Here is a 144,179-nt window from a genome sequence, read left to right as displayed (position 1 = left end):
CTACATGTAGATATCAGTTACAAACAAATCACCCCCTGTAGAGAGATCAGATCACCCTGTAGAGAGTTCAGCTAAAACAAATCACCCTGTAGAAAGTTCAGGTATAAAAAAATTATCCTGTAGATAGTTTTGATACAAATAAATCACCCTGTAGAGAGTTCAGCAAGATAAAAACCACCCTGCAGAGAGATCAAGTCACCCTAAAGAGAGATCAGCTATAGAAGAAGTTACCTTGTAGAGAGTTCAGCTACAAAGAACCCATTCTGTAGAGAGTTCAGCTAGAAAAAAGTTAGTAACCCTATAGAGAGATCAGCTAAAAACAAGTCATCCTGTAGAGAATTCAGCTACAAACAATTGCAAATCATCCTGTAGAGATTTCAGCTACAAACAGATCATCTTGTAAATAGTTCAGCTATAGATACAAGTCACCCTGTAGTAGGAGAAGTCACCTTGTAGAGAGATCAGCTAAAAACAAGTCACCTTGTAGAGACCAGCTACAAAGAAACCATCCTGTAGAGAGTTCAGCTACAAACAAATCACCCTGTAGAGAGTTCTGTAGAGAGTTCAACTATAAACAAATCACACTGTAGAGAGATCAGCAGAAACAAATCATCCTGTAGAGAGTTCAGCTACAAACAAATCACCCTGTAAAGAGATCAGCTAGAGACAATTCACCCTCTAGAGAGAATCCTGTGTAGAGTTCAGCTACAAGCAAATCACCCTGTAGAGAGTTCAGCTACATTTCAAGTCCCTTAGTAGAGAGATCATTTTCGAACAACTTATCCAGTAGGGAATATTAGACATGCAATAAATATATGTATATAATTTGTATAATTACTGATAAAATCAAAAGCAGTTGAAGTATTAAAAATCTGCTTTGTCTTTTTATCCTTCCTGTGGTAAAGAAACAGGATAGGATAAAAAAAGCCCCAAAGCTGGCCTATGGCTGGCTTTGGGATATACAAATACAAAAAGAAGTGATATATCTAAATCAAAAACAGCCAAGCTGTAAAAAAAGGTACGGCCCCTAAAAGGCCATGGTGAAAAAAGATGTGAAATCCAAGGTGGCGGCCAAGAAATGGCTGTGATGATAGGTTAATGGTAAAAATTTTAATAACAACAATTCAGGTGAATTTGGTGCCGAAACACAAATTCACATGAATTGTCATTATTACACTGTTAAAACTGAGGTGATCGTAGCACACTTAACCAGCAGCACACCCATGGGGTGCAGGCACACTTTCAGGATATAGTGTGTGAAGCACACAAGACAAGCAGTGTGACTGTATATTGGTATACATGACACAAAGATTTGTAAATGAATAACTATTTTCTGTTATTATAGATGATTCTAGTGTTGAAAATTAGGTGTTCTTTGACATCCTTTATCATTTAGAGGTATAGAAAAGCATCAATTACATTGAATTTATGTGCTATAAATAAACTCATTTTGTGCTAAGCCACACTACGATAAATGTGTATTTGTGCATAATATGTGGTACGATCTAAATGTGTTGTACATAGCATGCACTCCTGTGGTGTATGTGATGTGTAGGAGATGATAGTTCACATTTGTCCATTAGTTAGCAAATGTGAACCCATTTGTCCATTAGTTAGCAAATGTGAACCATCATCTCCTACACATAACATACTCCACCAAAGTATGTGATGTGTGTGTGATATGCACAAATACACATTTTTATTATTGTAGTGACAGTTCAAGTCGATGAACAAAGCTGGTATGTTCGTATCAATAAAGTAACCAATTTGCATTAACCAAGAGTAAATTTACTCTTGATTAACATTAACTCATAGAATTTCCATTAGATTAATCCAGTCAACAGTAGAGAGATGAAAACTTTGTATACTGATGATCAGTGGGGGCCCATACATATCTTAAGGTAGCCTCAGTTGAGTGAAATTAAACCCACAATCAAACTCCAGGCTTGGTGATATAGGTTTCATATACATTTTAAAACAATGTTTAAGTCGATATTTGAAAGCAGTAAGTTGCTGACTGACTAATAGTGTTGTGTACGGGCAATTGGAAACAGTGGAAATGGAAACGGAAAGTGGAAATAGAAAACGGAAATGGTCAAATCGTCATATAAACGTATCCTAGAGTAAAACCCTTGTTTAGTGGCCACCTCTTAAAGACCACCTTCTTGTATAGACCACCTCCATACAAAGACCACATTGTAATAAGATCTCAAAGATAGCTGACCTTATAAGACCGTTTCAGGTCTGTTGAAAGACCACCCTCTTTACAAAGACCACATTGTAATAATAGCTAAGATTCCAAGCATATATTCTATGACTTATCAGAACAGCTAGGCTCTAGGGTAAAACCTGTCACTTTTAAATACCACCACTGTACAAAGACCACTTCTATATACAAAGAATATGTTGTAATTAGGTTATAAAGATAGGTAAGGCCACTTCATGGTCGCCTTTTATAAAGACCACCTCTTTACATGGGTAATATTTGATAAGCTTCAAACATGTATTTCATGACTCATAGAAAGAGGTCAATGCCATCTCCCATATTTTTGGTCCACACTTCACTCAAGTCATCTACCAATATTGCTTAGTTTGTACCAGAATGTGCCAAGTCCTTAGTCCATGCAAGTGAAATGTGGCTAGCTACACTACAACCTACTATATCAACAAAAAAAATGAGGTCTCATAAAGAGATGATGACCTTAAGAGTGTAGTATTTTTTAGCTGACCTAGCTGTTTTGATAAGATGTTTGGAACGATTATTACAATGTGGAGAGGTGGTCTTTGTAAAGAGAGTGGTCTTTATAAAGGTGATCATGAAGTGGTCTTATAAGGTCATTGAGATCTAATTACAAAGTGGTCTTTGTATGAAGGTAGTCTTTATAAGGAGGTGGTCTTTAAGAGGTGGTGGCCACTATACAAGGGTTTTACTCTAGGGTACATTTATATAACGATTTTACCATTTCCGTTTTCCATTTCCACTTTCCATTTCTGGTTTCCATTTCCACTGTTTCCATTTGCCCGTTGTGTACTGTTTGTAGATTGTTGACATTCCAGGAATGTTGTGAAACTGCATATGATGTAATATTTCACAATAATACTATGATGAGTGGTTGACTTTGATAATAAAGCCGTCACATTCTACCCTTCCACTCCTGAATACACAAGTGCTTTTTTTCAGCTGTACATGTATGGTCACACTATTATTAGTGTGACTAATATGGTGTGTATACTACTCTTGTAAGGATGTGTCAGTTAGTTCACTATGTATATGTTAAAGCATTGCCGCGAGTGCTACAGTATATGAAAAATAAAGTACGAGGCGCGGCCGAGATGCTAATAAAGCACTCGCCGCGGCCGAGATGCTGCCAAAGCGGCTATCATTTTGTTCATCCAAGTTGAGTCCATAAGTGCCTCATAAAAATAATTACGTATATGAGTCAGCATTATGAAAGCGATTTCGTGACATCATGGAAGAGAGAAACATGAACAGAAAAAGTAAACTGTCTAATAAGCTGAGTTGACTGCCATTGTTTGAGGTACAATGTATGCACTTGTATTACCAAGTACCGTACGCAAGGAAATTTTGACGTCAAAAAAATTTGACGAATCGGTTTAATAGATGAATTTCATAATAAGGGATTTTAAACCATTTCTCCTAGCAACCTAAAATTTACATTATTTTGTAGGTGTGAATGTCAAAAGTAACATCTCCAATTTTTAAAAGGATAGCATATATAGGTCATGAGTTATGACATTTTAAAATTTGCAGTTTTCCCATACATTATCTATGAGAGGGGGTAACAGTTGCCCCTTCTGGGCGATCACATGGATAATGTATGGGAAAACCACAAATTTCAAAATGTCATATCTCATGATCTATATAAAATTTGGAGAGGTTAATTGTGAGATTCACACCCACAAATAATGTTACATTGAGAATTGACATGAATTGAATTGTCATTTTCCCACACATTATTTATGTGATTGCCTATAGTACGTTCACGTTGAGCTGAATCCTCAAAAACATTTAATAACTCATGGATGCAATTACACATGATCTTGAAATTTGGCTCATTTGCAGTACTGCTTGATCCGCTAAAAATATTTTGAAATCTTTTTGTTCAAATGTTTGACATAATATTTACGGCCAATCAAAAGTTTCACAATACATTTCCTATGGGGAAGCCATATAAGTACAGTGTCCATTACAGCCCTTTTCCGAACTTGTAATGGAGCCAAACCGTACATGTCTGTTGTTGACACCTTTGCTGTTACCAATAATCATCTGGTTGGCTGAAATGTTAACTCTGTTGAGAAAAAATCCACTTTTAATTTTTAGCTGTTTTTCAGGATTCAGCTCAACATGAACATACTATAGAAGGGGCAACTGTTGCCCCCTCTCATAGACAAAGTATGGAAAAACGACAAACTTAAAGATATTATATCTCATGACCTATATATGCCATCCTCTTAAAATTTGGAGGTGTTACTATAGACATTTACCCCTACAAATATTGTAAAATTCAGGTTGCTAGGGGCAACTTTTGTTATTATGAAATTCATCCATTCATCACATTTAAATTCGTCAAATTTAAATTCATCAACTGTTTATAAGTGCCCTTAAAAGTACAGGTTTTGCCTATAATTTCTTGATTTTCGTCAACATTTTATTCGTCAAATCTGAAGTCTGAATTCGTCAAATTTTTCTTACATCAAAATTTCCTTGCGTACGGTACTATGTTTTTCCTGTTTCCTGGGAATAGTATAATTATGAACAGAACATAGGTTACAATTCAGCCTTAAGTGATCAACATTTGGGCTTGGAAAATGTTAGGTACAACATAGTGTACTGCCATTAGACCATGCAGGCAAACTTGATACTTGTTTCTCAACCATGGCATGCATGGATAGGGAGGTCATTTTATATATGTACACCTATTGATGCTAATCCCATACTGCCCATACAGGCAGCTAGGGTGGTGATCAAGTGGGGATTCAACAAAGCAAATGTTACCTGCTGGAATACCGCTGCTACCTGTAAACCAATTTTCATTAGACACAAAATAGAAAATTTATTGCAGTGGCCTACACCTGGCAGGATATTTTATTGGTAGCTAAACCCCGAATCTTACCTACTAAGCCTGTACTGGGGGTTACGGATGATAGGTGCACTGTTCATTGTTGAACAAAATACTCACAAACCACTGCAAAAGCAGGTGATCCACTATGCAGAAATTAGCGAATCAAAATACGTGTGCATGTGATTAATAGTTTGAGGCAGGAGGATGTAAGTAATGCAGTTAGGAATGAGAAACAATTAATCCAGCCTTAGATTGTACATTGATTTTGGGGTCATGCAACTTACAGCTAAATGTGCTGTGCTGCCATTCTTTATTAGAATTGTGATTGAAGCTCTTGAAATGACTAAGGTTTACAAGCTAAGTGTATATAGCAGTCTTGTAGTTAGAGAATGAGAAAGTCAACTAGGGTAGCAACCCACCCAGCTAAACTGGAGAACAAATACCAACTGTTCATGTCTTTGAAGGTCTAGGTGGGACTTCAGGTACCCACACCTTCATCTGTGAGACATGCATGGTACAGCCTCCTGCAGATTACTAGTCCTGCCCCAGGAAGATCTGCTGGCACTGACTCAAAGCACCTGAGTGGCACACAGGTGTCCCAGTGCTGGTTCACTGGGTGGGTGTAACCGCTAGTGGCAGCTAAAGGTTTTGCTTTGTGTGTGTGTGTACCTGTTAGTCTCGCATAACCAGACTAGTATTTTAATGTAAAGGCTGAAAAGAGTTTGCTACAGACATGGGTCTCAGTACACGAGTAAACTGATACTTCAGTACAAATTTGAAAAGTACTGGCTTTATCTCAAATTTCCCAATGTATTTGTAAGTTTTTTGCTAAGTACTTGGGTAATTATAAGTATTTTAAGCACTTTTTAACTATTGTGTACTTTGTATGCATGTGTATACTAAGCATAGGTAGCAGAAAGAGGGGGGGGGGCTAGGGGGCTGAAGCCCCCCCTCAGAATGATATCACACCGAAATTATCTTTCTTGGAGTGGGGCTGAAAACCGTGATAAGATCGAGATACTCTAATAGAGAGCAGTCACTCTAATAAAGTAGTCAGTGTGTAGCAAGCTATGTAAGGATTTTTATGTAGTTTATCAGCTAGAAATGGTAGCTGGTGAGGTGGAAAGCTCTTGTCAGTTGGTTGTGACCTTTTTCTTTTTTTTTTTTTTTTTGGTCTCACCTTACCAAACTATAGAAATAAGTCTGGGTCAGTCCAGCCCCCCCTCATATCAACTACTTGCTCCGCCGCTGATACTAAGTAAGATTGGAAAACACTAGAAGAATTCATGAAGTTATATATTATACTTCTACAGCAAATGACTTGTGAGTTATGGGTGCTAATTTACAGTGTGGTAGGTTGTCGTCATAATTTCCATGTTGAAATAGCTCACTTCTGCACATGGAGGATGGAGGAGTACAGGAAAAGTACTATATCTTATTTGATGGTGAATAGATTAGTAGCTTGTTTCAGTCATGAGTTATGATCGATTCATTAAGCACCTGTAACTAATTTGCCATATTGTTCCTGTACAAATTATCAACTGTTCCAACTGTGTAGTAGTGCTGTGAACCTGCAGAGTTTACTAAAACCGGTTATTGGAAGGTGAATAATTGGATATTGACCAGTTATTGTCTGATTGTAAATTAGCAGACATTATGGCACTAAACATGCTTTTGGAAGCCTTAGGGTGGTACCAAAGTGACCATCAACATCCTGCCTTACAATAACAGCTATTACAAGCACATATTTACACATGCGTTGAGGTTATGTTGTGATGTTAACACTTGTCAGCAGGGGTAATTTATGGTTTACCAAGTGGGTGGGCAAAACCGGTTAAAAAGCTTCTTAGCCAATAATTGGCTTGACCTAGACAATATTAATAACCGGTTTTTCCATACTGGTTCACAACACTACTGTGTAGTGCTATAACTCAAAGACCACTCATCTTACAAGGTTGAAACTTTGACATCCGCTCCTTTGTTACAAAAATGGAATTCGAGAAATGTGCAAAGCTTTTGCTCAGTCGGTCGCATTCAGCATGAAATGACAAATCCATACATGTGCTTGTTGCCTTTTTGAGTGGTGTAATCAACACTTCACATTTCCTGCTGGGTGTTGTCACAATTTGCCTATTGGAAGTGTACCAGACCCTTTTTAGCACGGGCACTTATAATCTGTTATTGATAAGCCTTTGCACTGAAATAGTGGTGTGGCAGCAGGAGACTCTGTATGTGTGTCTTCAGTCATCATATATAATAATCCATGCCAATAGCATTGCAAAAAATATGGTGCAATCTATGTACATGTCACACTTCTAGTGGTTTTTTTAGCTACTATTGTGGTCAAATTAGTCTAGTGTGATTATAATATCACTGCATATGAATAAAGTGCTCCCAGTTATTTTCAGCTAAAAAATCATTTAGGAAATTAGGAGAATACTGAGCATGACAGTTCAATAAAAGCGTCATTGTGTAACCATGCATGCATCAAGTTTCATACTACAAGTTGCTGCAGAGATTTATAGATGTATTTCACACATTATGGAATTTTTCATTTATTGACCAGTGAAATAAAGAATATGCTGGTACGAATGCCAATCTAACGCAATAAATTATCTGTATTATCTATACAACAGATAATTAATTATTGGTTAGTAGGCAAGTTTCAAAGTCAGTTTACAAACTACATATATGTGTTTTGCTTCATGCATACTTACAAAATTCTTACTGATAAATGAGCTTGGCTCCAACCATGCAAAAACATCACACATCCCTAATAAGTGGGCGTAGCTCACAAAAGAAGTTGGCTTGCTGTTAGACTATAGACTACAACTCATACGATAACAGTGCATTTATATAATCACATGGATTTTAATACCAACCAATTAGTGGGTGTAGCTCCATATGTATAAGCCTGCAGGCAGTAACTGTCACAAAGACAAAGCAGTAACTAGCTAGCTGCCACTCCTATTGCAATTATCGGTACTAGAAAAACGACATAATACATTTATACAAGAATTAATAATGTTTGAAATCCAGCTTCGTTAAATAATTATAAATACATAATATCAGTCTTATCATAATTCTCAGCAGCAACCTACATTGATTCATGCATACCTGCAGACTGCAATACACCTATATCTACTGATAATTGCATGGCTATGTATGCCTATAGACAGTAATAATCCCTACATGTTTGTGTGGCTCACAAAAGAAGCTACTGTAGCACTAGACTATGACATTTCTACATCACCAAATTGATTAATTGATTTCACACTTGTTCTACTTCGGGTCAGACTCAGATGTACATGCACATAAAGTAGATTATCAGACCCAGATGACACTGACAAGATGTGACCCAGTTGACCTGACCTGGTTTCAACACTGGTAACTGGGCTGACTTTTACAATACTATTGCACCGGAACCAATATTGCATGCAACAAGCGTAGTTCCATTATCGATCATTTTAATGAAGAATATTGTACAATAAATGGGTCAGCTATTTCCACAACCAACATCAGAAGGGAGGGAAAACCTGGGCAGTGGTGAGAGAATGACATTGATATTATGTCCTCCTGCCTTGACTTCAATGAATAGGCCACTTCAATAGATTCATTGTTTCCCATTCCTGCCTGCATGTTCAGTATGGCTTTATTCATTATGCTGTTAACTGAACATTTTATTCATTATTGATTATGTGATTGTATAGCAGTATTATTATTAGCAATAAGTCATAACCAACATAGCTTTTACTGTTTTCATGCTCTTAGTTTATATTTTCTTGCCTTGTTGTGTGGGTTGTACCTTCAAACTTCTCTAATCCGACACTCAATGGGACCCATAGGATTAAGGATTATCAAGTCACTATAAATCCGACACTGTACAATATCTCAGATTATGCAGTAAATTACCAGAACACACAATGTGTTTTAACGTTACAATTTGCAAGTATTACAGCTTTTTTCTATTATTGTTAACAAATAAATGTTTTGGTTGCTTAAAATATTATTTTCTGTAACTGTTTTAATGCTGCTATTATTGTCCGTCAGATTACAAAGGTCGAAAATAATGTATTTCCAAGTGTAAGGAATCAAATTTTGTGATGGATTGAGGAGTACAAAGGTGAAGTTGTTGTCTATTGGCAAATGACATTTTGATCGAATTAGAGAGGATTCTGGATTATGCAGGTGTCGGATAAGAGAGATTTGATTGTATATTTTTTAAACTTAGTAGCTGAATAATGTACCACCTGTTTTCCTGCATTTTTAGATCAATGAAATGGGGAAAATGGAGTGGCTTTATAGAACATAATATCAATGTGTGGTGGTATATGGATGTTAGAAATGTACTGGAATTCAATAGTTGACATTCTCATTATCATGAATCAAATACATTGTAGCTAACTGCCAGGTTTTTATAACTAAATGATCATCATATTCTGGAAAGGAAAAGAAAAGGAGCTCTGCATTTCTGTAAAAGTAACAAAAACTCATTTTGTTTATATTCCACTTTGTATCATGTGATACATCTCTGTACATACTATGATACAATGGAGACAATATACAGTACCTATACAACCAAATACTACACCACTGCAACTCCAGTACACATAGTGGTGCGATTAATTATATATTGCTACTGTATTTGCAAAATTAAGGTGTACCACACTACAATTAAAGTGCAATGGTGATATCAGTAGTCATACTAGCTCATACTTTTCATAACTACAAGTGATACATGCATGTCTACAAGTGTATAAATATGTGAATGTGGCTACTGTTTGTAACTGCTTTACTAGAGTATCTCAATACATAGGTACTTGTGTTTTAGTGAAAGTACAGCTGTGTGGTTGAACATGAGTTAAACATATGCATGTACATAATGTCGAGAATGACTAGTTGTTCCCGAACTATATGTTTTACTTCATTCTTTCTAAATTAAAAATGATTGTTGTTAATTGACATTACAAACCCACTGCCATAATTCTCAATCCTCTCACTATTCTTTAACATAATTATACATAATCTGTGTGAGCAGAATAATTACAATAGTTGTTTTGTTTGTTCTTAATAATTGCAGGTTTATTCAATATCTGGTCAGACTGATGATCAGTGCATCATTCAAACATCATGAAGAAAGAGTTTTCATTCTAAAGACATGACAAAAATGTATTTATAGTGTATTTAACTGTAAAGTTACTTTAAACCAACAGTTATGGGTTTAAAATTAAAATTAATTGATGCGTTGCCAGTGCAGGTGCACGTAATAACCATGAAAAGGGTCTAAGTAACTTAGACACCTCCAAAAATCCACCACAAAAAACTTCAGACCACAGGGGTCTAATTAATTTAGTAACCAGATGGCCCTGTGTCATGGCGCCTGAGCAAAGCGAAGGTGCTACTACAGGGCCTGAGGTACACAGTAAGTACTGTTATGTTGGTCTCATAAAAAACTACTGCGGTGACCGGTGATGGCTATGCAGCCTTCCAAAATGAAGAGACAAACAATAGCAATGATGTTACTGGTACATATTTGCTTTGCTTGGAATGACCGTCGCACAGCCATGTAAATACTGGAGAACACATTAATACTTAGCTGGTGAGCAGGCAATGTGTTTAAAGTTCAGCACATCCAGTCCCATCCTAAATTATCCTTACAGTTTATTCCTCTACCTCTGCTTATTTTTTCATCACACGGACTCAGTGATGTCTAGTATCAACAGAATGCACAACAATGAACACTTGATTGCTTTCAATACCGGCAATCAGGCTCTTATGGAATGAACAAAGTATCCTAAAATTTTATCAGCATTGCCATTAGGCTAACACCAAGAAGTGATGATTGGCTAGTTGTGAATGAAGCATTCAACTGTTGGACAAACAGACTAACTGATACAATGCCTCATAAGCAGTAAACTATAGTAAGGCGATGGACCAGGGGAAAGACTACCTGTCTGATTTACCTTTACATTATATGGGATACAAGCCTTTTGCATCTTCTTAACCAATGCTGGCACTAGTAACCTGTTAGTCTGTGATTGTACCAGGAACTTTATAATTACTGCTAGATGCTTTTGTGTTTATAAACCCCTTGTTGTACTAAGTGTTTACATAAAAAGGTAGTCAGACTTTGGAGCTACGCATTCCCAATTCAGGGCCGGAGGAGGGAAAATTGAGTTGGTCAGGCCATTGACTATAATGTTGAAATTGCTACTATATACATGCCAATGAGAGAGGAGCTGTTGCACAGTGTGCGAAGCACAAGCATTCTAGGGGGGTCTGGGGGCATGCCCCCACAGGAAATGTTTGAAAATTAGACACTCAGATATGCAATTTTAGTGATATTTCACTGCTAGCTAGCTATATAAATATGCTCAAGCCTATCTGTTGTTCTTCAGGCTTTCTATACTATGTATAATTGTAGACCTGACATACAGGGGACACAGCATGAAACTTGCTGTATGGTTCATTTAGTTATAGCTAGCAATTAGAAGTTCAAGGGGGGTCTGGGGGCTGCAGAATTTTTGCAATTTAAAGGCTTGAAAATGCTTTATTGATGCTATAAATTTTAAAGTAAAACTAGCTAGCAACTTGCAACTTTCCCCCCAAATTTCACAGGGAACCCATGCAGCATGGCCCCCTTTAGCTGGGATATAATTACTATACTAGGGTTTCCACTCAAAATAGGAAGGTGCTTCATTTTGTTGTTTCTGGAGATTTTCAAACAGATTTACTTTCAAGTTAAACCAAACAAGTGCTAATTTGTTATTGGAATGTTTGCACTTTGCAGCAGTCACTATCAGCATGTATAATTATCAAAAAGTGGTCACGTGACCAAAATCCCTTCATATAGGATTTCCACTGCAAAATAAGATGATTCCTCAGCCTTTTTCATTGTTTCTGATGATTTTCAAGCAGACTGACCTTAAGATAAAACAAACAAGTGCTAATAGGTTATTAAACTGTCTACTACTTTCAATATCAGTGCAGTTTTAACTGTAAATACCCAAAAAGTGGTCATGTGGCCAACATTCCCATTACAGCTATAAAGGATGTGCTATAACACAAGATGTAGAAGTCTTCATTATAAGGCAAGAAAATACACTAATTGTGACTTCGGTCACCCTACAATACAATGATTTTCTAATAAGCTGCCTGTGGCGGTTGCTGCGGTGCGTTCACTAACAAGCCAAACAATTATTAATAATTCTGTTAATCAATACAACAATCACCAGCACACTCAAGATTACAACAACTGTTCATAATTACAATCACGAGACTATTTATACCCTACGTTACATCACTATTAGAAGTATGTTCATTACATAATACCACATCTCCCCCTTAAGAGAAACGGTGGGGGGGACGAATCTCAGTCCCAGTTTGACTTCTAGTCATCATTCGGTGAGGCTCTTCTAGTTCTGACAATTCTTCAGGAAACCCAGCATTAGATTCTTGAGGAACACCTCTTAATTGGATTCTGTTCCTCTGAAGTTGACCTGAAGGAGTCTCTACAAGATAGGATCTGGGGGTTTCTGCTGAAGTAACCACTCTGCCCGAAACTGGGCCATTATCAGAGTCTACCCAAATGGGGGTGTCATCGGGGATCATAGGTAAATCCTTGGTCCTATGACGTTTGTCAAAATTGTCCTTCTGTTTCAGCTTGTATGTGGCATCAGACTTCTGAAATTCTTCCAAATAGGTCCATTGAGGAATCAGTTTACAGTCTGCAGTAGGAACACAAGTTCGGATCTGTCTCCCCATACTCAGTTCAGCTGGGCTCCTTCCACACCAGGGAAGAGGTGTTGACCTATAAGTAAGCATTGCCATGTATGGATCTTTACTGTTTTTCAGTAAATGTTTAACAGTTTGAACCATGCGTTCAGCTTGCCCATTACTCTGGGGATACTTGGGGCTGCTTGTGATGTGACGGAATCCGTATTCCTTTGCAAACTGAGTAAACTCTAGAGCTGAGAATTGCGGACCATTATCACTGCGAACTACTTCCGGGATTCCATGATGTGAGAACACATTTGTGAGGTGGCTAATAACAGCTGCTGAGGTAGTTGTTGTAAACTTGGTTACTTCGGGGTACCTTGAAAAATAGTCTACTGTTAACAAGTACTTGGTACCTTCCAGTTCAAACAAATCTGTCCCTATAATTTGCCATGGATAATCTGGGAGTGTAGACTTGATCAGGGGTTCTCTAGCACATGTGGGGCACTGACGAACTATCTCAGCAGTATCCTTGGTAATCCCAGGCCACCAAATGGAGCACCTCACTCTGGCTCTACAGCGTTCAATCCCTTGATGCCCCTCATGAATCTTCGCCAAGGTCTCCTTTCTTAAAGAAGAAGGAATAACAATACGCTGGTTATACAATAGCAAATTATTATGAAGCGAAAAGAAACTTCTCACCTTCCAAAACGCACTCAGGTCAACATCTGTAGGAGATTTGGCAGGCCAACCCTCTAGGTACCGTCTTTTCACTGTCATGCACATTGAGTCATCATCCTGAGCATCTTTGTACTGTTTCAAGTGGTGTTCCCCAGCTGGTAAAGCTGCTACAACAGTATCAACAAACCATTCTACTTCTTCTTGAAGTTGCTTGTCACAATGTGGGGATGGTGCTCTTGATAAGGTATCAGCTGTAGTCAGTAGCTTTCCAGGTACATGTGACACAATGTAATTAAACCTGGCCATTCTGAGTCTAAAGCGAAGAATTCTAGGAGGTAAATGGTCAAGGTTTTTGGCATTCAACAATGGGATGAGTGGCTTGTGATCTAGAAAGTGAGTACCCAGTATGTAGTTAGCAAATTTGTCACATGCCCATGTAACTGCCAGGGCCTCTTTTTCTATCTGGGCGTAGCGTCGTTCAGTCTCAGTCATGGAGCGGGATGCGTACGCCACCGGCTTCCAGATTTGGCCTGACTGTTGGAGGAGAACTGCACCCAACCCATAGGAAGATGCATCAGCAGATACTTTGCTGCTGGCTTCAGGGTCATAAAGTGCCAGGACTGTTGGTTGTGTCAATTCAGCTTTAATTGCTAAGAATGAATCTTCCTGTGTTGGGCCCCACACCCAAGCATGTGACGGACTCAGTAACTCACGTAATGGCTGACTAATTTGGGATAGGCGGGGAGAAAATTTCCCTAACTGGTTAGCCATTCCCAGGAACCTGCATAGCTCAGTAACACTAGTAGGGGGTTTCATATTAGATACTGCTGCAATCTTCTCTGGGTCTGCTCTGATTCCTTGACTATCAACAAGGTGTCCCAGGAATTTCACAGATTTTTGGTTGAATTCACACTTAGTACGGTTCAGGGTGACATAAGCTGACTGTAGTCGCTGTAGTACTGCCAACAATCTAGAGTTGTGTTCTTGTGGGGTGGAACCAAACACAAGGATATCATCCATCTGGCAAACTACTCCTTGCAGACCCTCAAGAATTCTCTTCATTCGTTTCTGAAATAGTTCTGGGGCATTTGTGATGCAAAAAGGCAATTTGTTAAAACAATACCACCCAAATGGGGTTATGAATGTTGTAAGGTGGCGAGAATCTTTGGCAAGAGGAATTTGCCAAAACCCACTATTGGCATCGAGTTTGGAAAATATAGTGGCACCAGCTAACAAGGCTAAAGTTTCATCTACTTTGGGCATCGGGTGTACTTCTCTCAGAACACTTTCATTCAACTTCTTCAAATCGACACAAATTCTGATGGCCCCAGATTTTTTTGGAACCACCACCATCCCAGCACACCATGGTGTGGGCCAGTCAACCTTAGAAATAATACCACCAGACTCCATTCGAGTTAATTCTTCTTGGACTTTCTTACGAAGTGGTAGTGGTATGTTACGAGGGGTATGAAGAGAATGTGGCTGTGCATCGTCCTTGAGTTTAATCAAATATTCATCCCCTAAAGTGCCCAAAGCTCGGAAAACTGTGGGAAACTGGCTGTAAATGTCCTCAGCAACCATGGCATGAATTCTGCAAATGAGCTGCAGTGCTGTGATGGCTGGTAAGCCTAAGAGGTTGTGTCTCAAGCCCTGTACTACGAAAATCTCCTGTCTAGATGAAATATCCTTGTTAGACAGAGCACCTGTAAATTGTCCCAGTACAGTCAACTTTTGGTTGGCAGGTCCTGACAATATCTTAGAGGGCTTCTTCAACTCTGTTTTTGGGAGTGCACAGTATGTTTCCTCTGATATGACTGTTAGCGTAAGTGACCGATTATCGAACGGTACCTATTATCGAACATAAAAATCACGTAATGTATTCGGAAGTTTACAATTTTATTCCGCATACTCGTAAGGTGTTTATATGGAGAATTCCAATAGTGTAGCCTATTCTTAATGAACTTTCCATCTTTTAGAGTTTATGTATGGACATCACAGCAGTCTTGATACTTGTCACCACTGACAAAGAAATGAAGAAAAAGAACACAGAAATTGCCGTGAAAGAACTACAACTCAAGTGTGACTTTGGCAGCGGAATTGGCCGACTGTTTATCTTTTTCCTGGGTAAAAGATGTATCGACGAAGATTGTACAGAAGGGGTTGCTGTAAACAAGGATGATAAGACTGTGTTATTGTTCGTCATGTGCTGATTTTTTACTGTACGCGTTTAACACTAAACGATTCGCCGTTGTAACTCACAAGTGCATGCTTGTATCAAAACTATATTTCAGTTACAGTATCATGGTACTTCAGATAACACGTTGATATAATAATTAAGAGTGTGTAAGTTGCACTGAGGTCACCAGAGAAGAAAAGGTGCAAAACGTTCGATAATTGATTAACAGAAATTAATGGACGTTCGATAATAGGTATCGGTGTTCGATAATTCATATTTTACGGAATGCAGAAATCCACTCATAACACGGACACTAATCGAATACTATTGCTCAAACTTACGTGAGGTATTCTACGAGAAAGTCGATACCTCCTGGTGAACATTCAAGGTTGATACTACTTTCCTGGAGATATTTGTGACTGGATCTACGAAAACCGTTCTTATCGCCCAAGACAGGAAGTTTGATTTTTTCACACAAACACAAAGCTTAATGAATGCACTATCAAGTTTCACTGCCACAGTCCACCAGAGTAAAGTGGTCTGCTTTTGCTGGCTGCTTTTCTAGAGCACAGTGGCGAGCCGTACGAGTGGTCTGGGGTCTTGATGGAGCCCTGGCCAACCAGGAGATGGCTGTGTGTGGCTGTACAGCTCTGTGGTGTTGGACAATGACCTGTGCTGTAAATTTCCTTTCATTTTAGCCAGTTCTGAGCCCTGAATGGCCTATAACTTGGCCTAATTCATCCCAGCACGTCTCTTTTCAATTTTTGAACACCATCTTGCCCGCCTTCCAGGGCCCCCACCTCCCACCCTTCTGGAGCTCGCCTGATACAGACAACCTCGGTTTAAAAACTATCTAAAATGGCGGGAAACTTAGCTGTTGACTACTTCTTCAGTGGATGATCAGGAAGGTAAGAAATTGTTGTGAAACGTGTGAAAATTTGGTATGCGTAGCTACCACCATTGGCCAGCTACAACACACAGAATATTTAAAACCGACGTTTCTCGATACTTTTAAATGGGCGATAAGACCGGTTTTCCCAGAGACAGTCACATTTATGAAGTAATGTATAAACCTTGTTCGATAATCGGTCACTTACGCTACTGCAGCACCAGTATCTAGTTTGAACTGAACAACTTTGGTATCCAGAGTCACTGTAACATACCAAGATGATTCTGAACTGGTTGCCATGGCATCTAGGAATGCAGTATCAAGGGACAGTTCTTAAACAGGAGGTAGTCTCTCACTGGGTGTGGTATATACAGATAATTCATCAGTGGGTGAAGTGTCAACTGAAAATGCTTGTTTCTTAGTCTTGGAAAAACAAAGTGAGCTGTGATGCCCTCTTCTGTTACATCTGTGACATGTGGCACTGATAGCTGGACACTTCACACCTTCTGGATGTCTACTGTGGCCACACCTACTGCATACTTGTGCAGATTGTTGTCTGTCTGGCAACATTCCCCCTCTGAGTTGTTGTGGGTGGGGTGTGGTTTTTCCACCAATGGCTCTCTTGTTGGAATACTTGGATACAACATCCACTACTACAGGGTCTTGCATAATCCCTTCACCTTTTAACTGACGTTGCTGATCTTGTACAGCTTCGCTCAAACGTACTGCCTTCTTAGCTTTGTCGAGCATTAGTTCCGGGTCGAGCTGAAGGCGTTTGGACATGGCTTCATCTCTTATTCCAACAACAATTCTGTCACGGAGCATCTCTTCTGTTAAATTTCCGTACTCACAAGTCTCTACTAAGGCATAAAGCTCGGAGATGTACTGCTCCACCGTTTCACCAGGTAATTGATTGCGACGATTAAATTTGGCTCTTTCAAAAATCACGTTCCTTCTACCTTTGAAGAACCCGTCAAGTTTGGCCACTGAGGACAGTGTCATATTTCTTTTGTTCTTCACTAGTAATTCGCGTGGAAGTTAGAACGTTGTCGGCATTTTCCCCCATCGTATACAACAGTGTACTCACTTGCCGAGTTTCAGATTCTCCCGATAAACCAGACGCTTCTCTAAACTGTTCGAATCTTCTTTTCCATTTGGACCAGCTGTCTGGATTATTGAAGTCGAAAGGTTCCGGCGTTTTCAACTGAATGCCAGCCATCCCACTTCTGACACCATGTGGCGGTTGCTGCGGTGCGTTCACTAACAAGCCAAACAATTATTAGCTAATAATTCTGTTAATCAATACAACAATCACCAGCACACTCAAGATTACAACAACTGTTCATAATTACAACCACGAGACTATTTATACCCTACGTTACATCACTATTAGAAGTCTGTTCATTACGTAATACCACACTGCCCAATTTAACTATTATGATATTTTTGGTCACGTGACCACTTTTTGTATGTTTTGTGATTATGATTATTATGATTATGATTAAATACGGGTAAAGGCACAGCCTGCATACCCGATCAATGCAGTAATTATACAAAAATAACTCTTGAATCAATTAAATGACTTATACAAAAATAAATCTTGAATCAATTAAATGACTATCTAATAATGATTTAAAAGTGTTAATCGAAGAATTATTTACAACATAATTAGGCAAACTATTCCAATTGCAATTGTTGGTGATTCTATTGATAAAGTAATTAGATCTACACAATAGTCTTGAGCGTTGTGTTAAACTTATGCTGATACTTAATGCTACAAGCAATCCAATAATAAATTAGCACTTGTTTGCTATATCTTAAAGGTCAGTCTGTGTGAAAATCACCAGAAACAACAAAAGGAAGTACGTTCCTATTTTGAGTTGGAAACCACAGCTACAACAGCTACAATAAAAAGCTACACAGCTACAAAAATACAGTACTACTATCCTGTTTTGTATGAAGTGAACGGATCATCACGTAAATATACTGGTGGACAGTCACGAGACCAATCAGTATTCGAAAATGGGGCGATGTGGGTGAGACTGAAAGTTTGCTCGGTATCTCCACAGGACGAATGGGTAGTTGAAGAGGAGTAATTTCTACTCAACATCTCATCCAGATGGCCACCATGTAATGTATGGGTGTACAGCTTCTTGCCGTGGAATGAGTCATCTGGTTTGTCACTACCAGCCCTTCGCCCAGTAAAAGAAGCCAAGAGAGATAAGCCAAGGAATGCTAATGATTATTTTATGAAGATTGAATTGTGATATAAGTGTGCTGGTTTAGAATCAAAGAAGGCACCTGCCTTACATGTGATAAATGCTAACTGTCAGCACACGTGATACTGTACGTAGAACCCACAATCATTTCTGTACAAAACGATACGAATGCTATGCTGTAATGTAAGGTAATTGGAAGTACTATACGTGTAGTTCTGTGCTTTAGTTAGGCTGAGAAACTAGGTAACTACTGGTGTCATGCATTTTCAATAACATCTGTAAAATGTACGTAGCTACATGTAGATGTGATCGTCCAAAGATTGCATGAGAGTAATGTAGTTCGAGCTGGTCAGCTAGTCAGTTCAACTCCAGATTATTGGTCCAGCTCAGGCCTGACCAACCGGACCATCTCCTCCGGCCTTGCAATTAAGGAACATTGGTGGTTGGTTGTACATAATAACATAATAATACTAGGCTACAGTACTATAAGAGTTGACTCTTCTGAAACTTTGAAGTCAAGTTTAGCTTATAAAAGCTCATTAATAAACTCTAATAAGCTGTTTAGTTGCATAACCCCAAAATCAATGCACACGCACATGCAAGCTTGGTAATTGTTTCTGATTCCCACCTGCATTACTATTCATCCTCTTGCCTCAAATTCTATTAATCACATGCACACATATTTTGACCCAGAGAATACTGGCCTTACTGCACAGAAAAAAAAATTTTCCAGAGTAAGCGATAGCTTTAAGGCTAATTTTTGCATAGTAGATAACCTGCTTTTGCAGTGGTTTGTGAGTATTTTGTTCAACAATGAACAGCGCATCTATCATCCGTAACCCCCAGTACAGGCTTGGTAGGTAAGATTCGGGGTTTAGCCAGAGGCGTACCAGTATTAAACTGAAATGACTGTAAATTATGTACACTACTACGCGGTATCACCAGGGGGTTGCTAGTGAACGCACACACACAACATTCAACTCGCTCGTGAATCCATCGAACGAAAATATTAGAGACATACTTCTATATTTAGCCTAGATTACTCGCGTGATAAAACATTAATTTGAATCTAAAAAGAGTGACCCGCTTCTCCTTGGCAGGAGTCGCAACTCACAAGTGACAAAGGAGACCGGATGACGCTACGAACCTAGTCTCGCGTGGCCACACCCTTTCCGCGCAGCCGCTTATCGATTGGAAATTATAAGCGCCGCGCTACAAGGGTCTGGAATAGTTCATGAACATGAAATTTTTCGACACGTTATTGGTGACAATTGATTGATTGGGTAACACCTAAGATACAAAGGTACAAAATGCAACGTGTGTTCCCTTGAATCTTTAGTCTGTTTTGATCGGAAAATCCGCTTAAAACCTTTCGCCTACTTTCCTTGTAACTCGAGATGAACTGAGCTTGTTTGTCTTTATTCAACCGTATTTGTTGAAGATTCAGTAGTGGGTAGAAGGAAAAACCTACACGGGTCGGTACTCGTCATCCCCAGAGGCCTTCTTCAGCTCATTCTTCAGTGATCAGATCACTTTGACGATTAAGGGATCGCGTGAGCCAATTTACACTCCCCAACCACTGGGGATTGTAGATTTTTTTAAATACATGAACTATTCCAGACCCTTGTAGCGCGGCGCTTATAATTTCCAATCGATAAGCGGCTGCGCGGAAGGGGTCTGGCCACGCGAGACTACTACGAACCTACTGCCTATGAGGTGATAAAGTGTTAGCTAAATAAATGTACCAAGTTTATTTTATCGAGTCGATCACACTGGACCTTTGTACGTACGGCAGTGCAGTCTGTTTTTACTTTGTCAGTCAGTCAGGTGGATCAGTCAAGCTTACAAGTTCTGCTAGCAAGACAGGTGGGATTTCGTGCAATACATGGCATTTGAATTTCGCCGAGTGAAGTGAGTGAATACGTCATCCCATCAGTACTGCAGCACAGGCTGTGGCTAACGTAAAGTAACTTGTATTTGCACTAAAGTATTTTTTTTTTTTCTTTTTTTTTTTTTTTTTCTTTTTTTTTATTAACTCTACCGGACTGTGGATGAATATGTTGGAGTGCAGTTGTGGCACGTTCGATGATGCTCGACAAATATAGCTACCTCGATTGGAAGCAGTCAGTACACTGTTAAAATTCAGGTGTACCAATAGCACCTTTAGGGGTGTCCAGTTGCATGTTTAAAAACAACTCCCTTGAGGTGTTAGAAAAGGGTGCTGTGGTGACACTTAGAGGGTGTGAAAGAAGAGTGCTAAGATGCTGCAAGAAATATAACACCAGAGTGTAAAAGTGCTACAAGAGGTGTAAATCCAGGGTGTGTGGTGGGGTACACTGTTAATTTCCAACACTTTTGTGAGGGTGGATCTCCTCCTATACCTTCATTTTCATTGATGATATATTTAGGAAACACATATTATGACCTGTGAAATACAGTAATTCAACATGATTACAAGTACACTTACTTGCTTGTCTTTCTACACTTTATATGTAAGTTGCAATTTGTACTTATAATGTAACTACCAAAGAAACTTTTAATTGTGGGATTCCATTCACAGAAACACCCTTGTAGGTGCAAAGGGTGTTCCCATTACACCTCATCAATGAAATATAGTTGTATTGATTATCATAATTATATAGAAGTGCAGCATTTCATGCATAGTAAACAAATTTCCTTTAGCACAATGTAAAAGCATTTATGCAGCTATTGTTTGGAAAACCAATCCATATTAATGACCAAATTTGACAAAATAAGGCTTACACGCACATCCACTTTATGACTTTGAAGTACCATAACTCATTCATTATGTAGGAGTATGCCATTAGTTTCCAATTTTGAACTGGTATTTTACTATGCTATGGAAGGACTTTGTGCAAATGTTAGACCAATAGATTGCTGAGTAGTCAAGTTACAGCTGGTTAAAGTCAGAAAATTGGATGTGTGTGGAAGCCTTGTTTTGTCAAATCCGGTCACATATTTATTTTAGAAGTTTTTAGATAAATGGTTTAGATTTAAAATTGCCAAAGCACACATATGAAATTACACCAAAGATACATCAATTTATTACCTTTCAGATACTTGTAGTACTATTCCTGCCAAATAAGAAAGAAAATCAGACAACTTTAATGAGCTAGCTAGCTAGCTCACTACAGTAAAATGCATATTTGTGCATATGTGATGAATTAGATAATGTCTTGATTGGTGTTCAGGGGCTGTTTACAGCACAGTCCACAAGTGCAGTCAGTGACTAAATGTGATATGCATGAAATGTGCTTAGGTGGGGTAAGTAATATGTAGGAGATAATAGTTCACATTTGCTATTTAATGAGGCAAATTTGAACTATCATCTCCTACAAATCACATACACCACAGGAGTTCACGCTATGTACAACATGTTTGGAGCATATCGCATACACATGACACTTTTTTTGTAGTGGAGGTAGAATCGCAGCTGCTCACAAAGGAGTGGAAGGTGGGCTGTAGAGGAGTGGGAAATAAAGACTGCAATTGAAATCCAGACATGCATGAGGTTACAGAACTGTGCTGGCTCCCACGTGCCTGGTATATGCAGCAAAATCAATTATCAACACAGAATAATATGTTGGGCAACTAAAATAGGCCATCCACCAATTCCTGTCAACCCAAGACAGTCAACCTTACCAAGGCCAGAAATTTCCATTAAACTTCCATTAAAGCCAGCGTCAAGTAGTTTGAGCTTAAAACCATGAACTAGTATGGTAGTATGGCTATACTCTGGTATTTGATTTTGTCTGATGTGCAATTTGTATCAGTTTTGTAAAATCTGATACTATTAATAGCTACTATTATATTTCACTTGAAACTGCAGGTGTTCATCTTGCATGATAATTCAGGGCAGGTGCTGTTGTCATGGGGGTCGATAAATCACTTGGCCCATAAATAAATTGCAGTCAAGTGTTTCTGCCACACTTCTAACAGTGTTAGTAACTGTATGTGATTACATGTACATTACACCCTATCATGAGGTGTTAGACCTTTGTTTAGGGTTTCCAATGAACAATTAAGGGTGTTTACAAAATGGTAACACCCAACAAGTGTGATTATAAACCTCTTATGGTGGTAATTATTTTCAAGGGTGTTGCAACAACATCCCCTTGATTTTTAGAAAATCATAGGTGTCATGGTAGCACCTAAATTTTAATAGTGTACTGAAAAAGTTACGTAGCTAGTTGTTTAAGCTGTAATAATACAACATCGTATGTTGGCTAGCCCACCATTGGGTCATTAGCCTTTTTTGCAATTATGAATGATTTTGAGTGTTTCGTGGGGGCATGCCTGCTCCTCCATCACCTTCTGGCTAGCTACGCCCCTGGGTTTAGCTACCAATACAATATCCTACCAGGTGTAGGCCACTGCAATAAATTTTCTATTTTGTATCTAATGACAACTGGTTTACAGGTAGCAGCAATATTCCAACAGGTAACATTTGCTTTGTTAAATCCCCACTTGATCACCACCCTAGCTGCCTGTATGGGCAGTATGGGATTAGCATCAATAGGTGTACATATATAAATGACATCCCTATCCATGCATGCCATGGTTGAGAAACAAGTATCAAGTTTGCCTGCATGGCCTAATGGCAGTACACTATGTTGTACCTAACAATTTCCAAGCCCTAATGTTTTACTTAAGGCTGAATTGTAAGCTATGTTCTGTTCATATACTATTCCCGCCAGGGGTAGACAAGAAACAGCAAGTGCACACATTCTACCTCAAACAATGGCAGTCAACTCAGCTTATTAGACAGTTTACTGCTTCTGTTCATGCTTCTCTCCTCCATGATGACATGAAATTGCTATATTAATGCAGACTCATTATATATGCGTAATTATTTTATGAGGCGCTTATGGACTCGACTTAGGTGAACAAAACGATAGCTGTCGTTCTATGGCTACTAGACCAGAGGAAAGTAAAGGTACAATTGTATCGTAGCTAGCTACTCATTTACTAATGCACCTATCAAAGTCACGCCCCACCTACCACAGGTCGGGGATTTGTCACCCAAGCTCGTCCCCAGGGTAGGGGCATTTGCAACACGAAAATCTGTACTTTTCCATACTGTTGTGATTCCCGAGATAATTAGTAGGGGATTCGTAACTCAAAGTTGTCCCCAGGGGTGGGGAATTTGTATTCTTGCATTTGCAAATCCCCAACCGAGTGACAATCCCCACCTCTGTCCGATCTGGGGTAGGTGGGGCTTGACATTGATAGGTGCATAAGTTCTGCGATTAATATATTTGTTTACTAAATTCGAAATTCACAGCATGCAAATAATTATGTTACAATAACGCCAGCCCCACTCCCGGATCCCCCACACATGCGCCAACTGGGGATTTGGCTTCTACGTTTTACAGACTTTCGACGATGCAATATTTTAAAAAGGAAAAACCCTCCTTTTTATGACGATGGACACAGTGCGAATTGGACAAGCTTCCTTGTCCCGGTGCACCCCCTGTCCCAGTTAGTACGAGGAATTGCAACCAGTATTTGTTCATTGCCCTACCCTATCCGAAGAATGGAGAGGTGGGGCACGACTGTTATCGGACCCAATGCAAGGAGCATGTAGTAGTGTGAGGCTCAGCGAGCTGGAAACCATTAAATATTAATACAGCCATACAATCGCTTGCTATTTCTTTGTGAATTGTCTGTTGGATTTAGCAGCGTTCGAAACGCCCCTATAATGAAGAGGTGTGGTCATAAAATGTGCCGCGCAAACGACCCGCCATTTTTGTAGGGCAAATATGTCAACTAAAACTTGCCTATCAAACAACGATAAAAGCGGGTAGTTTGAGAGCTAAGACCATTAAGAAACTTGGGCAAAAAATAATTGGTGACTTTTCAAACACTAAAAGCGCCGCTCCAAATAAATTTTCTGTTTCCCGTCCATCGCCCGCATCTAGTTAGGCCACAGGTAAACTTCATTAATTGTTTCTCATCCCCGCCCGCATCACCTTTTACCCCACCGCCTCTAATTTCATTATTGCTGTTATCAATCACTGCACACGTATTTTGATGCAAACTATAGAAGGCTGGCTATCATTTAGCTAACAGCACAGCAATTAAATGTCACTAGCACCTCAGAAACGGTGGTAAAACGTAAGTACTAGTTTTAGCTAACCTTTATAGTAGCAGATGATTTGGAATAATTTCTGTAATAATGAATATTGAAAAATGACCTTCCCACCCGCATGGTAAACCAAAATTTTATAGATGAGAAACAATTAAGTAATCAAGTTTGCCTGGCCTTACTATCAACTCTAAATATTCAATTATTCTGTATTCTTCCAGTTATTCTTGCATACTGACAGGCTCAATAAAAGCCATCTTGAAACAGTGTCAGCTCATGTGTCAGCATGCAGTGCTACGTATTGTTAAGTTGACACAAACTTCACATTTGTGCTATTTTTTGCAACTTGAAAAGGAAGGTACAAGCTTAAGTATACTTTTATGCAGCTTTTCTTGGTTGTGTCAGGCAAATAATGGCTGCCAGTCTTATAATGCAGGGGCGTCAGAGTAAAAGTGAAAGTGGTAAGGCTCAGTATAGGGGGGTCTGGGGGCATACCTCCAGAAATTTTTTGAACCTACACACTCTGGTTATCTGAAGGAACTTTTGGGCTGGAGTATTGTATGAAAGGTGCTAGCTAGCTAGCCCAATGATAAAACCGGTCAGTGATCAAAAAGCACCTTTTAAACACTTAAATCGTACCATTTGAGTTTATAATAAGAGATAAACTGTAAGGAATGTTTCCAAAGTAGACACAAACACAAACTATATGCACAAATTTAAACATGAACATAATTATTTTAGAGGCGCTTAATACGGCCGAAGTCGACGTGAAGCTGTGTTGTTTCTGGTCAACTGTTGCCATTAAATGTATTCTAAGTATTCCATGTTCACTACTTTTAGTTTTAGCTTTATCAAGTTTGCAAGTTTTCTTTTTTATATATATTTCAGCAAAAAAGTGGTAAGGCTCTGGCCTCACTGGTCGCACCTACTCTGACACCCTTGTAATGAAATAATGGAAATGGACCACCCACCTGCATGCAAATATGCTTGAGTCCAGGACGGGAAACAGTTGGAGTGACCTAAAAGTTTTGGGAAATGATTTAAATTGCTTATTGTTAATAAACCAATTGTAGCTAGCTATATAATTATATACTTGACAGACAGACAGACAGTGTCTGATGCAGCCAGGGGACCAGCCCAAAAGAATACATTACAATCGTAATATCTATACAATGATATTTGCTATAAAAAGTCAATCAAGAGTCAAGTTATATAAAATAAAATTTATTGCTTGTAGCTTGGGGATAGAGTGTTACTTTCAATCAAGTCACTAGGTAAATCATTCCAATCTCGGGGGTAAAGCTATTAATATTTGGTAATAGGAATAATGAAATGTAGAGGGTGATACTGACGGGTAGATCGTTGGGTTCTGGAGAAATAAGGTGGTAACTGTACTGCTGTAAGATGGTAAATAGATTTGTAGCTAGAATATGTGTAGTCTTGATATGTGTCTATACAGGTGGTTAAAGTGGGCCATTGTAATAGTTCCAGCATAGAAGTGACAGAGCTTGACCAGTTATAATTCGACGTTGTCCATCTTGTTGTTGTAGCTCTTCTCTGTACCTTTTCTAATTCATTGATATCTTTAAGTAGATGTGAATCCCACACTTTGGAACCATATTCTAGAATAGGACAAACCATAGAACTGTATGCTTTAGCAGCTTTGGTAGATTGAGAGCATTTGTGTAGGTTTCCTTGGATAAAGTTAAAAGTTTTGGTGGCTTTTGTAGATGTAAATTTGGTATGGGGAGAGAAGAAAATTTTACTGTCAAGCATTACTCCTAGAAAAAGATGTTTAGTAACGCTTTGTAATAGTTGGTTTTCAAGTAATATTATATGCTAGTTGTAATTGTGATAATAATCTGAAACAGCGAAGGACTGCACATTTACTGACATTGAATTTCATCTACCATTCAAGTGATTGCCCAGTTAGATACTTTAGCGAGGTCTTCTTGCAAGGCTTGTTCATCTTGTGGAGAATTAATAACTCTATATAAACACAATCATTGGCAAATAGCTGAATCTTTGACATGATATTCTGGTCTATGTCATTTATGTACAGAAGAAACATGATTAGATCCAAGACTGTACCCTGGATTTGACACTGCTATGGGTAGATGTTTGCCCATCTATCACAACTTGCTGTGTTCTCTTGGTTAGCCATGTTGTTTGCCAATTATGTAGCTTGCCATCAATACCATAGTGTTTTAGTTTGTGTAGTAGGTGGGAGTGGGGAACAGTATCGAAAGCTTTGGAGAAATCCAGCATAATAAGGTGTACTTGGTGGCGACAATCTGCATGGTGCATGGTTGATTTTTTTCAACAAATGTGATTAACTGAGCTTCACAGGAGTGGGAAGGTCTAAAGCCGTACTGAGATATCTGGTTGTCTTCAAGATGTTGTACTGTGACATAATAATTATGTGTTCCATAACTTTACAGCATATTGATGTCAGTGAAATAGGGCGATATAATAGAGTAAGCCACCAATGTTCGACCACCATTGGTTCGGACGCAATTGTTCTTTAAACTCACAAAGAAAATTTCTGCTCTTGCTATGCCTTTGGAGAGGTCTAGGCCATAAACTCTTGCATGCAAAATTTCAGACCTGCAGATTTCTTTGTCTGGCCGCAGGATCTGCAAAAGTGACCTGTCCGAATGTTCTCAATTCTCGGACAAAATGTGCATTATCGGTTGAGTGGCACTGCTCATAATGCTTGAAGCTGATCAAGTCTTTTTGTGTTTGATATGAAAGAGCAACTCTTATACTCCCCAAATATATGCAGATATTTGGCTTAGTCCTTATTGGCTGTGAATTACAAAGCTCCAAAGTCACCTCTGTCGTGCAATCTTAAATTCAGCCACATGTGAAGCTCATGCAAATCAAATAGTTACCTATATTGAATTCAAAGCTGTTTTTATGAACAATGAGAGCATCAGCTACCGTTCAATAGTAAATAGATACATGCACGATGACCACACCTTGATTTTTTCCCAAATAGCTACATTGCATTTAGGCTTCTCTGACAGTAGCAGTCTAGCTACTGCACCCAGCACACATATACACAATCCAAATCCACTTAAATGAGGTTTTAGCTATCCCCATGTCTTAAAATGTCAAAAGTTTTTCTTCAAAATGTCCAGGACATTAGCCAGATCGAAATACTTTAATAGAGTAGTCAATTACTCTAATACAGATCACTAGGAACCAGTCTATTTTGCTTTCTTTACCACCTTTTTTTCTTTCCAGCAATTCTTTTATTTTTCACTTATTATGCTCCATATTTGCTCAAGAGTTATAAATTTTGCTCAGCACTGATCTTTGTTAAGTGGACATTTCCAAGTGCAAAACTACAGTTTCGCCTTAAAGTGACTGTTCTATTAGAATATGTCGATCATCACTTACTCCTAACATGTAAAGTAAGAAGCTAGTTAATATGTGTGACTGTTTTATTAGGGTATCTTGATTGCCACTTGTTCCTGTAACAATTAGCTATGCATTGTCGATATTTTAGCATGTCTGACCGTTCTATTAGAGTATCTCGATCTTTTGTGCAATTTTTATGTCCACTTCACAAAAACTGCACCTATTATGCCAGCATTTTGCTCATTGCTTTTACCCACCCATTATGCCAAAAATTTTGCCGGCAAAAATTGATGCATCCCTACAGATCACCCAATGTATTATCACATGTAAATTGATGTAATCAATATTTAAGCGTTTTAATCAACGAAATTTATTGAAGTGAATATGCCTCAGTGTGACCCTCAGATTTTCTGACTTCCAATTGTATAATAGGTGACTGTTCTATTAGAGTGTTTCGATCTGGCTAATGTCCTGCACATTTTGAAGAGAGACTTTTGACATTTTTAAGACAGGGGTTAGTCAAAACCCCATTTACATGGATTTGGATTGTGTATATGTGTGCTGGGTGCAGTAGCTAGGCTGCTACTGTCAAAGAAGCCTAAGGCCATCACAAATTAATTTTATGTTTCTCGGATGCGGCAGGTCAACAATTTCACTTTTCTGAAAAAAAATCACGTGATTGGCTCACGCAAACTCACATGGCAGATGAAACTGACATCATGTCTTCACGAATGGATGAGTGTTGTTTTAAAACAAGGTGTAGTCATTGTTAAAAACAGAACAATAGTGAAGTGCTCCTGTGAAGAGACATTTGGGTCACTGGTTAGAAAAAGTCGCTCCGGAATTTCAAGAAGAAAGATGAGTCAAGTAACGGAATATAGCTTACAGTGGGTGGCTACTTGGCTTTAGTAATTCGACATGCTAAACATACATGTTAATGAAGTATAATAATAGTGAGAAGGGATATATCAATGGTACGTATATAGTCTGTCTCTTCAGCTTTGTAATCACAGCAGGTTTTGCTGATCCAGGTATATAGTGTGGCACTCCATATATACATATTCTGGTTGAGCCTACAGCACAAACATGGCGTATATACAAAAGGTTACAAAAAAAACGTATTTTAAGATGTACACTGATTATATAAATTATTGCAGCTATGTAGCTATGTTCTGCTGGGAGTCAATACACAGTATTGTTATAAATCTACGTATGTATTTTAATATGCATGTGACATTCCTTTTTAATTTTTTTTTTGACCTGCCGAGTCACCTGTGAGGGTAAAATAATCTGAGAAACATAAGATTTATTTGGTATGGCCTAAATGTAATGTAGTTATTCGGGCAAATATCAAGGTGTGGTCATTGTGCATGTATCTATTTACACTGGAAGAATACTAAAATTTCCTGGGATCAGGAAACATGCAGTACAGAGCAGAATTATAGGAAATTCTGCCCTGTACTGCATGCTTCCTGATCCCAAGAAATTTTAGTATTCTTCCAGTGTTACTATTGAACAGTAGCTGATGCTCTCATTGTTCATAAAAATAGCTTTGAATTCAATATAGGTAACTATTTGATTTACACGAGCTTCACATGTGGCCAAATTTAAGATTGCACGACAGAGGTTACTTTGGAGCTTTGTAATTTACAGCCATTAAGGACTAAGCCAAATATCTGCATATATTTGGGGAGTATAAGAGTTGCTCTTTCATATCAAACACAGAAATACTTGATCAGCTTCAAGCATTATGAGCAGTGCCACTCAACCGATAATGCACATTTTTGTCCGAGAATTGAGAACATTTGGACAGGTCACTTTTGCAGATCCTGCAGCCAGACAAAGAAAGCTGCAGGTCTGAAATTTTGCATGCAAGAGTTTATGGCCTAGACCTCTCTAAAGGCATAGCAAGAGCAGAAATTTTCTTTGTGGGTTAAAAGAAAATTCGCGTCCAAACCAATCGTGGCTGAACATTGGTGGCTTACTCTATAATAGGGTCCACAACGCAAAAAATCGATATCCTCCAATCAACTACCTAACTATTTATTTATTTATCAACTCAAAGTATTGGTGGTTTGATTTTATTGGTCAGTTTCTGTTGGCAGCACGATCTGTACTGCTTTTTGGCGACAGACAAAATGTTTCTTCCTCTGGAACACAGGACAAGCAGAGCAGCAACTGCGCCGTGGGTCAACAATGACCAGTACTAGGTAAAGTACCTGCATGCGAAGTATGGTTATAATTGAAGCTTGTTAGCCATCTGGCTGAGCCATCTATATGCTGAAATTCGGCCAAAATTACGCGATTTTTGCAAACAAATACCAGAATGGTTGATACATCAGTGAGACAGTCTCCAACAGCAAGGGTATATATATATTTTTTACATCATAATTAATAAACTATTACAATTGCAAACAACTATTACAACTACATAAACTACAGCTAGCTACAGGGGGAAAACTATTACTAGGGGAAAAGGGGATTGTCATCATTATCCGAGCCCTGAAGGACCCAATACCTCAAGATCATCTTAGCATTGTTGGACCACAGTTGCACAGACAGTTGTTGTAGCAGGTTCTTTCTAGCAACTTTCCGAGGGACACCGCTGCGAGGAGTGGTACGGTCAGCTATATTCTGTAAAGTTTTTAGAGCAAAAGGTGTCCAAACTCCAAATGTTTCCACAACTAATGGAATGAAATCTGACCCACCTTCTCCACAGCTGCCAAATGTTTCTCATCCTTGGCAACCTCTCCAGCAGCAGCAGCCACCCCAGCACATGAAGCACAGGAGGAGATAAAAGCAGGCTAAGTGGTGCAGCGTATGGGGACATCAAAGTAAGCTGGACGACCATGCTGGAAGTTAGGATGAAAAACATCGCCAGGCAGTGTTGGGCAAGTTACTTTGTAAAATTAACTAGTTACATATTACATGCAACAGAACTATTTAGTTACAGTTACATATTACCCATAAAATAAAGTAACTATAATAATATTACATATTATATTACTTTGTGTCCACAGCCTTAAACTTTCACGTGTGAAACTACCACTTTATCACGTGACATGATTGCGTTGTTGGACAGTGTGCAAATCTTGGCTATAAGTAAGAAGCTGGTGAATAAGCTTCATTCAGTAGGCTCCGTTACTTCGTTGTGGCTAGGCGTTACTCAGAGGCAAACCAACGACATTAGTAACTTCGTTACTTGTAGTAATAGTATTACATAATTTTAGGCTCATTACAGTAACTATATTACTTAGGTAATGCATTACATTTGTAAGTGAAGTAACTTGAGTTATATTACCTGTTTTTATAGCGTATTTCGTTATATTACTTTGTTACCACAAAAGTAATAATATTACGTAGCGCGTTACTTATGTAACGCGTTACTTATGTAACGCGTTACTCCCAACACTGTCGCCAGGGCACAACCCATCATCATAAGAAGCTCTGTGTTCCCTAAGAACTCCAGGGTGATCCTGTAAAAGGGCATTATAAATGATGTTTACCAGAGCATCATGTCAATGTATTCTCATTGGGCCTTGAGAGCAACCTAACATATGGTCAGTATTGGTCACCATAGTTATCAATGGTAGAAAGACAGGTACACAAAGGAGAGAGTAGAAACAAAGAACACCAAAAAAAAAATTATAATAACAGCAAGGATACGAAGCTTATAAACACCTAACAATATGGCTATCTCGCCCAGTAAACGCATAGAGCAATCCAATGCATGAAATAGGCGCTCACGTGATCGATATTCAAATCTCGGAAAATACAATCATAATAATTTATTCCAATGACCTTAAATCACTTGGAATCAAGTGACAGTCAATTTGTGTGCATTAGGTTCAGCATCTCGGTTAGCCCAGCAGTCTAAGACTCTCCCTATTATGACATCACAGCATAAAACACACCTGCACTGGTCCAGACCACGCCTGAGTGAACAAGTAACACAAATATTTACAAAATGAGCACACTGCATGGTTCCTATTCAGAAATGAAAGCGATTTCATGGGTATTTTTGCGATGCGAATTTCTATCACATGAGTGCCTATTTCATGCATTGGATCCCTCTATGCGTTTACTGGGCGAGATAGCTGTATTGTTAGGTGTTTATAAGCTTTGTATCCTTGCTGTTGGAGACTGTCTCACTGATGTATCAACCATTTAGTCTCACGTAGCCAGACCCTATTTCTCCACACGGCGCTTATCGATTGGAAATTATAAGCGCCTGCTTTCGAGCAGGCGCTTATAATTTCCAAGCGAGACTATCAACCATTCTGGTATTTGTTTGCAAAAATCACGTAATTTTGGCAGAATTTCAGCATATAGATGGCTCAGCCCGATGGCTAACAAGCTTCAATTATAACCATACTCCGCATGCAGGTACTTCATTTAGTACTGGTCATTGTTGACCCCACGGCGCAGTTGCTGCTCTGCTTGTCCTGTGCTCCAGAGGAAGAAACATTTTGTCTGTCGCCAAAAAGCAGCACATATCGTGCTGCCACCAGAAACTGACCAATAAAATCAAACCACCAATACTTTGAGTTGATGATAGACTACTTGAACAATGCTGAGAGTGATTGGGTACTTTCTGAATCAGGTATTTCCAGTGGTCATTTGCTTTTCTCAGCCTCTCAGAAGGACCTGCAAGCTACATTAGACAAACATTTATTTGATGACTTATTTGCATCCTTTGGCATTCACGATCAAGCTCGTTTGACTACTTTGTCACACCCTTCTGGCACAAGTAACAGCTGGCTCAAAGCTATTTACTTGAGTCAGTCTGGGTTTGGCTATCCCTGGGCCTGAATTTGTTATTGGATTACGTATATGGTTGGGTGTTTCTTTGCTTCTGCTCTCTCCTTTGTGTACCTGTCTTTCTACCATCGATAACTATGGTGACCATCTGTTAGGTTGCTCTCAAGGCCCAATGAGAATACGTCGACATGATGCTCTGGTAAACATCATTTATAATGCCCTTTCACAGGATCACCCTGGAGTTCTTAGGGAACACAGAGCTTCTTATGATGATGGGTTGTGCCCTGGCGATGTTTTTCATCCTGACTTCCAGCATGGTCATCCAGCTTACTTCGATGTCTCCATACGCTGCCTCACTCAGCCTGCTTTTATCTCCTCCTGTGCTTCATGTGCTGGGGTAGCTGCTGCTGCTGGAGAGGTTGCCAAGGATGAGAAACATTTGGCAGCTGTGGAGAAGGTGAGGTCAGATTTCATTCCATTAGTTGTGGAAACATTTGGAGTTTGGACACCTTTTGCTCTAAAAACTTTACAGAATATAGCTGACCGTGCCACTCCTCGCAGCGGTGTCCCTCGGAAAGTTGCTAGAAAGAACTTGCTACAACAACTGTCTGTGCAACTGTGGTCCAACAATGCTAAGATGATTTTGAGGTACTGGGCCCTTCAGGGCTCGGATGATGATGACAATCCCCTTTTCCCCTAGTAATAGTTTTCCTCCTGTAGCTAGCTGTAGTTTATGTAGTTGTAAAAGTTGTTTGTAATTGTAATAGTTTATTAATATTTACTTGCCAGAAAAAAAATGTTGAGAGTGAATATCGTGGCATACGAAGAACCCCACGAACCGCTGCAACGAAAAATCACGTGATTTTAATACATTTGTATCGTTTTCTACCAGAAGAAAGTGACAAACTTGGCTGCCACACTGGTGTTATTCATTAGCCTAGCACATGACAATAGTTAGATAGATAGTTGATTGGAGGATATCGATTTTTCGAATTGCGGACCCTATCTAGTCTCGCGTAGCCAGACCCTATTTCTCCGCATGGCGTTTATCGATTGGAAATTATAAGCGCCTGCTACGAAAGAGTTTGGGGACTCTACAATAGAAAAGTTCTGCCAGCAAATCACCTCTGGATAGGTGAGCGTTGATTGGCCTAGACCACTTTCATAAAAGGTGTGGATGACCACAGTTGGCTTCATCCTCAGCTAAAGGTAAGGCTTCAGCCAGTTCATTAAAGGTGTGGATGACCACAGTTGGTTTCATCCTCAGCTAAAGGTAAGGCTTCAGCCAGTTCAGACTGTGCAACCAAATAAAAGAGCTATTAAATTTGCTGTTACGAGTGTGATCGTCTCTGAGATGCGAGGCTAAATAATACATGCAGCTTCGCCTCAAGATATGCAACTGGCAGAGAGATGTAGGTCTAGCTGGTAGGTAAAAGTTATTATAGCTATGAATAGTGCCATTTTCTCTGCTCATGTTGTCTGCATGGAGGCGAGACTGTTCATATCACTTCGCATATCGGACACGATCACGCTCGTTACAAGTAAATTTAATAGCTCTTTTCCTTGGTTGTCAGTAGAGTCTGAACTGGCTGAAACCTTACCTTTAGCTGAGGATGAAGCCAACTGTGATCATCCACACCTCTTCTGAAAGTGGTCTAGGGCCAATCAACGCTCACCTATCCAGAGGTGATTTGATGGCAGAACTTTTCCATTGTAAAGTCCCAGACCCTTTCGAAGCAGGCGCTTATAATTTCCAATCGATAAGCGTCGTGTGGAGAAATAGGGTCTGCATGGCTACGCGAGACTAGACCCTATCTATAGTGAATAATGCAATGAACCTCTCGCCCGCATGTATTTTTAAAGTCAATGAAATGGAAAGCAATGAATTTTCTTGGAGTAGCCTTAGCTATTTAATGCAAGAGTAATCAATGTGGATGTCATACTGTTTTTTGATAGAAATTTTCATGTTTAGGATGTGTGTTGTGCTTTTGAAAAATAATGAATAATGAATAACCACCCACCCGCCCACCCGCATCAAAGTTTCAAAAATTTGAGCGAGAAACTGAAGTTTCATTGGCCTTAAGTAGGGTTTCCAACTCAAAATATGAAAGTGTCTCTTTTTGTTGTTTTTGGCGATTTTCACACAGCTTGACCTTTAAGATATAACAAACAACTATTTATTTGTTGTTAAAATGCTTTAGCACTTGGTATTAGTGTGGTTTTTAGCATGCGTAAATACTCAAAAAGTGGTCACGTGACCTGCAATTCAATAGGCGATATTCAAACAATAATTATGGCTAAAGCCGGTTCATAGGGTGAACTAGGACACAATTGTCATGTTTCTTACCTCAGTAACATTTTCTACATCGTGTAATTCCGTAGCATGCACAAAGTGTGTAACTCAAACTATTGTGGGATCTTTGGTCACGTGACCACTTTTTGAGCATTTACGCATTCTAAAACTATGCTGTTACCAAGCGCTAAAGATATTTTAACAACAAATTAACACTTGTTTGTTATATCTTAAAGGTTGGCCTATGTGAAAATCGCTACAAATAATATAAATGAGCACTTTCGTATTTTGAGTGGAAACCCTACCTTAAGACCCTAAGGCCACTGCAATCGGTAATTATGTTTTTTTAAATCAGTTTTAGGTGCAGGTGGGCGGAATTCAGCAACAAAGCAACAGTAAATTGACTGCTCAATTAGAGTATTTTTGTGATTTACTGACTGTTCTATTAGAGTATATCGATCCGTACTATGCACTCTGCCCATTTCTTGCAGGTTTTCACTGATAAAAAATTTAGTACAAATTATGGTACTTAGATAGTAAGTTTAGCATACTTGTTGCAGCCCAATATTTGTTTCTGAAATACAGGCTTTTCAAAAAGCTGATGCGGGAATTTTACCCATGTATTTCTGAAATTTTACATTCTCCAAAAAAGGATGCTGGCAGTGGGCCAGAAACATAATTACCAATTGGAGTGGCCTGATGGGAAAATTTCCGTCACACTAAGACTAAGTATAACTTCTGCTATAACAGTCACAAAGCCAATGGCTAACCTGTTTTTGATGGTGAGATGATTCTTGACCACGAGTAGTAGAAAAAATTCAGCACTCAATCTTAGCTATCTGCTACAAATTTATACTCGACAGAATGAATGCTTATCATTGTGGGTTTGAGTTTTGTAGGACACATGTAGTCATGTGCCAAGGCATGGCAAAGCAGTTTAGCTGAGCTTCAATCATTGAATTTGCATGGTATTATATAAAGCATCTCGCCATCTTATTTCGAATAAAATGTGATAGCTATGATGATTATGATTATTGGAAGCTCGATTGGAAGACAATACAATAGAAGCTCTGATGATAGCAAAGCTAGTGGTGAGTCAGTAAAGCTAGTGTATGTCTGTACATTGAAAATAGTGAAGTCTCTGCAGGTCTGCAGTGAGACTGGGGTTAATATCTAAATAGGAAAATAATTCAAAATGATCGAGATTCTCTAATAGAACAGTCAAACACTCTAATAGAACGACCCTTGCCATGCCCACACTGGGTTCATTTGCAAACCAGTATTTTGTGGTCGCATGAGACCGAGGTTTTTTGTGGATTTGTATGTCTTCTCATTATTTATTAATAATGATAAAAAAAAGTCATCACATGCAGAGAGAATGACAACCATTGAAGTGTTTGTCCCCAGGAGGCTAATATGTTCTTGGTATGATGCTGCAAATGCAAGTTACATATTATACTGAGCAGTTGCTGTCCTTTGAATACCAATTGCTACAACTCAGAAGATCAATCAGAAACCATGCATAATATTTTATGCATAATTATTTGCACACAAAGCTACAAAGATATTAGACAATAAAACCTTTATAGCTTCTGAGGGACTATAGATATACACCCCCCAGACTCCTTGCATGCTCTAATATATCTACTAATTCTGGAGCACATCTCGATTGCTATTATTTGTATGCTGCAGTTGAATTGATACTTCTCCATTTACATTCTATCATATGAAAGACTTCTCTGCAAAAAAACACATGAAATAAAAGCATAATGCATTTCTGAAAAGCATAAAAACAAGCATAATAGGAAAAAATTGGGAAAATGCCAAAAAGCATAATACGTAAATTTTGGAGCATAATAGACTCAAGCCTACATAGCTCAAGAAATTACAGATTGTCTTGCAAGGCTCTAACATCTGCATGTAAAACTGTCGATTCTCCTATATAGTATGCAGTCATCAGTCTATAAGCGACAATAAACAAATAGAACTTAATTCCTGTACAATATATGTATAAGAAATAACAGTACAGAGCCTTGTGGGACACCACTTAAAACATTTCAGGGGTGGAGATGTATCCACCACACACACGACACTCTGTGCATATGCATCCAGTCAGGAATGATGTGATCCAGTTTAGTATATTACCTCTCACTCCATGATAGCTCAATTTTAAAAGTAAATGATAGTGTCATACTTCGTCAAAAGCTTTACTGAAATCAAGTAAAATTATATCTGTTTAGATCTTTTGAACTAAACTGTAAGCTAGATTGTGGATTGTTTGCAGTAACTGTAGCTCAGCAGAGCGTCATTTCTGAAATCCAAATTGCATGTCTAACAAGATATTATTTGATTCTATGTGTGACATGACATTGCTGTATATTTCGTGACCTCACTACAGATGCTAGTAAGAGACACCAGCCAAAAGTTTGATGAATCCTTTCCATTTCCTTTTTTGAATAGTGGGCAGATTAATGTTTTTTTTTCCATTCTGATGGTACTGTACATTGAGTTAAGGAGGCAGAAAAAAGTAGCTGGAGACAAAGAGATATCTCAATTGCTAGAATTTTCAGTAATTTGGTGTATAGGGATGCTGTCAGAACCTGAAAACTTGGTGGGATCTAGTAAGGTGGCAATACCAGGTACATCAAATTCAATAAAAGGAATACCGTATCTTGATATGGACTATCTCCCATGTGTGGCAACTCTGAACCATCATCCCTAGTAAACACTGAAGAAAATTATTCATTAAGAATCTCAGATTTCATCTGGTTGGCAGTATAGTTAGTGCCATTCTTAATCTTGTGCAGTGTTCCCAAGCCACAATAATAATACTGTATAAGCAGAAATTTTGTCGAGCAGAATATTTGACTTTTGCTTAATAATTTGTATTTGGCGAGAGTTTAATTTGACGAAATGCAACGTGGAGTCTAGCGTGTGAGCGCACTTGGTAGCAAACTGTATAGCTGGCTTCTCGTTTACAAAGATGTATGTACGTTTACTTCGTTGGCCCGCATACTGGAGAGTTTCATGTGAGACGAAGAATCCATGACAGTGTATCAAAAGGAAACAAAGTGATTCTCCATGCTTGTTAGCCCAAGTAGCTAGTTATGATCTCCGCTGCGTGTTTCTCAAGGTGTATCTTCCTTGAGCGGTATCTTTGTTTGGCGAAATAGTATAAGACCTCCTTAATCTGTAGACAATCGTAGAATTGTTTGATTAACCACAGGCTGACCTCCAGTAGTACATCGATCTAGATACACCACCTTGCTTCCTGCTTGATCTTTCGCCTGTTCAATCGGTTAAAATATTAGAAACACTAATGGCGAGATTTTAATTTGGCGATTTTGTAAGTGTTTGCCAATTCACCAATTTTAATTCCACACCAAAATTTCTGCTCATACAGTATGTTTGTAATGATTTAATATGCCATTTCTTCTTGCCATTTTGATACAGGTCATATAATTATGGAGTTAAACATGTATTTCCTAAATGCTCTTCGGCATTCCCTTTACATGGTCTTTTTGAGTTCCTTATAGTGTGACCAATCAGCAGATGACCTTGTAAGTTTTGCAAGATTATAACTAACTTGTTTCCATAGCCTCAACTGCTTGATATGTCTATTAATCCATGGTTTGTAGTTGTTGGTTCTTTTCAGTTTAGATGGAACAATTAGAAGAAGGTTGTCACGTAAACAATTCATTAAAAATTCCACACATGATTCAACAGTAAACTGGTCACAAAACTCCTTAGCAAATTACACATGGATTCTTTCAACTGAGACAAATTAGCACTATTCCATAAGTAAACTTTGTAGCTGTTTGTTGGGGTATAAAATACCTCAGACTCTACTGTTGCTGCTATGATTTCATGATCACTTATACCAGGAGTAGAGTAACATTCCTGCACCAGAGTAGGTCTGTTGGTAAATAGCAAATCCAAAATATTATCATTTCTAGTGGGGAAATTAACTACAATTATGCATCATGTAAAGTACTCATTGGTTTATCAAATGAGGATATCTGTGAATGTTTATTGATTCATTTGACTAATCTATGTCTGGTAGGTTGAAATATATCTCCAGCACAATATACGATGGCATTTGGATATTTTCTAGTTGTTTCAGTGATAAGATTGCACAGATTATTAAAATACTCAATGTCTGTGCTAGGTGACCGATATGCACAAATAACAATAACTTGTTTGTTGTCAGATAAATAAAGAGTTTCCTGTAGAAGGAAGGAGAATGCCCCTAGACCCCTTATTAATGCAAATCTACACCATATGTGGCTACGGTTCTGCTTTATAGGGGAACAGTGTCTTGAGTTACTTACCCCCTGCCCCCTTATGCATCCAAAATCTGCCTCAAGCATTTGAAGCATGCATATGCATTAAAAAAAAGATAACGACTAATAGACGGTTTTACTCCGCATCACCTTTAGGAAGTATGTACATACTTTTTGTTATTATGTTTGTATTGTGTTGTATTTAGCTGATGAAACTCCAACTGCACAGCAACTCTTGTCATTTGTGATACCTCATGTGGCTCAAAAATGGTACGAGATAGGAGTGATGTTACTAGCTGAAAAACAGAAATCACAGTTAGAGCACATTAGGTATGATCATTGTAGTGACATAAAAAGATGCTGCTCAGAGATGTTTGATTACTGGAGACGTAGTCATCCTCAGTGTAATTGGTGTGAATTGGTAGAGGCATTAAAGTCACCCGGTGTGGAACTACATGCTTTTGCTGAAAAAATAGAGAATAAATTTGCTGGTAAATTAGTTACTATAGTGCATGTGTTGTGTGTGATATATGAAACTGCTTGGTTCAACTCTTAAGTAGACTATAGTAAAGATACCAATGATAGCACACTGTTTGCTAAGATTGCAGTAAATGTTTACTATATAATATACTACAATCCTCATTGTTAGTTGACCTTTTAGCTTATAATAAACATTCTAGTTAAAGCATAAACAGAAAGCTGAACATCACATGTTTGCACATGTGATATTTTAAGCCTCACTTGTTTTATTTGCATCAAAACACTTTTTCAATGAACAGTTATGATAGCATTACCACATTACTAAATTGGCCAACTCTACCCCCATGCATTCAATGCGCTGTGTAGATGGCAATTACTGGTTGTTACATAGAAGCTTCTTTTAAAGGTGACTTTATTCTTAGATAATAAGTGCTTTGTTTAGTGCAATAGCTACCCACTTTGATACATGTGGAGAATTGTAAGAAATGTGGGCGGCAGCAAAGGAATGCAAATAGACAGACAGCTATTCAGTTTTATAATTATGTGACTGGGTCTTCAAAAATAAGGCATGTGGGCACAAACTACACTGTCATTCAACAGGACATAATTATGTCAGTACTGAAGTAAAAGATTTGCATTCTGTATCTTGTACTAGAAGGCCACTTAGTTGCCTAATACATGCTGAAGATTTAAAAGCCATAGTATAATGGCACAAAAAGTTATGGGCAATTAAAGTTTGAGAAAGTACATAACCTATTTTTTCACAGGCCCAGTCACGTATACAGAGATTTAGGTTTTTGTTTGTGCAGTATTATTATATTGTAATATCTTGATTGCTATTCTAAAGAAACTTGAACAAATCAAAAGATGCACAGAAGTCTGTCATGCTTTCTTATACAAACTAAACCTCAAGACTTCAATTTCATTTGTACACGTACAGAAAAGACATGCATCCTTTGGACTCAAAAATGGGATTTCTCATTTCTGGTAGCCTTAGAACGAAAATTTATTACACCAGCTGTATATTTCGAAAGAAACCACCTTAAAACAAAGCTAACCAATGTGGGAGTTTAATGCAAACTGCAAAAATATTATGCAGCTTTCATTTCTTGCATGCAGGCTGCTTCTAGCATTAGAAATGGATAGGCATAAAAAAATATACAATTACGTATAATGATTTACATAAACATCCATACATAATAATATGTGCATATAATACATGCACATAGTGAATCAGTTTAATAAATTTTTGGCCAAATTTCAATATAGGCAATTATTAGTCAATGAATTAGTTCATTAATTTTGCTGACCATAGTAATATTGTTTTCATAAATAATAAGATTAAACATGGTACTTTACCTGGGATTTTGATAAACATAAACATAATATTATCAGTTATTGGTATCGGCCATTATGAGCTAATTGTACAATAGGCAAAATCTCTTATCGATGCATCACTGTATACACATATGTTCTTTGTATCTATGCTTGAGTTAGTAACAAAGACTCAAGGAATACCCATTGCCAACTTCAGCTCAACTTTCCTAGCTTTGTGACATATGTACTACCATACCACTCATAGCCATGACTGCATTTTCTAGATTCTCAAACACACTCACCAACTGATTGTGATCAAGGTGCCAAGTCTCAGCAGCCAACCAGTTGTACACAAGGCATTGTCTCTATTGATTACTGCAGTGCAGAATTCAGTAAACTGGTCTTATCAGTGCAAAAACTCTTACAAAACATAGAAGGAGAAGAAGCATTAGAAAATTGCAGATACCTTTGCTTACATTTGAAAATTGGCAGAGAATCAAGAAAATTACTATTTAATGGCAATGAAAAACGAAAAATTGAAAAATGCAGATGTTTTAAAGAACTATTTAGTATTCTTAGCAAATACTGGGACTGGGATGAATATAGTATTCTTAAACAAATCACAGAAATATGTGAATCAAAAAAGGCAGCTCAAGAAATTGAAAAATATGAAAGGAAAATGGCTTTATATGTTGGACTGGATCTTATCTTTACCCAAGATAGAAATGATCCACCTCCAGGATATGAAAATTTTGTTGTCATAATTAACAAATCCTACAAAAAGCTTACAGTTAGGCAATATAGAAACATGAAAAAGTTTATATTTGATAACCTAAATGTCTACCAGTACATATCCCGTCCTTTCATCCATGTGCTGTTCGCCTCTGTACATCTTTGGTGGCACGTTAAAGTGGAAGCAGTTTCTTGTATGATTAAAGCAGCACTGGAAAGGAAAGAGATCTTTATAAAGAATTTGTTTGTGTTTATGAGAATAGGAAAAACGGTGATATTTGATAACACACAGGTATGTTGTAAAGCTGTAAGCATATACCCACAATAATTTGTGACTGAATCTGCAAAAAATGGTTGTATAGCCTTTCCAATTGCATGTACTCAGCAATCCATACCTTGACTTGTGAGTATGGTACCAGCCTGAAATTTGGTCACTTTACACTCCTAACATAGCACTTTCCTGGGTGTAATTTTAAGACAATAAATTAAAAACATGATGAGTTATGACTCGTCAAACTTGGAAATTTGGAAATGCTTCAAGACCCTTTTTGCAGTTCTGGTCACAATTTAAGTCAAATATGAAAAATTTTAGTACTACATCATATTATATTACGGTAGTTGGTACTGTAGGAATCTTGAAAGCTTGCATTTCCACCAAGCAATATTATCAGCCTCACCTACCTTTCTTTCATGATTGCTTGGCTGCATTGGTTGGCTGCATTGGTTGGCTGCATTGGTTGTTGTTTCCACCATTGCTTGGCTGCTTGGCTGTATGTATTTTAGCCGATTTTTTTTACCAACTACGACCTAACTGAATCATACTTTCAGCTAATTGATTATAATACTATAATGTCATTTATGTAGGTTTGATTTATTTTACATAACACTATTTTATATTAAGTGTGAATGTATTATACATGTTGCTGTGTTAGGTTGAAGTTCTTCAGTACAATCTTTAGAATTATAGCCTTTTCACCACAATGTGACTGTCACGGCTTTTTAGTCCCAATTTCTTGAAACCATTAGTTGTGTTTAGGTCACTAATGAATATAGTGATGTGCATATAATATGCCTAAAACAGTGGTGTATTTTTTGTATCTAACAGTTGAATGCAGTGTGATGTGCTGAAGCTATACATTTTATACAAAGCATATATAGCATCTTTAAACAGGCTATAGGACCAGGTGTACTACAGACATTCAGCACTTGTGCTGTAAAGCCTTAATAAATTTTATAAACCTGAGTTTAATTGATTAGTATGTTGGAGAGCCATAGTTAAGGTTTTGATAGTTGATTAATTGAATTGTTTAAGCTCCACCAAATACTCGGCTAATGGTAGTTCTTCTGTACTAGATGGAGGACATTACAGCATCAAGCTGCAGTTACTTGCTGACCATTTGTCTCGCTGTAGCTCTACTAACCCATCTTGGCAATGCCTCTCCTGAGATGGGCCAGTACAGGTGAGATATTCTGAGCCAAGCGGAACAGCGTGGTTGTTCATGTGAATGATTGAAACAACTGACGCACATGCGTAAAATGCCTATAGCATACAATGCCTATAGCATACAATCTCGCTATGGTAACATGTCCATATACACAATATGACAACATATCGTTCAATAAATTTTGTTGTATATGTGCCTTCAGTAAAGAACTATACACATCAGGATGATCCTTGTACATCATACTACAGAACTGTGTGCAATATGGAATGTAAAACTAAAATCCCTTGAAAATAGCATTTTCCGTCATTTTATTTACTGCCAGGATGAAAAAACGATTTGTTCCATATGGCTTTTAATTGACCATTTGTTGCAGTGCAGGCTTTGTATATACTGGTATAATACTAGATCCAGTCTTTAAACTAATAAGATATTGATTGGTTTCCATGTAAACAAATAGTTTTAATAACAAGGTCCAAAAATAGCTAAGTGCTCCAAAAGACCTTTATGTATCTCCCTTCTAAAATCACTTAGTACACATGCTACTGTGACAAACCCCATAAGAAATTTGGTGCTTTTATTAACCCTTAAACCCAAAAAGAACTTTTGGGAATGCGTGTTTACACAACATGGAAATGTGTGGCAACAATAGGTGGGATAATTTAATTCTTATAGCCTTAAAACAATACGTTTAAAAGTATGTTAACTGGGCTACTTGGAGAAGGTTAAATGAGCACTGTACCTATAACAGCTTACTTGTTATAAAGCAATGAACAATAGCAAATCTTTTTATATTATTTTTTTCCTATCTGGCCCTATTGGCACTTCCCCATCTATGGAAAATAACCTAGAAGAGAAACAAAATAAGGGAAATAGCAAGAATTTACCTACAGAAAAGGCACCTAAAAGAACCTGCAGAAGGCCAGGGACTGGTAGACGCCCCTATATGATAGCAAGATCTATTGCCAGGGGCACACCAGGGTGCTTAGAGCATGATCAAGAACCAAAGATGCACATGATGGAGGAGCAGCAAGGAGAACCCCAAACTGCAACAGAGCTAGTCCATCACCTCTGAATATGGGAACTCCACTTCTCACTGAGTAATTAAGCCAAATGCTTATAGGTGGTAGTGGCTACCCCGATTCCAGGGGTAAAGCTGCCATGTTCTACTTTGCATATATGCTCCTCATAAGCATGGTGCTTCTCCGCCGCATGCCTATGAAAAGTGGCAACCAAAGTGGTGGACCAATTGGAAGCTGCAAAAGAATTAAATTTAAAACATGAACATCAAAAAAGTTGCGATGACGTAAGCACCTCCAAAAACCAGATATTCTGGCATTATCATCAAGCACAGCTGAACGATGGTGCATTACCTCATCAGACAGGGCATGTATATAAGTGAGGCTCCACGGCACACTTCCTCATTAAACTAGCAGTTAAATCTCGTACTTTATTATGCCAAATAATTGGAAAAGTACTATGTGGGCAGCTAAGCAAGATAAAATCTTTACCACACACACAGTGCAATGGTAACAATGATAGCAGCATAAACAGATGGCATTAATGAATTCACCCTTATGAGGAACATTTTGTTTACTGATGATTTACTTGGTGTAAATCATCAATTAACAAAATGTTCCCATCTGTTAGTTTACTGCTTGAATTTCATAGTGGTAAATCCTGGTAAAGCAGCCTTCTATACTGCTCCAATGGAAGTGCAGACAGCCAGGAAGCGGCCCCCCTCTCATTGCAACACTCAACAGCCCAGCGCAAAGGTTGAGGACAATTAGAGATGATTGATTGCAGCTTGGCAGACAAAGACTATTTTCTAAGAGCAGAAAGACTGCGAAAGAGGTCATTCTGATTATGGATCACCTCCAGACGCAAGGCTGATTTTTGGGCTAAGACTATATAAATCAACGAAGCCCCGCAAAACTGCCCTGGAAAAACCATACTGTTTCTCAGAAGCTGACATAGGATTATAGATCCCAAGATCACCAAAGTGCACAGAAAAGGAAAACAACTAGTGTTCGATGTCACTAACAGCATGGGGAATCAACTTTGGAAGTAGATGATTACGCACAGCTGATTTAAGTGGAGAAAGCATAATTGGTGTGAAAATAGTAGTTCCGCTTAGAAACATATCCATGAGTGAATGCAGAATATGAGGCATGAGGCTGGGTGTTAGCAAAAGATGACAAACATAGCAATCTCAGCAATCCATTCACTGACACATTGTTGAGTAAAGTCATTAGATGGAACCTAAAGCTACACCTAAATAAGGATGACTTACTGAAGTAATCTGAACACCAGTCCCACACAAACATGCCAAGCTGACTGCAAAGATCCTTCCTTAACAACCAACCAGCTTTTGGTGCATTAACATTGTAACCAAATGGATGGCCAAAAGAGCAAAGCCTATTCCACCAATTCTTCAGCTGGAAAAAAACAACCTTCTGCAGCATCATCATCTGCATACCTCACTTGCTTGGCAATACCCCTCAAGTGCTGAATTACAGGAACTAAATTTATGGCATACATTGGCATTGCCAAGTGATCTCCTTGTGTGGTCCCTTCCCATGACAACAAGGAAGTTCCATCAATTAACAAGTTGGATGCCATACAATATATATTATAGTCAACATGGTAGCAAAAGATTGACACAACTCAAACATATTCAGAAGGGCAGAGCGACGATTCAGCAAACTGAAGGAAATAGATGCATCAAATAACAAGGCCCCTTCAGATTCAGCATCATCAAAAAAATTTCATAGCATGGACAGCAACCTAACAGCCACCATACTGGCCAGCACACAGTTGAAGACAGCCAGAAATGTTCAGAATGTCCTGTCTCAACACAATAAGAATGGCTTTAGCTACTAAGCATCTAGAAATCTCCCCAATACCAATAGGCTTAACCTCTGGGTTTTGGTCAAGAGCAATCAGGTGACTATTTAGGAGGTTGAAGAGCAATGGGATCTACAATAGAAGTGAAAATAATATATACGTCGAGCAACCAAACCCAGAGAATGGCAAAGGTCTGTAGATTCTGTTCAGAATTATGTACATAAACAACACCAACCTAAAGCATTCACCCCAGACGGTCCACTAGCACCACCCAGGTGAAGTGCAGTTTGGCATATGACATGCTCATCGAGTTATTCAAGATAACAGAATGGCAATTAGTATAGTTGGTGACATCAGTGACTATCAAGCTGGCAGGGGTGGCAGGTAATGGACAGGGTTGTTTCTTGACAGATTCTTCTAAAACAGTAGAATCCCCAACAGACACAGATATTGGCAGAAAACAGCCATGAGACTGATCAGATAGAAAGCACAGGGCTGCCTTCACTTTTCCTTGAAACATGTGTCTGGCAAAAACCCAACCAGTATCCTGAGTTACTCCCTTCACATGGAGGTAAATGTTGCTGTATGATGTTACCCTCCTCCAACAAAGTTGGTATATTACCATCATTCCACAAAGGCAGACGATATTCCAAGCAAGCAAGATGGTCACGAGACTGATGATGAGACTGGAGGGTTGTATACTTTTAATCCTTGTTACATCATAAGTAGAATGATGTAAATTGCATAGCCATAGGATAGATAGATAGATCCTTTTGAAAGACACACTGATATGTGCAAGGCATGTATGTTTGGGCCAGTTTTCTGGCCTATACAAGTTTAAGGGTTAGAAGTGAATGATTTTATGGCTTTGGCACTGGAGTACAGAATGATACAATTACCAGTTAGAGGTTAATATGGCCACACAGAACTAAATGCATGTGCACTATAAAGCTAAACATGACGGAAGTCACTATAGGTAATCACATATGCAATTAGGGAATGATTGTACTTGTAACCATCAAAACTGAACTTGGCTTCACCTGTGCAATTAGCCACTATAGTAATCAAACCTCAACAAAAGTCTGAAATACTAATCTGATTGGCTAAAATAATGTGGTGTTTTTCTATTGCAAGTACATATCCAATTTGAGAAACTATGGTGATAGTTTCTCCATAGCATAGCAAGATGGTTGCTTAGCAAACATATAATATGGTTGCTTAGCAACGGTTGCTAGGTAACTATTGTTTAGGTGAAAGTCACTTTGGCACAGTTGCTAGGCAAGGGACCATAGCAATGGCTGCTAAGTGTGGTTGGTCTTTAGCAGTGATTATTTATTAAATTTATATTGCCTAGTAACAGTTGCTATGGTTGTTGGCTGGCTGTGGTAATCAGGATTAATAGTTCTCGCATTTATGAATACCACAGCCATCCATCCTATTACATTAGCATGTGTAGCAGTGATATTTCAGATAAATACCATGAGTGTTGCATTGAAAATGGATAAAAGTTAATGAGGCGAAGCCAAGTGAAATTTCCTGCAACAAGAGTGGTATTTATCCAAATTTTACTGCTATCCATGCTATTCCAAGTTAATACCATGCAATGGTTGTTAGGGTGTGTTGCTAAAATTCAAAATAGAAAATCACCCAAAAGTATTTCCTAGCAACTACTACTGTTGTCTTAGCAACCGCCACCATGGAGACCATTCCTAAAGTACTGTAATATGTAATTTGTACCATAGCAACCACACCATAATAACCATTGCTAAGCAACAACAATAAGTAACATTACACTGTAACAAAAATTCTAGTCAATTGATGAAATTACAATTACAACTTTTCACTGATAGCTATCAAATCAGGGATTAATTTCACTGCTGGTATAGCAATCTTTGTATGGGCAGTAAATCAGGTTTGGAATTATGACTATTACTATACAATTATTCTCTAATTTCACTCAAATCTGTGTGATTACCTATAAAAGAAGCATGAAATCAATGCACATCTTGACTTGGTCCTTGTGGTAATTTGGTGTGCTTATGCCATATTAGTTTGCTTTCAGATTTCACAAGTGCAAGTTTTGTCTTATAGTCTGTTCGCGTTCACCTGAGCCCTCGTTTCTTGTTAATAATTCTTGTTATATGGGCCAGCTGTCCAAACATTTAGTAGCACTGTGAAGTCCTTTAAAATGATACAGGCAAGAGCAAGTGAGTTATGAGGCTTTAAAATATCCCATATGTTTAGTATGGACGATTCAGGCAAGCAAACATGTTTACAACATGAAAACATGCTACAAAACCATTGGGAGTGAACACATGTTCACCTCTTTGATATTACTATATTTGGCGGGGCTCAGGTGAACGCGTGCCTACTATAGTATGTGCTGTCTGCTTTGTATTCCTATTAATCCAAAAATAATTCCAGCAAAATTAATGCATCCCTAGATACAATCAAAACTCTGGATAAGCATGCATGCAGTAAAGTAATAATATTATGTTACCAGCTAGAATACTAGGACATATTGATGTATCAATATTATGTGTGGCACATTACTGCTCTGCATCTACAATAACTAAAATTTATGATAGTTCACAAGATTGTTGTTATATATTATTATTTAGCCGTATAACAGTATATCAGATGAAAATAGTGTGCATGGCCATCCTCGCTTACAAAGAAACTTAATAGCAGATTTAGCCAATGATGCTGAACGTGACAATCAGAGTGGTGATTATGGTGGTATAACCACTAACTCCCGTGGTTCTTCACTGCTACTTGGTAGCATGATGGGCGGTGCTATTGGTGATGAAGTGGAAATCAAAGAACATTGCAATCGTAATCTTAAAATATACACTGATGCTCAAAGTAATACTACATTTAAAGACAAAGAAAGCAGGAAAGCACTAGTTGTGCATCAGGATCCATTACCGAAACACATAGTTTCACATAAACAAACTGTTTTAAAACCTGTATTACAGATGCCATTGAAAGGGACAAAGATTACAGCATATATTAGTGATCCTCGCTATGGTGCGAAGCTTAAATATGAGCAGATTGAAGACAGATTAAAATCATTTACTCTACCTCCATCATGGAATGGACCGCTGGATGCTCATTTAATGTCAGAGGCAGGGTTTGCATATACTGGTCAGGAAGATCTTGTCTACTGCTTCAGTTGTAACATCAAACTTGATGGGTGGACTAAACACATGGATCCATTACTGAGACACAAAGAGGAGAGTCCTACTTGTTCATTTGTCAGACAACAACTACAAGTAATAAAAGGAGAAAAGGGAAAAGTCAAATCAGTTGTTGCTCCTTCTAAACCTCTTAATCCTAGACAAACAGCAAGTATCGGTCAAATGAAATCTTCAACTCTTTTCAATCAGAAATCTATCCACACTGTAGTGACTGGTTTAGATGAACCACGATCATCTTATGTCACAAGCAGAGGAAGTGAATCAAGTCAGGATTGCTCAAAGATGAATATGCCTATCACAGTAGAGAATTACAAGTCAGAGGAAGAAAGGATTAAATCCTTCATAGGATGGCCATTAAATGAGGTAGTCCACCCAGAACAACTAGCTGGTGTTGGGTTTGTATACACTGGGGAGGGATCTCTAGTACAGTGTTTCCAATGTGGGGTCAGATATCGTAACTGGTTAAAAGGAGATGTACCTCTTAGTGTACATCAGAGATGTAACCCCCGTTGTGTTTTTCTTCTAACATTTACAAGCAAACCTAAATCTTTTCTTGAGAACCCTAACAGATCTCATGCTCCAGGCTTATCATCCATTGATTCTCAAATTAGCAATACTACTCCTAGATTAGAATTTCCCGACTACAGTGCCCAAGCTACAAGACTACAATCATTCAAATACTGGGGTGGAGTCCTACCAAAAGAAGAGTTAGCAGAGGCAGGATTTTACATGATAGCTCGTCGAGATGTAGTAAGGTGTTTCTGATGTTATGTGGTCCTACAAGATTGGGAGAGAAATGACAATGTGATTGATGAACACCAAAGACATAGTCCAGAATGCAATTTTCTCAAAGTTCACCTTGTCCACAGCATAAACATACCCCATGGTTCAAATTTTGATAACGCTACTTTAGTTACTAAAAATTCTATTGAAGCACCAGTTGCATTACAGAGTGCATTCGATAACACACAAGTTCTAACAAACAAGATAACTCCAATTTCCATTGAAAAAGTTAAAACTGCTTTTCCACAGGCACCAGACAGTATAGAAAAGGTATCAGGAATACTTCAGCCTCCTAGTTGGAGATCAGCTGATCCATCATTGTCATCTCATAACATTCTCAATAATCACTCAGATACTACAAATGTTGAATCTACAGAATCCCATGGCCAAATGAAACATAATTATGCTATGATGACATCCGCTTCAAGTACCAAGCAGATTATGGTGAGTTGTTGAGTACATGCTGCCATAGTATAACATTAAATAGATGCAAATTATGTGTTACTAAGTGAACTATTTAGCTGTCAAAAGCAGCCTTGAAACCACCCTGAAGTTTGCAATCACTCCTGGCTCCAAGGTGGCTCTTACATTATTAATGCACTCCTCTAATAAAGCAGTCAGTCAAAGCCTCTAAGAACCAGTCACCATGTGTAATATAAAACTGGCATCTGCAACACCATCCCATGAGTAGCACATTTAGCCTGCTAGGAATTTTGCAGATAAAATACACATGGTCTTTTACATACCATTCTACATGACGATTGGCTAATAATTGAACTACTTATATATGACAATGAATGCGGAGCACTCAACATAACATAATTTGTTACTATACAGATATTTTGTGCATAAAACTGCTCTACCTTTAGCTTCTGAGGGGCTGCACCTTCAGACCATATACCTACTACCCTGGCGCACCCTCCCTTGCCAAACTCTGGATCCACCCCCAAAATTAAGCAAGCTAGAAATTGAAGAGCAGCTATTAGGCCTGCATTAAATATGCCAGCTTATTAAAAACATAATAGGCTGGAGTACTATACCAGCATAGTTAATGCTAGTGGATATTTCAAACTACGGAGCTTAATTCCTTGAAAGTTCCTAATAGAACAGTCAGTGAAAACCACGAACTGCAATAGAGTACCCAGTGCATTGTACATAGCTCCTTACATTGATGTATGATTTACTTGAATGACTGCTATATTAGAGTATCTCAATCTTTTACAACATATTTTTTGTGTAAGAAATATTTGTATACTTTTGCATACGAAAATTTACAAAAAACCAATTATAGTGCAAATGTTGATAGTCTTATGGTGTATCCACTACAGTATGAGGAGTCGTCATCACAGGAAATGGAGAACAATATCAATGTTAAGACTGAAGCTAGTAAAGATGATTCCACTGCTACAGATACTAATTCAAGATTGTGTCAGATTTGTTATGACAAGACAATTGAATGTGTTTTCTTTCCCTGTGGTCATGCCAAGACCTGTGAAGAATGTGCAACAAGAATAAAAAATTCTGGGAAACCATGTCCTTATTGTCGTAAGTCTGTTTCAACAACTTATCGGATCTACTTATAAAAGCTCTGCTTAGCATGTTATTTCACTTAGCAGCTATTGTGCAAGAATTTAAATGTGACATGCATGCAATAAATAGGTAAAACACACATTTACATTAATTTTGCTATATATGCAGTATATGTGATATGGTTACAATTAAAATAACCATACTGTGTATAGTATAGGTCTTTTTTGTATATATAAGGATCTGGTAAAATGGGGTGAATTATTGTCTTAGGCCAGAGGCAGACCTAGGTCGAGCAGGAAATCTACATGAGGTTTTCAAGAACTGGTCAAGCATCAGACTTTCATATCAGACACTTCATTACTCTATTGACTAGGTGCTAGACTCATTTAATCATGCAAACACGGATCCTGAAATGTATCCACGTAAGCTATGCGATGGCCTGACAGTTGTGCTCCGTAAATAGGTAACAACAACTCACCAACTGTTTATTGCAGATGTGCTGGAATGTCACACTGGCCCCCCTTATAGACCTCCTTGAAGTGTGCACCTAGAATGCACTAGGGGGTTTGGGTCAAAACCTGTATGTCTGATCTGGGTGTAGTGACAACCCAGGCTAGCTTTTCATGCTAGTTAACCTGCTGTTAAACTTGTAATAGAAGAGTCAGTATCCTAATGGAATAGCCAGTTCATTAGTGATGAGCAGCAAATGTAAATGTAGGTAAACTTCTACATTTGGCAATGTAGTTATAATAACCATCTCAGTGTTCAAATTGGGTACAAAAAACAAGTCAGCTTACTGGTATTTCAGGACATTCTTAAAATTTATAGCTAACTTTACACAGCGTGCTTTCAAATTAATTACAGGGTAGCTAGTATAACCTCCCTCAGTTCAGAAAGCCTGATTTAAAATACTTAAATTGGTTGGACACCATCAAACTACTCTCTCTTAGCTATCCTTTTTTGAAGTTCATAGTGGTGATCTACTTGACAGTTTAAAATATTTGACTGCTGAAGAAGTTGTCATGTGTATCTTCACCCTTCAATTCTTGATTCCTCCGAACAGAGGCTCCACTGCCATAAGACTCGTAACCATAGGAATTGTGAGGAAAAGTTGTGCTGAATAGATAGAAAATTGTCATGTAAATGAGTTGTTGTAATAATGAATAACAAGATCTCAATTGCTGGTCATGTCACATCAAATCTACCACTGGATCTACATAGTGAAGGTATGAGCATTATGTTACACACCTGGAACTTAATGCACTTGAGGCAATCATATTTAGCTATTATACTTTATTGTAATGAACATGTCAAGTACATCCCAAACATAGCTAAGGAGTACTTCATGACCACATTAATAAGACCACCTCATTGTTATATCAGGAGGCATAGCCAGAATTTTCCAAGAGATTTTCAAATTTGTGTATATAGTGAGTCTCAGAGGTCTGGAGGTGCAGCTTACAGCACTAATACATTTTAAACATTAAATGATTCACAACTTATATACCCACATGGAAAACTATGACTTGGTTTCATTTAAGTCCTTCCTTATTAGGTATGGCATATCATAACCATAACTCTTGAGATATACAGATGTTGATCTATTGAATTTGAAATAATGTACTACTCAAAATCTTGCTACTATAGATAATAAAATCTGTGTAGTTCTTTATTCACTTTTACAATATGGTTTTCTATGAATGTTTTATTAGAGTAGCTAGTTTGACTTCACTATAAGAATATCTTGGAACATTTTCTTCCTATAGCTAGTGAACTTCGCTCATTAATAAGAACACTTCATTATAGTTAAGTATACTTTCCAAACATAACTAGCCGCTATAGCTAAGGTGTACTTCATGATTTATTACCACCTCATTATAGTGACCATGTCACATAGGTCCCAAACATAGTTAAAGTGTACTTCATGACCTCATTAATAAGACCACCTCATTATAGTGACCATGCATACACTGTAAAAAATGAAGTGTGCCAGACACTCAAATTAAAGTGTCTGGCACACCAAAAATGCTGCAATAGACACACTTTTGCACATGGTGTGTATATTGCAACATTTTTGGTACGTCAAACACACCTCATTTTTTACAGTGTATGCATGTCAAGTAGGTGCCAATGTAGCTAAGGTGTACCTCATACCTCATTAATAAGAATAGTCAAGTAGGTCCTAAACATAGCTAATTGGTGTACTTCATGGCTTCATTAATAAGACCACCTCATTTATAGTGACCATGTCCCAAATATAGCTAAGGTGCACTTCATGAACTCTTTAATAAGACCACCTTATTATAGTGACCATGTCAAGTAGATATAGGTCCTAAACATAGCTAAGGTGTACTTCATGATCTAATTAATAAGACCATACCTCATTATAACAGCCAAACACAAGAGTAAACTCATACCTTAATTCATTCTTCCCTTCAAGTATAAAGATCTGGAATAATTTACCCAACGACCTCATCACCTGTTCAAGTTTAGACCAATTAAAGCAAGGCTAGCTGAACATCAATTAATCACATAATTAATTTTGTTGATTCATTATCTGTGCTTGTATATATACTCTTTGTAAGAGGTTTTGCACAGTAAACAATAATAATAATATAGTGACCATGTCAACCAAATTGTTAAACTTTTCCCATGAATATAGTTGATGCTCATGAAGTTTAAAACCAGAAACTGTGCTGGCAAATTATGGCAACTTACCACATCTGCAAAACTTTTCAAACATAGTTAATATTACACTTTAATTATAAGTGGTTGACTTGTGGCCAATTATTCATGCATCATGCATTAATAATTGCACATCTCGTTAACTTAAAATATGTGACTGGGACCTGCGAAAATAGGGCATGTGGGCACATGATTTTGGCCTGTTTTTTCATGCTTTCATTACTCATAACTTTTTGTACCATTATGCTATGGCAAAGCAATTTTCATATCTTAGTAAACAGCTGATTGGCTTTATGATGCAGGTTACAGAATGCGAATATTATTATTATTATTATTATTATTATTATACTTGGTTATGTAATTATTATTATTAGCACTTTACAGTGACCAGCACTGAAGGTCTGACAGCAACATGTGCTGCAGCCTTAGGATTACCTAACCTAATTTCAGGGACTTAGACCTAATGACTTGACTTACTGACTGACTGATAAGGTGTAACAGAAAAGGGGCCAAAGTAAGGGAAAAAATCCCTCCAACCCCAAGATTCGAACTGCAGGTCAACCAATGTCTAGTCGGGGCCACACTCAGTCTTCCTCCAAGATATTTTATTCCAGTACCGAGATATGACCTGTAGAGTGACGGGGTGTAGTTTGTGCCCACATGCCCTATTTTCGCAGGCCCGGTCACCAGTGTTGGGAGTAACGCGTTACTTATGTAACGCGTTACGTAATATATTATTACTTTTGAGGTAACAAATTAATATAACGAAATACGCTATAAAAACAGGTAATATAACGCAAGTTACTTTACTTACGTATACAAATGTAACGCGTTACCTAAGTTAGGGTCCGCAATCCGAAAAATCAACTTTCACAAATCAATCCCCATACCATTGTGGGATGTTCATTGTAGTATCCCATTGCTAGATCCACCATGAAACCGGAGGCACGATTGTTGTCTTCACAGAAATATCAATTTTAGTATTTCGTGATATGCAAAAATTATTTTTAAAATTTCGTGCACCACACAAAGAACAGGATAGAACTTGCTGCTTAGCTAGGTATTATCTAGAGTTAATGTAGTTTAAAAGTACGCACAGTAATAAGCAAATGATTCACTGGGTTCCCGGCACAGGGTTGCTTTCTCTCAAAAAGCAGAAAACAAAACACGAATTTTCAAATTCAAACTGCCCTACCAGCCAAGATAAGAAAAGTCAACTCTTCCTCATAGTGATGTGATAAGGTTGGATGCATAGTCTGTCTAAGCTGTTAGTCTGGAAAGGATCTGAGACTTCTCACCATCTGAGTGAAGAACGTCAAAATTTTCGTGCGTCATTTCAAGGGATTCTCTCAATGGTACCAAAGTGCTTTCCAGTACTTCTGATGCCACACTGGTCACTTAATTTTGTTTAGAATGATAATAAAATATGGTTCAAAACGTTTGGTAGTAGTAGTAGTTGGTATTTCTGTAATTTCATATGATGCAGTATACCAGCAGTTCACCAAGAGCTCCACCCAGCTCGAATCAAAAATGAAAGATTTTGTGCATTTTTCGGTTTGTTTTGGGATGTTTTGCAGCATAATGGTGATGTGGGGTGATCTAGTGAAGATTTGAAGCTGCTGTGGAGCGTGAGAGGTGAAGTCAAATTTGCTGCCTCCCTTGATGCATAGCTTAGAGCGAGGCGTGGAAGCTGTGGATGAAATAATAATTGACAACCGCTATTACCAAACGTTCAGGGACATCTTTTGCCATAGTTTTAGTCTATAATTGATGATTCTTGTGGCTGCAGAAGCGCTGGAAATGGCTAGAAAGCGAAACACAATTCTTTGATGCTGCAGAAAATATTGACGCTCGTCACCCAGATGGTGAGAAGTATCCGATCTTTTCCAAACTAACAGCATAGACAGACTATGCTGCCAACCATATCGAAACACTATGAGGAAGAGTTGGCTTCTCTTGCCCTGGGTGATAGGGCAGTTTGAATTCGAAACTTCGTATTTCTTTGTCTGTTTTTTCAAAGAAAGCAATCCTGTGCCGGGCACCCAGCAAATCATTTACTTATTTCTGTGCGTAGTTTTCAACTACAACAACTCTGGATACGATATGGCTAAGTAGCAAGTTTCATCCGGTCCTTTGAGTGGAGCACGAAATTTTAAAATAAATCTTGCATCTTGTGAGATTCTGAAAATGATATTTCTGTGAAGACAACAATCGTGCCTCCGGTTTCATGGTGGATCAAGCAATGGGATACTACAATGAACATCCTACAATGGTAGAGGGATTGATTTGTACAAGTTGATTTTTCGGATTGCGGACCCTACCTAAGTAATATAGTTACTGTAACGAGTCTAATATTACGTAATGTTATTACTACAAGAAACGAAGTTACTAATCTCGTTAGTTATCCTCTGAGTAACGCCTAGCCACAACGAAGTAACGAGGCCTACTGAATGAAGCTTATTCACCAGCTTCTTACTTATAACCAAGATTTGCATATTGTCCAACAACGCAATCATGTCACGTGATAAGGTGGTAGTTCACACGTGACAGCTTAAGGCTGTGGACACAAAGTAATATAATATGTAATATTATTACAGTTACTTTATTTTATGGGTAATATGTAACTGTAACTAAATAGTTCAGTTGCAAGTAATATGTAATATGCAACTAGTTACTTTTACAAAGTAACTTGCCCAACACTGCCGGTCACATATTGTTTCTGATTGAAATGGACATCTATATAACTATAAGGATGGAAACCTGTAACTATCTTAATTACCGGTAGACTCATAGGCGGAGGAAAGGGGGAGTGCTATGGGGCTTAGTCTCCTCCTCAGAATGGTATCTCGCTGAAAGACTGAAATTATCCTTTTTGAAGTGGGGCTGAAAACCGTGATAAAAAATCGATATACTCTAATAGAACGCTCAAATACCCTAATAGAGCAGTCAAGGCCTTCATAACAACGTGTGCCTAAAAGTAGTAAAAAATTTTAAAAAGAGAAAACTTACCTGCAGCGGGAATCGAACCAGGTACCCCTTATACTTTGAGGGTTGGTGCATGTCTTACCACTGTAATGTTTCCAGGTGGCTAAAGGCTGTTCTGTACTGCTTATAAAATGTATTATGTTCAATAACCCTGTAGTCAATAGCTAAAACCTTTGCCAAAAGAGGTTTTATTAACTGTAAATATAGCTAGCCTGTTTTAAATACTTTTGACTAAAAGTTGGTTTTTAGTTAAAATGTTTCAAATTGTACTGAACTTTCACTACTGGAATCTTTTGTACTGAAAATGTCATGAACAGGGTACTGAAATTTAGAGTTTTCAGTACATGAAGCTGGAAAATATAATGAAAATGTAAGATTAAAATTTAATGTGAAAATTTTGCTAAAACTATTAAAATCTTGTGAAAAATTTTTTTTTTCATTTAGTTTTCAGTATTCATGAGAAATATATGAAAATAAATTTCAGTGTACTTTCATGATATTTTCAGTGGTTTTTTCACAACCATTAAAATGTAATTTCAGAAGTATTCCAATAAACTTCCTGCAATGAAATTATTCTCAGTATATTTTCCAGCTGCAGGTACTGAAAATTTTACATTTCAGTACCCTGTTCAAGGACGGATTTAGGGGGGTGCTTGGGGTGCTGAAGCACCTCCCCCCCTCCAAAATTTTACCATGCATGTGCAAGCTAGGAAGTTTCTAGAAGTTGCAGTATAGATGCAATTGCATCTTACACGTACACATGGGCAATGAAAAGATGGAAAGAGAAGGGAGAATGGCTAGTCTTTTCTCAGAATTACTAATTATACTTTTGGTGTGAGACTTAACCTAAAAGCTGCTAAAAATCAAAATACTCTAATAGAACAGCCAACTACTCTAATAGAACATCCATCATAATGTTGTTGTTTTTTTTTAAGAAGTGTAGACAGTGTGTTTTCTTGACCTGTCCACTGCTATCTTACCATTGCTCCAAACATCCTGCCATATACTAATCACTTTCTGAGAACAACTTCTGTCAAATGGTTTAATATTATAGTTAGTATTTTCAGTTGTTGCTACAAACGTGATGCTTGGGTTAACATGCTTAAGTAAAACAGTTAATTTCTTAGAGCATGTATACAGTTAACAAGGCTGTACCATCTGAGAACTGTTGTTTTTGCTTTATCAGTACCAAAGTTCCATGCTACATGCATTTATCTGAATCTAGCATCTAATAAAATTTAACATCATACAGGGTTTGCACTCCCAAACCCCTTGAAGCTCAACTTTATAAGCTCAAATGATACTGCAGCATTTATGCTGTCACGTTATAAGGGGGTTAGTTGTGGCTAAAACTAGTTGTATATGTAAGTGACTTTGGACTCATGTTGTAAAAAATTAATATGGCCAGGGCCATATGTAAAAAGTCAGATTGAAATAACAACAGAACAGTCCGGCTATACTACAAAGTTGAAGTTATTTTTGTGTGCATTTTAAATCTCTACAAGGACCTTAAGATCCAATCGACCTGTGTACTGTCTTTGACAATCCACTATTATATATACATATATCCAATAGCATTTAAAAGTGTAGCTAACTTGTTCTGTTTTTCTAAAATTGCTTACAACTGCACTCATCCATCTTGTACCCACAATCTTTCAGTACAATAGAGTATTTGGTTAAAAATAGCTTCCAGATTCAATCTTGTGATAGCTATGTTCCAAAAATTTCCAGAGGAAGCATCACCCCAGATCCCCCTAGTTATCTGTGTACTCTACACACTGCATGGTAAGTGTGTACTTGCCTTCCCAAGCCCTCTCTTCATTGTTACTGTTTGGACGTTATAGTTTGAACCATGAGACTGTAAAGCACACTAGCTATACCTTAAGCCAAGCAATACACTAAAATTAGCGATCTTGTATATTGATGGATTTACAATATGAATTTTATTAATTTGTGAATTGATGTAATCAATTAGCAAAAAAACCAAAACACTTAAATTGCTAAATTTAATATACCGCTAAATTAAGGTATTTCAAACACAAAATTATATTAATGGATCGTGTATAGCTGATATTCATATCCTTCCCCTTCTTGTTCTTTATGTAAAGAATAGACTGGCTGTGCCCTTATATGACAGCTAGTATTACAACTGTTCTGGAATAATGGTATCATTTCATCATTATGACACTGTCTTAAGTGACTCACAATCACTTAAACAAAGTGGGTCAAAAATTTAATACTGAATAGGCTAAATTTGCAAAAATTTTCTGTGGGGGCATGCCCCCCTTCTGAAATCCTAGAACCCCCTGCTGTTCATTACATTTTCAGTGCAAAAGATTCCAGTAGTGTTTGAGATATTGTGAAAACTAAAATGGCTACAGCTTCTGGGGGGCACAGCCCCCAGACCCCTGCTTCCAGAGATACTTGTTTAGAGAGTCACCACTGGATCACCAGTCCAGTCTGCCCTATAGGCAGCGCCCAATGCTGATAGTAGGGCTGAATCAGATTCTATACTATGGTCAGCCCCCATGCAACTACTTCCTCCGCCACTGCTGGTAGTGCTCATACATTTAATAGCTACAAATGATAAAGTGCTGTACAAGTGCTGCCAGTGGTGTAGCTACCATTGAAGCAACCGAGGCAGCTGCCTCGGTAAAAAATGCTCAACAATTCAGGCTGAGCAAGCAACCTGAGTTTTCAGTGGCACCCATAATTTTTTTTATTATTTTTATTATTAGCACTTTACAGTGACCAGCACTGAAGGTCTGACAGCTCTACTCAAACGTTTACTACTACTAGGACAGCATTACTGTACCACACATAATAGAATATATATGGCCGTAGTACTAAGCAGGGCTGGAGCCCACGGTGACAAAAGTCCGGCATTGGCTGGACCACTTTTCAGCTACTTGTCAATGAATTTGTATCAAAAAGATCGAGATACTCTAATAGAGCAGTCATTGTAATATACTCCAATAGAGCATTCAGTACAGGTTATAGCCACTGTTCTCTATACACTGCTTGGTAATTGCCAGTTTTCAAAAGTTCCAATGAGTCAACTGCATGGTATTGCATTGAGCTACTAAATTGATCACATCATGCATTAGCAGTTACAATCAAAAAATAGCTTCCACATGCCATTTCAAAGCATATATTTTCAAACTTTTCCTTGAGGGAGCATGCCCTCATACTCCTAGCTTGATATGCAGCTGAATATCACATGAAAGAGATAATCTCCGTTATTCTCCGACTTAAATATCACATCAGATCAATAAACAGTATAGTGTGCGTGGCATGACCTCTGTTGCAGTCCATGGATGGCCTGACCTCACAAGATCTACTTTTTTCACTGTACGGACCATCAATGACTGGAACAGTTCCAATCACGTAGTTAATGCACCCACACTTAATGGTATTAAAATTTTTCTCGATAGTAATTGGTCTACTTTACTGTACGATTATTAATTAGTTAACTATTTTGTTGTATACTTATAAATTTTTGCTATGTAATTGCAAATTTGTTGTTAATTCACTTTTGTACAGATCAGGCTTTACAGGCTACTTGAGCCATCTTCACCTGTAACACTACACTGTTAAAATGAAGAGTAACCACAACTCTCAAGGAGTTCCCAGTGTAGGGAGGATTTAACACCCCTGTAGAGTAACCATTACTCTAAAGGAGTAACTGGGGAGTAACACATGCTCTAAAGGTGGTGTCGCTTACTCTTCAGAGTAATAGTTATTCTCTTCAGAGTTTTGGTTACTCTCCATGGGGTGTTAAATCCTCCCTACACTGGGAACTCTCAGAGTGGTGGTTACTCTTTATTTTTAACAGTGTAATACTAATATCTCCGAAATAAGTCGGTTTTTTGTGCTGAGTGAAATTAAACTAGTCTAATAGTTGAAGCATGGTATACTGTAGCTAAGCTGGAGCATTACTTATCAGGGGCGGATCCAGACTTTTAAAAAGGGGGGTTCCACTTTGGAGTTGCAACTTAAGCCTAGCTGTAGGTTGTAGACCAAAAAAAAAAAAAAAAAAAAAGTCATCACCTACTGACAATAGCTACCCCTCACCATAAATGCCCTCACCAACTATATTTCCTTATTTATAACTAGATACATAACTTGCTATACCGCTCCTCAAAAGACTACTGTGACTGCTCTATTAGAGTATCTCGAGTAAGAGAGGCTCTCTCAAAAGGGGGGTTCCATGGAACCCTTTGAACCCCCCCTGGATCCGCCCCTGCTTATGACATGTAGAAAAATGCTTAGATTCTGAAACAGTTTCTTCCATCCAACCAGTCAGCATGCAAATGCCAAACTTGAAAGTGTTTGTGAATCAGTCGAGTCAGACCCTCTCAATTAGGTCAATGTATAAACTTTGCCTCGGTAAAAAAATTTTCCTAGCTATGCCACTGGTTGCACCTTCCTGTACAGTTACAGCTGGCTATTGATATGTAGCTATCAAACTTAATATCAATTTTGTTAATCAGCTTTTTATTAGTATTGTACTGCCCCACAGCTATACTAGCTACTACTGCACATTGAAAATTTAAGAAATAACCACCTGCTACACTCAGTGATATTCCTGTGTCTGGCCATGCACATGCATGTTTTAACTTTTTAAAGATCTATAGCCATATAGAAGTAGCTGTGATAGCTTAAAACAGCATAACAATAATAAATCTACTTAAGAAGCATTTATTTATACATATATATCAGTGGCATAGCCAGGAAAAATTTTTACCGAGGCAAAGTTTATAATTGAGAAGGTCTGCTTCTGACTCAACTAATTCACAGATACTTTTTCAAGTATGGGTGGTGCAGCATTTGGAGGTTGACTATCTGGTTGGATGGCAGAAAGTGATTCAGAAGACTTAGTGTTTTCTATGTGTCATAAGTAATGCTCCAGCTTAGTTAATGCTACAGTTTACCATGCTACAATTATTTTAGATTAGTTTAATTGCACTCAACACAACTTACTCTGGAGATATTTTAATGCAACGGAGGTCATAGTCATGCACACTAAACTTTTTATTGATCTGATGTGATATTTAAGTGAAAAATTATCTCTTTCATGTGATGCTTAACTGCATGTGCTAAGCATGTCAAGCTATAGGGAGTCTGGGGGCATGCTCCCTCAAGGAAAGTTTTAAAAACATAGCTATGCTTTGAAATGGCATGTGGAGGCTTTTTTTATTGTAACTGCTAGTAATGCATGATATGCATGATCAATTGGCTCAGTGCAATGCCATGCAGTTGACTCATTGGAACTTTTGAAAAGACAATTAACATAAATGTAAATGATTTAGACTAAGCAGTGTAATGAGAACAGTGGCTATAATCTGTAAACTGAATGCTCTATTAGAGTATATTACGATGACTGCTCTATTAGAGTATCTCAATCTTTTTACAAATTCAAGTAGCTGTAAAGTGGTCCAGCACCGTATCACCATGGGTTCTAGCCCTGCTTAGTACTACAGCCATATATTATATTATGTGTGGTACAGTAATGCTGTCTAGTAACATTTTGAGTAAAAAAATCTGGGGTGCCAAAACTCAGGCCTGCTCAGTCTGTTGTTGAGCATTTTTACCGAGGCAGCTGCCTCGGTTGCCTCAATGGTAGCTACGCCACTGTATATATATATTTATCTATTTATTTATTTATTATTGATACTGTGCAGACCTCCATTAGGGAGTATATAGCACAAATACACACAAGAAAACATACATAAGCACAAAGCGTACAACATTTTAGTCTATAGCTGGGCTAATACAAAAATAGTCTACAATCCTTTTCTTAAAGTCATCTATATTGCTTGCTTCAATTGCAGTAGCTAGGAGGCTGTTCTATATTTTAATAGTGGCAGGAAAAATGAATGAGAATAAATGTTTAAGTGAGCTGACACCTGTCTGAATCTTTGAGAGTGCCCTCTTGTACATGTAGTTATTGGCATAGGAAGGTGGTGACTGGGAATGGAAATTTCATTATGCAAAATTTTAAAAAGCATGATAACCTGTGAGATTTCTCGCCTACATTCCAAAGACGTTCATCCAAGTGAGTTCAACATCCCTGTGACACTAGACACAAAGCCATAATCACCAGTCACAAATCTTGTGCTCTACACTGTACCCCTTATTGCATGTCACTATGCTGATATGGCAGTTGAAAATGTGTGCTTTGCCACTGCAATAAATATTTCTTTGATAAACTCGTTATTGTTTTACTGAAAAAAACTCGACAGTAGTACATCAAGTGACATTATTAAATTAAGGCTCCTCTATAGTTTTAACCCAGTGTATGTATCCACCCCTCAGTTTGACATTGAGCAAATAAGCATGCATGCATTCATCTTTGCATAAGGAAGGGACTATTATTGGCATACATAGCTATAGTTTCTTCATTTTCAAGTACTTTAAGGCACAGTTTTCATGCATGGTAGCTAGTCTATTGTGAGTTTCATTGTTGATACTTCTATAGATACAATAGGACATAAAACATTGGATATAGCTATATCCTGCAGGTGATTCATAGAACTAAATATAGCACCAACAATTCCACAGGTACTGAATGACCCATAAGATGTACAAGTAATACAGGACATCTTGGGACCGACCAAGTGTCCTGATTATCATTCTAAGTCACTTATCCCATGTAGCTAAAGAGAAATTTTAAGATCATTACCTGCATGAATCAGTGCAGGTGACCCTCGAGGTGACCTCATTCAAACATAGATTATATATTCCCTAACTAGGGAATATATATGATTCAAGTGTCCCCACACAGTAAAAACAAATCACTACTAGGTCACAACATTAGGTCACGACATTAGTAGTGACCTTCACTACATTTAGTAGTGACCTTCACTACATTTAGTAGTGACCTTCACTATACAATTAGTAGAGACCTTCACTATATAATTAGTAGTGACCTTCACTCTTGCCTTCACTAGTTTGTTTTAGCTACTGTGCATTTGAGTATATTAACAAAACAAAAGTGGCTGTTTATGTTCAGCATAATAGGTCACGAAATGACTGATTAGTTATTTTCATGTTATTGTACAGTAACTACAATGACCACAAACTACTTGATCTGCTTGTTTTTGTCACGTGTACTGAAAAATCGAGCACGAAATATTTCTTAGGTATGCACTCGAGTAGTCTCGTGCCCAAACCCCACCCACTGCGTTGAATAGGGTCTGGTGACATTTGCAGGAGTTTTGGGCCCTACGCCATTTTTCTTTTTCTGACCAATCGGACGCCTTGATTCAGGTACAACGCGATTTGATAGGCTGGAACTAGGAAAATGGCCGACTATAGCAATGGATACAAATGCGTAAACAATATGGCGGCGGGCCCAAAAACATAGTGACCCTACTCAACGGGTGGGGTCTGGGCACGAGACTAGCACTCCAGTCGTGTTTGTGGCACATGTGGCAAGGTGGCGTTATAAGGTTTATAACCGCATACCAATGAAAGCGTTTGGGTGGTGTAGGACAATCTGAACCTAGGTGCAGAAAATGTACCTAGAAGTCTTCACAAATAGGTGGGTTTATATTTGTTTGTGATCTATCACGCCATATTCGTGTAGTCTCGCGTGGCCAGACCGCTTTTTTCCGTGTATTGGGTGGGGGGAAAGGGTCTAGTGCAACTCCAATAACTGTTTACTTCTGAGCCGTCCCCAGACACTGGGGACGCTAATTGAATAACATTGGCCGCAAAGGAGGCGCCATGACGTCAGTAAAACAATGAAATATTCGTACACTTCTGGTCCGGTTGTGAGTCTTGTTACACGATGAGGATGAACTTTCAAGACGCTATAAAAGAGACACCGGAGCAAATTAAGAATCATTTAACTAGATATCCTACGAGTGCAGGTGGGGTTTAACTAGCTTCTATCCCACACTTTGAAGTAGTCAAATTCAAAAGCATTGTGTTAATAAGCATGTCAGTTAAGTATGGCTTAACTGTTTGCTGAATATGTAGTTTTTGTAATGGTATGGCTTCAATTTTTGAGTAGTTGGAAAAGGCGGACATGGTCGGACACGGACATTTTCAAAAAGTACTTTTATATTTATATAACAGTTATTTTTCTTACCTAACGCTGTTTTTACAGCAGTCTTAGCTTCCAGACCCAGGCGTCGATCTTTTCATAGCGCTTATCCATTTATAAGCGCACATGTGAAGGATAGACTAGCACTCTAAAGACCATTATAGTGTTGTATACGTGCTCTAGGAATCTAATTCAGAGTCATAGAGATTAATCTAGCACGTCCCAACTTAATCTCGTAGGCCAGGTCCTTGAAACCCTCAAGGATCAACACTCGGTATAAGCGCCTGCACCTTATACTAAAAGTCGTAAGATTGTGGATTTGGCCTGCTAAGCTAAGTTGCATGGGACATACAAGCTAATCTGTACAACTATATAACTCTGTATTAGACTTTAGAGCACATATGCATAACACTATATGGTCTTTGGCATGCTGTGGAGTGCTGGTCTAGTCCTTCGCACATGTGCTTATAAACGCTATGAAAAGATTGACGCCTGGGTCTGGAAGCGAAGACTGCTGTAAAAATAGTGTTAGGTATGAAAAATAACTTACATAAATGTAAAAGTGCTTTTTAAAAAATGTCCGCGTCCGACTGCCTTTTCCAACTACCCTCAATTTTTGCTGAACGTGTAGTTTCATAGTGTGTATGGCTTCAAATTTTGCTGAACTTGTAGATTTTATGGTGTGTATGGCTTCAATTTGCTTTGATTGCACTTCTTTTAACTTAATGTGTAATTTCTATATATGTACTACCATATACTCCCAGTTGTTTACTTTGATGTATGGCTTCAGTGGGATAGAAGTAATTTTATTACTACAAGTAATGGAGTTATTAATCTCATTACTAATCCACTGAGTAATGCCTAGCCACAACAAAGTCACCTTGAATTAATGAATGAAGTTATTGACTAGTTCAATGCAATTATTACCAAGATTCCAACAACGCAATCGTGTCACGGGACAAGGTGGTAGTTACACACATGACAGCTTAAAGGTCAACTGAAATGGAAAATTCATGTATGATTTTATTGTATGGATGTATTGTTTGTACCAAGCAATGCACAAAAACACCATTTTAATAATTTAATTATGCTGATATTGCGAGATATTAACCCACAAAGTTTGGTAATTTTGTGACATCATAAATCGTCACAAGAAGAGTTCCGGTACGCGTATTGCATAAAACGGCATAGCTATAACTATCAAAATCTAGTTTAAATTCAAGTTCACTTTAACGCCTGACGATATTAGAAGCGAAGACGCTATGCCAAGACGTTGTGTAGTTGCTGGTTGTCACACTGAAGAAGGTATGGGCTACAGCTTACACGGATTTCCTAGTGATGCAGCTGTTCGCTCGAAGTGGGTAAGGGCTGTGCATCAACAGCGTAAGGATTGGAAAGGACCAACAACTGCTTCCTTAATTTGCTCGAAGCATTTCGAACCTGAATGCTTTAACACAGAAGGGCGACTTTATCGTGAAGAAATGGGCATTCCAGCCAAGAATCCGTGCCTCAAGCCAGACGCCATTCCAACTGTTTTCCCCAAGCCTATTCGCAGTGGTAGCAACAGCTGCCAAGTGTCAACACGATCTCGTAGACCAGCTTCAGAACGAAGAAAGCAAAAAGCAGTATGTTGGAAAAAACAACATAGCTAATAATTATATGTATTAAAACATTATTAATACAGATTGTTGAAGAGCTACTAGACACCAGCTCAACCATGCAATCAAGTGCGGATGATCCAAGAAGTAGTTCCCCAGTTGAAGACGTAGGCAGCCCTCTGTTGTTGGCATCTACTTCAATAGGTATGATTCCTATGGAAATACAGTCAGGAACACCTACAGAAATACGGTCAGGAGCAGATGACAAAGGTTAGCATCAAAACAAACTACAGTATGGAAATAGCTACTATACTCTGTATCCAATGAATAGACCCAATGACTACTCCTGGCACAAAATCAGTTGGAACCCAGTGTGATCTATTGGCAGCACCCCCTCTTACACTCATGTCTCATGCAGATACTACCACTGAATCAAGTGAGCCTGAAGACGGTGATATTGATGACTCGTTTCAAATTTCTCAAGACGAAGCCACAACAGAGTGAGTACTGATTCATCCACACCTATAAACAATTAATCATCACTAATTTGCATTAATACAGTGATGACAACCTGCAGCCATCCACTGAAGCTGATCCAGGATCAACAAGGGATGAAATCAAATATATAATATTTAGATCAGCACTCATACAACTATTTACACACTGTACACTGTGTCACAGCTCATGTCCTGGAGTCATAACCAAGCCAAAGGGCACCTATATTACTGTAAAGCAAGTATGCCATCATTGTGGATATCAAAGAGTGTGGGCAAGTCAACCACGTATCAAAGATACCCCTTCAGGAAATATTATACTATCTGCAGCTATTTTATATAGTGGAGAAACAGCTACAAAAGTCCTCAGGGTGCTATCTCACATGAACATTGCATGCATTACAGATAGAGCATACTACATTCATCAGAAGGAGTACTTAGAGCCAGCAGTCATATCAGTTTGGGATACAAAACAGGCAGAATTGCTAGCACAGTGTAGAGCTAGTGGCAATCCACTCACTATCGGTGGTGATGGACGTGCTGATAGTCCTGGGCATTCTGCCAAATATGGGTCATACGGAATAATTGACCTATCCTCCAACAAAGTTATCCACCTAGAGCTTGTTCAGGTTTGCCACAACTAATGTTTCTTTATTCATAATGTTATTAACTATGCAGAGCAATTTGGTAGCATCTAGCAATCACATGGAAAAAGAAGGATTGAAAAATGCTCTGCAATTTTTAATGGAGAAATCAATAAATATAGGTGCACTGATTACTGACCGTCACAAGCAGGTTACAAAATTTGTGAGCCAAAGCTATCCAGATATTGACCATCGTTTTGATGTTTGGCATGTTGCAAAAGGTTTGTCATTTTGGGTACATGTTTGACTCTATAATTTTTGCTCCTAGGTGTTAAAAAGAAGCTACTAAAGATAGCTAAATACAAAGATTGTGAAGTGGTGGGTGAGTGGATTAAAAGCATTACCAACCACATGTACTGGTGTGCGGCGAAAACACCGGTGGTGATGGGAAGGAGATGGCTATTCGGTGGAAATCACTAATGGAACATCTATGTGATCGGCATGAGAATTGCTACCACACTCAAGATCTAGGAGATCGACGTAAAAAGTGGCTCCAGCCAGGTATAATACAAATAATTATGAATGGAACCTAGTAGTTATAATTTAATAAGGTGGCAAAGTCTATGAAAAGGTCTGTGATGTCATTTGCAATGAGAGACTCATAGCAGATGTCAAGAAGCTGTCACCACACCATCAGACAAACAGCTTGGAGAGCTACCATAGTGTAGTAAACCATTTTGCTCCTAAGTTACTAGCCTTTTCTTATGAAGGAATGTACTGCAGGTAAGGTGATAATTACAATAATATACAAATGATTAAATAAATACAATGCAGGTTATTAATTGCCCTAATGCATTTTAATGAAAATTATGGGAGGAAACAGGCAGTAACGAAGTCCGGAATGGAGAGGATGAGACTATGCTTTCCAAAGGCCAAGCAAGGAGAATGTACTCCTAAAATTGTTCCAGTACCACCAACATATCGTAAGTAACAAGGACAGTAACAATATTATTTATCATATGCATTTACTAGACTATGCTGAGGAACTAATCAGTAAGGCTACACACTACATTACACACCCAGAGGAAAGACCTACAGTACCAAAGGGACCACCAAAATTAGCTAGTCAATATAAACATCCAGATAAAGACACAATACCACAATTTTCACGTTATAATAATTAATAATAATTGTATGTGTTGATACATGAAAATTACTTAAGGTGTAGTTGGTGGATGCTGATGACCTGTATATTCATCTGATGGAAATTCCTGTCTTATCCTTGATACTACACAGGAGGGCAGTACTACACGCCTGTGCCTGCCCAAGTAGTGCCATCCCCACCAAGTCATCTGTCGGTACGCCAAGTATCGAAATTTTCTGAAAATATGCACACATCATACAACACTGGCAGATTGAAAGACCATAAGCACCTGTTTTCATCAACTGGTTCATCAGCACTCCCATAATGGTATCGATGGCTATGCAGTGTTACCATTAGGACTGCTCTACACAGACACACATTAGAAAAATTTGCATGTTCTGAAATACACACTGGACGAACAGCTAAGCCATCACCTTCCAAAAGACTATTAATTTGTTCAATCTCCTTACAGCATATTGATTCTCTTTGTGTAGCCATTACTATGCAATGGCCACATCTGCACCTAGATAACAATGTGGATCAACTAAATCATAGAACAGTAATGGGCAATGAAGCTTAGCCAACAAAGTTATGCCATAGGCTATAGCTACATAGCCATGGGTAGCTAGCTTATGTCATTTCGCTATATAGCTATATAATGCAACCCTGCACCATACACAGTTTGTATTATTTACGCAACTTAGTGTATGTAGCTTACCAATCAATATTTCCTACGCGATCAGCCTCTGTTTCCTCTCTTTCGACCGCCAGTAGACCGAAAGATTCCTCTCTTTCTTCGAGCCTGCTCTCGTACACTGGTTCAAAGCGATACGGCATCACTTCTGACGGTCCAGTCAACAACAGTTCTTCACCAGCCACAGAAGACAAAGATGTTGTTGATTGGGAATCGTCAGAATCACTATCATCAACCAAAGAGTCGCTGCAGCTATCACTTTCCGCCATTCTAACACATACAAAGACGCGCTTCCGTTCTTTCAGTGACATCACGAAAATAATTATACGTGACGTATTAAGAATTTGTGGGTTAATATCTCACAATATCAGCATAATTGAATTATTAAAATGGTGTTTTTGTGCATTGCTTGATACAAACAACACATCCATACAATAAAATCATACATGAATTTTCCATTTCAGTTGACCTGCATAGATATTATAATAACCCGGGATTGGAAACCACCTTGTTAACGCTCGTTAACACATACAGTCCCTGTTGTACTTTCTCTGTGTGTTCAATAATTTAGTTTACTGAATTATATAGAGTTAGTACAAATTATTTGACGCACATCATAGAGCACCGAGTAGAGAGTCCTCTGGAGAGTCCTTACAGTTGGATCATGCAACAGCTGCAGGTATATGTTTACAATGTGAGTGAATGATTATAAATTTCACACTTGCCTCAGTGATACCAGCTGCAATTTCGTCTGAATCTCCACTATTAAAGCCTGAGTCCTTAAATGGTCAGCTGGTGAGAGCACTTCATGACGTATTGGAAGACGAAACATTTAATTTTGATTCAAAACCTGCCAGAGAAACGCGTGAAGCAGCAGTGTTGTTACTGGATTGGACAATAAAAAGAAAACTTCTCAGTTATTACAGAGTTTTTGAGAAGCCTACAAGAACGATTTGACAAATGCCTGAAGCATTTAAATCCAAGCAGTATTAACAGAGAAAGGCTGTGGCGATCATTTTATCTCCTTCACTCATCAGAGAAATTTACAAAGTTTTGGAAGGATTTTCTAATGGCAGCAGGTGTAAACCAAGCACCTACACTGTACCAGCATCTGACCACCCTGTTGTTCAATGATAAAATAAGCCAAGCAGTAAAAGTTAAAGCTGATCTCCATATGATGCAGAGCCACTGACTAATAATGAGGGTAATGCTTTGCGTTATACTGCTGGATACATATATGCCATCATCTCGGGAAGCAGTTGGAACGAGGGAACCATGAATTGAAAGAAGAACTTGTGCATTGCTTAATGGAGTTAACAGCATGCAAGGATACAAGTGCAGGAAATACAGATGTGGAGTGGACAATTCGAGTAGACAGGGGTGGTTTGTGTGTTAAAAACACCACATATTTGTTGTTTGTGGCAATTGAAGAAGAGGTTAAACAATGCTTGAAGAGGCTGCTTACTGGCTCAGGCCACAAATCTGCAATAGTAAAGGCTGTAGTGGAGAGTGAGGAAGTTCAGTTTTACTGGCTGATTGCTCAAGCTGACTTTGATGTTGGAGACGATGAAACTTACCAACTGTTGCTACATGAGATCATTGAATTATATGTAACCATACGTGGTCATTCTTATTCAAGTAACTTGATGGAAAACACAAGCAAGCTACAGCTAAAGGAACCCAGCATGCAAAGGCTTTCTGTAATGAATTGTACAATGAAAATGATTAATTTTTGCCTGTATTTTAATTGTAACATTGCATCATGTGTGCATTTAAAACTGTAAAAGTTTAGAATTTAATAACTCATCTTGCATGTGTCTCCTAGTTCTTGGAATGTCCAGGTAAAATTTTAAAGATGACTGTTCTGCTATACATCGTACATTCATACATACGAAGACCCCACAATCATTAAAATTGTCTTGTTGATGTGCATTCTAACAAACTTCCTTGGTCCATTTCTTCACACCAACCCTTTTCTCAGCTGCCTTGAATAGTAAATAATTTTCGATGGTATCCATGTACTGTGCACTGCCTTGGTATGTTAATGAGTCATATAGAGAAATTCTATGATTTGCCATGTTCACAGCAACCAGGCACCAGTGATTACCGTGATGCACTGGAAACATCAGTTCTCTCTTACTGAATAATTCCACTGATCTGGTCCACCTAAGTACTTCTTTGTATCCAAACTCTGACAACACTGACAACTTAGTGTAGAAGAAACTGCTGAAGATGTGAACATCCTTGCATCTGGCCATAACTAAACTCATGTAGCATTGATTATCTGTAGTAGAAAGAGTTTAAAAATTGATAGCAAATAACTATACAGTGCATACCTTGTCATTCGACCATTCTCCATCTTTTAATGTGTTGAAGTCATCTTAGATTATAATTGTTTAATATGGCTAAAATTTCATGACTAATCCAACACAGCAGTTGTTTGGTGATGAACAATTGTTGTGGTAGATGATTTGTGTACCCTTGTAGATGGTAGGTATCCAGTTGTTTTGGTAGATGGTAAGCTTCCAGTTGTTTTGGTAGATGGTAAGCTTCCAGTTGTTTTGGTAGATGGTAAGCTTCCAGTTGTTTTGGTAGATGGTAAGCTTCCAGTTGTTTTGGTAGATGGTAAGGATCCAATTGATGCAGTAGAACACAGGTGTCCAGTTGTTTTGGTAGATGGTAAGGATCCAATTGATGCAGTAGAACACAGGTGTCCAGTTGTTATGGTAGATGGTAACCATCCAGTTGTTGTTGTAGAACATAGGTGTCTGGTTGCGCTTCCAGTTCCTGTAGTAGTTGGTAAGTGTCCAGTTGTTTTATTAGATGGTAAGCTTCCAGTTGTTGTAGTTTTGGTAGATATAGATAGTGGTGGATGATTTTCTGATTTAGCTTTCCTACGTTTTGGAAGTGGCTTACTCTCTGCTTCCCAGTCAATGCTGTTTTCACTGCCCCTGCAATTTCCTCTGGGCACATTTCCACATACTGAATTAATGACTCTCGGTGCTTGTGAGTTATTATAGAATTCATTGCAATTGGGATTTTCTCCACTTTTTCCACGTTGTCGTTGACAGCCGAAGAATTTCTCTAGGGTGTCCTGTGATAGGAACCCACTCCAAGTGACACTGGGAACAGAAAATAGATACTTTACAATCTCCAAGAATGATTTGACCGCATAAAGGAAAAAAAATGTTAGAACATAAAAGCACTCAGTAAACAATCACCTGTCACAATGATTCCCTGTCGTGTTATGATCATCTGGCATCAGCATCATCATTTTCTGCTTTTTTGAAAAGCCTTTACGCTGTTGTACAGATGCTTCCCAGCTATCCAGGTAGAGCCTAAAAAATCATCTTTCAGCCACTGCAAAAAGCACCATATAAGTAGTGAAAATGATGCATCTATTCACATTTGACTAACTGTCAAACGTAAGTCATTCTTAACGATTGGATCCCAGGAACGCTTCCTCTGGTAGCATCCATTCCAATTGGTTACATTAAAAAGGTCAAAAAACTTGTCAACATATCGTACGAATTTGGTTGTCTCAGTGACTTCATCTCTTTTTGTGTGCTCAAGACCATTGGCAACTTGTTCACTCAACACCTGTTAAGTGCATAGATACACATGGAGTATTGCAATAAGTAAGCATACTTGTGCCGCTAAATCGACCCTCGTTTTAGAAAAGGATGTCAGCTTGATATGCTCAAACTTTATTTTTGGGATAAGACATGTCCCCTCTTCTTTCAATGTGTCCTCCTCATACAAATCCACTAAGTGCTGCCAATCAATTCTTTTGCCGTTACACTAGGGAAACATACCAAAAAGTATTAGCTTGCATACACAAATATAATTTACCCAAAGCTTCCTTTTCTCATTGTACTAGCTGTTTCGTATGGTCTTCAAAAGATGTGGAGGGTCTGAGATGAAGTAGAGAAACCTTTGGCCATCTGAAGCATAAACATTGGGCACTCTATAAAGCAGCTCGTTATCTTTATTCCAAAGCTTCCAATTGGAGGAAGCCCCATCGCAACATAAAGCCAGCATAAAAAATCCAATTCTTTCTAGTCTGGCCATTGCTTCCCAAATAAGGTCAAAAATCAGATCTCCTGTCATACTCTTCCCACAAGCAAACTGGGCATATGGGTAATTATACTTGTGTAATAGTCCTCTGACCATAAACGCCATCATTGATGCTGCCAGAGAAGGATCCTCTCCTCCACTCTCAATCATAGCCTCAAACTCCAAAATCTGGTTTTTGATGTTGCCGATGTTAACAAATCCAATGAGACTCCCATCATGCTTATCATAAACCAAATCACTTTTGATATACATCTCGTCCATCACTAAAATTACATACTTGTTATGGGGATTACTAAGGTCAGCATCATCAACAATAACTTTGTCTACTTCACTGCAAAATCCTGCCTGGCTTTTAATGTAATGTGTATAATCATGAAGAGTTCTTTGAGAAGGGAGTTTGATGCACCCTGAGCTACGTAGAAGCTCATATGCCTTGCCAGACAAATGCCTCAAGTATAGGCACCATTTGTAAATTAGCGGGTGCCAGCGCATTGATTTGCTGTTCTTCAAGGAACTGGCAGTCTCCTGTTGGGACCAAAACAGTCTTTGGAAAGTGCCCTCATGAGTGGACAGTACATCTTTTGTATGATCTCTAACCATTTGTGAAAAATCATCATGCAGCTCTTCATCTAAATTCACCCCATCTGTAACAGTCGAATCAGCTATTGCTTCTTGCAGTTGCCTTATCTGCTGCTGGCCCATCCTTGTTTTCTTGTGTAGTCGACGTAAACGTTCACTCTTTTCCTCACTACTTAAACAAGCATAAGTGGTGTGGCTGGATGGACAAGTGCGATCGTCAGTTTACAATGAATGTGATGCATGGGATGCCATGGCTGTTAGTGACTTGCGATGTTTACCACAATAAACACACTGTTCTTGGGCACAGTCTACTAACACTTCACATTGTGCATGGTAGACTGATGGAGTGCCAATTCTACTAGTGTTTAAAGTGCCAACAACTTCAGTTCCTATTGTAATATAATCTACTAGTAACAATAACACAAATACACCAGCTTACTGGACTGGTTCATCAAAATGCCATCTTGGATGGTTGGTAAGGATGTGTATTTGTCCTCAAAATTTCCCTTACATACCTCACTCTTGTGAACAGTCTCAAGTAGATCCATAAGTCTATGTACTATGGTGGGAATTTAGTATTAAAAAGTTTAGAAATAAAAATCACACAACAAATTATTATAGACGTCTTACCAGTATTCATCAAAGATGAGGACTTCTGTAGTAAAGCACAATCATTAGATACTCCATGTCCTTGGTATGTGGCAGCCCAAGTAAAATCATTTTTCACTTTAACTGCCTTACACACTACAGGTCCAAAAGTATCAGTACACGATACCTCATGAAGTGTGAGTGAGCCATCTTGAAAATTACTGCTCCATCCTAATAAAAACTAACACACACATAACGTTATAAAATACTCTTTACCTTGTGGAATCTTATCCAATGACTGTAACCTCCTGTATAGGTCACATACACTAACAGCTGGAGCATTCAAAAATGATGTGATAGGGATGGATACACGGAAGTTTACTAGCTCGATTGGCAGGGATACCTTCAGTACAGACACATGATGCTTTGAAATTGAAACACATAAACTCTTCGGCAACTTCAGTTTAGGCTTAAAGTGCTTATGACTAGTTAGTCTAAGCCTTCTGTGCCCTCTTCTTTCATTCAACTGTTATATATTATCCACACAAAAACAGCCAAGCTGTGAAAAAATGGTGCGTCCTTAAAAAGCCTGGGTGAAAAAAGTTGTGAAATCAAAGGTGGCGGCCAAGAAATGGCTGCAATGATGTTAATGCTAATAAATTTTAACAATGCACACAGCCATTATTAATTTTTTTAGCATTAACATCATTGCAGCCATTTCTTGGCCGCCACCTTTGATTTTGCAACTTTTTTCACCCAGGCTTTTTAAGGCCACACCATTTTTTCACAGCTTGGCTGTTTTTGTGTGGATTTCACTCCTTTTTGTACTTTATAAGGCCCCAAAACCAGCCTATGACTGACTGAGGTTTGCTTTTACTCACGTTTCTTCTTTTCTATGTAGATACAATGATGATTATTGAAGACAGACTTATAAATGTGACTGAATTTGACAAAACCAGGCTTCGACGCACAAAGCTTCATTAGGAGATATGGCGATTTTAAGTAATCATTGTGTAATAACTTCCCAGTGCCTACAGCTGTGCAAACAAAATTTGCACCAAGTATTCATCTATTTACTAGCTATCACTGAGTGGGTGTATACATTTCTGATTCCCAAAATTAGCCCTGTTTTGGGTAGCTTTTCTCAAGCGGGTAATAATATCACAGGTGGTAGTAATAGGGTGGGGGGTGGTGGGTGGGCTCAATATAGGGGTATAAAATGAAGCAAGAAGACGATTGGAATCCAGAGGCCAAGTTTGGGCTCTCCATGGCCCTCAGATCACTCCAAATTGACTGAGAACACTATTGGCGAGCTCTCTGTGAAGCCCCAGCTCACTACACACCATTATCACAAAGCCATGGCCATTCAATGGCACCAATCTCCCACTCGTGGCTTTGACAGGGTCGGAAGAAAGCTCCATGGCCCTCAAATCACTCCAAATTGACTGAGAATACTATTGGCGAGCTCTCTGTGAAGCCCCAGCTCACTACACACCATTATCACAAAGCCATGGCCATTCAATGGCTCCAATCTCCCACTCGTGGCTTTGACAGGGTCGGAAGAAAGCTCCATGGCCCTCAAATCACTCCAAATTGACTGAGAATACTATTGGCGAGCTCTCTGTGAAGCCCCAGCTCACTACACACCATTATCACAAAACCATGGCCATTCAATGGTGCCAATCTCCCACTCGTGGCTTTGACAGGGTCGGAAGAAAGCTCCATGGCCCTCAAATCACTCCAAATTGACTGAGAATACTATTGGCGAGCTCTCTGTGAAGCCCCAGCTCACTACACACCATTATCACAAAACCATGGCCATTCAATGGCACCAATCTCCCACTCGTGGCTTTGACAGGGTCGGAAGAAAGCTCCATGGCCCTCAAATCACTCCAAATTGACTGAGAATACTATTGGCGAGCTCTCTGTGAAGCCCCAGCTCACTACACACCATTATCACAAAGCCATGGCCATTCAATGGCTCCAATCTCCCACTCGTGGCTTTGACAGGGTCGGAAGAAAGCTCCATGGCCCTCAAATCACTCCAAATTGACTGAGAATACTATTGGCGAGCTCTCTGTGAAGCCCCAGCTCACTACACACCATTATCACAAAACCATGGCCATTCAATGGTGCCAATCTCCCACTCGTGGCTTTGACAGGGTCGGAAGAAAGCTGCCACAGAAACCAGACTTGCCAGTCCTGAAGGAAGTACAGTGTGGAATATGATAGTGTATTAGGCCAGCAATCCATTTCTCGTAAGTTTGATTTTGTGTGTGTGGAAGCCTTGTTATTTGAAATCCGGTCACAAATGTATTCCATTGCATGATTTAATTCAATATTTGATCATATTATTGTAATACTCTAATAGAGTGCACATATTTTTGAGGGCTTCTAATAGAACATATATAGAATGTTCTAGAACAATCTAGTACTTCTATTGGTAGATCTATGAAATTACAAACGTTTAATTATAAGCAGATTTCAACTAGAAATTTCATTTATAAAGCAGAAATTAAGTGAGGTGATCAGTCAAGGTAGCAGTGGTTCAGTAGTTAAGGATGCAGGTGTTAGGTATGGAGGTCCCTGGTTCGACCTCTGGTAAGTTTTTTCCGACATTTTTTGCACACCTTTTTTACCCCGTGGTGACTGCTCTATTAGAGTATCTCAATCCCGTGATTTTACACTTGCTTAGTTTTTGCCTTATAACTTGTCACTGTAACTCTATTGCTATTCAAACTATCAAAAGGCACTGCTACGATGGTCAGCCTATCTACACACCATTTTCAAGTTATTTCTATACTTGGTTTACCCTGTAGCCATGACAGAAGTTTGATCTTTTTTTACGTGAATAAACGTCCATAACTCCTTGAATATTACTCAGATTTACAACAAACTTGGTACGTGAATCCACCGTTACACATTCTTCATTTGTGCTAAAGATCGAGGCAATTGAGTTACACCTTTGCATTTTATAGCAATTTTTGCAAAGTGCGAAAAGAAATCGAAACCCCCGTAGGCATAAGAAGAAGAAAATGAAGAAATTATAACGGAAGTTTGAACGCCCATGTCTCGCAAATGGCTATTGCGAATTTAATCAAATTTAATGTGTGGCATACCCTACCTGGGGGACAGCTATAATGCAAAAATGGTGTGTTTTGGAGAACAGGCCATGGAGCTATGCATGCTTGAAAAAGCTGTTTTCTTTCTTCCTGTAAATATACTCACGGTGTGGTCGCCGGTTTTCTTGGCCGCACGACACATTACCGTGTGTCTTGATGAACACAGTAAGTTTGAAAACTTTACATACCATTGCATAAGCACTCCAGTTAACAAACTCATATCTCCAGTGTATCCACTAGTCACTAAAAGACACACATTGGTGGTAAAAGCGCTGTTGAAGAAGTTTCAAAACCCAACACAAACTACTTGTGTTGCCACAATGAAATGTTTGATTCTAATGAAATGGCTACATTTGATTTACAAGAACAGATATAAACTCCAAAAGCTTAGTCATTACACCACCATTACCAATATCCATTCGCTCATAAAAGCCAAAAACCTAGCGTATGAGCTAGGGCTGAGCGATATTATCGTTTTAGTGATATATCGTGATATTGTGAAAGTATCAATATCACGATACTTTGTTATTAACTATCGTGATACCATGCCTGTACATTATTGTCATTAAAAATCCATTTGTTATGCAGTACTAGGCTAAGAATCCTTGCAAGTCATAATCTGGTTACCCCTGCAGAGAGGTATGAACACCATAACATAACCTCAAAGCATGTGTTACAATAACTGTTACTGTAAACAAGGATGATAGTGGCTAGTTTGATGCTACCTTTGAAGATTTTTTTCCTGCAGGAATACTGAACAATACACTATGTAGCACCAGATATGATTGACTTATTTGTAAGTATCGTGAAGTATTTAGTGGCTTTAGTATCAATCGTGGCTTTAGTATCAATCGTGGCTTTAGTATCAATCGTGACTTTAGTATCAATCGTGGCTTTAGTATCAATCGTGGCTTTAGTATCAATCGTGATACTAATTTGGCAATATCACTCAGCCCTACATGAGCATGTAACTTGCTTTAAACCGTTTGTAACAACAAATTCTTTATCACAAACCTTGAAATATTCTTATACAATACAGACAACCTTCCCTCAGAACCCCAAACATAAATGGCACACTTAGAAGTGAAGCAGAGCGACAAACCCACTTACCTTGACAAATAATCAAATCACATCACTTTCATACAGAAAGAAATAGCCGTCGATACGAAATCTGCTGGGTTAACCCTTCTATTTGGACAGTATTGGTCGTCTTCTTCCCCAACCAGCCATGCTGACAGATCAATAAAAGGTGTAAACAAGGACAACACAGACTGTTTCCTTTGACACAAAGAAGGCGGCTTGCAGTTTCCAATCCCGGGTTTTTTATATACTATCTATGGCTTAAGGCTGTGGACACAAAGTAATATAGTATGTAATGTTATTATAGTTACTTTATTATATGGGTAATATGTAACTGTAACTAAATAATTCAGTTGCCAGTAATATGTAACGAGTTACTTTTAAAAAGTAATTGCCTTAACACTGCTAATAGCAATAGAGTATGGAGACCACGCCTCTTAACAATCTAGCTATTTACTTAACAGTAAACAAGATGACCTCACCCCTTATTGGTCTAGCTAGCTAGCTGCACACCACTTGGCTGACTCGTGATACTCTAATACAACAGTCATGTATGATGTTGTAATAGAACAGTCACTGTAGCTAGAGTCATCGGAACCCCAAAAGGCACATTCCACTGGTGAGTCTGTTACTGTGGCGTAAAGTGGTGGCTGTGCACTGCTTCGTTTGGCCTCTAGCCTTGCGACTAGTCGGACATTCAGTCTAAAAATTTGAGTTTGGCAATTTTTTTAAAAATTCTGTATCCGGCCACCTGCAAGTGTTTTGTTATATTTAATGCAGTATTATATATTATATGGACTAGTACTATTCCGTAAAGGTGATTTTTGTTTTGTAAGATGTCTCTAGGATGATTTTCAAAGGCAGAATTTTGGGTGGCGTGCAAAATTTTTGGAAGATTCCTACTTAAACAGTACTACCATACTGTTTGATAGAGCATTCAATACAGGATACAATTGTAAAAGCATAATAATAATAATGTAAGACTAAAAATTTAACAAATAAAATAAATATATTTATTTAGCAGCTAACTCTTTCATTATTTGGATCACTATATTTGGATCACTACAATGATAGGGATATTATAATATTTAGCTGAAATGACAAGCTGCATCACCATTGGCAGTGGGAATGGGGACATTCCATGAACCCCCTTGAAGTATACCACAGAGCCATCCATATCTGTTGTATTATTCAACTCCAAAATTGTCCCTTCCCCCATAGGAAGCAGAAGGATGTTAGGGTTGGGGTGCCCAAAATTTACGTTGGTAGTAGCAAGAATATAATAATAGTAGCCAAAAGTATCAAACGGGTGTATTACCCCGTGATTAATGATTGTGTAACACAGATATTTCAGTAATCGTTCGTTTATAGTGCCATTAAGGGTTGCTGTAATTCAGCCACTAAACCAAGCAAAAGCATGATATTGTTAAAGGGAATTAGCTAATGTTAAAGTTCTGGCACTTACCAAGCGGATCCCTGAAGGCGTGGCAACGTGCTTGTTTGTGCAATCGTTGTTTTAAAGAGCTGGGGTTATCTTGGGTCCTTACTACACTTTCTTTGTACAATAACTGTTAAATACTTGGTTGAATACATGAAAAACTGGTGTACAAACTCTCATTGCCACATACGCATTTCAAATTACCATTTTGCGTAAACAAACAATTACTGAAATATCCGTGTTACTTTACACAATCATTAATCACGGGCTAATACATTGTTCGACATTCTTGGTTTCTATTATATACTCTTGGTAGTAGTAGTAGTCGTAATGCTTTGAGAATTAAATGTCTTGAGATTGAATTTTGAAGCATTTCAAGGGTAATTAATTTTAATACATGCTTGAAGGTGAGTGCTCTATTAGAGTGTCTTGATGTTGATTGGCCAGTTTCTGAAAACCTTGCAACAGTTCATGTGACAACTATTGCACAATACAACTTTGAATTGGAGCTGCTCAGCACCCCAGTAAAAGTCCACTCTTCCGCTGCCTACCCACCCCCCCCCCCCACTTCCAATTCTTTGGCCTGCTCTGTACATCATAGAATACGGCTTATGATAAACAGTCGACTGCAGAATTGTTGAAATTTCTCTTCCCGTGCCATAAACATTCTGTGGGCTGGAAAACTATTTGTAGTGATGCCGGATCAGCTGGATTGAGGTAAAAGATTAGTGTGGCTCAATTGCTGTTGAATCCATGGCAAGGACAACAAAATTTACTCACAAAGAAACACTCACAGTATGGCATAGTTTTTTTCAAGAATTATGCAATCGACTGTACTGGTTTCTATTTCCACTGTTTCCAATTCCCCATTTGACAGAACATCATGTGTAAGGGGAAGCCTACTAGCTGTCTGAGCCGTGCATGACTGTTTATTTCATTAACAATTAACTATCGGGTAGTTGGAAAAGGCAGATACCATCGGACGCTGACACGGACATGGATATTTTTAAAATACACTTTTACATTTACAAAACAATTATTTTTCATACCTAACGTTTTGTTTTTACAGCAGCATTCGCTTCCAGACCCAGGCGTCGATCTTGTCATAACGCTTATCCATTTATAAGCGCATGTGCAAAGGATAGACTAGCACTCTAAAGACCATATAGCTTTGTACATGTGCTCTAGAAATCTGATTCAGTGTCATAGAGATTAAGCTGGCATGTCCCAACCTAATCTCATAGACTGGGTCCTTGAAACCCTCAACGCTTGGTATAAGCGCCTGTACCTTATACTAAAAGTCGTAAGATTGTAGATTTGGCCTGCTAAGCTAAGTTGCATGGGACATACAAGTTAATCTCTACAATTATATATCTCTGTATTAGACTTTAGAGCATGTGTACAACACTATATGGTCATTGGCATTCTGTGGAGTGCTGGTCTAGTTCTTCGCACGTGCGCTTATAAATGGATAAGCGCTATGACAAGGTTGACGTCTGGGTCTGGAAGCGAAGACTGCTGTAAAAATGTTAAGTATGAAAAATAGCTGTTATATAAATGTAAAAGTGCTTTTTGAAAATGTCCGCGTTTGATGGTATCCACCTTTTCCGACTACCCTTAACTACCAGTTGGTTGCTAGGAGGTGCTACATTCTTGCAAACCAAGGGAGGGAGCACGAATATACCAATACCAATCCCTCTGCTGTACTGAAACCCCACAAAAGTAGCTATATAGCAGTTTTGTGTGGCTGTGACAAGCAACACTCAAGCTACTTGGCAGCACAACAGGCAAAGTGCACTTCAATACAGTGTGTTGGTGTGTCCAGCCAACCTCATGTTTGTCCAACCAAATTTGTCCTGACGCTTTAAAATTTTTATCATAAGTCCTGACAGAATAGTTAATTTATATTTTATGGCTATACTGTGTAATTTGTGACCATCTCAGACCTATAGTCTGTTCGTATTCACCTGAGTCCTCGTTTCTTGTTAATAATTCTTGTTACTAGGGCCAGCTGCTAAAACATTTAGTAGTGCCGTGAAGCCCTTCAAATGCCGGAACTGTTTATCAAAAAAGCGCTTTGATATGGGCAAGAACAAGTGAGTTATGAGCCTTAAAAATATCCCATACATTTAGTATGGACGATTCAGGCGCACAACATGAAAACATGCTTGTTCCAGTACAAAACCATTGGGAGTGAACACATGTTCACCTCTTTGATATTACTATATTTGGCGGGCTCACGCAATTTCCATATTTTCACAAGCTTCAGCTTATTGTGGTAAGTAGATTTGTAATTGTACGCCAGGCAGTATAAAAGCAAGAACAGCAACTATACTGAAAATAAACTACAGGCGTTTATATTCGCAGCCATAACTTCCGTTTTCATTCGTCTACAGTATTGAAATTTGGCTTAAAGGATTGGCAAATCAACAAAGGTATAGTTTAGGTAACCCTGCAAATGTAGTCTAATCAAAAACAGCCAAGCTGTAAAAAAGGGTGCGGCCCCCAAAAAGGCCATGGTGAAAAAAGATGTGAAATCCAAGGTGGCGGCCAAGAAATGGCTGTGATGGTAGGTTAATGGTAAAAATTTTAATAACGACAATTCAGGTGAATTTGATGCCAAGACCAAGTGGCACAAAATTCACCTGAATTGTCGTTGTTAAAATTTTTACCATTAACCTACCATCACACGCCACCTTGGATTTCGCATCTTTTTTCACCATGGCCTTTTTGGGGGCCACACCTTTTTTTACAGCTTGGCTGTTTTTGATTAGATATCACTACTTTTTGTATTTGTATACTGCAAAGCCAGCCTATGGCTGGCTTTGGGCTTTTTTAACCCATGTGTTTTTTTATTTACCACAGGAAGATGAAAAGAACTTATAGAAGATTTTTAATACTTCAATTATTTTTGATTTTATTAGTAATTATACAAATTATATACATATATTTATTACATGCCCATTATTCCCCACAGGATATTTTTTAGCAGCTGATCTCTCTACTGGGTGACTTAAAATATAGCTGAACTATATACAGGATGGTTTCTTTGTAGCTGAACTCTCTACAAGATAAATTCTTATAGCTGATTTCTCTACAGGGTGATTTGTTTCTAGCTGAACTCTCTACAGGTAATTTGTTTGCAGCTAAACTTTCTACATCCATGGTGGTTTCTTTGTAGCTGAACTCTCTACATGATGGTTTCTTGTAGCTGAACTCTCTACAAGGTGACTTCTTCTAGCTGAACTCTCTACAGGGTGATTTGTTTCTAGCTGAACTCTCTACAGGTGATTTGTTTGCAGCTAAACTCTCTACATGGTGCTTTCTTTGTAGCTGAACTCTCTACATGATGGTTTCTTTGTAGCTGAACTCTCTACAAAGTGGCTTCTTCTAGCTGAACTCTCTACAGGTAATTTGTTTGCAGCTAAACTTTCTACATCCATGGTGGTTTCTTTGTAGCTGAACTCTCTACATGATGGTTTCTTTGTAGCTGAACTCTCTACAAGGTGACTTCTTCTAGCTGAACTCTCTACAGGGTGATTTCTTTGTAGCTGAACTCTCCACCTGATGGTTTCTTTGTAGCTGAACTCTCTACAAGGTGACCTCTTCTAGCTGATCTCTCTACAGGGTGATTTGTTTCTAGCTGAACTCTCTACAGGTGATTTGTTTGCAGCTAAACTCTCTACATGGTGCTTTCTTTGTAGCTGAACTCTCTACATGACGGTTTCTTTGTAGCTGAACTCTCTACAAGGTGACCTCTTCTAGCTGATTTCTCTACAGTGTGATTTGTTTCTAGCTAACTCTCTACAGGTGATTTGTTTGTAGCTAAACTCTCTACATGGTGCTTTCTTTGTAGCTGAACTCTCTACATGACGGTTTCTTTGTAGCTGAACTCTCTACAAGGTCACTTCTTCTAGCTGAACTCTCTACAGGTGATTTGTTTGTAGCTAAACTCTCTACATGGTGCTTTCTTTGTAGCTGAACTCTCTACATAACGGTTTCTTTGTAGCTGAACTCTCTACAAGGTGACCTCTTCTAGCTGATTTCTCTACAGGGTGATTTGTTTCTAGCTGAACTCTCTACAGGTTATTTGTTTGCAGCTAAACTCTCTACATCCATGGTGGTTTCTTTGTAACTGAACTCTCTACATGATGGTTTCTTTGTAGCTGAACTCTCTACAAGGTGACTTCTTCTATAGCTGAACTCTTTACATGGTGTCTAGTTTCTACCTGATCTCTCTACAGGGTGATTTGTTTGCAGCTGAAATCTCTACAAGGTGATTTGCTTGTAGCTGAACTCCTTACATTGTGTCTAGTTTCTAGCTGATCTCCACAGTGTGATTTGTTTGTAGCTGATCTCTCTACAAGTTGATTTGTGTGTAGCTGATCTCTCTGCAGGTTGATTTGTTTGTAACTGATCTCTCTACAGGGCAATTTGTTTGTAGCTGAACTCTCTATAAGGTGATTTGATCTCTCTGCAGGTTGATATGTTTGTAGCTGAACTCTCTAAAGGGTGATTTGCTTGTAGCTGAACTCCTTACATTGTGTCTAGTCTCTAGCTGATCTCTCTACAGGGTGATTTGTTTGTAGCTGATCTCTCTGCAGGTTGATTTATTTGTAGCTGAAGTCTCTACAGGGTGATTTGTTTCTAGCTGATCTCTCTACAGGGTGATTTTTCTCTGCAAGTTGATTTGTTTGTAGTCGATCTCTCTACAGGGTAATCTGTTTGTAGCTGAACTGTCTATAAGGTGATTTGTTTGTAGCTGATCTCTCTGCAGGTTGATTTGTTTTAGCTGAACTCTCTACAGGGTGATTTGTTTCTAGCTGATCTCTCTACAGGATAATTTGTTTGTAGCTGAACTCTCTGCACAGTGATTTGTGTGTAGCTGAATTCTCTAGAGAGTGATTTAATTGTAGGTGAACTCTCTACAGAGTGCATGACTTGTTTATAGCTGAACTCTCTTCAGTGTGACTTGTAATGTTCTGAATCTCTACAGTGATATAATTGTAGCTTAATTCTCCACAGGGTGACTTGCTTCTTGCTGAACTGTCTATAAGATTAACTGTTTGCAGCTGAAGTCCCTACAGAATAACTTGTAATGTAATAGAATTCTATAATGGAGTAAATAAATTAGCTGAATGCTCTATTAGGGTGACTGTTCTATTAGAGTATCTCGATCTCGCATTTGCTACACAGAGTTGGCTTTCGAATCATAACTCAGTGGTTTGTAATCCAATTCTTCTATACGACTGCAAGGACTTTCTATGAAGATTATTCCAGCTATACACCGATTTTCAGCTCATTGCTCTTAGCGGTTTGCCTAGTAGGCGTAAAAACCAAAACTTTTTTATTACTAAAAATCGATCACGTAATTGTGACACAGGTTGGGTTTGTGTCATATCTCCGTGGTCTTAATCTCGATTCCTTTCAAACCACCAAAAGGCACTCCTACTATGGTTACTCCATCTACATAGCAATTTTCACCTCATTCCATGAAGCGGTTTACCCTGTAGGCGTGACAACAAATCGATCTTGTTTTACGCGAATAATCGGTCATAATTCCTGAACCATTCATCGGATTTGCACCAAAGTTGATGCTAGGATGCGCCTTTGGACTCCCTTTCTGTGTGCCAAATTTCAAGGCGATCGGAGCACGCGTTTGCATTTTATAGCAATTTTTGCAAGTGTGCGAAAAGACGAAGAAGAAAAAAACGAAGAAGAAAAAAAACGAAACTTTGGCCGCTCATATCTCGGAAATGGCTTGAGTGATTTCCTTCAAATTTGGAATGTAGACTCCCCTAGCTGGCGGGCAACTCTGCAGCAAATTTGGTTTCAATCGGATAAGCTATCACCGAGATACAAAAGTGTGAAAATGACGTTTTCTTTCTTCCTGTCAATATACTCATGGTGTGGCGCGCCGGCTTCTTGGGCCGCACGACACACTATCGTGTGTCTTGATGTATGAAAGCGGTCTTATTGAAAATATGATGATGATATTGTTTACATCTACTGCATTGTAAACAAACTCAATGGTGAATAAGTAGGCTTTGTATGTTGAAATAGAGCTTCATTTCTCTACATACTGAATCATTTATGTTACTACACAAGTATGTGAGAGTTTTTTAAGCATGGTGGGTTTTTGCTAATGTTTTACTGCACACACAAAAATTGGGTTACTACATTAGCCTACAGGAAATATTTAGTTGCCATGACCCTTTTCTTGTGGTAACTTTCTTTGACGTGGTATAAGAGGATACTGTCTTACCTATCAAATCATTGAGAAATGTTATTTTCTTGGTTGGGCCTGATATTCAAATGACACTGCTTATGATCAAAGCAAGAGTTCATAATATTTGTATGGTGGAGAGTGCCTAACTTGAATGCATTCACCAAACACCTTGCTTAAAGTAATAGCTCAGCCATATTTCAGAACAAAGGCTTTGCCTTCATCAACACTAATCAACACCAATCAACAGTTTTGTATCCCCAGTGAAGGTGTTGATTTGATGAAAGGTGAGTGTACTTTACGCAGGGTGTTTGTACAGGCCATACTGAGAATTATACACTCTCCCCCATACAAATATTATGAACTCTTGATCAAAGACTCATTTGATTTTATAATTAAAAGTATTTGAAGTAATTGTAAGTATTTAAATACATTATGAAAGTATTTAATTACAAATACATATACATCAAGATTCTAAACTACAAATACAATTACTCATAATTACAAATACTCATGTATTTGACCCCAAGTCTGAAAATCTTAATTTAGAGGATAAATTACTGTACAGTCTTTTCATGAATGCATTTGTATAGACTGTTATTGAATTCTCTATAGCTAATATCTTGAATCACTTTGTAATTCCTTAGGACCGTGGTTAGGCTTGCAGAATAAAGGATAAAGCAATGCACACTAGGGGTGTATCCAGGAGTTATCAAAGGTGGTTTCCAGATTAGGTAGTGATGTATAAGTGCAGGGATCTGGATAACAGCCCCCAGCTACTGACAAATTTTGAACATTACAATGCGTTAACATTTACTAGATTCATTATTTCATGGATATAAAAGTTTATATTCAATTCCCTTTACCTAAATGTCAAGCCAAATGCAATTTAGCTTGCTATTCGCCAAAGTTTACCCCCACCAAAGTTTCCCTCTATACGGTATTTAATGCATAGCTACATTTTCAGCTTCACAAGCAAATCAAATCATGCTCTAAAACTAATTTAGTGTCCTGGGGCATATTCAGGGGGTTCCGTAAACCCCCTTGAAAATTTCAACTAAATGCCTGACCCATGTCTGCAATGGTGTTTTTGTATAAATTCTGCTTTTCATACTTTATGAGGCCCTAAACCAGCTGTGGGCTGGCTTTGAGATTTTTACCCATGCAGTAACTTTTACAGATACAATGATCATTAATAAAGACAGAGGTATATTGAATTCCATTATAGAATGCACACTTTTTTAGTACTTATTATTGCAGTACACATAGAAGGTTTACTGTTAGATCTATAAAACATTAGCAAAATCTCACCATGCTTACAAAACTCTCACATACTTGTGTAGTAACATAAATGATTCAATATGCAGAGAAATGAAGCTCTATTTCAACATACAAAGCCTACTTAATCACCACTGAATTTACCGAGTGAGAATATCTTTCTTTGTATACAGAAATGTGTGCTTGTTTACAATGTGATAAAAAATTTGCTATAATATTTTCTTCATTTAAACAGCCTTAATTTTGTACATGCAAATATTGGGACATGACTAAAACACGGAACGGACTAGGAAAACAAACTGGGAAGAATTAGCATGAAAATGTTTTTTGGCCATAGAAATTCACTGCATAGGTGCTAGAAAGAATATAACACGCAACAACGACCAAAAACAAACCTCTGAATACGATGTGGAAGTGTGCTCAAGCCGATATTAAGCCCTGCACTTAAAGATAGCCTGAAATAAAGTTCATTTTGTGTTTAATTAAAAGCGCACTTTCCGTTTCGCATGTGTAAACAAGACAAGACACAAGCTTTAAGCCTGTTAAGACACTAGGTTACTTGGAATTCGTGGTCTGGTTAATTGCTGCAATTAGTTTGACAGCTGATTTTCAGGTTTACAGGTGACAGCTCGTGACAGGTAGGCTTCGTGCAGGTAGGCTTCGTGGTGGGACCACAGTGTATTTAATCAGCTGGCAAGCACTGCCGGGTTACTACAAATACAGTCTGTTTCATTTTGTGTGTTTAAACAACACTAACCGACAACTTCGCTGTCACAGGCGCTCACACTGGCAGACTGGCACTTTGTAAATTATCCCACGGTTTAATGGCGGTTCGAGCACACGTTCAGAGGTTTGTTTAAGGCTGTTGTTACGTGTTATATTCTTTGTAATGGCAATATAGTGAGTTTCTATGGCAAAAAACATTTTCTGGGTAGTTCCTTCTAGTCCGTTTGCGAGTCAGTTTTCCCAGTCCGTTCCGTGTTTTAGTCATGTCCCAAATATTGGACATGCAGTATTATACTTTTATGAGTTCATCTGTTCATAGTGAGCACACTTAAGTAGGGTGCCACCTTTGATTTCAACTTTTTAAACCCAGTTTTTTAAAGGCTGCACCTTTTTTAGCTTGGCTATTTTTGTGTGAATATAGTTTATTTTGATTGTAGCACTTTAAAATTGATGTCTGTATTTATTGTAGTAGTATGTTGGCTGAAAAGTGTACTGAGAGTGTGTCAATGCCTTGTGTAACAAGAAACACACCAACAGATTTGTGTGATACTGAGTGTGATTACAGGAATTACTCTTGTACACATGCTCATGTTAAACCTGTATTGCAATTACCAAATGGGACAGAAGGTGCTGCACACATCAGTGATCCTTCCAATGGCTCTAGACTTAAGTATGACAAGATGGAAGACAGATTAAAGTCATTTACACTCCTGCCATCATGGGAAGGATCACTGGATGCTGAATTAATGTCAGAGGCAGGGTTTGTATATACTGGTCAGGAAGATCTTGTCTACTGCTTCAGTTGTAACATCAAACTTGATGGGTGGACTAAACACATGGGTCCATTACTGAGACACAAAGAGGAGAGTCCTACTTGTTCATTTGTCAGACAACAACTACAAATAATAAAAGAAGAGAAAGGAAAAGCTAAATCAGTTGTTGCTCCTTCTAAACCTCTTAATCCTCGGCAAACAGCAAGTATTGGTCAATTACAGTCTTCAACTCTTTTCAGTAGTAAACCTATCCACACTGTAGTGACCGGTTTAGATGAACCACGATCATCTTATTCAAGCAGAGGAGGTGAATTAGGTGATGATTACTCAAAGATGTATTTACCTATCACAGTAGAAAATTACAGATTGGAAGAAGAAAGGATTATATCCTTCATAGGATGGCCATTAAATGAGGCAGTCCACCCAGAACAACTAGCCAGGGTTGGGTTTGTATACACTGGGGAGGGATCTCTAGTACAGTGTTTCCAGTGTGGGATCAGATATCGTAACTGGTTAAAAGGAGATATACCTCTTAGTGTGCATCAGAGATGTAACCCTCGTTGTGCTTTCCTTCAGACATTATCAAGTAAAACTAAACCTTCCCTTGAAGAACCTAACAGATCTCATGTTCCAGATTTTTCAATTGATGCTCAGAGTGAAATTATCACTCTAGAATTTCCAGACTACAGTGACCAAGCTACAAGACTACAATCATTCAAATACTGGGGTGGAGTCCTACCAAAAGAAGAGCTAGCAGAGGCAGGATTTTACATGATAGCTCGTCGAGATGTAGTAAGGTGTTTCTCATGTCATGTGGTCCTACAGGATTGGGAGAAAAGTGACAATGTGATTGATGAACATCAAAGATACAACCCAGAATGCAGTTTTCTCAAAGGTCACCTTTATCAATCAAGCCTTGGTAGCATCACTTCAGTTACTGAGAGTTCTGTTGAAGTACCAGTTACATTACAGAGTGGATTGGATAGGATGCAAATTCAGTCAAGCAAGGAAATTCTTAGGAAATCTAAAGTACAGTCACCCAACAGTCTAGGACAGCCACCAGAAATACTGTATCCTCCCAATTGGGTATCTGATCCACCTCATAACATTGTTAATGAATCTGGTGAAGATGTTCTATCTACTGAATCTCTTGGCCAGAAGAATGATGACTATGCTATGATGACATCATTGCACTCTATATCAAACACCAAACAGATTGTGGTGAGTTAGTAGTAATATAGTACATGTTCATAATGTAGATACAAATTATGTGTAATTAAGTGCATGGTACCAAGAGTTTATAATATACAATATAACTCTTACTACTTTATATTATGAACTCTTGGTGGTACATATGCCACATGTCAACATTGGGAATTTTGCCATAGTAACCATAGTTTTAATAGTTGCATAACAACCTTACAAATTTTACAAGAATTTTAAGTTGGGTTTAGGGATCAAAGGGAAAAAAAAATATTGAAACAAGGCAATAACTAAAAGTGGTGAAACAACCATACGTGCAGATATACTAGTGAATGTTAAATCCCTATTAGTCTACAACCATGAAGTAAATGTCCGCTAGTATATGTGCAGGTATGGCAACCTTCCTTGTTTTAGCTATTCCCTTGTTTTTTTGTTTCTTTGATCCCTAATCCAATTTAAAATTTTCCTTCTATTGTTTTTATTATCTAGACACACGGTAGTGTGTCGTGCTGCCCAAGAAGCCGGCGCGCCACACCGTGAGTATATTAACAGGAAGAAAAATAATGCAATTTTCACACCTATGTAGCTCTGTGATCCCTAATCCAATTGGAACCAAATTTGCTAGAGACCACAGGGGAGTCTACATACCAAATTTGAAGAAAATCACTCCAAGATACGAGCGATCAAATGTTCGTTTTAATTTCTTCATTTTTTTCTTCATTTCACACACTTTGCAAAATCCACCATAAAACACGAATGCGTGCTCCAATCAGGCTGAAATTTGGCACACTTAACGGGCTCATTAAGGCGGATCTCAGTACCAACTTTGGTAGGAATCCGATGAACATTCACTGAGTTATGAGCGATTATTTGCGTAAAATAAGGTCGAAGGTCTGTCACGCCCACAGGGTAAACTCCTTGGAGGAATAAGTTGAAAGTTGCTATGTAGATGGAGTAACCATCATAGGAGTGCCTTTTTGTGGTTTGAAAGGAATCGAGATAAAGACCATATGACACAAAACCCAACCTGTGTCACAATTTCGCAATCGATTTTTATGAGTAAAAAAACTATTAGTTTTTACGCCTATCAGACAAACCGCTTAGAGCAATGAGCTGAAAATCCGTATGTAGCTGGAATAATCATCATAGAAAGTCCTTGCAATAGTACAGAAGAATCGGAGTACAAACCACTGAGTTATGATTCGAAAGGCAACTATGTGTAGCAAATGCGAGGTCAAGATACTCTAATAGAACAATCACCCTAATAGAGCATTTAACTACGTTTATAACTTACTCCATTATAGAATTATATTACATTGCAAGTTATTCTGTAGGGAATTCAGCTACAAACAGTTAATCTGATAGACAATTCAGCTACAGAGAGTTCAGCTACAAAGAAACCATCATGTAGAGAGTTCAAATGCAAACTAAATCACCCTGTAAAGAGTTCAGCTACAAACAAATCACCCTGTAGAGAGTTCAACTACAAAGAAACCATCATGTTGAGGGTTCAGCTACAAACAAGTCACCCTGTAGAGAGATCAGCTAGAAGAAGTTACCTTGTAGAGAGTTCAGCTACAAAGAAACCATCATGTAGAGAGTTTAGCTGCAAACAAATCATCCTGTAGAAAGTTTAGCTACAAAGAACCACCCTGTAGAGAGTTCAGCTACAGTGTAAACAAGTTACCCTGTAGAGAGATCGGCTAGAAAAGAGGAGAGATTGGCTAGAAACAAGTCACCCTGTAGAAAGATCAGCTAGAAACAAATCACCTTGTAGGGAGTTCAGCTACAAACAAAATCACCCTGTACTGGGGAGTTCAGTTACAAACAAATCACCCTGTAGAGAGTAGAGCTGCGCGATACTATCGATACCTGATTTGATATTGCAAAGGAAAGTCTAGGTATCTCCTGTACCTGGTATATTAAATTAAGCGCACATGATGAAATAATTTTGTGTCAAAATGGCATCCCAGCAGTCAGACACATTAAAACGTGTGAATCTAATTCCGCTTGCTAGTGCAAGCAGTCAAGTTGGGCAGTACAAATGAAAGAAGGAAGAGTTGTGGAGCCATCGCAGGTTAGTTTTTGAACTTGTAATACACTCGCTGTGGGATATTTGCATTCATTTCAACTGATTCAGTAACCACTATACTAGTGACTACACGTAGGACGCTAGTGCTCAGCCTGTACAGAATGTCTTGTACTAAATAAAATTTTCTTGAAGATGTGGACTTCCTATGGCAGTGTAGTGGTGTTCTATAACTAAGTCAGTAGAGCTAGGCTAGGCTATGCTTTCATACAACCATGCATAGTTACATTTTCACAGGTGTTTTGTGGCATCCAGAAAATGTTAAACTTTGTTATTCATCAATATTGATGGTTTCTTTCTCTCACATGTTATGTTTTTTACACAACTTACTACATTATTGCAAGCTTCACCGTTTTTCAGTTAATACCCAATACCTAATGTATATCATGATGCTTAAGTAACAGTATCGGGATACGCAAACTTTGGTTGGTATCGCACAGTACTAGTAGAGAGTTCAACTACAAACAGATAACCCTGCAGAGAGTTCAGCTAGAAACAAATCACCCTGTAGAGAGAATCCTGTAGAGACTTCAGCTACATTTCATGTCACCCAGTAGAGAGATCATCTGCAAAAAAGCTATCTGTTGAGAATAATTGACACGTAATAAACATATGCATTATGTATATATAATTTGTACATTTACTAAAATCTGCTTCATCTTTTCTTCTTCCTGTGGTAAAGAAAAAAAAATAGGTTTAAAAAGTCCCAAAGCTGATCTATGTTGGGGTATACAAATACAAAAATAAGTGAAATCTAATCCAAAACAGCCAAGCTGTAAAAAGAGTGCGGCTCTCAAAAAGGCTATGGTGAAAAAAGATGTGAAATCCAAGGTGGCAAGCGGCACAAAATTCACCTGAATTGTCGTTATTAAAATTTTTACCACTAACCTACCATGATACCATCACATGCCACTGTGGATTTCACATCATTTTCACCCTAGCCTTTTTGAGGGCTGCACTCTTTTTTTACAGCTTGGCTGTTTTGGATTAGATTATTATGACACATGAACCCGCACATAGTTACCGCATTTGAATGGAACCAGGCATGCCATAAATGTAACTTTACATCAGAAAACTTTCCTCAACGATCAATTATATAACATAAAGGCAGGTATGTGCCATTAATTTACTTAATTCTCTTACCACCAATATGGCAGTTTCGATATATAAACACCCCTAGCATCACATTCTAATGCTCTGTAACTTCAGTTGAGCATAGACGATGCAATCGCATACTTTCAGAATGTCAATAACAAGCATTGTAGACAATTCTTCGAAGTGATAATGGCACTATTAATAAAGAGAAACAGTAAGGAGAGGGATTATGTAGGTTGGAGTGGCGTGTTGCTACTTTGTACCTCTCGAAACAGTGACCTCGTGCCTGTATGCGCATGCGCACTTGCTCAAATGCTGGAAAACCAGATCACTTCTACTGTAATGGCTTTGTAGTTTCTCTTGTGTAAACAGCAGCTTGATAATTGAATCCCTTGTTCTATAGTGAGTAATTTGATATATACTGTAGTTTTATAGGACTTTATTGTACTTTGGGTGAAAGGATCAAAGTGAAAAGTGTACTTTTATTTCCATGTTGTACACCTGGCTGAACACTTCAAAGCTGGCAGGGTGCTGTATTTGCCCAAGTGTGCTGTTAATCCCAATACAGCACTGTTGAAACAGTAAACAAGTTGACCAAAGCATGACCAATGCCAGACACATTATCGCATTCCTTTCACCAAACCACTGCAATGTTATGAAGCCATTAAACAATTCTGATGTATCATAAACACATAGAACAATACCATGACCTAAACACAAGTGGGCGAATTACCCTGAAAGCCATTCTTAGCGAATGCAGTTAGTGAAGGAACAGAGCACATGGAGCACATGGCATTATCAACACTACAAAATGACTCCTGTCCATGTTGTAAAGCCAGGTGGAACACGATAAGTTAGTTCGCTTCCAGTTGCCTTCGTGGTATCGTTCCCAATGCCACACCATGGCTTCTATAAATGCACTCTCACCCACTAAACACAATAGCAAGCCTCTCTATAACAAAATCACAGACTTACTCATGGGCATTAAGCCAGGCCTCAACTGAGAAAGAAGCAGTTGGCCACTTACTGTCGCTCTCGGCAGCTCAAATCAATTAAAGCTACGTAGCTAGCTAGCCTGGTGCAGTATGAACGAGTATGAATAATGCTTCAAATAGTTAATCACTGCAATACACATGGTCTCGAACTTACACGGATAGGCACTTACCTCCTGCTACTTGGCGTCATCCCCACTCTTCGCAGCCACTACTTTAGTACAATAAACCAGTTAAAGCACCGCCTTTCGCCTCGTGCTGTATTAGTCTCTAGCCCACACCCTCGTGCTATTTTTTTCCATATTGCACTCGCGGTGGTGCTTTAACTAGTATATATGGTATGGTGTGTAAGTTGTCCACAGCAGCTTAGAAGCAGTACATTAGAGCCTCTACAAATTTGGCATTGAGGGGGTTTTAATTATGCTTTGCTTTCAGCTATGCTCTGCCTGTTACACAACGTTACAAATGAAGAACAGTATGATAAGCATCTCTGCAATCAATCCAGTTGCTACGGAATTAAAGTCAGTACTGATAACTTTTACTAAAATTGCATGATATTTTAACCTATGGACAAGTTTAAAAGCGAACTGAAAATATGGCCGCATATAATTTCTGAAGACATCTTTTGTAATTATGTCTGAACAATTATCATCATTTACTTTCTAGTTTGATCATTTTATAAACTCATAACACCAGCATGATATTGTAACATTAAATTTAGACCTGAGAGAGCAACATAAATCCAAATTCTTATACTAGTATTAGTTATGTAAGCACTGTTACGATATAGTGGACTGGAATATTGGAATGTCATTTTTTGATTTTTGTATGTTCCTGTGATCAGATTTGTTAAGCCTGTTTTGCTAGTTTAGGGCCCTTTGGAAACCTGCATCCTTTGTTGGTAAATTTGTAATAAAGAAATAAATAAATAAAAACTAAATATCTAGAAGGATTTCATTACTGTTTATTATGCTCTACAGCACTTACTCCTTACCCTGGTGCATGGCAATGTTGCTGCAAGGATTGCAACAGTGATAGTTAACCTCATCATATCCTTCAAGATACCCTTAGAAGGAAAATACGAATTGTCCACCTAGGCTCTAGTTTCCTTTCTGATGCACATAATCATTACACAACCAAAGAGTTTTTTTTCTTGCTATCTACTTGCCATATATAGCATATAACAACTAACCAAATTTATTAGAATTGCATTGCACTGGCTCATTCTCGGGCTTGCGGCTCTATCACTACTTAATGATTGCTGTCACATTCCTGGGTAAGCAATATGTAAGTCATAATAAATAGTAGTAAAATCCTTAGAAAGTTTACACATATTTCACTGCTTGGTATTTGGTGTTTTAATGCTGTTGGCTGTTAGCTAGTAAAGCTCATTAAATCCAATCACAGAATGTGCAAAAACCAAAGATATGTCAGTCTAGTAGATTAGTCCACTGAATAGTGACAGCTACAATGTATTACTGTACAGTACTTCAGCTATAGAGATTGCATAACGATCTATTCACTATGCAGGACATACCATGTGTCAATGCAGTTAATACTATTCTAGCTAAACAGTACATGTATATAAGATAATTATTTAACGTATTTTGTAATTCATGAATTTGTAATTTAGTAATTACATTGCTATGCCATTGCTAAGAAAGTGTAATTCAAACAAACCACTTTAACCACAAATTACTCACAGAAGTATCTTCTCAACTGTTTATAGTCTGTCTATCATGTTTTCTAACACAAATTGTTAACCTCAAGGCTGCCCTTCGTTCACGTTCACATAAGTACGGGACATGCCCCTTTCACCTCAAAAATTGTTATTCTTGGTCGCCTACAAACTAGATACGCAATTTTCCTGTTGTTTACACTCGTATCAGCCATTGTGAAAGGCATTCATAACATCTTCAGCAATTCACTTCACCCATATTTCAAACTGGTACGAATCAACTTTTAAAGTTTACTTGCCAGGAAGCTTAACGCAGATGCTATAATGACTTTCATGTCTCACGTACAAGCTGCTTTTAGCTTACAAAGTTTTGCTCATGTGGGTGCGGAAAGACTAACAAATGCAAACATACACATGTTTTTTGAAAAACAATTTCAGTAAACCACCCACAGCCGACCATGTGTGGCACGCACCTGGTTTAAAAGGTAGTGAAACAAGATATATGAATGATGGTAGCTATTACAACATAGCCATGCAATACATTGGCATGTTACCATCTGTTTGATAGGCACTAAGTTATGTTTTAATAGCTACCATCATTCATATCACTTGTTTCACTACTTTTTATAGCTGTAGTTGCAACAATTTCATGGCACAACCACACCCTTAATAATCAGACTTTTTGAGTCTGGGAGCATGCCCCCAGACTTTTTTAGGTTGGCATGCTTCGCTTATTAGTGTGCAAAGCACACTAAGGTATTTCTTCCCTTTATTGACTTGCTATAGTGTCATATGTATCTAGGCCCTGGCATCACCAAAAGTCTGGCTACACCACTGTTTTTAAAGTGGGGAGTATGATTTCTTACCAATCTTATTAAGTACTACTGTACTTGACAATGCTAGCATATGCTGCTTGATAAGAGACTACATTTACATATTGTAGTCTTCTGGTATATTTTACTGCAGTATGAGGAGTCATCATCACAGGAAGTGGAGAACAATATCAATGCCAAGATTGGTAAAGCTGATGATGTGGGTACAACCGCTAATTCAGGATTGTGCCAAATCTGTTACGACAAGAAAATTGAATGTATCTTCCTTCCCTGTGGTCATGCCAGGACATGTGAAGAGTGTGCTACAAGAATTAAGAACTCTGGCAAGCCTTGTCCCTACTGTAGAAAATCTGTGTCAACAACCCATCGTATTTATTTGTGAACAAACTAACAAACTTTGTATTTTACTGTAAGTTGAACGGGTTTGTTTATTGTAAGGAGAGAATGTTGTATTAAGGAATATTATACAGTGGTAGATAGCTATCTAGTTGACATCATACGGTAGTGCTGTATAGTAGCAATCATGAAGATTGGGGCTTTCCCTTTCCAAAACTATCAAAATTCAAAAGTCAACCTTTATGCTAGCTTGTGAGGATTGGTTAGGCATAATCAAGCCTGCTCCTTCTCTAAATGATGCACTGTTTTCAAGAAGAAGGTCATTCAGTGATTATACATCACATGCTTTGTTCACAATAAATGGAGTTTAAACAGGCTATTCATTACTTGATCTTCAAAAATGTTTTCAGAGTGACCCCAAAACCTTCCAACAAGTTTTTTTTAAATCAAATTTCTCATGTTTCTGTTAAACAAATTTTTTTACAAACTGACTAACTACCTGATATCTACCAAGCACAAATTGACCATGAGTAAGGCTAAAGGCTTGATTCTTGATGTCACTCCAGTGCCTTTTTGGCAACTGCAGCAACTACAGTGCATGCATCATGGACTCACCTTTGTCCTCCTTTGTGTCTCATTTCTTTCTCCACCACCACATAGGTGATGATTCATGGTAATGTATGGTGGCTTAATTGCTGGCTATTAGAAGAACTGCTCGTACTTTTCTTAGTCAGTGGATTGATTGCAGATGTGCTTCTTGTACTGTTCTTTGTTTGTAATGGGTAAAACATGGCTGAAAAATAAAGTAGATTGATCACTTCTCCTTTATAATCAAGGTGTACGTTTAGTCGCATTTTCTGTAGTGATCACAATTTCCGTAGATTGATTGCAGAGGCACATCACATTACTTTTCAGTAATTGATAGTCAGGGCATGCATTCAGTCATTTAGTTGTTTTTTTGGGTTAGTGTATCTAACTTCACACTATTGACAGGTTGTATATGACTGAGGTAGGATTTAAATGTGCAAGTATAACTGCATGCAGGTGTAGATGACCTCCCTTGTTTCATATTTATCATAGTACTATATGGTAGGGACGATGAAGGTGTGGGCATGCATGGCCTGTGAGAACCAAAAATTCCAAAATTCCAAAAACCTTCCTCGATTTCCCCTTATTATGACATGACAATATTGGTTGGGTAAAATCTATCCAAAAAGTGCCTTCGGATCAATGCAAAACCTTTTCATCAAGTTACTACAGAATTATAAAAAATTTATTCAATGAAGTTTTCTACTGCGTGATGCATTTAGTCAAGCATAGTGGAAAAGTGTCTACAGCTATGGCCCTACGTCTTTCACAGAAATGCTTCGAATTTATACTTGACAAGAAACCTTTGGTAAATTGATAGCCATACAATACATGTGCTATTGTTTTACTTTTATCCTTCCGTGTACTATAGCAGTCATAGCACAGTATAGCTTCGATCTCAGGGTATGCATGTTTTACAATGTTATTGCGCTAACATATTGGAATACACATGGACATAGGTCAGTGAGCTGCAAAATGTTGCCTTCCACCAGGAAATGGACTGCTTGTGGAATGGTATGCACAAAGCATATGTATGAAAGTAGACAATTGACAATGGTTGTGAGTTAGTCTGGCATAGCTGCATGTGTATAAATGAATTAGTCTGGTGGCTATGCCAGACCATAGATAATTGGAGCAAGCCTGAGCAAGCCCCACTTAGACGAGAAGTACCTGCGGTTACATGTATGTACATTTGTATGTGTCCGTCAGTGTCACAGCTGTAACTAACGAAATACGATGCATCTGTCAGTGTTACGGCTGTAAGCGGCAAAATATGATGGAAAAGCTGTTTAAGCAGTAGACACAAAGATGTTTATTGCCGTATGTGCAAATATATCGATGAAGACATGATGACTGACGAGAGCGTCAGCTACAGAGAAGATGAGAGAGAGAGAGAGTTCAATGGCTGTCTGAAATAGCTGAACAAAGAGAAGAGAGGTTAAGGAAATGTAGAGAGAGAGACAGAGCTAGGCATGCTCGTGAAACTGCAGAACACAGAAAGGTAAGGTTAGGATGCTATGTGCACTCGCAGAAGAGAGCACTTAGCCAATAAAATGTCATCTTACCATAATTTTTGTTCTATTTTAAGGACTCAGCAGTTGACTTAATGTGTGCTGAGAGTCACTTAGACTTGACTGATTAATTATTGTATTGTTATTTTGTTAAATATTTGTTTGTTTTTGTGTCAAAAAAATGTCAAGCACAGGATAGATCAATTATCATCATTTTACAACAGCAATCATCCTTTTCCACCTACAAAATACCAAAACACAACATAGCATACATATATATAGCTAACCTTCAATGTACAAATACAAATCTATGCAACTCAACTCGCTCAGGCTTGCCCTATGATGTTAACATCTGTCTCGTAGTCTATCATCTATGGCCAGAGTTGGTGCCGTTGGTGTGTATCAGTATATATAGTAGGTGCAGCTGGAATGTACAGTAAGTGGACAGCCTTTGATCTCACTCATGAATATGATAGCTATGTGATGGTCATGAATTGACAAAAAAAAGTGTAAGAAATATTAGGAATTTTAAACTAGTACCCGATAAGTACCACTACAATAAAAGGTACTGAAACAAGCTGGATCGGAGTAGTATGTAATGTCCAGATGCTGTAATACAATAAGAAGTTGTGGTAACTGCCGCTAGATGTTTGATTCATAGTAATTATGTAATCTATACAATTTAACCTGAAAAACTGGTTTTCTGTACTTGTGTAATTAGTTCTCAGCACGTATGCATTGCGAATGGCCGTTGTACACTTTGCTGTTTGGTGATTATTATTATCATTATCGATTATAATATTTTGGCAATGAGGATGGGATTTCAGCATGGCGGAGTACTTAATGGGGCAACCGGGAATGTTTAACCCAGAGAGCGAACTTGGGTGCAGTACTCTGAACAAGTGGCTTATTTCTTTCAAACCAACGGGGTGGTGAAAGGAGGAAGAAAGGCAACTTTTTCCTATAGGAACACCCCTCAGGCAATAACTGGATCTATACTGGTAGAATTTTTGATGGGAAGGGGATTAAGGTTGGCACTGGACTTGATTAAGCCAGATTTAGAGAAATAAGTTGTAGAACTACAAGACAAGCAGAAATCTCAGCATGTCCAACATGTTAGAGCAAGAGTGATCCAAGTAGGAGACACATAGTATTTGCTAAGAACTTTAGGGGTGGAAGAACCTGGGTTCCAGCAGTTGTCATGGCACAAACTGGTCCAGTATCATACAAGGTTAAGTGTTGAGTCAGAAACTATTTGGAGACGTCATATGGATCAACTAAGAAGTAGACACACAGAAACTGACAGTGATGAAGCCAGGGAGAATGTTAGAGAAGAAGACACCCCTATTCCAGTACTTCCAGACAGTGACCGGGACTCTGTTGCATCTGGAGTAGCAGCTACACTACCTGTGCAACCAGTGGAGGACAGTTCATCTTCCACAGGTGCTTTTGGTTCATCTACTATGCTGAGCACTACAGCTCCTTGCCGCAATCCACCTAGGACCAGGAAACCTCCAGATCACTATAAACTTTAGGAGGGAGGAGATGTGGTAACTGACGCTAGATGTTTGATTAATAGTGATTATGTAATATATAGAATGTAACCTGTAAAATTGGTTTCTGTACTTGTGTAACCAGTTCTCGGCACGTATGCATCGCAAATGGTTGTTGTACACTTTGTTGTTTGGTGATTATAATCATTAAATCATTATCAGTTATAACAGAAGTGACTTTATAGCCCTACTGTGCATTTTGATTGTAGAATCTCCATAGCACAGTAGATCACTTCTTATTGTTTACCTCAGTCAGTGTAGCAACCAGTATCTTGCCTATCAGCCAAGTAAACCAATTTAAAGCTTCTTGAGACCATGTTTCACCATCTTCCGCCTTTTTGGTTGGCTCCGAAAACTGTTGTCTGTCTGTAGTGGACAGGTCATCACATTCTTCTAGGAAATCATCTTCAGCTCCAGCAGCAGTCATCAGCATCTTTGATGATAATATATTAATCTTGCTTTCTTCTGCCGCTGCCTTCTATCATTACATGGAACAACACCAACCAGAGTACAGCAGACAGTAAGAGCAGGCTGGGAGAGGAATTCTTCCTTAAGAGGTTGAATATCTTTAACAGCTACCCACTGGTAATTACCGAAGTCAACATACTGAATTAAATATTTGTTTACGCTGTCGCTACTTTCTTTCGGTTTAATGTCACGGACTATTGCTCTGTTCCATGTATCATTGGTGAACTTTGTACAACAAATGACTCCCACAGACAAAAGTGTACTCAAATCATCCCATTTCTTTTTCTTCATAATATTCATTTAGTAACTTCTGAAAGTAATGAAACAGTTTAATCTCTTCAACATCTGATAAAAAGTTGAGGCAAAATTCTGAAGAGCTAACAACGTGAGAAATAATCACATTATGGTCGTGACATTCATCAGAAATTACACTGGATAATATCAGCAGTGCAGCTATGTTGTGGAACTTCGGGGAAGCATGTATGCTTACAACAGTAGTAGGAGAAGAGTGATGTGACTCCATCACAACTACAGAAAGTGAGCTAAATGTTATTGTATTTCTATCTGCTTTCGGTGATTCACTAGTGTTAGTACACTTGAAATAGAACTGTTTTTAGATGATGGTAGTGGAGAAGCAGTTGATGCGGGCACTGCTGTTGCAACCTGTGATAGAGTGGTGACATCTATTGATATTGTAGAACTACTCAAGTTTGATTTTGCTATGCCCTGGACATTACCTACTACACCTTGTTTCAGTACTTTTTATTGCAACGATCCTACATTGTCCCTCCTCTAGTTCAAAATTCCTAATTTTTCTTACACTTGTGATTTAAGTTCTTTCACTTGTTACTATTTACATACAGCTCCATGCGTAAGTCTTATAGCTAATTCGATATTTTTTACAATTAAACAGCTATAGGTTTATTATCTGTACAACATATTGCTACATGTAATGAGTATTTGATAATAATTGATATATATTTGATATACAAATTGGGCTGGACACTGTTGTGTTGTCTATAGAATCTATGTAGCTGCTACTTTCACACACACGGCATCTTATGTTTAATCACATCACTTATATAGGTCATCCTAACTAAAGCACAGATGTATATAGAGACTCTGAGATTGAACCTGATACATAACAACAGACAAGTTGAACCATAAGTACCTGTGACCAGCCCTATGCACTACTATTTACACAATAGCACATAGATGGCATGGCTCAGTGTAATTATTTTATTTGCATTAGTTTTATATGCTAGTTGTATATCATCTAAATGGTGTGTCCAGAGAAAATACAGTATAGGTGAGGCCATGAGGAGCTTATATAGGTGAAGCATATTCTAGCAAAGGAATTGTAACAACTTGATTGGAGACGGTAACTGGACAATGATTAATGTTTCTCCTCAGAAATGCTTGAGTTGTGACAGATGTTGTTTTTTCCAAGTAAGATGTTCGTCAAATGCTATTGCTAAATATTTTGCATTGGAGACTCTTCAATCAAGTAATTAGATAAGTACTATTGCATTTGATGGTGTGATGTCTAGTAAGAGTTTTATGTACACAGGTTGTACTCCATTTGCCCAATTTTTAGCCCATATGTGAAGTCTTGTTGAAGATGTTCAAAGTCCCTGAGAGAATGAATAGTGATTTCATCTGCAAAAAGTCTGACAGTGCAGTTGAGGTCTTGTATAATATCATTGATAAACAGTAATAGATGACCGTACATCTGTACACTAGCAAAGTAGGGTATATGTGTATTCTGTTCATAATAAGTGAATATTCTATAAATTCCTGTACATGGTATTGAAATAAGTGTATTACACTGTAGTGAGTATACACGTTGTCACAAATTTGGTCTAGTCCTGTAGATGTGTTTGAGTATATACAACTTGCGGCTGCAAAGCAAGCAAGCAAGCAATACCCATGAGTGAATATGCTACAAATAGTACATGTAGTTGTACTTTCATTTACATGATCTTTGTCTGGATGAGCTGATCATTGATCAGCTTTCTAATTTGATCATTCTTTGCTTGTCAATAAAGATACAAATTACATATATTACAGTTTTAGCATGTATATCATGAAATACTTTTGGAGCTTTTTGTTGGCTTTGTCAAGTTCCTTGTGAGTGGCATGTTTGATAATGTTAGCAGCACCCATTCTAGTACAGATTAAACAAATATTTTACTAATATACATGCTAACAAGAGTATACTATACTCTTGATACTGATTGCATGCTTTTAATCAAAAAGTGAACATTTTTTCTCTTAGCAGTTCTACTATGCAGACAGTGTAACAAGTACAGACAGAAAACAGTTGTGTTGACAAAAGTTTGCAGCAAAAATAAGCAATAAACAACCTTCCTCACAATATTAAAGCATACCATGTATTCTGTACAGTAGTGAGACTATAATAGTGTGACCATTTGACCATTTATGATGGATTGTTATGGACATGTAAACTCAGCAAAATGAACAATAAGGCTGGCTACAACCAGAAACGACAAAGGATCACAGGGGGACACTTTTGGGGCAAAACCGTTCACTGTCGTAAGCAGTGGATCACTGGCCAGGCCATTATAAGGATGTCCAGGAATATACAGTGTATCTGTGTAGTCTGCACAACCAAAACTTGTCTACAACTGGACAAAAGGCTCCCCTTCACAGAGGGAAGCAAGAAAAGTTATTCATACATCACAGTAGTATGCATAGAGACTATATATACTATACTCACTGGGTAGGGGCTGTTCCAATAGACAAGTTTCATTGTACCTACCAAGTTGCAATTGCACTAGAGGCAACAGTTACTATATATATAATGGTATTTAAGAGTACCTAATACTGTTAAAATCCTTTTAGACATTTAATGGTGAGTTTAATGATTTGAAGTCGCACATTCCTCCCCAAGACTAAGGCTACTGATTGTTTTCCAATTCGAGAATAATGCATTGTGCAGCCATACAAGGAGAGCTGGTGTGAGGATGCAACAGACAAATTATGTGTAATATACAGGATGCTGTTTACAAGCATTAATACAACTAACTGAAATTGGTGTGGAAGGTGGGGGACCTCCAATTTGAGCTGAATCCATCCAACTATTAATGGTGTTATAAGAGTGCTGAAACACAATTTTGGTGAATGAAAGCACAAAAAAGGTGCATAGAACTAAGGCACAAATGTACAAGAAAAAATCATCAGTATCTGCAGCTGGGACTTTTGGGTTAATAGTTAAATGTGCTGCAGTATAGAGTTGTGGTTTTGATAGTAATGTGCCCTACATTTCTAGCTTTTCTCTACACCCTTGCATTCAATGTGGTGTACATGTACAGATAACACACAGTCATTAGAAACTTCATTTAAAGCCTAGCCAGTCCATGATGATGGGCACTTGTTTTATACATAACTACTGTGGCAAGCAACAAAAATAAGTTTACTAACACAACTAGCTAGTACCCTTGGGCAGAAAACAATTTAAAGCTAGATCAGCGTCAGGCATCAGGATGAATGTACAGGCTACCGTACATTTTATCACTTGTCCCAACCTGCAAACAGATGACAACTGACTAGCTACTTTCAAAACCAGATCATGTTGTGCACATAATTTCTTACAGTTATTCCAGAATCTGAAGTAATGAAATTATTATTTAGCACTTTGAGAAGCCATTTAAGAGGCTGCAAACTAAAAAGTAATCAATATAAGACTACACAAATACCCAAAATTCAAACAACTACCCAAAAGTAATGTATGCAGCATACTTTTGGTTTCTTGCATGACTTAAGTCACTTTAGTGATATCACTTTTGTCTAGCTATAGTTGCAGCAATTAGTGATCTGCCTTCTGGAATCACTCCGTTAATTGATCCTATAGTGCTGGAACTATTAAAATTTGTGACCAGATTTTGGAAAATCCAGCAGTTTGAAAGTCATACATGAAACAATTAGAATTTTACAATTCATTGTGTTACCCTTATAAGAACGGTATGCACCTATCAGAATATTTCATAGAATTTATCAAACGGTATGGTAGTACCGTTTAAGTAGAGATTGTGGTGAAACTTTCGCGCGCCGCCCAAAATTCCGCCTTCAAAAATCATCCTAGAAACATTTTATGCGACGAAAATCACCTTTACGGAATAGTACTAGTCCATATAATACATTAAATATAACAAAACTCTTACAGGTGGCCAGATATAGAATTTTTTTTTAAAATGGCCAAAACTTGAATTTTTACCTCACTGACCACAGTCGCAAGGCTAGAGGCCAAACGAAGCAGCGTATGGTCACCATTTTACTTCACAATAACAAACTAATCAGTGGGATATGCCTTTTGGGGTTCCGACGAGTGTAGGTCCTCTGCACCTCGTCTTTTCTTTATCTTCAATCAGGCTGCTTGTGTTCTTCATCCAACGAAACCATATCGAAGTGTTAATTTTCCATATTAACGTTTTCTTTCAGCAGCATATTTAGAATTATTTCAGAATTGTTTCAGTCTGGTGTCACTATAGAGAGGTACACTTGCTAGGTATCTGCAACTTTACGATTGCGATCCGGTTCGTGGCCACGGGCCCGCCGATTATGCTGATATAATTATGAGCATAATAGGTGCCTGAAAGCATTGAGCATAATGCTAGCATAATAGGAAGAATATTTGAGCCATACTACAAACCCTTGATGGCAAAATGCATGTCAGAAAAAAATCGATGTACTCTAATAGAACAGTCAATAACTCTGATAGAACAATCAGGCAGCTGACTGTTCTATTAGAGTATATCGATCTTCTCTGTCACATGCATTTTGAAGAGCAAAGATGTTGTTTAGCACTTATTATGTGCCCATAACTGCAAATTTATTAGCAGAGCATAAAAAATGAAGCATAAAGCTTGAGCATAATTTGAGCATATAAAATAGGTTAAATTTTTGAGCAGTGTAACATAGCATAATAAGTAAAATTTTGAGCATAATAGGCGGGTCCCCAAATAAAGATCTATAATAGTGAAAGAGTACTGAAACCCGACCTCTTAACAATCTAACTAGCTGTTTACTTAACAATCTAGCTAGTTATTTACTTAACAATAAACAAGATCACCTCAGGTCTAGCTAACTGCACATCCCTTGGCTGACTCAAGATATACTCTAATGAAACAGTAACTCTAATACAACAGTCATGTATGATAGAACAGTTACAAGTTAGATTGTTAGTATTATTGTTCTAAAGAAGACAGGTACAGCAACAGCATGGTCAACGGCTGGAGGCACACAGGGATGCTTGTATCTAGAACATGATTCCCTGATACACTTTATTAAATAATTTTAAATCAGCTACTTTTATGACTATAGATTTATGTTAATGTAATAATTATATTCATAGTTAATTTTTGTTCATTGCATCTAATTTATGTATGTATATGTATGTAATTGAATGGGTGTAAAGGCTTCTAAGCCTCAACCCAAATCACATCATAATCATAATCATTATTGAAGAGTGCAGCAAGGAGAACTCCAAACTACAGTGGAGCCTGCCCATCACCACAGAATATGGGGAACTCCACTTCTCATTGAGCAAATGGGCAAGATGTTTATAAGTGGTGGTATCTGCCTTTCCCATACCTACAGATGTGGAAAATACAAGACATGCAAGTTACATTGTAATTAACTGTGCTACAACAAAAAACTAAACAAACTAGTATTTTAAAAATTGTTAATTTAAAAGTGAAGTAGGGATTGATGCAAAAAAAGTAGTGAAACAAGAGGTGAATGATGATGATACAGCATAGCTCAGTGGGAAAGTCCCTACTTTGGCACATTAGCTATTATTATTTTGTTCAATGCCAAAGTAGGGACTTCCCACTGAGTTATGTTGTAACACCATCATTCATCTCTTGTTTCACTACTTTTTTTTGCATCAATCCCTACTTCACTTTTAAATTAACAATTTTTAAATCACTATAGTAATTCAAGGCACTGATTATTTCAATTACTGTCAAACCAATTGAAAGTTTAAAGTGTCTTTACTAGATATTAACAAAAGAAGCTCAAAATTATATTTCAATGGTAAAACCTACAAATCTGCTAAAACTGAAATGCTCTAATAAAGCAGTCGACTACTCTAATAGAACATCCATCATTGAAACTCTTCACATCTGCAGGGACCAATGTGTGAGTTGAAATTGAACCTCTTCTTCACCTGTGCATGATGTCATTATGTCAAACATCCTGACATACTAACTGCTTAAAAGTTACAAATCTATATCTTGTTATATACTCTGAATCATAAACTAATATCCATTTGGTTCCACATGGTGAGATAATAAGTCACTCTCCAGAATTCCTATGTATATATACATATACTTGAAATTGATCATGACAAGGAGAAAATATCCTGACCACCTGGCAGACTCCTGTTAGCATTCGAGCATTAATCGGATAACTGCAGGCTTGAGACTGTCCAGGTCCAGTCATGGTTTTTTACTCCCTTCTCCACCTTTTGAAACATAACAACTTTAAACAGGCTGTAAGACCAGGTGTCCTACAGACCTTCAGTACTTGTGCTATAAAGCCGTAATAAATTTTAAAAAATAAGAAATCAATTCTTTTCAGAAAGGATAACTTGTAAAATGCTTCCTTTTGCAACTGAATTCTACTGAAATTTTAAGGCTCTATAAAGTTAACAGGTTTACAGCATCTGGGGGCTGCACCCTCAAAGTTTCTTGATCAAGCTCCACAATTTTCTTATTTTAGACAGCTTTAGGACTGTGACCACTGTATACATTATATGTACATCCCTTCTATCTGTATGTTGCATTTGACAGTGTATATATCAAGTTCTTCATAAATGTCGAAAGTACATCATTTCCTTAAATTCCAACTTTCCAAAGGAGATGCTTTACAATATAACCACAGTATGAATCAACCATAAGTAGCTAATTGCTCTTCCATGGAGAAAATGAATTGAAAACTCTTTGAAAGCATAGAGTCAGTATTACAGCTGATCTTAGTTAGGCTAAATACCTTACAGCTTCTGGAGGTTGCACTCCTACACCCCTCAACTTTGAACTCAAACTGTATGCCATATCACCTAAATATTCCAAGGGGAAAAATGTTCGAGGTTGAGCATTGTTACGTGATTAAATTTTTTGCAGATTTGCAAAATGTATAACACTATATGGAGGTATGGAGGTCTAAATAAACATTTTTGCTGGTAACCCCCAAAACCTCAAAATCAGCAACAATTTGCTGCTGGTAACCTCCAAAACCTCAAAATCAGCAAAAAATTTACTCCCTCTAAATATTTAGGCTATAATATTATGGTACATACTAATGCTGTGACAGATGGTATTACCACTGTTATAGAGAATAGTTAAACTGGCTCTGCCTCACATATGCTTATGCTTACTCAGTTAAAATCATTACCAAATTTAATCTCAGAACACTAAATTTGCACAATTTTCTGTGGAGGCATGCCCCCAGACCTACTGATAGAGCATGCCCTTGCATACTGAATGTGCTTCTCACCCTTTCACTAGTTGTATCAATCAGTTGCCACTTTTTCTTAACCTCCACTATGCCCCTAGATTAGCCCCCCTCCCCCCACCCACCCCTGGGAAATCCTAGATCCACCCCTGACCAGGGCCGCCCAGAGAAATTAAGGGGCCTATAGGGCAAAGAGTTAAAGTGGGGCCCTTCACCCAAGTTGTAAGGTGAAGACCAAAAAAAAAAAAAAAAAAAAAAAAAAAGGTCACAACCTGTGCTGGAAATGACAATAACTACCCATTACCAACCATATCTCCTTATCTATAAACTTGCTACACTGCTCCTCTGAAGAATACTGTGACTGCTCTATTAGAGTATTTAGATCTGACTGCTCTATTAGAGTATATCGATCTTTTAAACAGGTATTCAGGGGGCCCTTAATGGGCCTCCTGGGGCCCCTTTCAGGCTGGGGCCCGGGGAAAAATGCCCCAGTTTCCCCCCCCCCCCCCCCCCCTGTAGGCGGCCCTGCCCCTGACAGATACTGATACTGGAAGAAAAGAGCTGGTATTATGTAATCACATTATATAACTTGAGGGCTTCTGTCTGGCTGTTTGATTCAAATAATATAATTATTCTTAAATGACTTTCCCTATGTATGTGGAAATTATCTAAGTGTGCTGGCTTCTTTACTGTGTGTGGGATTAACCCACCTCAGACATTTGAAACCAAAAAATTATGGACAGGAAGATGAATAACACAATCTGCAGCAAACATGAATTTTTCAGCAGTTACTGTATTGTGGTTAAAGTCTTGTTATCGGTGATAGCTTTTATGATCGTGTGAAATAATGGCTGATGTTACAGAAAATCAAGATACTACGGAGTTTCATGAAGAAAAGAGCTAGCATGCAATCACATATATCTTGAACACAGAGAAGGGCTTCTATTTGGCTATACTTAATCGAAACAATCATTCTTTCCCTATGTCACTGTAAAATGCAATTATTTAAGCATACTTAACTGTAGCTATACAAGTTTTCTCTGGCTGCAGTTACCTGCAGGCACCTACATGCTACCAATACAGACTACTGCGCACTTTACTGCCTGCACTAAAATGTAAATTAATGAAAAATCGTGACATACACATAGCAAAGTAAATTAGCTACTTGACCAATTTATGGTGTATCAGGGGCAGAATTAGCCCCTTTCAGAAATTTTTCATAGCGAAGTTTATTGTACATAGCAAGACAGTTTAGACATAATTCTGTAGTACCTACAGTTAAGCTGTGTAATATACGTATATATATCCAAATCTGTCCCTGGCAAATTGCTGCCCATGCAAAAGGCACTGGCACAAGGGTGGGTTATGCCCCTTTACATATATATCATACAGTGCAATAGTACTTCATACAGTACGATCGATAGTATGTACTGTACAGTAAGGACCACAAAGGAGTAGGTGTGGCCTACGAAATAACATCACCCAAAAACCAGCCTCAATTTTCCTTGACGACGATGAAGTAGTATTGGTTAGGTAAAACTAAGCCCAAACAAGCTTTCAGATCAATCCAAAATGCTTTAAACAAGTTGCTATGGAATTTAAAACAATTATTTAATGGAATTTTCTACTGACTGACTGACTGACTGACTGACTGACTGACTGACTGACTGACTGACTGACTGACTGACTGACTGACTGACTGACTGACTGACTGACTGACTGACTGACTGACTGACTGACTGACTGACTGACTGACTGACTGACTGACTGACTGACTGACTGACTGACTGACTGACTGACTGACTGACTGACTGACTGACTGATGCCTTCAGACAAGTGTAACTCGATAATGGCTAAGGCTATGGGCTTGAATTTTTCGATGTTGCTTTGGCCTGAGAGGTGCCTTTTGGCATACTGCAGTATGTACAATGCATTCTTCATGGACTTACCAGTGTCCTCCTTTGTGTCCCATTCATCTTTGCTGACAGCGAAAGTGTTGATTTGGCAGTAGCACGTGATGGCTTCCCTTCATAACGGAAATCATCTGTATTTTTCATGGTGGCAATTTTGATTGCAGAGGTGCTTTTCAAACAGTTCTTGATTCATGCTGCTGTGTAACAGGTTGAACAGAGCAAAATGGATACTTCAGTTTTCAGACAATAATTGATATAACTGGGGTGTGCAGCACAATTTCTTTCTTTGGACTGCAGAGGTGCTTTTCAAACAGTTCTTGATTTGAAATGCTGTGTAACGGGTTGAACATAGCTGACAACGAAGTGGAGTGGATACTTAATACTTTTCAGATGATAATTGATATAGCTGGGGCACGTGGCGCCATTTAAGATTGCCGGTTCATCAGTCATATCTATTTACAAAAAAAAAGTTATCAAACAAGTACACAGAAAAATTTGGAATTTTCAACTAGGAGTAAGGACCATAGCACTTCGATAAAAAGTACTGAAACAAGCTGGAGTAGTGCACGGTATTAAATCACAGAAGAAGTACTATATCCCTACTGTGCTCACTTCTCTAGTTGAAAATCACAAATTTTTCTGTGTACTCGTATATATATCGTGACTGCTCAGGAATTACCACAGCCTTGGTGCATATATATCCCTCACAGATGTGGTATAGCTATATTATTTATAATACATGTGGGGTATACCATGGTCATTTGAATCACCTATAGTTAGAGTATATAACTGCTCTATTAGAGTATCTTAATCTGCATGTATCAAACGGTACGGTCATACCGTTTAAGTAGGGATCGTGGTGAACGTTTCGCGTGCCGCCAAATTTTCCGCCTTTAAAAATCATCCTAGAGATATCTTACGAGACGAAAGCCACCTTTACAGAATAGTAGTAGTCCATATAATACATAAAACAGCATTAAATACAACGAAACGCTTACAGGTGGCCGGATATAAAATTTAAAAAAATCTCCAAATTTAGTACAACTGCCTCACTGCCTCACTCACTGACCACATTCGCAAACCTAGAGCCCAAACGAAGCAGCGCACGGTCACCATTTTACGTCACTTCATCCCAAGATGCGTCTTTTTGCCAACCACAGTACTTATAATACACACATCATGGACTTGTCTTAGTTCTTCTTTGTGTTCCAGTTCTTTTCACTAACAATGCAAGGTGTCAATTCATGATAGCATGATGCAGCTTCTCTGTGGCTGTGTCGGCTATTATGCTTATAATCCATACTTTCTGTAATGACTGGATTGATTGCAGAAATGCTTCTCATATTGTTCTTCGTTTGTAACACTGTGTAACGGGCAAAGCATAGCTGAAAACAAAGCATAATGGCCACTTCCCATTCCATTAAATAATCAATTGTTTGGGGTGCATGTTCAAAATTACTTTTATGGCATTCCTGGTGCCATTTTTTCATTTAATTAATTATTTTTGGTACACTGTACAAATGGTTAAGACAATTGTCTACTCCTAATATAAACCTAATACAGAAAGTCAAAACAAAACTGGTACCAATGTTCATCAAATTTTCTTAATGGAAAAACATTGGGTGACTGTACTACAGCTGTTTTAATGCAGTATGAGCTAGTTCATTTGCCATATTAATGTTATAATAAAGTAGAAGGAAAAATTAGAATTTAAAGTTGGATTAGAGATCAAAGAAAACAGTAGTAAAACAAGGAAATAGTTTAAAAGTGGTGAAACAATGATAAGCGAAGTTGCCTATACCTACAGATATACTAGTGGACATTTAATCCCTATGGTTATAGAGTGAAGTTTAGAGATTTAATGTCCACCAGCATCCAGTGGAGAGTTGATTATCCAAACTAATTATGGGGGGGAGGAATGTTCATATAATTGAATAGTACATAAATCAAACATCCATTGATTTATATTCAGGGCTTTGTTCAACTACTCAAAAATAGCATATACTTTTGACAAAATACTCTAATTGAACAGTCACTTTGGTGTTTGGATAATCAAACTTTCGGATAATTTGGGGTTCGGATAATCAACCCTCCACTGTATCTTCCTCGTTTTGCCAGTTTTTAGCTATTCTCTTGTTTCACTACTTTTTTCTTTTATCCTTAATCCAACTTAAAATTACTAATTTTTCCTTCTATTTGTTTTAGTAAATTTTGCATGACTGAGTGACTGCAAGGCCATGCATGGTGGGTGGTTACCCACCCCTTAGGCAGCCCCTGAATGTGCATGGTATGCCTCTCCTGTTTAATAAATATACATAGATTTTCATTGAAAAATAAGATGTGTAATTTGCATGTACTTATTTCAATAGGTGATCATGAATTGACCATGGTGCAATTGGATGGATATAATATGATTATGATTATTATGCATGGGAAATTTAACAGATTATTGAAATTGGCTTGTTAAGTCAGTTAGAAATTCGATGAACTGACCCATGACACTATCCACTGCCTTGTGAATTCATTTACCTAACTACCACAGGACTTGTTCAGCTGGCACAGAACCAGTGAATATTCACACTGTAGTTATGTTATCATTGATCCATATGATGTTTACTAAGTGTCTATACACACAAACATTCTGAAGATGTTATGTATATCAATGAAATCCATGAAGACAGACAGACTGTATGTAAGAACATTCACTGATGTCACAAAAGCCACTTAAGTCTAGGTGATTTTGATTGTGAAATTAGATAGTTTATTCATGTAGCTTTGTGTTCTGGGTGAAAAATTGAATCTACTGACATGGGTGATAAAACCAGTTTTCCCAGACTGGGCCACATATGTAATTGCCTTTCTATGTTTCCCTTAGTCTTGCTACCATATCTATTGAGTTAGCAAATTGTCCACAGGGCTGTATCGCAGGTATTTCTCAGGAAGGGTGCATGGTTCTTCTTGTTTGGGATCTTCTCAGAGCTGTCTAACTAACAGAAGTGACTACTGTTCAATCCAAACAACATTCACCAGCATGGTGAAAACATGCAGTGTAAATTTATACTTACAACATGCAATACATGAAGTTAGCTAACAGGGTGATACAGCACATCAAGTAAAACAAACTATGACATGAATATGCTGTGGTTATATGCTATAGTACAGGTCATTAGGTGAAGATGAATCAGCAGGTTACAGTCAGCAGGTTACAGTATACACAATGCATCAGCTCAATGAGATGGTCAGCTGGTCAGCAATGTGTATGTGTGTGTATGGCTCTTCTGGTATATGTTTTGTTTGTTTTTTTAAATTTATTACGGCTTTACAGCACAAGTGCTGAAGGTCTGTAGGACACCTGGTCCTACAGCCTGCTCAAAGACATTAGATACAAAGACAGTACACGATTATTGCTGCTCTGGCATGTACTGTTGTATAGGGTTTCCAAATGAACATGTTATGGCTGACTTGAATAGATTGAATACTTATTATCACATATCAACACATAATACATTACATGGAAGTGAACTTATAAAGCTTCAAACAGGATGTAAAATTTAACCAATAGAAGCGTGACATGTATACTATGATCTTACTATAAGGTTTACCTCTGGGTCAAAATGTTATGGCCTAGCTTAGTTTAGAATTATATTGAGCTATAAAGTATATTTAGCTTGTACTAGAGCCACAGATGCACATACTACCTGATCCTGATTACACTGCCCTTGTGAGTTACATGTTCCTCCAATGGGGGAACAAAACACTTAACGTGGCTTGCATGATCTTCTGTGGACAGCAAGACCTTCAGCACTCTTGAACCAACATTGACATTGTTCATATTGCACTGCTCCAGGTTGCAAATGTACTGGTTTCTCTCTTTCCAGACACTAGGAATTTACACACACACAATGCACACACACACAATGACAGTAGTGACAAGAAGGTTATGACTATTTTGTGTAATGGAAATTTATGTCAGACTAGCTATGAGACCACTTGAGCTGAATATCACTGTAAACATTATAATACTTATACACCTATCAAGGTTTTGTCCCACCTACCCCAATGCGGGAAAACTAGGGGCATAATGACAGAAATTTAGGCCCCAGGTGTGGGAGTTTATACAATGTTCGAAACATAGGCCGGATTGAGATATTCTATTGGAGAAGACCTAAAATTTTGCCCCAGCATGGAAGTAGACTTAGAGTTGGCTCCTCCTCCTTGCCCCATGGGAATAGGTGGGGTTTTTGATAGGTGCATAACATTATTTTTTGAAATACTTAAATAGCTATATGGCAAGCCTGGTGCCATATGGGCGAGCAGTTGCTCGCGAAGTTCGGTTGGACCACCACTTGAGCACAACTTGAACACAACTAATAAAAGTAGAACTGTACAACATATTTATACACAAATAGGAAAATGACCTAAGGTGCTGTGTGTACATGAGTTCATGTAGCTACAAGGTGACTAGGTCAACTCTGAGGTAGTTGCTGAGTGTAGTGAGCTGGTCGCTGATGCAACTGCTGTGTCAGGGTCGATAGGTCAGTGACCTGCTGAGTGAGATGGGTCAATCACACTGGCTTCTGCTGGTGCTGCTACAAATATTTGGACTAGTACTCGCACGTGATTTCACATGTGTCTCATTTTGATTGGTTAAATTATGCATACTAAACAGTGCACTATCACCTCGATTATCACCGGCAACAGCAAGGGTCTGTGATACCATATTCTGGACCGGGATGTGAACAAGTTGAAATCTTTACAAACTGGTGGCGGGTAAATGTGTCAAAACGTGTAGGAACTGAATGGTGAGTAACCAATATATACCGAATCCCTCGTGTCAAATACTGGTCTCGTCATCCAAACTGTATTAATTTTATGGCAGTGGATACTGAACCGAACTGTATCGGCTTGAACCGACAGTATAAAGTTGAATGCTCAGGGCACAGTGGCGGATCTAGGAATTTATAAAGGGGGTTTCCAGTTTAGAAGGTGGAGATATATATTGACATGAGATACGCAAACGTTTGCACTACATCGTCTGGTTTGGTAAGGTGAGACCAAAAAAAAAAAAAAAAAAAAAAAAAAAGGTCACAGCCTAGTAATAGTACATAAAATATATTAAAAACTTCCTACACACTACTTTAGTAGCTACTGTGACTGCTCTAATTACAGTATCTCGATCGAGACGCACGCCGCGATAATTAAAACATTTAATTGTTACGCAATCATTTTTCAAAGGGGGTTTCCGTGGAAACCAATGAAACCCCCCTGGATCCGCCACTGGGGCAACTACTAGACTCGTGCCCTAAAGTCGATTACTCGGTGCATAGCAACCGCCCTAACATAAGGTAAATGTGGGTATTTCCGGACAGCGTACAATTCCGGACACTTTGGTACCTTTATCAAGCTAGCCGAGGAACGAAACAACGGATTGCCTTGAAATTTCTGCTGTGAATAGCTATTCTTATAGGGATTATAAAAATCGAAAAGTGTGTTCTAGTTGATTCATTCTTGGGTGCTATACACGAAGTGTCCGGAATTGTGCGCTGTCCGGAAATACCCGCATTTACCTTACAACTAGATGCTTGATACATGTGTAGATGGATAACTTGTGCTATTCGCGAAAAAATATATATATTTCTGTTCAGTAACCACTTCCTAATTTTATTTAGGGAGTGGATATAGTGCTGGAACTAGTTATGAATAGTCTCGTGTAGCCAGACCGTATTTCTCCGCACGGCGCTTATCGATTGGAAATTATAAGCGCCTGCTCCGAAAGGGTCTGGGGACTCTACAATAGAAAAGTTCTGCTAGCAAATTACCTCTGGATGGGTGAGCGTTGATTGGCCCTAGACCACTTTCATAAGAGGTGTGGATGACCACAGTTGGCTTCATCCTCAGCTAAAGACAAGGCTTCAGACTCTACAACAAAGGTAAAAGAGCTGACGAGTGTCTGATATGCGAGGTGATATGCGCCATCTCACCTCCATGCAGACAGCTTGAGCAAAGAAAATGACAGTATGCATAGCTATAACTTTTACCTTCCCGGCTTACCAGCTACGTACATCTGTTGTTTTCTTGCGAGTTTCCGGCATGCCAGGCTGGAGGCGAAACTGTATATTTCACCTCGCATCTCAGACACGATCACGCTCGTTACAAGCAAATTTAATAGCTCTTATTCCTTGGTTGTAGAGTCTTGAACAGGCTGAAGCCTTGCCTTTAGCTGAGGATGAAGCCAACTGTGGTCATCCACACCTCTTATGAAAGTGGTCTAGGGCCAATCATCGCTCACCCATCCAGAGGTGATTTGCTGGCAGAACTTTTCTATTGTAGAGTCCCCAGACCCTTTCGGAGCAGGCGCTTATAATTTCCAATCAATAAGCGCCGTGCGGAGAAATAGGATCTGGCTACGCGAGACTAAGTTATGAACGTATACGGTTGCACTAGTCCATCATTTAACTCAGAGCTCTCAACTGGTGGAAATTACTTTGAGTGAGAACATAAGTGAAAATGAATGAGATTATGTAGAGGGCAGGAGACTCACCTGCAGTGTGTGAATCACACTCCTAAATGCAAAGGATTTCACCTCTAGGGGAGTGTGGGGCATGGGAAAAATTTGGACTTAAAACATTCTCAGATACAATTTTGATTTATAAGCTCATAATTTTTGGATAAAAATCATACAGATTTTAATCACATCATACAGTACAATAGTTCTGTATAGTAGGAACTACAAAGGAGTAGGCGTGGCCCATGGAATAATATCACCCAAAAACCAGCCTCAGTTTTCCCTGACAACGATGAGGCAGTACTGGTTAGGTAAAACTAAGCCCAAACAAACTTTCAGATCAACCCAAAGCACTTTCAACAAGTTGCTACAGAATTTTAAAAATAATTTATTTAGCGGAATTTCTACTGACTGATGCCTTCAGGCAAGCATAACTGGTTAATGGCTAAGGCTACAGGCTTGATTTTTTCACTGTTCGACGTCGCTTTGGCCTGACTGGTGCCTTTTGGCATACCGCAGTATGTACAATGCATCCTTCATGGACTTACCAGTGTCCTCCTTTGTGTCCCATTCATCTTTGCTGACAGCAAAAGTGTCAATTTGGTGGTAGCACGTGATGGCTTCCCTTCGTAACAGAAATCGTCAGCAGAAATCGTCCGTATTTTTTGTAGTGGCTATTTTGATTGCAGAGGTGCTTTTCGAACAGTTCTTGATTTGTACTGCTGTGTAACCGGTTGAACATAGCTGACAACGAAGCGTAATGGCTACTTCACTTTTTAGACGATAATTGATATAGCTGGGGCATGTGGCGCCGTTTCAGATGTGGTATACGTGGGTTCACCACAGCGTTGTAAGTGGGCCGGGTCATCCGGATTATCCAAGTCATTTGGGTCACATTTTGTCTGGGTCAAGTGGGTCTTATCCACTTCATTGAATATCTGGGTCTGACCCGGATGAACCACACCCACCATTCAGGAATATGTTTTGCTGTCTGTGTGTGGTATGTAGAGCCACACCCACTTTTTGGAATTGTATCTGTAAGCATGCATGGCATCACCAGATCTGTGTTGCTACTTGGCATGTAAACTTACGTGGAGCCACACCCACTTGAGAATACGTAGCTACTCACTTCTTGCAGATAGTCCTTTCTATAGTGTTAAAGAAATGTGGGGCTGACTAGTGGAACTTGTGGACTTTTAATCTAGTCTTGGGGCACGCTTCTATTTTAATTAAACCAGGTCAGATCCGGGTCCCATCCAGATTACTATTCGGGTCAATGGGTCAAACGAGTCAACAGTACTGACCCACTTACAATGCTGGTTCACCAGTCATAATTATTCTTTAACAAACAAGTACAGAGAAAAATTTGGAATTTTCAACTATGAGTAGGGACCATAGCACATCGATAAAAAGTACTGAAACAAATTGGAGTAGTCCATGATATTAAATCACAGTAAAACAATGAGAAGTGTTATATCCCTACTGTGCTCAAGATACCATAATGGAAATGCACAGTAGGGATATAACACTTCTTATTGTTTTACTGTGATTTAATATCATGGACTACTCCAACTTGTTTCAGTACTTTTTATCGTTGTGTTATATGGTCCCTACTCTAGTTGAAAATTCCAAATTTTTCTGTGTACTTGTACAGTAAGGGATTAGCTATATTGCATAATGTATACATAACTATTATATAATTCATTGTATGTTGTTGTGTGCCCTGATGTTACTTTATTCACAGATTTGAGCACTGCTGCTGTAGGACTGCATTTATGACAAGGCTCTGTTTTTGATTATAGCTAACAGATAATGACCCAAATACATACAATAACTATACGGCATGGAAATGACTTAGTATCATTGCATGAAAAAATGTGAAGTCAGTTAATTAGCTAGCTATAAGGTGTGTGTGTGCAATGAGTTCAATAATGGTGATGGGAGACTTTCTGTTTACATGGCTTCTGTTGATTGTTGCAACCCTAACATATGTGAATATAATTACGCTCATACAAGCTGCAATATAATTAAGGGCATGTACCCTTACAAGTGATCATGTGATGCTAAGAAACGGCTGCTTTGGTTCGTGATTAACATTAATACTATGAGTCAGAGAGATTAATGCATGAGTTTAGAGTTGTTATGAGTGAGTGAGTGAGATTTTGCTTTAATGCTTGAGAGTTGAGAGCTCTGTTAACTGGACTATCAAACACACTACTCGTACTGATCACGGTGAGCTAGGGTTGGCACGCGTCCAGTGCAAGTTTTTTAATGCATGTGACTGCTGGCACTATATAACCTGCCTTTTATTTATTATTCTTTTGTTGTTCTTGAGAAAAACAGTGTTAAGCTACTGCAATGACACCTGAGAAAGAATGTGTAAAATGTAATACAAGCTTGTACTTTCATGGCTTCTTATACTTTGCAACATTCTGTTGATATGCATTTGTCAATGTTAAGCCCCACTCCCCCAGTGTGGGGAGGGTGAGGATGTAGTGGGGGCCTGCTAGAAAGTCAACTCTTGGTATAGGTATTCGTGAACATTCCGAACTGAATACCACATGAAATTTTGTCTGTATCCTCACCTATGGCTTTTAAATTTTAACCTTAAAATGATGCACTAGTTATACTTAAATTTCAGCTGATCTCCTTCTGTTATAGTCACTATCCACTGCTCTTTCCAAATCTAGTCCGGAATCTGAGGTATCTATCATGTTTCATGGGTTATTATGCCATTTATCACAAAATGATCATTATGACATGTATGCTACAATGAGTTTACCCAAATTTCCGGTTTCTTCTAGTGTCATTGTGTTTAAAGAGAGTTGCTCTACATGTAGCAAAGTTACCTAATGGACACAAGGTAGGCAATACACATTAGTTAGTTTCGTTTTCAACATTTGTATCAATAAAAATGAACATACCTGCACCACCTGGCATGAACAAAGTATAGCAAAAGTCTGAAAAACTTCATGCGGTTGCTCTTTTGTAAGTCTATGTGTCCTCTTATTTGTTTTTGTAAATGTTTTGCTTTGTACTGTTATTATAAATTGTAATTTGGTATGACTGGGGCCACCTTGTACAGGTACTTAACCTTTTGTGTACCCTATCATATCATTTGACAAAATTGATAATAATACTCCTACAGCAAGTTATAAGTGCGATGTCCAAATTTTTGTGAGTTGAAGCATAGCTGGCAACAGCGTTGAAACCGGATCGGGTCAACCGGGTCACATTTTCTCCTGGTCATCCGGGTCCGACCCGGTTTACAAATTATCCGGGTCTGACCCGGATTGGATCACGTGAGAAGCAAAATTGTTCATTTGACGACATGGAAACTTATAAACGCTATCGCATAGCTCTTTCGTGAGCCACGCCCACTTATCGCGTTACCAGCATACGCTCAGCTACGCCCATTTATTAGTAAGTGCAGTATGTAGCACAAAACTGAGGGTATCTATGGTGAGGGGTAGCTATTGTCAGTAGGTGATGACCTTTTTTTTTTTTTTTTTTTTGGTCTTCAACCTACAGCTAGGCTGAAGTTGCAATATTTACTCAACACGAATCGAACACTCAAAACGTAGTCTCACTCGAGACTAGCCGAAACATAGCTCTTATCGCACGCCTCGGCTTTAATTAATCCGGGTCAAATCCGGGTCAGTGGGTCATCCGGGTCAGCAGTAGTGACCCGGTTTCAATGCTGGCTGGCAATATATCTGCAGTATTTTGCAAAAAAAAAAAAGAAAAAGAAAAAAACCTTCTAAAGTTTATCATAATGCCATGGTATCCTAAAAGATACATGTTTCTATGTGGTTCTACATGTCTTGCATGTTTAGCAATCCCAAAAATAGCCTTTAGTCTGTTTGTGATCACCCTCTCAAGCACTGATATCAAATAAATAGACATGTGCCACAACAAGCATGTTTTCATGTTGTAAACATGTTCACATGCTAAACTTTTGATGTATTTTTAAAGCCTCATATCTCACTTATTCTTGCTTGTGTATCAAAGTACTTTTTTAATAAACAGTGTAAGAGATATATTGTACTTTGCATGGGAGGATCAAAGCGATGCCACGTATCGTATTGTCCATACAGTACTAATCAGCTGCATAACTGTACTGTATGAGTCATACAGTACAGTTATGCAGCTGCAGCTAATTGGGCAAATACAGTACAGTTATGCGGAGAATTTATTTAAGGAATGTTACGTAAACAACACACTGTAAATTGCTAAAACCAGCCAAAATAATCCTATGAGTTTGTTCTACGGCTAGAAATAGATTGTATAAATACTTATGATAGTCTGATCACGAAGCTGTTTAAACACGACTCCACTAAGACAGCACAATTGATCATGTGCGATACTGCGAGACATTGTAAATTGCTAAAACTAGCCAAACTAATCCTATTAGTTCGTTCTACAACTAGAAATAGATTATATGAACGCTTGCTGATATCCTTATCACCGAAAATCGCAGCGGTTTGAGTACTACAGAAAATCACTCCAAGCCAGACGACCAGGAAGTACAATATAACAGTTAAAGAACCGCCTTGCTTGTGTGTACGAAAAATACAGTACTCGGGGGAGGGGGGTGTCTAGAGGCAAATTATTAGCCTCTCGACACACACCCCTCGTACTGTATTTTCCGTACACACCCGTGGCGGTGCTTTAACTCTAACTTACAGCTCCACTAAATGTTTGGGATACGTAGATAGGTATGTGCGCAACAATTCCCTGTAGGGCACTAGTAAGTTTCAGACCCCACATTCCACCTCACTATAAATTTCCACCATTATCTATCATTCTGCAACTTTTCAAACACCTTATGTAACTAAAATCTTTGAGCAGGCTGTAGGACCAGGTGTCCTACAGACCTTCAGCACTTGTGCTGTAAAGCATTAATAAATAATAAATAAATAAATTCTTTCGTGAAGTAGCCAATAGCCTATAGTTATTTGCATTCACCCGAGCCCTTGTTTCTTGTTAATAACTCTTGTTACATGAGCCAGATGCTGTATGTTTGTCCGTATGCACTAGAGATGCAACAATACAGTGTGTATAGATGTATCGATATATTGCCTCTGGTGTATCACGATACAGCGATAAAGTGCATGATACAAAGTGGAGTCTAAACAATGGTCTATGTTGTTTTTTAATGGTTTTTAAGAGAAACAAGTGAGCAAATTTTCTTTGAAAAAATTACATGCTACTCAGTTTAACCACAATGTACAATAATTTGATTGTCAGCCATGTTAACAAGCCACAGTATATCACGATATGCAATATATTGATACGGTTTGACTTTGTATCAATACAGCAATATTGTCTTAAAACGATACGATACGCGATATCAGGAGCTTATGAGCCGCGAAGGAGCATGAAACTCGGTTCCATCACAATCCAAATTACGTCACGTTTTTTGAATAAATTGCTACGAGTGTCGCACACAATTAGTAAACAGCGTCGATTAATGAGATTTACTTTCCTTATATGAAAACTAATTGCTAATGAATTTGGATTTTGATGGCACCCAGCAGGCTACGTAAGTTTCATGCTCCTTCACCGCCTTCGGCGGCTCATAAGCTCCTGGCGATATATTAATATATTGTTGCATCTCTAGTATGCATCCACCCACGTGAGCAAATACTACATAAAGCCTGTGTTACATTTCAGCATAGATAAGCTTTGTAGTGGGATAGTTTTGCTGGTTTGAAATATGGGTGTATGGCAACCCTCTATAATTTGTGAACAACCTTCCCATTGACCATAGCAGGTCTTCAAACTAAAAGAACTACTTATGTAAATGAAAATGAAGAGGCTTTGTCAAGAGAATTTGTGCAACAAGCATGATAGCCCAACTATAAAGCCATTAAGGTTACGGGATACTGAGCGACTGTCAAACAAAAATTTTATTATGTAATTAAGGTGGGCGTACAAGGTACAAGAAAACACACGTAACAGTACAAGATAACATAGAAACAACACACTTAACAACTGGTGCACCTGTAAGCGCATGCGTAGTTTTGCTGACTAATGGCAATATTTTCCTAAACCAAAAATCGGGACTGTCAAACTAGTTGTTAACATTTTCTATAAATAGACTATTAGTTTGGCTTCTTGTCTAGGTCCTGACGGAGCCATTTGTTAGAAATAATGTTTCTAGTGCTTGTGATATCAATTTAAAAATTAATTTTGTGACCACAGTGTCTTGCTTTAGGCCATATTGTAGTCATATTTCAGCAACTATACACATTATTCACAAATCCTCTTGTCAGTCCCTCACAAGTGATGTTCTTCAAACCTTAGAATTGTTAGTAGGTTCTCATGGTTCTTCATTGGTCTGATTTTCGGTTCATAGTTTTCACTAATTGGCATGGGGACAACTCATGTTTCCATAACAACATTTGAATTCCATGTCGATTAATGAGAAGTTAAGAATACATAAATATTTGATAACAATGCTTTAAGAAAAATCAAACCCCTAATCATGAAAAATGATTGATAGTGTACATGTGGGGTTCACAGTATCCCGTAACCTTAAGAAGGTACACTTTTGTGCATAAAGTAGTTTATTCGAAAGCACTTCTTTAACAGTGCATAGCAACATAATTAGAGAATTACAAAATAATTTATTAATTACTAAATCACAATAACTTTATTAATTTGATAATTATGTATGCATTAAATGCTATTAGTTAAAAATGGCATACTATGTAATAGTTATACGTTGTTGATTAAATTCCAGATATATAAGCTTCACAGTGCCTGGTTTTCAGAAGTAGTACAACATAAACTTGATATAAACACATGCAGTTTAGAAGATACTTCTGTGCGTAATATTTTGGTAAAGGCAGTTTGTTTAACAAGCACTTCCTTAGCAGTGCATAGCAACGTAATTAAAAAGAAGTACAAAAGTTTCATGAATTGCAAAATATGAGAATTACACACTAATAATATGTATTATTGCATAACCAAAAACCCTATTGGTTATAACAATAAATATAGTAATACATAGTTGGTTAATTCCAGATGAGTTAGCTAGCTGCATGGCACCTAGTTTTTAGAAGTAGCACAACATCAACTTGTTTACACAAAGATGACATGCAAGCATATTATGTAGCCAACAATACAATGAATTCAATGTTTGATACTGGTAAAAATAATACTACAGGGCAAACAGCTTAATGTCTCATTCACCAAGCAGCAATGAGTTCAATTGTATTGCCAAGAGCTACAAGAGCATTGTTGCTAAAGTGTACAATTTGGTGGTTATCTATGATCTACAGCATGTAATCTACACTATTCTCATTTACTTTCTTTATTTCATGATACTACCCCGGATACATGCTTACTTATAGCGTAATTGCCAAAAGCTACTTTTGTCATTTAAAGAAATTTATAATTTTGATATCGGCTTCTTTTCTTTCCTTTGCCACTTTAAATGATACTAAATTCCCTGAACTGATGGTCTCATTGGACTTTGAAGGAGCACATGTCAGTCAGATCATTAATGTGCTGCATTAAGGCATGTGTTACATATACAAGATTTCCGTATTTAGTGTACCTTGTACACAATCTGTGTGTCAAAAGCTATATGTCTATAATTCTATAATTTGTTAATAAAGTATTTGATTAAATTTTATAATTGATGTTTGTATCCGTAGTTGTATGTGAGGTGAAAGTTATTGTGAGAAAGGACCGATGTCTTGTTTAAAAAGAAGCACATCAATATATTTATATAATGCTGAATGTGATAGCAGAAGTGCTCATTTGTTGCAATTGCCATCAGATGGTTCAAAAAGTGTTGCACACTTCAGTGATCCTTCCAATGGTACAAAACTTAAATATGACCAGATGGAAGACAGATCAAAGACATTTACACTCCCTCCACCATGGGAAGGACCAGTGAATGCTCACTCAATGTCAGAGGCAGGGTTTGTATATACTGGTCAGGAAGATCTTGTCTTCTGCTTCAGTTGTAACATCAAACTTGATGGGTGGACTAAACAAATGGATCCATTACTGAGACACAAAGAGGAGAGTCCTACTTGTTCATTTGTCAGACAACAACTACAAGTAATAAAAGGAGAAAAAGGAAAACTCAAATCAGTTGTTGCTCCTTCTAAGCCTCTTAATCCTCGGCAAACAGCAAGTATCAGCCAACTACAATTACAGTCTTCAACTCTTTTCAGTAGTAGACCTATCCACACTGTAGTGACTGGTTTAGATGAATCACGATTGTCTTATGCCACCAGTAGAGGAAGTGAATTAGGTGATGATTACTCAAAGATGTATTTGCCTATCACAGTAGAAAATTACAGATTGGAAGAAGAAAGGTTAAAATCATTTGTAGGATGGCCATTGAATGAATCAGTCCACCCAGAACAACTAGCCAGGGTTGGGTTTGTATACACTGGGGAGGGATCTCTAGTACAGTGTTTCCAATGTGGGGTCAGATATCGTAACTGGTTAAAAGGAGATATACCTCTTAGTGTACATCAGAGATGTAACCCTCGTTGTGCTTTTCTTCATACATTAACAAGTAAAACTAAACCTACTCTTGAAAAACCTAACAGATCTCATGTTCCAGACTTTTCAATTGATGTTCCAAATGAAATTGTCACTCTAGAATTTCCAGACTACACTGACCAAGCTACAAGACTACAATCATTTAAATACTGGGGTGGAGTCCTACCAAAAGAAGAGTTAGCAGAGGCAGGATTTTACATGATAGCTCGTCGAGATGTAGTAAGGTGTTTCTCATGTCATGTGGTCCTACAGGATTGGGAGAAAACTGACAATGTGATTGATGAGCATCGAAGACACAACCCAGAATGCAGTTTTCTCAAAGGTCACCTTTATCAATCAAGTCTTGGTAACATCACTTCAGTTACTGAGAGTTCTGTTGAAGTACCAGTTACATTACAGAGTGGATTGGATAGGATACAAATTCAGTCAAGTAAGGAAATTCTTAGGAAATCTAAAGCAAAGTCACCCAACAGTCCAGGACAACCATCAGGAATACTGTACCCTCCCAGTTGGGTATCTGATCCACCTCATAACATTGTTAATGAATCTGGTGAAGATGCTCTATCTACTGAATCTCTTGGCCAGAAGAATGATGACTATGCTATGATGACATCGTTGCACACTATATCAAACTCCAAACAGATTGTGGTGAGTTAGTAGTAATATAGTACATGTTCATAATGTAGATACAAATTATGTGACAAATTAAATGCAATTAAGTGGTGCATATTCCAGCTGTTGCAGCATTTGGAATTTCACTATAGCAACCAAGGTTTTATTAGTTACATAGCAGCCGTGAAAGTTTTAGTAGTTCTGTAGGATTAATCGTCTAATCTGTGAACAAAATTTGAACTAACTAAGGATATGGTTACACATAACATGAAACATCATTTGTAATTACCTATATCTATATCTATATCTTCTATCTTATCTTATCTTATATCTTATATCTTATCTTATATCTTATCTTATCTTATATATATATATAAAGCTGAAAATGTCTGTCTGTCTGTCTGTCTGTCTGACGGTCACGCTGCTTACTCACCAGACTTGGCGCGAATCGACATAGTCTGTGCTGATAATGAAGCGCTCATCATCCGCCTACTCTAAGATTGTTATCACGAGTTCACGCGTGCTTCCGTTCGGTCTCTATAGCGCGTAGAAGGCCAAAGTGTAGAGAAGACTTGAGCAACATTCCTTTGAAAACCACAGCACATACTGTTCAAGTGGTAGAACGCCTGACTAGCGTGTAAGAGGTCGTGGGTTCAAATCCACGTGTTGACAGATTTTTTTTCTTTCTACTCAGTACCTTTTTGTGAACACCTTTTTAAAACACGACTTTTAGCTCATCATATCTTGGCATGCAAAGCACGTATCGAGGCGGGACTTTAGCGAAATTAAACGCCCATCATCTGGCAACTCGAGTGTTGTTGTAGCAAATCAATACGTGCTTTTGTTCGCTCTTTATAGGGCGATGAAGGCACTGGTGTAGGGAAGGATCACTGAAAAGTTGAGCTACATTCCTGTCAAAACCACTGATAAACAACTGTGGCGATTTGTGCACCTCCCTTAACCCCAAGTTATTATAACCAGCCAGGGTTCAATCCCCGCCTAGGTCATAACTTTTTTTTTCACTTTTGGGACCTTTTTGATGCACCTTTTTGCTCTATCTGTTCCATGCAAGTCTTCATCTACAAACTCTTATGATCAGTTTTTCAGCACTGGCACTGAATTACCTCACATAATAGGGACTCTTATAGCACTTTTGGGACAGGGCAGACAAATTGCCAACATATTTGTCCATCTGTGTGTCGGTCCAGTGTGTTGTATTAGAGTAGGTAAAAGCTTCTTTCACCAGTATCCAGAATATCTACATCTTTGTTTTAAGCACATAGGTGTGCACTGACATGAAAAACTGTTTGTTCAGACTTACCTCAATACTGCTGTAGTAATAGGCAGCTTGCATGATTGAACAAATACTACTGTGCATCTGAAAAATGATAATACTGGAACCATGCAGATCCATAGTTTACACCGAGGAACTGCATCTGACCTGGCACAACTGTTTCACTATCCTGCTTACATGCTTTCACTCTAAAGATTCATACATTACCTTATTGGTCAATTACACTGCAGGTGTTTCAAAACTGGGTTTTTTGTATGGCAAGAGGTATATGTGTCACTGCAACATCAGAACTGAAAGTGCATAGGACAAGTTCTGAACTTTTGCTTGCCATGCAGTAACTATAACTGCAAATTGTGTTGACTTTAAATTATGCTCAAGTTCATTTCTCTTTGTGACAGTCGGTAAGGTAAACATCAAAATGTAGAAACTGAAACTGTACCGTGTGTACACAACCTGTATGTAATGTAGGGTATACTATATGCAATTGCCTTAGCTCGCATGCAGTTTAACTAATTAGCTAGCCTTGCATGCATGCTTCACTATAAATTATTATGTACTGCATAAGGATCATGTACTTTAAAGCACTATCGACATACATGCTACACAGCAAATATAGGACACTAATATTTATGCTTGGTTCCCAATATATTAATTATTGTTGCATTAGTTCTCATGTAAAGCAGCAAAGGTTTCGTTTGTTCTATACAGCATGTTGAAGTCACTGGTAGGGAAGATGCACTGAATAATTAAGCTACATTCCTGTCAAAACAACAAACAATAAACTTTAGTGTTTTGCATCATTAATGACATAAGAAAACCTCATGCTCTTTAAAAAATGTGACATCACCATGTACCCTACATAGCTACATTAGCAGTGCTGGTGTTTAATGCTTAGTCCCTCTTCGTGGCATTAAAATGTTTAATGTGGAGATGGTCCTGCACATAGGGCAGGTACCAATGCTAGTATCTATATATATAAAGCTGAACAGCATTCTGTCTGTCTGTCTGTCTGACATTCACGCTGCTTACTCACCAGACTTGGCGCGAATCGACATAGTCTGTGCTGATAATGAAGGGCTCATCATCCGCCTACTCTAAGATTGTTATCACGAGTTCACGCGTGCTTCCTTTCGGTCTCTACAGCGCGTAGAAGGCCAAGGTGTAGAGAAAACTTGAGCAACATTCCTTTGAAAACCACAGCACATACTGTTCGAGTGGTAGAACGCCTGACTAGCGTGTAAGAGGTCGTGGGTTCAAATCCAAGTGTTGACAGATTTTTTTCTTTCTACTCAGTACCTTTTTGTTAACACCTTTTTAAAACACGACTTTTAGCTCATCATATCTTGGCATGCAAAGCACGTATCGAGGCGGGAGCAACTCGAGTGTTGTTGTAGCAAATCAATACGTGCTTTTGTTCGCTCTTTATAGGGCGATGAAGCCGCACTGGTGTAGGGAAGGATCACTGAAAAGTTGAGCTACATTCCTGTCAAAACCACTGATAAACAACTGTGGCGATTTGTGCACCTCTTAACCCCAAGTTATTATAACCAGCCAGGGTTCAATCCCCACCTAGGTCATAATTTTTTTTTCACTTTTGGGACCTTTTTGATGCACCTTTTTGCTCTGTCTGTTCCATGCAAGTCTTCATCTACAAACTCTTATGATCAGTTTTTCAGCACTGGCACTGAATTACCTCACATAATAGGGACTCTTATAGCACTTTTGGGACAGGGCAGACAAATTGCCAACATATTTGTCCATCTGTGTGTTGGTCCAGTTTGTTGTATTAGAGTAGGTAAAAGCTTCTTTCACCAGTATCCAGAATATCTACATCTTTGTTTTAAGCACATAGGTGTGCACTGACATGAAAAACTGTTTGTTCAGACTTACCTCAATACTGCTGTAGTAATAGGCAGCTTGCATGATTGAACAAATACTACTGTGCATCTGAAAAATGATAACACTGGAACCATGCAGATCCATAGTTTACACCAAGGAACTGCATCTGACCTGGCACAACTGTTTCACTATCCTGCTTACATGCTTTCACTCTAAAGATTCATACATTACCTTATTGGTCAATTACACTGCAGGTGTTTCAAAACTGGGTTTTTGTATGGCAAGAGGTATATGTGTCACTGCAACATCAGAACTGAAAGTGCATAGGACAAGTTCTGAACTTTTGCTTGCCATGCAGTAACTATAACTGCAAATTGTGTTGACTTTAAATTATGCTCAAGTTCATTTCTCTTTGTGACAGTCGGTAAGGTAAACATCAAAATGTAGAAACTGAAACTGTACCGTGTGTACACAACCTGTATGTAATGTAGAGTATACTGTATACAATTGCCTTAGCTCGCATGCAGTTTAACTAATTAGCTAGCCTTGCATGCATGCTTCACTATAAATTATTATGTACTGCATAAGGATCATGTACTTTAAAGCACTATCGACATACATGCTACACAGCAAATATAGGACACTAATATTTATGCTTGGTTCCCAATATATTAATTATTGTTGCATTAGTTCTCATGTAAAGCAGCTAAGGTTTCGTTTGTTCTATACAGCACGTTGAAGTCACTGGTAGGGAAGATGCACTGAATAATTAAACTACATTCCTGTCAAAACCACAAACAATAAACTTTAGTGTTTTGCATCATTAATGACATAAGAAAACCTCATGCTCTTTAAAAAATGTGACATCACCGTGTACCCTACATAGCTACATTAGCAGTGCTGGTGTTTAATGCTTAGTCCCTCTTCGTGGCATTAAAATGTTTAATGTGGAGATGGTCCTGCACATAGGGCAGGTACCAATGCTAGTGTGTGAATAATTCTCATCATTTGCATTCTGGACTACTTTAGTAGCATAAACTTTTAGCATAAACTTTTAGCATAAGCTTGTAACATCAGCATTATATAGTAACATTAATTTTTGACCTCAGAGAGCAATACAAATCCAAATTCTTATGGCAGTTTTAATAATATAGATGCTATTACTATTTAGTGGATTGGACTGTGTTTTTGTATATTCCTCTGGTTGGGTTTGGCTCTTAGGGAACCTGCATCTTTTTTGGTAAACTGATAATAAATAAATGCTAAATGCTAAGAAGGTTCTGTTTATTGTGCTCTACAACAATTACTCCTTACTAATGGTGGCAGCTAGCATCTCTTCCAGTACGTATGCCATCAATGTTGCTTCATGAGCCACCATGAATAATATCTGACCAACAATAGTAATTTTTGTCATATTGTATATACAGTGATCTATAAATCATAGTCAGGTTTTTGTCATTATGTGGTTGTTGTAGGGTACTTGTGGCTTTGAATCATTATTCATATCAGGTTTTAATTATATTCATTTCCTATCCTGTACATTCCCTTACTAAATTACAATGTGTGCCTGCAGTGAATATACCCAGTATTATTATTATTATTATTATTATTAGTAGTAGTAGTAGTAGTAGTAGTAGTAGTAGTATCAAGAGTGAATGATAAAAGAGAGAGTTAAACTCCAGTATGGTTCACCAAAAATGAGAGCCACAAGCATATAGGTTAGGATTTTTGGTGACCGGTTTCTTATCAAGAGCATATGATTACAAAGCTTTTAAGGAAGCTAGAAATAAGCTTCAACGTCTAACAAGAAATTTCATGAACAACATCTAGTCTCTAACATTGGAAGAATCCATGAAAGTTTTTGGTGTTATGTAAACTCCAATATGAAAACAGGATCTGGTATACAACGTCCTGATGGTTCTGCAGCCACCTCTGATCATGAGAAGGCTGAATTATTAAATTCATATTTTTGCAAGTGTTTTCACAAATGAAAATTTAACCGATTTCCAGCCCTAGATCCAGAAGCTTCAGTACCAAAGTTGGAAAGTATAACAATAACTGCTTCAGTAGTATTTGATGAATTTAATAGGCTGAAGACAGAGAAATCTCCAGGTCCGGAGGGTTGGCCTCCACGTATATTCAAAGAATTTTCTGACCAATTATCAGTTCCACTGTCCATTTTATTTAACAAGTCTTTCCAGTCTGGTGTTCTGCCATCAGAATGGAAATTTGCTTTTGTCATCCCTATTTATAAGAAAAGAAGTAAACATCTTGCATGTAATTATAGACCTGTCAGTCTTACATCTACAGTAGTTAAGGTTATGGAATCTATTATTAAAACTAATATACTAGAACATCTAAACTCCAATAATGTTGACATCTTACCAATTTGGCTTTTTAAGGGGCCATTTGTGCACTACCCAGTTACTTCATGTTTTGGATATTTTAACAAAATCACTTGATCAAGGAGTACCTGTTGATGTTATTTACATGGATCTGCAGAAAGCTTTTGATAGTGTGCCACATAAACGTTTATTGTATAAGATTGAACGTTATGGAATTACAGGCAACCTTCTTAGATGGATCCATGGATTGATGGATTTCTATCCAATAGGAGACAGTGCATTGTTTTAAACAGGGAAAATTATGTTGGCAAGATGTGAAGAGTGGTGTTCCACAAGGATCAATTCTAGGACCTCTTCTCTTCCTTATTTATGTTAATTATATGCCAGAATCCATCTCAAGTCATGTGTTTTTATTTGCAGACGATACCAAGCTTATACGAACTATTTCTGCATTGGCAGACCATGTACAACTTCAAACTGGTTATAGTATGTTCAGGTTGAGCTGAATCCTGAAAAACAGCTAAAAATTAAAAGTGCATTTTTTCTCAACAGAGTTAACATTTCAGCCAACCAGATGATTATTGGTAACAGCAAAGGTGTCAACAACAGACATGTACAATTTGGCTCCATTACAAGTTCGGGAAAGGGCTGTAATGGATACTGTATTATATGGCTTCCCCATAGGAAATGTATTGTGAAATTTTTGATTGGCTGTAAATATTGTGTCAAACATTTGAAGAAAAAGATTTTGAAATATTTTTAGTGGGTCAAACAGTACTACAAATCAGTCAAATTTCAAGATCGTGTGTAATTGCATCCATGAGTTATTAAATCTTTTTGAGGATTCAGCTCAACATGAACATGCTATAGATAATCTAGCCAAATGGTGTGATGCTTGACAACTGAATTTCAATGTTACTAAATGTAAAGTGATTCACTTTGGTTGAACCACACTCAGCTTTGGAGGCTACTATCTTACATGTTTTTGCAATTGAATTCGTCCCATTTGCAATTAATGTGTCGCTTTTGCAATTGAATTAGTCCCGCTTGCAATTGAATTCGTCGGTTTTGCAACTGAATTCGTGTCCCGTTTGCAATAGAATTCATCACTTTTGCACAAAAATTCATCCGTAACAAGATTGGCAGCTGCTGTAAACACGAAAACATGGTGTAGCAGCTGCTACAAGAACTTGTTCAAGTATAGCAGTAGTAAACAACTCTTTATAAGGCAATAATTCTTCCTCTACAACCTCTCCAGCAACATTCTAAACTCTACTATGCCATTCGCGATGGGTGTGGTCACTCGCGAGCAAGTTAATTAACTTGTCAGACAGCTATCAGCTTCATGTACTACCAGCTCCAATTACCTTCTAGTGTCTCAAGTGTAACTCTCCAAGGCATAAATAGTTCATCTCTTAATGAACGGTTGGTTTCTTGGAGCTGTTTTGTTTATGACGAATTGTAATGCAAACTTGACAAATTCTATTGCAAAACTGACAAATTCAATTGCAAACAGGACGAATTCTGTTGCAAAACCAACGAATTCAATTGCAAACGGGACAAATTCAATCGCAATGGCGACAAATTCAATTGCAAAAACCTGTAATGGTGTCTCATTGGACTCAGTTAATTGTCATAAGGACTTGAGCATTATATTTGATGCGAATTTCAAGTTCAACCAACATGCTTCTGAAGTAGCTATGAAAGCGAACAGGGTATTGTTTTGTATGAAAAGAAGCTTTATTGATTTGAAAGAATTTGTACTGTCACGATTGTACAAATCAATAGTTTGACCAATATTAGAATACGGAAATGTAATTTGGGGACCCCATTATGTATTGGACCAACGTAAACTTATAATTATAATTATAATATTCATAGTTAATTTTTGTTTATTGCATCTAATTTATGGGTGTACAGGCTTCTAAGCCTCAACACAAATCACATCATAATCATAATCATAGCTAGCTAGACTTTTGGTGAAGACCAAAAACACAAAGGTGGCCCTCCACTAACTATTAGACTCTCATTAGGCTGTTTTGGGTGGGTAATAAATCTCATATACCCCACCTTGTTTTCTAATGTACTCCACACCTTCAGGCACAATATAACATATGCTCAAAATCTAGATTTATCCAATTGCTATACATTGTTCACGTGCAGTGATTTAACGAGCACTATTATTTTGTCATGCGAGGATGCATAGTTGCCATGACGCTAGTATTATCGCAAGAAAACCAGCCGCTTTTGCTGAACCTACAGCAGAAACAGCTGTGGATGAGGTAAGTAATCTGAGTGTAATGTGAAATAGAGTCTAAAGCAGTTATGCGGGTACAATGTGGAGTCTATGCCGGAAAATTATAAACCCTCAGGCCCTTAGTGCCCTCGCTTCACTCATGCACTACAGCCCAGGCCTTCGGGTTTATAAATTTCATAGACTACACATTATTCCCGTATAACTATTATTTAATATCACCGATAAAGTACATAAAATCCTTATTGCTACATAGCTCTCTACACTGCTGCTCTGAATACTATGACAGCTTTATTGACTGCTTTATTAGACTATTTTGATCTGAATGTGACCGGTTTCCAGAAACCTCAGAAATCTCCTGGAGCCGCCCCTGACAAGTCCGCAGGCTTCCCTTGAATTTACAGGAAGGGTGTTAATTAAGTTTTAGCAATAATCAAAGTGATTTTGTCCCTTTCAAGCACCTAATTATACAAAAAATTCTTAAAGAATAATTCGTTACTTCGTTCGTTAATTTGAAGAATATTCAAATACCTAAAGTTTGATATTCGTTTTACCCCTAGTGTTAATATGCGTTTGGCTTGCATACACTAACTTTCAAGGGGCTACTCAAAAGTCACCACCTCCTAACTCACTCAATCAGCACATATATCATAAGCGTGAATTTACTATAATATGCAGAAGGATTTGTGGCTGTCATTTTTAATGGCCCATACTGGAGTTAGACACTCTCTTTTATTTACTCTTAGTAGTAGACTAAATTAAAAACCAGTACAAATTAGTAGAAAGTAAATGCGTGTTTCTGAGATATACCTTCCTGGTATATTGGTATAAAAATTTTTGCTGAGTCCCTATAGCTAACTACATGCATGACCTCTAATTGTTAATTCTGGATAAGCACTACACATTGTTATCAGTAAAATCATTACTGTGTAAGATACTGTAAATTGCTACTGCTGTAGGTAAAGCAACAGGTTACCCTGAGTGCATGAATGTTGCAGGGATTGTGACAGTGATGCTTAATCCTTGCCAGTTGACAATATCCTTCAAGATATCCTTAGAAGGGAGATGCGAGCTATCCAATTTCCTATCTGCTGAACATAATCATTACACAAATAAGGAGTGCTTGCCATGTATAGCAGCATATGCTAGCTGGCCGAATTTATTAGAATTGCATCACACAGACTTTTGGGCTTGCAGTTCTATCACTAGTTAACCATTGCTATCACATTTCTTGCAACATGATATATAGGTGAGCTATAGATCATAATTTACAGTAGTAAAATCCGTAGAAAACAGTTTCACATAATAATTTCACTGCTTAGTATTTGGCGTTCTAATAAAAAAGCAGGTTGCAGGCCCGCTAGCAAGGCTCAATCACAGAATGTGCAAAAACCAAAGATATGTCAGTCCAGTAGTTTAGTCCACTGAATAGTGATAGCCACAGCGTAGAAGTACTATATTCAGGTAGAGATTGGGTAATGATCTTTGCCTACTAAATGTAGAATATTTCCTCTTTGGGTTAGCTAATCATTGTCATAGAAACAAGTGTCTTTGGTAATAAGCGAGTTCGTTCTTTCTGGCTTTGGGATAGCTATCATACCCTTTTCTTTAGCTAGAGTACATGTATTAAGCACAGACCATTTATTAGGTATTAAGACTGAACAGCATACTTAGAAGCTCTAGCAATTAATCAACAAAATTGACATTCTCCTTAGATTGTCAATTACAAGTGCACACAGCTGGCTATTTAAATAACAGTTATATATGTACAGTATGGAATCTATAAGCCTACAGGCCTAAGTCTGTAGTGCACGAGTAAAGTGTGCTACTAAAGGATTGAGGGTCCATAGACTTCAAGTTTATACCAAAATTAAATTAGTTACCTCTTCCTTGGCCGTAGAATCTGCAGTCAATACTAGCACCATGACAACCATGTTTGCTCACATGACACAATTCCCTCATAATGTGTATAGTAAAGCATCGAGTAGTGTGAAATCGTATGACATTGTATTTCATTGCATGCAGTAGGTAATTTGTCTGAAGATGTGTTCTGCAAATTTCACATGCAGGTAACTAACTGATTCTGTGCCAATCACAATGAGCTGGTTGTGCTATCAACTGGTAGCTATTACAACATAGCTATGTAGGGAATCCCTATAATTATTGGCATGTTACCATCTGAAGTAGGGATTTTCCCACATATACTTGACTATGTTGTAATACCTGCCATCATTCATATCACTTGTTTCACTACCTTTTATTGTTAGACTCCATTAATATACAGTACACGTGTGGCTGTGACTGCTTTATTAGAGTATCTCAATATCCCTGGTGGTGAGCTACGTAATAGATTAAGAAGTGTGGTTAATTCAAAATTGCAGCTGGTTTCAGCTAGAACATTAAGAGGTGTGGCCACTACACTCAAGGATGTGGCAGCGTGTTCTGGTTGTTTAAGGGTGTGGCTGTGCCATGAAATGGTTTGAGTGCAGCTACTTCCTCTTACAGTTGTATAAGTGCTTCAAATACTTTTGTAGCATCTAAATATGCTCCCTAAGAGAAGTGTTGATACATGCCTTGGTATGGTTTCATTCCACGAAGAAGATGACCATGTAATTGAAGATATATTTAAAGACGAAGTGCTGAAGGCAGGCACTTGTTGGAATTAGAAGAAGCACATGACACCAGTGAATTTGTTTTTTTTTTGTGGTGTGAAATAGTAGCTGTGCACTGCTTCATTTGGCCTGTAGCCTTATGACTGTGCTCAGGCAGGCAGATCAAAAATTGAGTTTAGATGATTTTTCTTGATTCAATATTCAGGCTTCTGCTCTTGTATATGATATTTCTATGATGATTTTTAGTAGCAACATGTTGGAGGGTGTTCTTTTTATGGTTTGATTAGGGATACAAGAAATAAAAAGTAGTAAAACAAGAAAGGTTGCCCTAATTTTTTCCTTTTACTTTAACAAACAGTATGTGACTGTCTCAACGAAAACCTATCTAGTTTGCACAAGTATGCGTATTGAGAAAAACGTAATTTTAAAAAAATTGGTGAAATTATGCGTATTACAAAGAAAAATATACACAAGGTTTAATCAAGCCATTACTCAGGAAAGGAAGAGTTAATTAAAATTAATTAAACCTACATATATACCATCTTATCCACCTACTCATGGGCAGTTCCAAATTCTTTGTTTCATTTCTGTAGCCCCAATGGCTTGTGTGTCACGTGTGTTTGTTTACGATGCAGTAGACAAAATTGTCGCCGTTTCTTCAATAAAACCGCCTTGGCTGATCTGCCAATCCATGGTGAACACTCTAAGCCAAATCCCAACTTTGTAGACTAATCCGAACAGAAGTTATGACTGCTAATGTAAGTGCCTATAGTTTATTTTTAGTATAGTCACTGTACAAATCAATTCCCTTGCTTTTCCTACTATCTAGCACTGTAATTCCAAAACTACTCACCATAATCAACTAAAATTTTAGTAAACCATTCCTTGGACCATGCAGATAATGCTGAGAAAATGCAAAGAAATTCGGAAATTGTACAAACTAGACGGGTTTTCGCTGAGATGGTCACATATATGTTGTTGAATTTTTGCTAATACCTATTTTGTGTTATTACATTAAGAATAATATTGTGGGGTAATTAAGAAAGTATTTAAGTAAAGTACAAGTACTTTCAAACTCGTACTTAAGTGTACTTAGTATAAGTAGCTCTCTAGAGTTAGTGCACTGTAAGTACAGTGGTGGTCACAACACACTAACACAGGTGTGATATTGTTGTCCAAACTGGCACATCCTTACAATCTTATTTCCACTTGGTTGACTAGAGAAACAAAGTGTTAAAAGTCACATGCTTGAAAGTAGCCAATGAGACCAGCAGCCTTCAGCTTAAACTAATGCCGTCCACCTGGTGTGAAATTTCATTGGTTATTTCTATTCACGTGATATTTTTGCATTTGGCATACGTGGACAACCAACCTGAAATGGACTGTACAAGAATAGTATGCACACCATATTAGTCACACTAATAGTGTAACCATACATATAAATCTGAAAAAAAGCACTTGTGCATTCAGGAGTGGAAGGGTAGAATGTGACGGCTTTATTGTCAGAGTCAACCACTCATAGTATTATTGTGAAATATTACATCATCTGCAGTTCATTCCAGTTGGTGTAACATTCCTAGAATGTCAACAATCTACAAATGGTATACACAACACTATTAGTCAGTTGTTTCAAAATGTATATAAAACCTATATCACCAAGCCTGGGGTTTGATTGTGGGTTTTAATTTCACTTGACTGAGGGTTGCATGTTCTACCTTAAGATATGTACGGGGCCCCACTGATCATCAGTATACAAATTTTTCATCTCTCTACTGTTGACTGGATTAATCTGATGGCAATGGAAATTCTATGAGTTAATGTTAATCAAGAGTAAATTTACACTTGGTTAATGCAAACTGATTACTTTATTGATACAGAAATACCAGCTTTGTTCATCGACTTGAACTGTCACTACAATAAAATGTGTATTTGTGCATATGTGATGAACTCTAAATGTGATATGCATACAATGTACTTCGGTGGAGTATGTGATGTGTAGATGATGGTTCACATTTAATAACTGATGAGGCAAATGTCAACTATCATCTCCTACACATCACATACACCACAGGAGTGCATGCTATGTACAGAGCGTAACATAGAGCATTTAGAGCATAACATATGCACAAATACACATTTTATTGTAGTGCATGTGTCTATGTAATGGCTTGGCACAAAATGAGTTTATTTATAGCACATAAATTGATGCTTTTCTATGCATCCTACTACCTATAAATGATTAAGGATGCCAAAGAACTATTTTTTAACGTTAGAATCATCTAAATAGTTTTTCATTTACAAATCTTAGTGTCATGTACACCAATATACAGTCACACTGCTTGTCTTGTGTGCTTCACACACCATATCCTGAAAGTGTGTCTGTTAGTTGAGTGTTATGACCACCTCAGTTTTAACAGTGTGTTGTTTTAGTAATGCAAATGACTTTTAGTTTTAGTAGCTATAATTAGTTGGTTACTATCATTAATATACTTTAGGTATAGTTTTAGATAGCTACTAGATTTTTATAATTTTAGTTTAAGTTTTAGTTTTCATTACCATCTTCAATACATTTTGTTCTACAATATGGCATAGCAAAGTACTTTAGTTTTAGTTTTAAACAAACAACAAATTTTATAATATGTAAGTACTATTAGTTTTATGTGATATGTACTTTTAGTTTCAGATAACTAAAAGTAAAAACCTTTACTTTTAGTTTATAATTAACTAAAATAACATTAGAGTATGTAAATACAGCCTTCAGGGATTTCAGAACACCTTCAGAATGCTTGTATGTATAGGCACAGGTGGTGGAACTCACTCAATCATCACTTAGGCACATTTGCAGTTGTATGGGTTTCATTGATTAGATAGTCAACTGATCAACTGTCTGTACACATCAATCCAATGGCAGTGGAAATAGTTGATTGATGTGAAGGGGGGCTGACCAGAGTATGAAGCTGTAGCCATTTTATGTCTCAAAATTTCACCAGAATTAATTTATATGCACAATTTGATGGTAAAACACAAACTTTTTATTCGAAAGTATTTAAACAATGTTGACTACAGGGTTAATAAACAAACAGAAGCAGTACAAAAAATCCCTTGAAAACACTTGGTACAGTGGTAATACACCAACTCTCAAGTAAGAGGGGTTAGTGGTTTTGATTCCCTATGTAGGTAAACTTTGTTTTGAACTACTTTTAGGAACATGTTTTTGACTGCTCTATTAGGGTATTTTGACTGTTCTATTACAGTGTATCAGTCTTTTTCATGGTTTTCAGCCTACTCCAGAAGAATGATTTTGGCGAGATCATTCCTCAGCAGACCAAGGATGAGGCTTCAGCCTCCCTCCCTCCTTTCCACCACCTATACGTCAATTCTCAGTAAAGCTAGCTCTATTATATGGTAGAAAGATTTTCTGTGTAATCCAGAAACACTAACTGTTAAGGATAATAAACATACAGTATAAATTTGTTGCTTGGTCTCTGAAAGACAAATGTGTTATTGACTAACTCACATTGTATGTATTTCAGATGCCTACATCACACTAAACAAGCTCCCCCAGCAGGGGCAGATCCAGACATTTTTAAAGGGGGGTTCCACTCTGAAATTGCAACCTCGGCCTAGCTGTAAGTCAAAGACTCATCACCTGCTGAAAATAGATACCCTCACCAACTATATTTCCTTATTTATAACTCCACACGTAGCCTGTTGCACTGCTTCCCTTAAGAATACTGTGACTGCTCTATTAGAGTATCTCGAGTAAGAGAAGCTCTTTCAAAAAGGGGATGGAACCCTTTGAACTCCCCCCCCCCCCCCCCCCAATCCACAGAGCTTACCTATAGCAATATAGGAATTCTATGCAAGCTTGCTTTTACAGATAAATAAGAGTGATTTGTACAAAGATTAATAGATTATGCTGTATGTGCATGACTAAATATTGTGAAGGATCCTAATGCAATACTGTACAATACAACTACTTAATTAGAAATGTTGTTATTTTGTATATATTCATATTATAGTCCTCTGGTGTATATTTCGAGGAGTCATTATCACAGGAAATGGAGAATAATATTAATGTCAAGATTAGTGAGGGTAGAGATGATGATGATGATACTTCTGCTAATTCAGGATTATGTCAAATCTGCTTTGACAAGAAAATTGAGTGTATTTTCTTGCCCTGTGGTCATGCCAAGACCTGTGAAGAATGTGCCACAAGAATTAAGAACTCTGGTAAACCTTGTCCCTACTGTAGGAAATCAGTGTCAACAACCCATCGGATTTACCTGTGAAACAGACTTTAATGGCTTCATTATTTGTAAGTAGCAAATATCATATTAAGGAGTATACACAGTAGGTATAAGTGGCTTGAGTTGACTTGGCTAATTCATGCAGTAGCTTCAATAACTTTTTGTCTCTGATTATAACTATATAGATTTACTAACTGTACATTATGTATGCATTTAACAATTACCACGTAACTTGGGCTGGACACTGGTATGTTGTCTGAATGTTATGAGTGAATAAGCTAGCTGCTATTTTACCACACACACACACACACAGTGGCTTATTTTTAATCACATCGCTTATGTATTAAACTGAAACATAGGTGTACTGACTCTGTAAGACTGAACTAGTCGGGTTTAACCATCAGCACCTGTAACCAGCTGTATACATTACCACCGGGTACTATTTCTATTTATGCAGAACACATGCACATACAGATTAATAGATTAATTATATGTGATGTACAAAACTCAACAAGTGAGTGTAAACGACATAAAAGTGAGGTATGTGTGCAAGCAATACTAACTGTTATTTAGATCTGTAGTGTTGTTCAGTTCATTATAATATCTGGTAATTTTGTTCCACAATTTAATTGTGTCTGGATAAAAGGAATATTTTAAGTCTTGTAAATGGTTACTTGATTGAGTGACCTCTGGTAGGTAAATTATTCCTGATGAGAGAGAGTTCCCTGTTTCAATTTCAACAAGATTATTAACAATTTGTAGATCATTATTAGTCTCGATTGTCCAGATAGCATGAAGCAGCAAATATTGTTAGCATACTTATGGAGTTACATCACAATCAAACAGCATAATGTCAACAAGTCCAATGCAGAGTTGAGGACAAGCATCAGTCAATAACTAGATATTCTACAAATGTCATGATATAACTATGGTACCTTCTATCTCACTAAAGTTTCAGGCTGTACTGTAGTTGGCTTATATAGATATCATGCTGTTTGTTTTAAAAACACCTTCCTTTGAGTATATCAACAATAATGCTCTTTGAAGCATGGCTTTGCTGGGACTTATGCGACCGGATTTTGGAAAATCAACCACTTTGTCACACGTGAAATTAATAGAACTTAGTACTTTACTGTGTTACCATAGCAGTACATATGTAGCTATTTAAATATTTCAAAGGTTTTCTGGTAATTCAAGGTACAGGCTAATAATTTACTCAATGTGAAATTGATTGGTGCTTAGCAATGTTTTATTTCAACTATAAATACTTGAGGTGTCAGATGTGACAAAGTGGCTGATTTTCCAAAATCCAGTCACATATACTTACTACAATGTCCAGACCACAGTGCAGTAGACTTGTTTTAGTAGTCAACTTTTATCAGAGATTTAAACTGCAAAATTAATAATGCTAATCATGTAATAAGAGCTAATGCTACAACTGTGAATAGCAAATAAATTGCATATACTTTGTATGTATTCCTATTGAAACTCCAGCCACATGGACCACTGCCTAAACAACTAAGACATGCACTCTGGCATGATTCTGCCTTAGAGATTATTGCATGGGTTACATGTTTATCCACAGAATAATCCTAGAAATGGATGTCCCACCGATATATATGATAAGATTATGTGATAAGTCTTGTGTACATTCTGTATTCTCTAATGTTTAAGGCTTAACAAGTGACCAAATTGATTAAGACTAAACTAACTCATTAAGTATACTAATAATACATTGTGTATTATCAATAATGGAGAGCTATGTATAGTATTAGAGGTGTACCGATAATCGGATCGGCTACAATATCGGCCACCGATTATGGCATTTTTTACCAATATCCGTATCGGTACAGAACAGCAGGAGGACCGATATCGCTACCGATATTTATACAGTAGCAATGGTTTGTACATAAACGGATTGTGCATTGGTTTTCTACGTTATTCATGTGGCTCATTAGTGCCAGTGGCTTATTGTTCACTCTGCAACAAGCGCTACACTACGAGAAGCCATATAAATGCACGCGATTCTAGTGTTCAGTCTTTACAAATGAAGCAGTTATAGAGTACCTTTGTAATAAAAGAAGGGTCACAGGATAACCAAGGAAATTTACTGTATCAGCTTCCTCACAAGCCATTTGAATGCGGAGTAATGCAGAAATATCCGTTTTA

The 144,179-nt window shown here is 38.0% G+C and overlaps 3 protein-coding genes and 1 pseudogene across 9 annotated transcripts; 3 read left to right on the top strand and 1 right to left on the bottom strand.

The window, feature by feature from the left end:
• Nucleotides 1–36,329: 36,329 nt before the first annotated feature.
• On the top strand, nucleotides 36,330–52,042 carry LOC136257300 (inhibitor of apoptosis protein-like; annotated as a pseudogene).
• A 12,772-nt stretch (nucleotides 52,043–64,814) lies between these two features.
• On the top strand, nucleotides 64,815–142,277 carry LOC136257301 (baculoviral IAP repeat-containing protein 7-B-like). Of its 3 annotated transcripts, XM_066050410.1 has the most exons (4): nucleotides 64,820–65,124; nucleotides 89,825–90,279; nucleotides 126,476–127,452; nucleotides 141,783–142,277. In XM_066050410.1, exons 1-4 carry the CDS (start codon nucleotides 65,099–65,101, stop codon nucleotides 142,050–142,052), a joined length of 1,728 nt encoding a protein of 575 aa, XP_065906482.1. In that variant the 5' UTR covers nucleotides 64,820–65,098; the 3' UTR covers nucleotides 142,053–142,277. The 3 variants fall into 3 exon arrangements, with proteins under 3 accessions (XP_065906480.1, XP_065906482.1, XP_065906481.1); XM_066050408.1 differs by lacking the exons at nucleotides 126,476–127,452; nucleotides 141,783–142,277 and adding an exon at nucleotides 98,056–98,431 and having other exon boundaries at nucleotides 64,815–65,124; nucleotides 89,729–91,253; XM_066050409.1 differs by lacking the exons at nucleotides 64,820–65,124; nucleotides 89,825–90,279 and adding an exon at nucleotides 116,424–116,569 and having other exon boundaries at nucleotides 125,940–127,452.
• LOC136258409 (uncharacterized) lies at nucleotides 66,468–69,779 on the top strand. Its single transcript, XM_066051721.1, has 9 exons — nucleotides 66,468–67,256; nucleotides 67,316–67,499; nucleotides 67,561–67,729; nucleotides 67,791–68,352; nucleotides 68,402–68,588; nucleotides 68,636–68,868; nucleotides 68,919–69,090; nucleotides 69,142–69,290; nucleotides 69,340–69,779. Exons 1-6 carry the CDS (start codon nucleotides 66,894–66,896, stop codon nucleotides 68,785–68,787), a joined length of 1,617 nt encoding a protein of 538 aa, XP_065907793.1. The 5' UTR covers nucleotides 66,468–66,893; the 3' UTR covers nucleotides 68,788–68,868; nucleotides 68,919–69,090; nucleotides 69,142–69,290; nucleotides 69,340–69,779.
• Nucleotides 67,258–70,596, bottom strand: LOC136258410 (P2X purinoceptor 7-like). 5 transcript variants are annotated; one of them, XM_066051724.1, is made up of 4 exons: nucleotides 70,170–70,596; nucleotides 69,741–69,974; nucleotides 69,525–69,687; nucleotides 67,258–67,466 (listed from the first exon to the last, which is right to left on the bottom strand). In XM_066051724.1, the coding sequence occupies exons 1-3, from the start codon at nucleotides 70,454–70,456 to the stop codon at nucleotides 69,525–69,527; spliced, it is 684 nt and encodes a 227-aa protein (XP_065907796.1). In that variant the 5' UTR covers nucleotides 70,457–70,596; the 3' UTR covers nucleotides 67,258–67,466. The 5 variants fall into 5 exon arrangements, 4 of the variants coding, with proteins under 4 accessions (XP_065907796.1, XP_065907797.1, XP_065907798.1 ...); XM_066051725.1 differs by lacking the exon at nucleotides 67,258–67,466 and adding an exon at nucleotides 67,473–67,751; XM_066051726.1 differs by lacking the exon at nucleotides 67,258–67,466 and having other exon boundaries at nucleotides 68,828–69,687; nucleotides 69,741–69,810; nucleotides 69,886–69,974.
• Nucleotides 142,278–144,179: the final 1,902 nt, after the last annotated feature.

This window comes from Dysidea avara, chromosome 6 (genome assembly GCF_963678975.1).
Source record: "Dysidea avara chromosome 6, odDysAvar1.4, whole genome shotgun sequence".
In the NCBI taxonomy this organism is placed as follows: Eukaryota; Metazoa; Porifera; class Demospongiae; order Dictyoceratida; family Dysideidae; genus Dysidea; species Dysidea avara.
This window is presented reverse-complemented; position numbering and strand designations above follow the sequence as displayed.

Excerpts from the sequence above, each read along its gene's own strand:
- LOC136258409 (XM_066051721.1), top strand. The coding sequence starts at position 66,894 with ATGCCAAGACGTTGTGTAGTTGCTGGTTGTCACACTGAAGAAGGTATG. Across the intron at positions 67,257-67,315 it reads AACGAAGAAAGCAAAAAGCA|ATTGTTGAAGAGCTACTAGA; the intron begins GTATGTTGGAAA and ends TTATTAATACAG. Across the intron at positions 68,589-68,635 it reads TGTTTGGCATGTTGCAAAAG|GTGTTAAAAAGAAGCTACTA; the intron begins GTTTGTCATTTT and ends TTTTGCTCCTAG.
- LOC136258410 (XM_066051724.1), bottom strand. The coding sequence starts at position 70,456 with ATGTCACTGAAAGAACGGAAGCGCGTCTTTGTATGTGTTAGAATGGCG. Across the intron at positions 69,975-70,169 it reads CGCGTAGGAAATATTGATTG|GTGCAGATGTGGCCATTGCA; the intron begins GTAAGCTACATA and ends ATTGTTATCTAG. Across the intron at positions 69,688-69,740 it reads GAACCAGTTGATGAAAACAG|AAAATTTCGATACTTGGCGT; the intron begins GTGCTTATGGTC and ends GCATATTTTCAG.
- LOC136257301 (XM_066050408.1), top strand. The coding sequence starts at position 65,099 with ATGTACCTAGAAGTCTTCACAAATAG. Across the intron at positions 65,125-89,728 it reads CTAGAAGTCTTCACAAATAG|TAGTATGTTGGCTGAAAAGT; the intron begins GTGGGTTTATAT and ends TATTTATTGTAG. Across the intron at positions 91,254-98,055 it reads CAAACACCAAACAGATTGTG|TATGAGGAGTCATCATCACA; the intron begins GTGAGTTAGTAG and ends ATTTTACTGCAG.